Source organism: Hyperoodon ampullatus (assembly GCF_949752795.1).
Source record: "Hyperoodon ampullatus genome assembly, chromosome: 14".
Lineage (NCBI taxonomy): Eukaryota > Metazoa > Chordata > Mammalia > Artiodactyla > Ziphiidae > Hyperoodon > Hyperoodon ampullatus.
Window position 1 is genome coordinate 62,483,238 of NC_136927.1, and position 121,896 is coordinate 62,605,133.

General features: G+C 42.9%; 2 protein-coding genes across 2 annotated transcripts; both read left to right on the forward strand.

Annotated features, from left to right (window-relative positions):
• Nucleotides 1–11,784: 11,784 nt before the first annotated feature.
• On the forward strand, nucleotides 11,785–25,088 carry KIF3B (kinesin family member 3B; the record flags this gene model as incomplete). The annotated part of the gene is made up of 8 exons (XM_079719215.1): nucleotides 11,785–13,188; nucleotides 16,137–16,238; nucleotides 16,453–16,575; nucleotides 16,684–16,802; nucleotides 21,035–21,148; nucleotides 21,840–21,945; nucleotides 24,249–24,427; nucleotides 24,992–25,088. The coding sequence occupies 8 exons, from the start codon at nucleotides 11,785–11,787 to the stop codon at nucleotides 25,086–25,088; spliced, it is 2,244 nt and encodes a 747-aa protein (XP_079575341.1).
• Nucleotides 25,089–46,560: 21,472 nt separating this feature from the next.
• Nucleotides 46,561–119,144, forward strand: ASXL1 (ASXL transcriptional regulator 1; the record flags this gene model as incomplete). The annotated part of the gene is made up of 12 exons (XM_079718795.1): nucleotides 46,561–46,617; nucleotides 52,216–52,313; nucleotides 54,633–54,741; nucleotides 109,957–110,077; nucleotides 110,154–110,251; nucleotides 110,829–110,922; nucleotides 111,381–111,533; nucleotides 112,747–112,910; nucleotides 113,006–113,102; nucleotides 114,411–114,516; nucleotides 114,804–115,437; nucleotides 116,202–119,144. The coding sequence occupies 12 exons, from the start codon at nucleotides 46,561–46,563 to the stop codon at nucleotides 119,121–119,123; spliced, it is 4,653 nt and encodes a 1,550-aa protein (XP_079574921.1). The 3' UTR covers nucleotides 119,124–119,144.
• Nucleotides 119,145–121,896: the final 2,752 nt, after the last annotated feature.

A 121,896-nucleotide genomic window follows, 5' to 3' on the forward strand; every position in this document is an offset into this window, starting at 1 on the left:
GATGAGAGGTGCAAGTAGCCCAGATGTCTGTGGGCAGATCAATGGATAAAGATAATGTGGTATATACACACAATAGGTTGTTATTTAGCCTTATTAAAAAAAAAGAGACCTTGGGCTTCCCCGGTGGCGCAGTGCTTGAGAGTCCGCCTGCTGATGCAGGGGACACGGGTTCGTGCCCCAGTCCGGGAAGATCCCACATGCCGCGGAGCGGCTGGGCCCATGAGCCGTGGCTGCTGGGCCTGCGCGTCCGGAGCCTGTGCTCCGCAACGGGAGAGGCCACAACAGTGAGAGGCCTGCGTACCGCCAAAAAAAAAAAAAAAAAAAAAAGATCTTGTCACATGCTACAACATGGATGAACCCTGAGGTAGAATGGTGGTTTCCAGGGGTTGGGGAGACAGGGAAATGGGAAGTTGCTATTTGATAGGTATGGAGTTTCAGTTTAGCAAGATGAAAAAGTTCTAGAGATCTGTCACACAACAATGTGAATATCATTATCATTACTGAACTGTACACTTAAAAACGGTTAAGAGGGTACATTTTATATTATGTGGGGTTTTTTTAACCACAGTTAAAATTTTCTTAAAAGTTAAAAGGCATTGGTCAGAGGGCAATCTTTTTTTTTCTCCCCCCCCCATCTTGGAAACTCTCAAGCATACATAAAAATGGAATAGTGTAATGAACCATGGACCCATTACCCAGCTCCAGCAGTTATCAGCACATGGCAGTTCTGTTTCACTTATAACCTGTTATTCATCCCACCCCACCTCACCTCTGATTATTTTGGTCCCAGACAGCATATAACTTTATATGATAGTGGGAAGCAGCCGTATAGCACAGGGAGAGCAGCTCGGTGTTTCATGACCACCTAGAGGGGTGGGACAGAGAGGGTGGGAGGGAGATGCAAGAGGGAGGGGATATGGGGATATATGTATACATATAGCTGATTCACTTTGTTATATAGCAGAAACTAATACAACAATGTAAAGCAATTATACTCCAATAAAGATGTTAAAAAAAACTTTATATGAAAATGCTTTTGTGTGTCTCTTAAGAGTAAGAACCTTCTTTAAAAAATACCATTTTCACACCTAAAAATGTAACAATAATTCCTTAACATTCCTTAACATCATCGTTCCTTAATATTCCTTAATGTTCAAATTTCCTTGATGGTCTCATACATTTTTAACAGTCAGTTTGTTTGAATCAAGATCCAAAAAAGGGCCCTACTCAAGTGCCAAATATTGTATTTGGTTGATTAAGTCTCTGACATCAGAGTGTAAATGTTTAGCAGAGAAACAGTTTCATTTCTTTCCTGGATCAGTACATGGAATGAGAAGTTCCTGACAGGCAGGCTCTTCCAACTTCACAGCTTCGTGGTGGTTCAGAGCACGAGCCCTGGATATTGGGGTTGTGTGGGCAGTCGGTGCACTATTGATGGGAGGATAAATGGTACAGCCTAGGAAGTGGGTAGGATGGTGCCCTCTGTCAAAAAGGAACATGTGTAGTGTTTTACACATCCAGGAATAGCTCCTACGAAGAACCCTCATGTGTAGCTAAAGGTATATGTTCAGGATATTCACTGCAGCATTGTTTGCACTAGCAAAGACCAGAAACTATCGGAGGTTCCCTCAGCAGAGGACTAATCAAATACATTATAAGAGAACTGTACCATGGCATTTAGGCAGCTACTTAAAAGGTGGGGATGGGGGTGGGGGGGTGGGGGGCCCCAAGATCTATAAAGTAAGATAGAGAATGGTGATACTATACTTAAACTTGAGTTTAAAAACAAAACAGGGGCTTCCCTGGTGGCGCAGTGGTTGAGAGTCCGCCTGCTGATGCAGGGGACACGGGTTCGTGCCCCGGTCTGGGAGGATCCCACATGCCGCGGAGCGGCTGGGCCCTTGAGCAATGGCCGCTGAGCCTGCGCGTCCAGAGCCTGTGCTCCGCAACGGGACAGGCCACAACAGTGAGAGGCCCGTTCACTGTATGTACAACTTGAATTGTTTTAATCTATTCATATATTAATACACATGTGTATACACATGTGTGTGTGTTTGTGTGTTTAAAATAAGTTTAAATTAGGGTCTTTCAATAAGACAGACCTGGTTTTGAATCCTGACTGTTCCATTTAATTGCTGTGTGACCTTGAGCCAGTTAATTTCTCTGAGCCTCCCATCCTTATTTTTAAAATAGGGCTAATACTATTCCTCATAAGGCGATTTTGAGGATTAGAAGAGGAATATACATTAAGTTCCTAATGTACTGTGAGCTGTGACTATTGAATACAACAAAGCCCCAGACCCACATTGATTCTGAATTAGCGTCCTCTAGACTTGAATATATATATATATTTTTAAATAAATTTATTTTTGGCTGGGTTGGGTGTTCGTTGCGGCACGCGGGCTTTCCCTAGTTGCGGCAAGCAGGGGCTACTCTCCGTTGCGGTGCGCCGGCTTCTCATTGTGGTGGCTTCTCTTGTTGCGGAGCTCCGGCTCTAGGCGTGTGGGCTTTAGTGGTTGTGGCACCTGGGATCAGTAGTTGTGGCTCTTGGGCTCAGTAGTTGTGGCTCGGGCTCTGGAGCACAGGCTCAGTAGCTGTGGCGCACGGGCTTAGTTGCTCCGCAGCATGTGGGATCTTCCTGGATCGGGGCTCGAACCTGTGTCCCCTGCATTGGCAGGCAGATTCTTAACCACTGAGCCACCAGGGAGCCCTGAATATATTTTTTTATGAATGTATGTTATGAATGTTTCACAAAATAGGATTTCTTTGCCTCTTTTTCCCCCTTATCAGTTAAATGCTTTCTTTGTTAGCCTGTTGGGGTCATCAAGTGACAGGGAGTGCTTGGTGCCAATTTGAATTCAGAGCAGGCATTTAGTTGTTCATGTTTCTTATCCGTGACCTTTCTAGGTTTCTTTCCAGATAAGTAGCCTGTCTTCCTAAGTGTAAGCTGAAACCAAGTTACTAGACTTTTTTTCCCCAAAGAAAAAATAGCTTTATTGCCATCCCCCTGCTTGATTGTAAGAAACAAAATACATGCACCTGTGAAGAAGGCCAAAGAAAGCAAAAACAACCACTTGCAAGCTCACCCCCCAGAGATCAATATTGCTTGCCTTTCTTGAGTGTTTATTACACAACTTGCACTAGGCTAACCATTTAACATTTATTAGCTTACTTAATAATCCTTAGAACAGTTCTTTATGGTAGGTGTTGTTATTAATCCCATTTTGTAGAAGAAACTATGACAATGTAACTTTCTCAAGATTTTTTTTGTGTGTGTGTGTGTGTTTTGTTTTGTTTTTCGCGGTATGCGGGCCTCTCACTGTTGTGGCCTCCCCCGTTGCGGGGCACAGGCTCCAGACGCGCAGGCTCAGCGGCCATGGCTCACGGGCCTAGCCGCTCCGCGGCATGTGGGATCTTCCCGGACCGGGGCACGAACCTGTGTCCCCTGTATCGGCAGGCGGACCTTCAACCACTGCGCCACCAGGGAAGCCCTTCTCAAGATTTTATAGCTAAGTGGCAGAGCAGAAATTCAAATGCTGACCTGTTGAATACTAAAGTTCATGCTTTGAATCATGACTTTACACTGTCTCATTCACAACTTTCTCTGCACTTGTGCATGTACACATGTAAACATAAATCGCATCATAGTAAGTCTTCTGTTTGGTAGCCTGCTTTTTTAATATAAATTTATTTATTTTATTTTATTTTATTTTATTTATTTTTGGCTGCGTTGGGTCTTCGTTGCCGCGCGAGGGCTTTCTCTAGTTGCAGCGAGCAGGGGCTACTCTTTGTTGTGGTGTGTGGGCTTCTCATTGCAGTGGCTTCTCTTGTTGCAGAGCACAGGCTCTGGGCAGGCAGGCTTCAGTAGTTGGGTCACGTGGGCCCAGTAGTTGTGGCTCGAAGGCTCTAGAGCGCAGGCTCAGTAGTTGTGGCACATGGGCTTAGTTGCTTCACGGCATGTGGGATCTTCCCAGACCAGGGATTGAACCCTGCATTGGCAGGCGGATTCTTAACCACTGTACCACCAGGGAAGTCCCTGGTAGCCTGATTTTTTTCACTCAACAAAATGTCATGAGCATCTTCCCACGTGTAAACACTTAGAAGTATATTGCCATTCTTTTTTTTATATATAAGTTTATTTATTTCATTTATTTTTGGCTGCGTTGGGTCTTCGTTGTTGCATGCGGTCTTTCTCTACTTGCAGTGAGCGGGGGCTACTCTTCGTTGCGGTGCGTGGGCTTCTCATTGCGGTGGCTTCTCTTGTTGCAGAGCATGGGCTCTAGGCGCACGGGCTTAGCTGCTCTGCGGCATGTGGGATCTAGCTGCTCCGCAGCATGTGGGATCTTCCCAAGCCAGGGCTCGAACCCGTGTCCCCTGCATTGGCAGGCGGATTCTTAACCACTGCACTACCAGGGAAGCCCTATATTGCCATTCTTAATGACTGCATAATTTCCCATTGTAGAGATGTGTTATAATCTAACCAGTCCCTTATCAATGAGTATTTAAGTGGTTAGAGATGCTGCTGAGATAAACATAAAGGTGTATATACATCTTGCACATGTATTCAGTTATTCACTGAAGGCCTTAAAATAGTTCCAAGAAATGGAGTTGCTGTCTCAAGGGAGTATTACATTTCGAGTATTGCATTTCAGTGTTTTGATATTGACTGCTCAGATGCCCTCAAATAATATGTGCCAGTTTGAGATTCTGTGGCTCTCATATGTACTGTAAGAGACAGATTGAAAGTGTTTAGACAGTTCACACAACTGTTTGGCTTACAAAAAAAAGATGACCTTGTGTTTATAAACAGTGCCTGTTATTACACTATATTACACTAAAATAAATATATTTTATTTTATTTATTTTTTGATGTGGACCATTTTAAAAGTGTTTATTGAATTTGTTACAGTATTGCTTCTGTTGTACGTTTTGGCTTTTTGGCCGCGAGGCATGTAGGATCTTAGCTCCCCAACCAGGGATCGAACCCGCACCCCCTACATTGGAAGGCGAAGTCTAAACCACTGGACCACCAGGGAAGTCCCCAGAATATACTTTATTAGTCTGTTATTTTGACATCTTTGCTCTAAATGCCTTTTATGGCCGAGGCTGTGTGACATGCTACATTGACATTAGAAAGTTAAGGATTTCCATTACTGTAGACCTCATAGAAGCTCTTTTATGAAGCTTTACCATGAAGTTGAGACAAATAGTTTTACTACTCGGACCCTTTGTTCATCAGTTAAAACATTTTATTACATTATATTCATGGTGGATAGATGAAAAGAGAAAAATGAGTTTTAACACCTGGATATAGTTAATTTTACAGATTTTTTCTATCTTTTTTCTCCCCTAATTTAATTTTTCTGACTAGGTAATATATTTACATGATTCAAGAGGTATAAAAGGATATACACTGCAAAGCCTCCCTTATACTCTTGGCCTTCAGCCACCCAGCTCTTTTCCCTACAGGCAACCAGTGTTGATATCTGGCTCTAGCATATCCCTTCAGATATATTTTATGTACATAGAAGCAAATATAGGACTAGTCCCTCAACACACATTCCATGTCCTTTTAAAAGTTCTCCAGACAGTGATGTTATTTTTTCAACTGGAGATGAATAATCTTGTTCTGAAAATTGTGTAATTCACATTTTGATAACTGGCCGTCATGGGAACCAGAGACCCAGAGCTGGACTTGCTCTCTTGGTGTTGGTTCAGTGTTTGCAGACAAGGGGTCCAGACACTTCAAAACAATTAGCAACAGTTGAGAAAGAACGTATTGATGCAGTGTTGATGGTGATGAGTTGGTTACAGAGTAGAAACAGCTGCTTCCCCTGAGAAAAACCTGCCCAGGGACTTGGTTTGGGCTGGTTAATAGGGAGTCACTTTTATCTTCTTGCCTGAGTGTTGCAGTGCTTTCCTGATGGCCCCTGTGATCCATAGTTTGGGCTGCCTTTCAGACACTCTGAGTCCTTGAACTCTAGGCCAGGCAATTGCCAGGTGGTTGCTCGGTCAGATCTTAGAGGACATTGCATTGGAGTGCATTGATTAAAGATGCATTAGTATGCGCTTTGTGTGCCCGCAGATTGCTCCTCCTTGCAGGGATGTTTCTGGTGAATTGCCAGACCTTTATTTTTTCCCCATTTGAGGATACCACATGCTTGTTACAGAAAATTTGAAAAATATAGAAATGTCGAAAGAGCAGGGGAAATCACCTATATGTAGTCCCATCACACAAAGTGGACCACTATTAATGTTTTGATGTGTATCTTATTTTTATACAGTTGTGATTGCATGCATTCAGTTTTGTAAACTGCTTTTTCATTTATTCTAAGCATATTCCATGTCATTACAGAGCCTTGGTAAATGTCATTTTAAAAGATGGACTAGGACTTCCCTGGTGGTCCAGTGGTTAAGACTCCGCTCCCAATGCAGGGGGCCCGGGTTTGATCCCTGGTCAGGGAACTAGATCCCACATGCATGCCGCAACAAAGATCCCTCGTGCCACAACTAAGACCCAGCACAGCCAAACAAACGAACAAACAAATAAATAAATATTAAAAAGAGAAAAAAAAAGATGGACTAGCATGGCAGGCCTTTCTCAATTAGATCATGTATACATGAATTTGGTCATAGACAGGGATGCCTACAGGAGCCAGACAGGCAGTATAAATGAGCAGAGCATGCTGGGTGTGAGACAGTAGGGAGTGTGGGCTGGGGAGGATTGGGTGGCCGGGCCCATTAGAGGGGCAGCCGTCACTCAATTCCCATTGCTGCCACTTGGGGCCTGGGCTGTCAGATATTCCCATTATTCCAGAGAAGCAGAAAATCTGGTTTTTCTGTTTCAATGTGAAATTGCTGGTTTTCTTTTCTTTTTTGATAAATCTTAAACATTCAGAGAAAAATATAGGAAACAGAATTGATAATCATTAACATTTTCTCTTATTTGTTTCAAGTCTCAGTCCCTGTTTCTCTCTTTTTTTAGGAGAAATGATAAAATATTACAGATAAAATTGAAAAATTCTTCACATTTCTTGTCCCATTCTCTACATTTCACCCTGCCCAACTTGGGCAGCCACTATCATAAATTGTTGTATATCCTTCTACCCATTTGGGGGAATACTTATGTATACATAAATGCAAATCCATGAGCACCATATTGTTTTCTAAGTTTTTAGTCATAATCGTCACTCTGCAGCTTGCTTTTCCACTCAACCTATTTTTTTATCCATGTAAATATATATAACTCTAATTCAGGGTTGGCACACTTTTTTTGTGAAAGATCAGGTGGTAAATATTTTATGTTCTGTGGGCCATACTGCCTGCTACAGCTACTCAGCTGTGCTATTTTATAGCTAAAGCAGCCATAGATGATATGTAAACAAAGGGGTATGGTTGTGTTCCAATAAAACATTATTTACAAAGACAGGCTATGGACTGGATTTGGCCTGTGGGCTGTCATTTGCTGACCCCTGCTCTAATTTATTCTTTTGAACTACTGAATAGTATACTATCTGTAATATGAGTATACCATATTTTATTTTTCAGTTCCTCTATAAATGGATGGTTGTTTCCAGTTTTCTATTATTTTAACAGTGCTGCAGGAAGCATCCTTGTCTGTGTTTCCTTGTGCACAGGTGCAAAGGTTTTTCACCAGGACATACACAAATATAGACGTGGAATTGCTGGGGTTTTTTTTTGTTTTTTGTTTTTAACAACACCACTCTCTCTCTCTTTTAAATTTATTTATTTATTTTTGGCTGCATTGCATCTTCGTTGCTGCATGCGGGCTTTCTCTAGTTGGGGCGAGTGGGGGCAGGTAGAATGTGACCAGTCTGTGACCTCTGTCCTAGAATCTCTATAGGAAGCCAGTCGTTACTAAGCATCCAATCTGCACCTGGTTCTAGAATTTGAGGTGGACTCCATGACAGCTAGCAAGGGTGAGAGAGTGTGAATCCAAACATGGAAGTTTTTTTTTTTTAATAAAATTATTTATTTATTTATTTATGGCTGTGTTGGGTCTTTGTTGCCGCATGCAGGCCTTCTCCAGTTGCAGCGAGTGGGGGCTTCTCTTCACTGCAGTGCGCGGGCCTCTCGTTGCGGTGGCCTCTCCCGTTGCGGAGTAGGGGCTCTAGGTGCGTGGGCTCAGTAGTTGTGGGTCGCGGGCTCTAGGTGCGTGGGCTCAGTAGTTGTGGCGCACGGGCTTAGTTGCTCCGCGGCATGTTGCTTCCCGGACCAGGGCTCAAACCTGTGTCCGCTGCATTGGCAGGCGGATTCTTAACCACTGCGCCACCAGGGAAGTCCTCAAAGATTCTGGAAGAGAGTGGCTGCCATGAGAAATGTGCAACTGATTTCCTCAGCAGACAAAAGAGTTGAAGTTAGGGAAAGACTCAATTTTTCTCGAGTAGTAGCCTTTCAAATAGTGGTTGTTAACATCGGGATGACAAGTTCTAGCAGAAAAAGTATTCAGGACAAGAATGCTGAACTGCTGACCTGTGGTTCCTTCTTTCCTGGCAATGCTGTGAGTTCCTTTAAAGATTTATCACTGTAATTAGACTGACCAGAAGAAGGAGAAGGAAGGTAATAAAGTAAAGAAAGAGAATCAGGGCATCCTTCCAAGAAAACCTCTCCTTTGAAGAGGACCCACAGCGAGATTTTAAGCCGTGGTGGCAGGAAATTAAATTAGTCCATCTTCCTGAAATAATATGTCAGTAGTACATGACTAGCTCAGCCGAGCTCTGTGAGTTCAGAAAAGAAATGGTGTTCTGTGTTCCAAATCAAGGAGATTTAATTAAGGGGACTCAGGCTTTGGGAATTACTTCTTTTTAAAAGATTTTTAAGATTATTGTAGGTCATTATCATTCCTTTGTTTTTATTGTTTTGGAGAGCTTAAAAATATATGCAGCTGTAACAGAAGCATCTGAACATCAAGATCTGCAAGAAAGCCTGCCGCAGGCTTTTTTTTATTAAACAGGCTTGGGGCCACATTGTTTTGACAGGTAAAAGCTGGACAGCTCGGCCTCTTCCCAGGTATGTAATGTAAAAGAATTGATCCTCTCCAGTGACCCGTTCCCCACCCACCCCTTTCTGTTTCTTAATGCATAAAATTAGGGCTCACTAGTAACCTCTGGAATGACCCTTTGACAAGGGTTTTGGATGAAACTGTATTAGTTAATTTTAATCCAGCTTTATATTAGTACACAAAGTACTTCCACTTTTGTAAGTGGCTTTTAGTCTCACAAGCATCCAAAATGAAGAATTACCCCTATTTTACAGATTTTACAGAAAATGGGTGAAGAGAGGGTAAGAGGTCTCCTGGTTCTGCATTCTAGACAACATTATTTTATTAATATAACAACTAGAAGAAGTATGAAAAGTAACTTTTCATGTTTCCACACGCTTAGCGGCAGAACAATGTTTTTATGAAGGACCAATGGAGGAACATATTGACTCTGTATTTATTAACTTGCGGCATATATACCTAGAGTGGCCCAGCCCTGCTTCACATTTTCCCACCTTCTGTTGGCAAAGAATAGGTCATTCTCCCAACTAAAAAGGATCCTGTTATTACTGTTCAAGTATCTACTAAAATTACAAATGCGTATATCCTGTGATCCAGCAATTGCGCTTCTAGAAATTTATCCTTACAGATAGATTTTCCCACACATGAAAGGATGTGGTCCTAGGTTTTTCACAGTAAAATATCAGAAACAACTTAAGTGCTAGGGTAGTGGTTAAATAAATAATGATGCTTCCATACAGAGGGATATTTTGCTGCTGTCATAAAGAACAAGGCAGCTCTGCATTTACTGAGGGGAACAAACTCCAAGATAGGTTGTTTAATGAAAAAAAAGCAAGATGCAGGACACTGCATATTACTGTGTATAACATACTAAACTTGTGTAAAAAGGGAGAGGGTAAGTATGTATTAATACATATTTGCTTGTTATGCATAAACTAGTTCAGGAGGATAAAAATCTAATAACACTCACCTTGTAAGCAGGGAACTGGGTGGCTGGAGAACAGGTAAAGGAGAGAGACCTGTCACCAAAGGGCCTTTTGATCAAGAACCATGTGAATTACCTGTTTTATTTATTTATTTATTTATTTATTTATTTATTTTTGCAGTACGCGGGCCTCTCACTGTTGTGGCCTCTCCCGCTGCAGAGCACAGGCTCCGGACGTGCAGGCTCAGTGGCCATGGCTCATGGGCCCAGCCGCTCCACGACATGAGGGATCCTGCCGGACCGGGGCACGAACCCGCGTCCCCTGCATCGGCAGGCGGACTCTCAACCACTGTGCCACCAGGGAAGCCCACTTACCTGTTTTTTTTTTTTTTTTTTTTTTTTTTTTTTTTTTTTGCGTTATGTGGGCCTCTCACTGTTGTGGCCTCTCCCGTTGCGGAGCACAGGCTCCGGACGCACAGGCCCAGCGGCCATGGCTCACGGGCCCAGCCGCTCCGCGGCATGTGGGATCTTCCCAGACCGGGGCACGAACCCGTGTCCCCTGCATCGGCAGGCGGACTCTCAACCACTGCGCCACCAGGGAAGCCCAACTTACCTGTTTTTTAAAAACCCTTGCACTGAGGTTTTCGGGAGTTTACGGTCCTCGCACATACCGCTTTGCTCTGATCTGCTTGCTCCCTACGCCTGCCCAAAGGACCCATTTAATCATACTTCCTTCTGCTCCCTGAGTTTTTCAGCACCAAATGAAGTTCTGTTTTTGGTTTTATTTAAAAATTTCTTAACATCTATTTTCTTATTTGCATTCAAATTGTATTAAATTTATTGATTGGATAAGTGCTTTCTTTGTAATGTATTACCCCACATACTTGTTTATTTGAATACATTTTGCACAAGCCATAGTTGATGATTTTAGAATGGAAAAGTAGTATCAGTACAAGATAGGAAATTCAAACAGTACAAACAATTGTACTGTGAAAAGTCATTTTTCTCTCTCTAGACCTCTGAGTGTTGAAGTCGTTTTTCTCTCTCTAGACCTCTGAGTGTCATCGGGGCCCATAGTTCCCCTGCTGAGTCTGCCACTGTTACCACTTTTATATATATACTTACATTGTAGCATGCACATGTAAACTGTACTATACATGTTGTTCCTCATCTGTGTTTTTCACTTAACAACATATCTTGTTTTAGGGTTGCGTTTAGGTTAGCGCATTCTTTTTAGTAACTGCCCAGGATTCCAGGATTTGTATATATTAAATTTATTTAATCAGTCCCCTCTTGATGGGAATTGGGGTTGCCTGCAATCTGTTGCTACCACAAATGATGCCACAACACAGATATCCTTCTATCTGTAGGATAAATTCTTAGAAATACAGCTGCTAGATCAAAAGGAACGTGCATTTTAAATTTAGATAGATAGTTCCAAATGGCTCTGTGCAGAGGTTGTAGTAGTTCCACAGCATGTAAGATTACCCAGGCTTTTATAAAGTTTCCAGCTGCCTCAGCCTGTAGTATAAGATAAAATATCAGTTGAAGGGAGGACAAACTAGTTAACACTATAGGTGGACTAGTGCTTTTATTTTTCCCACTGCAGCTGGTTAAGATCCCATGAGGAAATATCCAATGTAGTGAAGTTATTAAGTGCAGCTGTCAGAAGGTTGGCAAGATGGAGGTGACCTGGGTGTGTCGTCTGCTTTTCAGCAGCCCCCAGTGACAACTGTACTGTTCTTGCTTACTTTTGTTTTGTTTTTCCTAGGACCCTAGCATCGTGAGACTTATTTTGGATTCATAGCCCTTAAGATTGACCCGGTCAGAGCTCATCATGTCAAAGTTGAAAAGCTCAGAGTCAGTCCGGGTGGTGGTTCGCTGTCGGCCCATGAATGGCAAGGAAAAGGCTGCTTCGTACGACAAGGTGGTGGATGTGGACGTGAAGCTGGGGCAGGTGTCGGTGAAGAACCCCAAGGGAGTGGCCCATGAAATGCCCAAGACCTTCACCTTTGATGCCGTCTACGACTGGAACGCCAAGCAGTTTGAACTCTACGACGAGACGTTCCGACCACTGGTGGACTCCGTCCTGCAGGGTTTCAATGGGACGATTTTTGCTTATGGACAGACTGGGACTGGGAAAACCTACACGATGGAAGGAGTCCGGGGCGACCCTGAAAAAAGAGGGGTCATCCCTAACTCGTTTGATCACATCTTCACCCATATCTCTCGATCCCAGAATCAACAGTACCTGGTCAGGGCTTCTTACTTAGAGATCTACCAGGAGGAGATCCGAGATCTCCTCTCAAAGGATCAGACCAAAAGGCTCGAGCTCAAGGAGAGGCCGGACACTGGAGTGTACGTGAAAGACCTGTCTTCCTTTGTCACCAAGAGCGTGAAGGAAATAGAGCACGTGATGAATGTGGGGAACCAGAACCGCTCTGTCGGTGCTACCAACATGAACGAGCACAGTTCCCGTTCGCATGCGATTTTTGTCATCACCATTGAGTGCAGTGAGGTGGGCCTCGATGGCGAAAACCACATCCGGGTAGGGAAATTGAACCTTGTAGATCTTGCTGGCAGCGAACGGCAAGCCAAGACCGGTGCACAAGGGGAAAGATTGAAGGAAGCGACCAAGATCAACCTGTCCCTTTCAGCCTTGGGTAACGTCATCTCCGCCCTGGTGGACGGCAAAAGCACCCACATTCCGTATCGGGACTCAAAGCTTACCAGGCTCCTCCAAGATTCTCTCGGTGGCAATGCTAAAACTGTGATGGTGGCCAACGTGGGGCCTGCCTCGTACAACGTAGAAGAGACTCTAACCACTCTGAGATACGCCAACCGTGCCAAGAACATTAAGAACAAGCCGAGGGTCAATGAGGACCCTAAGGATGCCCTCCTTCGAGAATTCCAGGAAGAGATTGCTCGGCTCAAGGCCCAGCTAGAAAAACGGTCCATTGGCAGAAGGAAGAGGCGAGAGAAGCGGAGGGAAGGCGGTGGCGGGGGTGGGGGTGGGGAAGAGGAGGAGGAGGAGGGAGAAGAGGGTGAGGACGAAGGGGATGATAAGGATGATTACTGGCGGGAACAGCAAGAAAAACTGGAGATCGAGAAGCGGGCCATTGTAGAGGACCACAGCTTGGTTGCAGAGGAGAAGATGAGGCTGCTAAAGGAGAAGGAGAAAAAGATGGAGGATCTGCGGCGGGAAAAGGATGCTGCCGAGATGCTGGGCGCCAAAATCAAGGTACTGTACCCTGCCTTAGGCGTGGTCTTTTTTCTTTAAAATCTTTTTGTTTTATCAAAAAAATGATATGAAGGATGGTGTCTCTTTAGGGTTTGTGATACCCAGTGTCCAAGGAACATTTGTTAAATTGGATGAAGAAAAACAATGACAGCAATAAGACTAACACCCATGTACCCCCTCCCCCACCCCGGCCCAGTGTAAGAAACAGAACAGCATCCATAGCTTTACAAGCTCTTTGTGTCCCCACCCGCTCAGAGGTAACTGTTATCTTGGTTTTGGTGTTTATTCTTTCCTTGCTTTTCTTTATAGTTTTTCCAAATGTGTATATATATCTCTACATAAAAGATAGTTTTAGTTTCACATAATTTTTATCTTTTATATAAATGGAATCCCACTACTGTGATCTACTTTATTTGCTAAATGTTATGTTAATGAGAGTTATCCATATTGATGCCTGAAGCTGTGGTTCATTCATTATAATTGTTCTGAGAATTCCATGGTATTCCATTCTCCTGATAGTGTGGGTTGTTTCTGTTTCTTTTTTTTTGCCCTGAATTCCTTGTACTTGGCTCCAGGAGAACACGTGTGCGTGAGAGTTTCTTTCCTGACACCGTCAGGTCCTAGGGTGTGTGTAGCTTCAACTTCGCTAGACAATGACATGTCACTTTCTAACGTGGCCCTGTGAATTGAAGCTTCTACCAGAAGGGTATGAGTCCTGGTTGTTCCTCATCCTTACCAACACTTGTGATTAGCAGACTTGACTTTCTGTATATCTGGTAGATATACACTGGTATCTCCTTGTGGTTTTAATATGCTGTGTCTCTGATTAAGCAAGATACAGAACAGTTCCATCACCACCCCTGCCCAGAGGCTCCCTTGCAGTCAACCACTGTGTAGCAATGGCTGAATTGTATTCTAGAGCCTGGAGGTGCCCCTTGTGAGTGTTCTTTGAGTGTTCTTGAGCGTTCTTTCTGTCCACAGTGTACAATTCCATCAGGTACCTGGACTCTGGGCTGCCACAGGGCTTTAATGACAAAAGAGAGTGCAGAGCTAGCTCTGGAAATCTGAGGATGACCGCTGCTTGACCACAACCCAAAATTCCTTTGAAGTTCTATCTTATGGAATTTGTGCAAACTTTAATTTCTACTCTAAAATGTATCTATGTTTATTAATTTAAAAATGACAAGTGATCTCTTTCTTGCTTCCCCTTCCCCTACCATATGAAGCTGTACTTTATCTGTGGCATCACAGTAGCCCTTTCACAGAGCTGGGTCCTATTTTACTTCAGAGGCAGGGGTCCTTTCCAAGACTTTCAAGACCTGGTGTGGAAATGGAGTCACATACAACACACTTAGGAGGTAACTGTGTTCCAGGGAGGGGCTTACAATGGGATTCCATTATGTCACTTCACCCCTCCTCACTCCTGCACTTGTGTAACTGGGTGTACCCATGTTTGATTTCCATGCTGTTTTTTAAGATCACATCTGTTATTCAAGCCCAGGAACCACCTAGACCCTTTAAACAACCTGGGATATTTGGGCAGCTCTCAGAAGCCTAGTGTGGCAAGACTCAGCATCACCTCAAGGTCACTGTACCTCTTACAAGTTTTATTTATGGGAGAATGACATTACATCTGTCTTTCTCCATCCCTGGATGCTGTAAGATCACAGGACAAAAGAATTTTAGAGGCGGAAGGGTGTGTGTGGTGAGGGGAGGGTTAGTAATCAGTCCAGCCCCTTCGTTTTGAGAGAAGAGGAAAATTTCAAGCGCTCCCGGAAACATGGCGGCAGGGGTATAAGTTTCTTAAAAGCAAGGTTGTGGGGTTTTTGGATTCCATGCTTTTCAGGTGCAAATCCTTCCCCTGGCTTCAGCCACCATCTAAATGCTGAAGGCTTGCAGTCTGTATAGTCAGCCCAGAGCTCTCTCCTAATATCCCAGCCCGATAGCCTCTGCCTACTGGACATCTCCACGGAGATGCCCGCGGCCACCCAGAGCCTGCTCCTGCCTGCCTTTTCTCAGTCTAGCCAGACTCCGAAGAGTTGTCATTGCTAGCTGCTGTCCATCTCCCTGAAGCCTCTGAATCCTGCCTCTCTCGGACCCATCCACTTTGCTCTCCGCAACCACTACTGCCCTAGCCCAGGCCTGGACCCTTAAAACTGCCTCCTGTCTGCTCTCCTTCCACCCAGCCTGCCCTTTTCCAGTTATTCTTCCTGTCGCAGGGGAGTTTTGTTTCTAAAACACAAATGTGATTTTGTACCCTGACGCTCAAAGGACACATCCGTGGTTCCTGCGGTTCTCAGGGTCAAGCTTAGTCTCCCTTAACAGGGCTTGGAGGTTTTTGAATTGACCCCTGATTGCTTTGCCAACTTCATGTATCACCACTCCCTACCCTACCCTCTGAAAAAAGTTTTTTTTCGTAGCTAATTCCTTGAGACAGGAAGTTTTCCCTGACTCCCTCCAAAGGCCAGAATTCTCTCCCTCCAGTGTGCCTCTCCCCTATTACTCGGTCTTTTCCTCCTGATGGGGTCTGGCTCCATAGGGTAAGAGGCCGCTTGCTTGTCTGTGGCCCTCCGTGGACTCTCAGCTTTGTGATTTGTATTTACAGCTGCATCCTCAGTACCTAGCACATAGGAGGTGCTTAAAGGTTCTTAGTGGGGTCAAATACTTTGTACAAACAAACCAAAAAGAGTGTTTTTTAAAAAGAAAGCTGCAATTCATGTACGTCTGGGGAAGCTGTATCTTCAGCGTTTCCAAGATAAAACCCCCAGTGAAGCAGCCTCAGCCCCACCCGTGATGGGAAGGGTACAGCTGAGCACACTATATTTTCCCCCAGAGTTCATCCCCTTGGGCTCAGCCCTGAGCTCTTTATCTTTCATGGGCTTCCCTGTGAGGAGCTGTGTTCTGAGGGAGACCACTCATCAGATGGATTCTGCTTTTTCCTCACAAAGGCCATGGAGAGTAAGCTGCTCGTTGGAGGAAAGAATATAGTAGATCATACAAACGAACAGCAGAAAATCCTGGAGCAGAAACGGCAGGAAATTGCAGAGCAGGTAACTTTTCATGCCTTTTTGGAGAGAATGGGGTGGGGTGAGGTGTGTTAATGCGACAGAGCAAACATCTCTTGTATTAGACTCTTCAAAGGGAACGGAACTGAAGTGTGTCAGCCCCTTCCTGGCGGGAGACCCTGATCTGGAGCACCCAGCCGCATATTCTTGTATAGACCTTGTCTCTAGGCACCCTGATCAATTTTGTGATGTTGCTCAGAAACGTCGAGAAAGAGAAATCCAGCAACAGATGGAAAGCCGCGACGAGGAGACCTTGGAACTGAAAGAGACGTACAGCTCATTGCAGCAAGAGGTGGACATCAAGACCAAGAAGCTCAAAAAGGTATGAAAGGAACGAGGCCAGGCAGAGGTGCCTTGAGGCTTGGGGCAGAGGGAGAACTCTGTTGTCTAGAGGGCTGGCCCTCTCACCTGCCTCTCCTGTCGGTTCCAGCTCTTCTCCAAGCTTCAGGCAGTGAAGGCAGAGATCCATGACCTCCAAGAAGAGCACATCAAGGAACGGCAGGAGCTGGAACAGACACAGAATGAGCTCACCAGGGAGCTGAAACTCAAGTGAGTTCTGGGCCTTCCAGGGCTCCCCCAGCACTTGCTGGGTTGCTGTGTGTTCAGGCAGAAACACACCCCTGAGGACAGGGCCCTACTTTTCTCCACCCCATCTCCTGCCACCTTGTCTGTCTTCTGTTTATTCCAAAGAAAGTTATTTTCTGTCTCTGGGTCCCATCTGTTAACTGAGATGATCTCCAAGTTCCTTTCCACTCTACCTTCCTGCCTTTAAAGAAGGCTTCTATCTATTGGTAAAAGGGAATCTTTTATTAACTAGAATTTTCTGAATGGTATAATGAACAGCCAAATACCCATCACCCAGATTCCATGATAAACAACCTTTTGTCCTCTCTTTCATAAAAATATTTTAAAGCAAATCTTACGTCATGTTATCTCATTCCTATATACCTACATACATGACCACAGTTCTTTTCTTAAAAAAAGCTTTACTGAGGTATAATTCACATACCATACAAGTCACCTATTTAAAGTATACAAGTCATTTGTTTTTCCGGCCGTGCCGCGTGGCTCCCGGTATCTCAGTTTCCTGACTAGGGATTGAACCTGGGCCACGGCACTGAAAGCCCGAAATCCTACCCACTAAGCCACCAGGGAACTCCCCTACAAGTCATTAAAAAAAAATACATTTACAGGGTCGTAAAGTCATCACCACAATCTAATTTTAGAACATCTGTGTGTGCCCCCCGCCCCCACCCAAAGAAACCCTGTACCAATTATCAGTCACTCCTCATTACCGCCTACCCCAGCCTAATAACTACTGGTCTACTTTCTGTCTCCATAAATTTGCCTATTCTCGACCTTTCATGTAAATGGAATTATACAATATGTGGTCTTTTGTGACTGGTTTCTTTCAATTAACATGCTCTCAGGGGTCATCCATGTTGTAGCATGTTAGCACTTCATTCTTTTTAATGGCTGAACAATATTGTATTGTATGGATATTCCACATTTTTTCCATTCATTAGTTGATGGACATTTGGGTTGTTTCTACCTTTTAGTTATAATGAATAATGCTGCTGTGAACATTTGTGTACAAGTTTTATTGTGGACTTAGGTTTTCAATTCTCTTAGGTTATCCAAGAGTCTTACAATTTTAGGTCTTACCTTTAGGTCTGTGATCCATTTTGAGTTAATTTCTTGTATAGTCTGAGGTATGGTTCCAAATGCCTTCTTTTGTATGTGGATATCCAGTTGTTCCAGCACCATTTGTTGCAAAGGCTTTTCTCTCATTGTCTTTGCACCCTTGTTGAAAATCAGTTGACCATAAATATAAGGGTTTATTTCTGAATTCTCAGTATTGTTCGATTGAGCTGTATGTCTGTCCTTATGCCAGTACCACACTGTCTTGATTACTGTAGCTTTGTAGTAAGTTTTGAAATGAGGAAATGTGAGTCTTCCAACTTTGTTGTTCTTTTTCAAGATTCTTTGTGGCTATTCAGGGTCCCTTACATTTCCATATAAACTTTAAGATTGGCTTTTCAAAGTCTGCAAAAAAAAAAGCCAGCTGGGATTTTGATAGGGACTGTGTTGACTGTGTAGATCAATTTGGAGAATATTGTCATCTTAACAGTATTAAATATTCTGATCCATGAACATGGGATGTCTTTACATTTATGTAAATCTTCTTTAATTTCTGTCAAGGATGTTTATAGTTTTCAGTGCAGTCTTTGCACTTCTTTTGTTAGATTTATACCTAAGTATTTTTTTGATGCTATTGTGTATGGAGTTGTTTTCTTAATTTTATTTTCAGAATGTTTATTGCTAGTGTAGTGTAGAAGAAATAAAATAGATTTCTGCGTATGTAATGATATCTTTCCACCTAACAAAGTTAACATTGTTTCTCTCGTACCCTGTCCATATTCAGATTTTCTTGGTTTATTAATATTAAGATCTACATAAGAACCACATATTGCATTTGGTTATTATGTCTCTTAAGCTTATTTTAATCTGGAGCAATCCTTTTTCCTGTTAAAAACCTTTTTTCGTAATTGACTTGTTGAAAAGGCTAGGGCAGATAGCCTATAGAAACATTCCATGTTCTGGATTTGTTGGTCTGCTTCTTCACAGTGCCGTTTAACTTGTGGCTCTATCTCCCTTACTTCTCTATAACTGAAAGTGAGTGCTCAACCTTGGCTGCATACCAAAATCACCTGAGGAGTTTTTAAAAATAGTGATGCTTAGATCCCTGCTAAGAGATTCTAATTTCACTGGTCTAGGACAGTGGTCCTTAAACTTTCAGCAGGCGCCAGATCATCCGAAGGGCTTGTTAAATGCAGATTGCTGGGCCCCACACCCAGAGAATCTGATTCAGTATGTCTGGGGTGGGGCCTGAGCATTTGCATTCACAAGTACCAGCTGTTGCTCCTGCTGGTTTGGTGAACACACTTTGAGAACCGTTGGTCTCTCATGAGGTTTGGCTAAAATATTGTAACTGCTATTGATGTGCAGCCTGGCTTGAGAACCACTGAGCTAATGGTTTCAGCCAGCAATGATCTTTGTCTGGCTGCATTATTTCATTAGGCGTTTTGCAAAATGATGTTTTTTTTATATCGGTCCTTCCACCACATTTGCTCGAAGTTTTCTTTAAAGAGGAACTTTCCAGGGGACTTTCCTGGTGGTCCAGTGGTTAAGACTACAGGTTTCCACTCCAGAGGACACAGATTCAATCCCTGGTTGGGGAACTGAGATCCTACATGCCATGAGGCGTGGCCAAAAAAGAGGAACTTTTCAAAGAGATTCTTTTAATGATTAAGTTTTAAATTTGGAAAGGAGCCCTTAAAATTAAATGTATGTGTCAGTCCTCTTTCTAGGCATGTACACCTAGAAAAAAGGTCAGAACAAAATATGCCAAAATAATAAGAGTATCTCTGGGTGGTGAAATTGTGCATAATTGTATTTCTTACATTTTCTAATGTATAAATAGGACCTTTAAAATCAGAAAGAAATATATATATATATATGTTATAAAAAATAGTTTCTTAAATAAAGAGAAAATTTCTTCTCTCCAAAATATTTTTTTCTTTAAGGAAGCCATTTTCATTGCTATGTCTCTTATTAATATCTTTTTAAAAAATTATTATTATTATTATATATATTTTTTTGGCTGTGTTGGGTGTTTGTTGCTGCACTCAGGCTTTCTCTAGTTGTGGGGAGCGGGGCCTAGTCTTCGGTGCGGTGCGTGAGCTTCTCATTGCGGTGGCTTCTCTTGTTGTGGAGCACAGGCTCTAGGTGCGTGGGCTTCAGTAGTTGTGGCGCACGGGCTCAGTAGTTGTGGCTTGCAGGCTCTAGAGCGTAGGCTCAGTAGCTGTGGTGCATGGGCTTAGTTGCTCTGCAGCATGTGGGATCTTCCCAGACCAGGACTCGAACCCGTGTCCCCTGCATTGGCAGTCGGATTCTTAACCACTGCGCCACCAGGGAAGTCCCTCTAATTAATATCTTTTGAATAAACAGTGAGTCAGCCTGTTTCTCATAGCACCCTCCACCTCTGTGGTGTTTGTTTTGTGTCTCTCCCACGTTAACACCCCTTTGGCATTGTTCTGTCCTGAGGTTTTGGAAGAGTGAACACAGAGAGGGGGCAGGAGTTCGTCATCACCATGGAGAGACACAACCCAGTGGGTTCCAGTTTCATTGTTTGCCATGTTCCCTGGGTGCTTCTTAGGCAGAGACTCTTCTCAGGAATGGTCTTCATTCTCAGGGGTCTAAGGGACTGAAATCCATCTCGTTCTGCTCTTTGTTCTGGTGATTAGAATGTGGAGTTCTCCACCTCGGGCAACAATGCATAGGATTGGAGGAAGGCAGTTTAATTTCTAATCTGTTTTCAGCATTTTGGAAGTTAACAAGCTGGCTTAGCAGCACCAGTGGCCCTCCCAAAATACTTCCCTTAGCACGTGTTCACTCCAGCGTAGCCCAGGCATTGCCGTCCTCTTTAGTCCTTTCACCTCCTCAAGCTGCTACTCCTTGGGCATAAGTGACCTTTCCATATTCCTAGGACAGACCTGTCAGCATAGCTAAGAGTGTTTGTCTATCTCAGGCAGAACCAAGTGTCATTCATGTCTGTACCCCAGCTCTTTGTATGATGCTAGGCCCATAGTACCTGCTCAGTAAATGTTTGCTGAGTGACTTGACCCTTGCCTATTACTTACTTCATGTGGGACCAGATAGCCAACACCCCATTCATATTCTTTCTCCATCTATTCACCCGTGTATGTGTGCTGTTACAGGCATCTTATCATAGAAAACTTCATCCCTCTGGAAGAAAAAAGTAAAATTATGAATAGATCCTTCTTTGATGAAGAGGAAGATCATTGGAAATTACATCCTATAACCAGACTGGAGTAAGTCACAAATGACTTCAAGTAGACTTTAAGGTGGGGAGGAGGGAAAGAATGTTGATAAGCTGGGCTTGGCCAGAGAGCTATGGTAAGAACACAGTTTGATCCCTTTAAACTTGGAACCAATTGCAGGTCTTTGTGGCTGCCATAAGTCCATGAGGTAAAAGTTTGGTGATGAGTATGGTATTAGGAATTGGGAGACTTTATCACAGTGAACTAATGACCTTTCCCAAGTTCCTGCTTTTCAGCTCCCCCAGCTGTCAAGTGAAACTGATGGGCCAAGGGAGGGGCGGTACATAGGTGTTCTCTTACGTGTCAGTCTGGCAACGTGGAGAAGGATTCTCAGTCTGCATCTGGATTCCGCTGCAAAGATGGGAGATGTCTGCCAAGGTTGCGGGGGTGGAGAGTGTCTACAGCTAGGCTTCGTGCCTGCTGTCTAAGAACTGGAGGATGACTCGGGGCCCTTCCAGCTTAAGAGATTCGTGATGCTCACACTTGAATCAGAAAGCCACTCCAGCAGAAAATATAAGCAGCTCCTGCCCCGTTTACATGTCAGCCTTCAGTCCAGGGAGTTTCTTGCTTCAGGTTCTAGCTAAAGAAGGCTCAGTTTTCTGAGTGCTGGTTCCACAGTACCGATCCTGGGACTGTGGAACACACTCCAGCCAGGGCTTTGACCACCACAGTCCATTTCCAGGAATCAACAGATGATGAAGCGGCCAGTATCAGCTGTGGGATACAAGAGACCATTGAGCCAGCACGCAAGAATGTCCATGATGATTCGTCCAGAGGCTCGATATAGGGTGAGAAGATTGTACTCGCGTTTCTCTCTCCTCTCTCTTAGAAGAGATTAGATTTATGTAAACCCTTAGGCACCGGTTTGCAAAGTCACAGTTTGTATCCTCTTCCCAGAGGGACCTGAGGACAGTTATATTAATAATAACAATTATAACAAATAATAGATAAATATAATTAATAAATAACAAATGATAATAAATAAAAAGGTAAAAGAGAATGAGATTTAGCAAATCAGGAGGGAAGGAGGAGAGTCCAAACATACTGTCCATGTAGCCAATAATAAGCTTCAGAATGGCCTCGCAGGGAGATGGGAAGGAAAGTAGACGTCTAGTAACAGGAGATGGAAATGCGTTAAAGAGCTGACGGTACTTCCATTTAACATAATGTGTGTGAGTCAAGTAGTTATTTGAAGTGACATAATGGATGACTATTTAATGATCCAAACGTATTTTACAATAAAAATACTGTACAGCCTTCTATTGATAAGCACTTGCTGTGTGCCAGGCACTGTACTCAGCACTTTGCTGCTTTCTCTAATTGAGCCCTCTCACCTACTCTGTTCGGTCAGTCCTGTGGCTTAAAGGTCAGGTAGCTGGTAAGTGGATGAATCAGGAGACACGTGTGTTTTTAAGTTATAGAGCAATTGGTACTGGAAGTGTATATATGAATTAAAAAATCTGGTGCGAAGTAGATCAGAATATGAACTGGTTGTCGCTGGTTAATGGAAGTGAACTCATTCTAAATTTTCTTCTTTTTGATTATCTGTATTTTCTAACTATCAGTGGGGAACTGGTATGACTTTTATTGATTTATCTATTTAGGCCGCACTATATGGCTTATGGGATCTTAGTTCCCTGACCGGGGATCGAACCTGGACCACAGCAATGAAAGCACCAAGTCCTAACCACTGTACCACCAGGGAATTCCCTGTATTACTTTTATAATGAAAGATTTTCACTTAAAAATTTTTAAATGTTTTTGAATCTCCCTTAGCAGCCAGAGCAAAACAGATTAGGATTAGTTAGCTCCTCAGGCACTGTTCTTCCTGGCATTGAGTTATTTTACATAAAGAAAACAAAAGCAAAAAAGATGTATTAGGTGTGGCTTTATGTAGTGGAAGATGAGTGACGTGTCACACAGAATCCTCAGAAACTTTTTTCTAGCAGTTTCAGAGAGTGCCGGTTATTTCATGTCTTAAGCCAAAAACATGATTTTAAAGCCTACAAATCAAATATGTGGGTTTCCAGGTGGCTTACCTTGATCTAAAGGTAGAATTTAAAGCAGTGGCTCTCAGATGATTTTTTAGCAATGGACCGGCTCCATTAAGAGAAATGTTATGCAGTATCTCAACATATAAAATTGATCAGTGGAGCCACGCCATTCTTTCCCCCACCTTCTCCCAGCTGGGGCCCCTTGTGCCCCCTCTGGGGCCCTGGGGCTTGAACTCCACTGCGTGGGAGGAGCTAGAGGGGAAGATGTGGAACCATGGGTGTTCTTCCCTCTTCACACTCAACTTGGTATTTAGGAGCTAGGTAAAGGCCCACCGCGGGATATCAAGTGAGGGACTCTATCTCCAAGGCCAGTTATGAGGCAGGGCCCAGTCTGATATTTAAAATGTGGTAATAAGCACATACACTGCCACACACACACCCTCCACATATATACACCATACCTGCCTCCTTCCCTCTGCAACCAAAAAGTTCATCAAAGCTGCCGTAGGTGGGGAGATTATTGGTGACTACTATTTTCTCCTGCGTATCTTTTTGTATTTTCACATTGTCTACAATAAATGGGTTTTACTTAATTTATTCTTTTCCCCTGATTATTCCCCTTAGGATAGAATACATGTTCGTTGTTTTGTTTTGTTTTTTTAAAAAAAAGGAAAATAGGGCTTCCCTGGTGGCGCAGTGGTTGAGAGTCCGCCTGCCGATGCAGGGGACGTGGGTTCGTGCCCTGGTCCAGGAGGATCCCACATGCCGCGGAGCGGCTAGGCCCATGAGCCATGGCCGCTGAGCCTGCGCGTCCGGAGCCTGTGCTCCGCAATGGGAGAGGCCACAACAGTGAGAGGCCCACGTACCGCAAAAAAAAAAAAAAAAGGGAAAATAGAGAAAAGCATAGAGAAGAAAATAAAAATCATCTGTAATTGCACCAGGAAAAAAGTTATAAAACTACATCACTTCTTCCAGGTAGGCCCTTGGTAGGCTTTGAGTAGCATGCAATTTGCAGTTCTGTTCTTGGGTTTAGATTGCTTGAACTCTCTTTGTGTGATTGGAGGCCATCCTAGCTGGTCTTGGCTCTGCTTCTGCAGGCAGAAAACATCGTGCTGCTGGAGCTGGACATGCCCAGCCGGACCACCAGAGACTACGAGGGGCCCGCCATTGCTCCCAAAGTCCAAGCCGCGTTGGATGCGGCTCTGCAGGATGAAGATGAGATACAGGTGGACGCATCATCCTTTGAAAGCACTGCAAATAAGAAACCCAAGGCTAGGTGAGTGGCTTTTGGTGACCTATGTTTGAACAGAACATGTTTGAACAAGGACAAATGAGGGGAGAGGGTGGCAAAAGTGCTTGTTTATCATGGAAGTAAGTGGCAGAGCCAGAGTTAACCTAGGTCTATCTGAATCCACAACCCAGGCTCTGAGCCTCAGTTTAAATGACCAAGGATTTAATTGGGTGCTAAATTAGAAATTCTACCTTATTAAATTCTGGATTTGAAGTTTAAGGAAAATAATTGAGTGAAAAACCAAAAAAGGAGTGAATTCTACCTGCAAACTTAGTATTTTTTACCAATTTGGAGAAGACAGTCAAAATATGATTTTAATGGAATAACAGTTGCTGAGAATCAGAGGCCCTCCCCTGAGATCTCACTCCTCCGTTGGCAGCTTGTGTTGGCCATTGAAGAGAGGCAGGCTGTGCCAGTCTCTGGTGGTTTTACAATTGAAAGTCCACTGAGGCAAGGCCACCCTGAGATGTAATGGCATTTGATGGGAAAGGAATCTGATCTGTGTCAGAGACGGGATGTGTAATGTACATATGTGCTTGACTTTTGCAGACCTAAAAGTGGAAGGAAGTCGGGATCCTCCTCCTCTTCCTCAGGAACCCCCGCATCTCAGCTTTATCCACAGTCTCGGGGGCTGGTTCCAAAGTAAACCCACTTCCTCCTCTCCCAGGGTATAAACAGCGTTTGCCTTCTGAGAGAAGAGACAAGCAAAAACCCGCAGAGAGGACTCGAGCCCAAACCCAGAACCATTCCCCTGGGGAGAAGTGATGGCCTCTTTGCAGATTAACCAACTTAATCTGGTTGAAACATGCTGGTCATAATCTGGCACTCAGCTCCTCTGGGAACCGTCCTTTAATTAGCATCTCAGAAATGCATGGGTAAGGTAAAGCGCGATAGCCGAATTGGAAAGCAAGAGAATGACCAGTGACCTTGCTTCCCTTCTCCCTTGCCTCCTTCTCCTCTCCCTTCCCTTGCCCTCCCACCCTCTCCCGTCTCCTTTCTAGCCTGTTCTTTACACTGGGCTCCCTTCTTGTTGAACAATAGGGCAGAATCAGGAGTCACCTTAGCAGGACCAAGTCTTTGGAGGCTCAGGATAAAATGATACTGAGGTTGGAAAGCAAAAGCCCTAGAACTTGAACAGGTGCTTGTTTTTGTAGGTAGAAATGAGAAATCTCATTTGGAGCCAAGCCTCCGAGGGGCACGGTCCATGCCCCTCAGTAAGAAGTGGGTCTCCCTCTGGGATCTGCTGAAGGAGTAAATGTTTTTCGAGGAAGCTGCCGACTTCTGCTCCAGAAGGATTCAATGTCAGAGGCAATAGAAATAACATTCCCTTTGCCTCCTTGGAGAGTTTAGGGAAACAGCTTCTTTAAAACCTCAAAACCATGACCATCTTGTCAAAGACATAAATCTGTAAGTTGATGCCATGTCCATACACCGTGTCACTTTACTCTTCATTTGTCACCACTTTCCCCATGCACGCATACTCTGAGCATCCCTGCCTGGGCCCATCCTCTGCCTCCAGAGCATGCTCTGCAGTGGGCCTGATTTGTGGGAGAAGGGAGGCTGGCTCTGCCTTCTCTGATGGGACGAGAGCTGGGGGGATGAGACACATAGTGGCACTTTTGCATCCCCCGTTTTGTTCCATATTTGCATAGACAGCATTGGGGTGACTAGGCAGGTCAAGAGTCACGAGGCTTGGTGCATTGGCAAGGGAAGACATAACAGATGGAAGCAGAGGAATCCTGCCTGCCTTCAGCAGAAAACTGACCTAATCCTAGAACTGTGGCTCTTCTCAGGCAGAGCCAAAGGTGGTGGCGAGGCGTGGCTGTGCGATCGAATAGGCTCAGAGGAGAGAGTTAGGAATTTCCGTTTACATATACTAGTTTGGTTTGTAAGTTTTAGTTCCTCGTATTATTGAAATTCAAAGCTTCATTTTACGTTGGTCATTAGGTGAATGTTACTCATTTCCCCCTAAGCGAAGCTCATAAACGTGTGCGGGTGTGCAAGCACAAGCTTCCAGTGTGTCTGCGTGTGTTTGTAAGAGAGAGAGAGAGAGATCAAGAACTTGCCCGACTTTAGAAATATGCTACCGTGCAGTTGTTGCCTTTGTCTGTATTAAAGGCCCGTTGAATGATTAATCCAGGCTGGAAGCTCCCACGTGGGTGTCTGAGTCCACGAGCCAAGCCTGAGGGGACAATATGCGTCCCCAGTCGGCCACACCGGCGCACCTTGCTGGCACGGTGCCTCGGGAAGGTGGCGACTCAGGTGGGCCTTGAGTTATACTTTAACTCAGCTGCTCAGTTCCCAGGACACATTTCTGGATCAGAACCCGTGGGAAAGAGGAGGTGCCAAGTGCAATGTCTTAGTGCTCTACAAATGGAGCTCTGTCGTCTGACAGCTTGTCTCCTTTTTATAACCATTCTTTCTGAACCCAGGGCCCTTTTCAGCAATTCCCAGAGCATAATGGAGGCATCCCTCATCTTTCTCGGGATCGAACTCTGCTTCTTTATTATTTACTAAGAGTTTACCTGTTTGAACAGGAACCAGATAATGAGGTGGGTAGCCTAAGATGGTGACCTGCCGGTTACACCTGTCTCTTGCACCACATTTCCTCGAAGCTAGTCTGAATTCTCTAGGCTGAACATATCCATTTGGCAAATCTGAGAATTGAAAATTGCAGATAACACTGTAGCTGAATACTGATGTCTCGAGGTGGCTATTCTGAATACAGGTGGTTGAGTGACCGTAGAACTTTTCTAAGAAGGCAAAAGAAGAAAGCCAAGTTGACAGGCAGGATTATGAAAACAGGCTTGCCTTGTACTTGGCTGTGTTCATCTGGTGGTCTGTGAAACGAAGTAGAAGAACACCTGGGTGGAGGTGAAGCCGTCCCATCCCAGAGCAGTCTCCGGTGCTTTTCTTCTCTCAAAATGGATCCGAGAAATGTTCGAATAGAGTAGACAGTAGAATGTCTTGCTGCCACCGGAAAGCTGCTGCTTTGGGCTCTGAATTGAGCCAAATGTGTAGACCTACCAAGTCGATTGAGGGACCTGGTTTTCATGTCTGTAGTCATGCTAAAATGTTCCAAGCCATCTGAGGGCCTTCAAGTCAGCAGCAGCTAATGAAGTCTGGCAGCAAGTCTAACAGGATCTAAGAAGCTCATCTGAGAGAAGGAGTTTGAGACGGAGCGTGCAACCCCCCTCAGTGAGGCCCCCTTTTGCTCTGATTGGTAGGAATGTATCTGGCTTCAGATTTCAAATCCCATGTCTCCCAGGCCCCTGGATTCAGAACCCAAGGCCACAAATCATAGGCATGAAGCACTTTCTTAAGACTCCGCCCTAATATTGGATTGTCCTCCGTCGAATGCCTGCATGCTGCTTGAATCTCACCACCCGCACCTCCACGACCAAGGGCGTCAGAGAGTTCTGCAGCTCAGGCGTGGGCCATGCCCCACTTCTGTCTGACTCTTGTAAGTCCTCCTTCACTGAATGTAGAATCGTTGCCAGGTTTCTGAGAAGCGTCGATTCCCTGTTAACGTGGGATATCAGTTCTGCCTCACATTTCCCACTTGAGGTCGAGGCTCACTGCAAACAACGCCTTGGGCCATCTCAGCGCCATCAGTGGACGAAAAGGGGGCTGTTAATATTCTCTGAAAGCCATAATCGGAATGCTCAAAGGGACCTGGATAAGAAGAGTGGGCCTGGCTATTGTCTGTCATGCAAGGTTTTGTCTTGTACTGTTCAGAAATCTGCCCCCCTTCTCCCCACCCTTGTTTCTTGAATGAAATGCTTTTGAGGTTATTTATGAAAGGAGTGATCCTGGGGCAGGCAGGAGGCAGTGGGCTTTATGGCTCCTTGGAGTTACTATTGATCTTGACCTTCTCTTTGGCTACCTTTAGACACAGAATATGCCAATACTTGGGGCTCTAATTTTACAACTCATATTTATTTGTATCATCTCTTTGTCTAGGAATGTAAAAGTGATTCTAAACTAAGATGTGTAATAAAAATCAATCAGATTTATTGTACTTACAAAAAGGTGTCCTCATAAATGACTAACGTTTTTGAAAATGACTTGCCTGTGGCTGACACACTGCCCATTTCTCTAAACATTTGAATTTTTCTAGTGAAAGGAGGGTGGGAATGGAAAATGAAGATTGAGTTGGAATGTTGGCATTTTAAAAATATAGCAATGAGGTAAAGGGACATGAAATGAAGAAAGAGTGATGAGTGCTTCTCGTGTTTTTCCATGAAGGTTCCTGAGACAGGCATGAAATTTCTTTTAATTTCTGTGTTTTGTTTTTTATGTTTCTTTAAATTTATTACATATTGTACTTTAAAATATATATCTTTTTTTAACACAGAAATATTTCATGTTATTTACCATCAAGAAAAAAAATACCAGAAATGGGCCACTTGTTGGTCTTATGGTTTCTCATATGCTCAGGCCTGCTGGCGTGTCTCCCTGGGGGTCACGTACCCTGTCTGAGGAGTGGGGACTCAGTAGAAGGAGCTCAGACCGTGGACTCCGAGCTGGGCTTGAATCCTGGTTGTGCCTCTGCTTACTAGTTGTGTGACTATGAGGAATTTAGTTTATCTCTCTGAACCTTGGGGTCCTTGTCTGTAAAATAGGGCCAATAATCCCCACCTAGCAGGGCCATTGTGGAGGACTAGCATTACATTTAAAGCAACAAGTACTCAAGTATGTGGATGAGGGCAGACATTTTAAAATGTGGTTAATAGGAATTCCCTGGCGGTCCAGTGATTAGGACTCCATGCTTTCACTGCCATGGTCCGGGTTCAATCCCTGGTCGGGGAACGAAGAGCCCGCAAGCCACGCGGTATGGCCAAAAAATAATAAAATATGGTTATTGCTGTGACAGGACCCTGTGTTCAGAAGACATCGTGAACAATTTGTATCCTAAGAAACTAGAAGCTATTACTGGGCATATTATGTTTAGAAAACCCTAGGCCTCTATAGAAAAGCTGCTCATCACTTAACAAATACATGTTGAGTACCTACTATGTGCCATGCTGTTCCGGGCACTGGATATAGAGATGTGAGAGCAACATGGTCGCTGCCTGCATGGAGCTTGTGCTTTAATGGGGAGGGAGGCAGGGTAAATGGTAACCTAATGCACACAAAAGTAGAATTACAAATCATGACAAGTGCCGTGAAGTGATATTATAAGACATTATGAGAGTAACGGGCCTAATTGGGGTTGGGCGAGTAAAGAGGGGAAGGGCTTTCTGGAGAAATGGCATAAAGTGAGATTTAGAGGACAAGGAGTTATCTGGACAAGAAAGTAAGGAAGGGAATTTGTTTAAAGAGGGAACAGCGTTTGTGAAGGCCTTTTGTAGCAGACAAGTAGAATTTCACAGGAAGTTATCTGCAGTCCTTTTTTACCCTCACTAGGGGGAAGCATGGAGAACTACTATAGAATTTAGTAGAGGACTTTTAAAATATATATACCAACAAGAAATGTAAAGAGCACAGAGAAGACGGTGGCCTATGTGATTAGGCAAATGATTCTTAACTCTTCATAAGATGGCCTCAAACTATGTGTAATGTCCCTATAGCCCCCTTTCTTTCCAAAATGATTTAGATTAGCTTAGCTTGTATAATTATTGGTTGAGAACAGATCAAAACTCATTAGCCAGAAAGCAAGGGTTCAGAGTGTGATTTGAAGAATTCTGAGTGTGTTCTTGAAAGTGGCAGAAATCTGGGTGGGTCAGGGGCTAAATATCAGGGGAGGTACAGGGCAGGGTTGCTGGGCAACTTGGAAATTCCCGCTGACTCACCAAGTTGTCTTCTCATCTTCCGGGTTGTTTTAAAAAAAAAAAAAATCAAGAAACTATGCAAACCTTGTGTGATGTAGTAAGAAATATATGGGGTCTTTATCCCCCCCAAACTTCTACAACTCTTGAAATTTCCTGAGTGATAAGAGTATCTTTTGGTATTCCTAACAAGCCCCTTTCAACCATACCTGAGCTTATGCTAATAAAGTGACCCACGGATAACTTCAGGATGGAGGCTGGTTGCCAGAGGAACCGATCATGTGATTAGCGTGGGAACTTTCAGCACCCCTCCTGATCTCCAGGGAGGGGAGAGGAACTGTAGATTGAGTTAATCACCAATAGTCAATGATTCAATCAATCGTGCCTACCTAATGGAACCTCCATAAAAGCCCCTAAATGATGGGGGTTTGGAGCGCTTCCAGGTTGGCGAACACACGAAGGTGCTGGGAGGATGGCATGCCCGAAAAGGGCAAGGAGGCTCCGCGCTCTCCCCCCAACCTTGCACTATGCATTCCTTCCATTTGGATGTTCCTGAGTTGCATCCTTTATAGTAAACCGGTAATAGTAGCTACAGTGCTTTCCTGAGTTCCGTGAGCCATTCATTCTAGTAATTATTTAACCTGAGGACAGGACTGTGGAAACCCTCGACAGTTACAGCTGGTTGGTCAGAGGTACAAGTGGCAACCTGGGACTTTGGACTAGCATCTGAATTGGGGGCAGTCTTGTGGGACCGAGTCCTGAAATACTGGGAGTTAGTGTCAGTACTGAATTGAATTGTAGGACACCCACTTGGTGTCTGGAGAATCAGAAACTTAATTATCGGGTGGAGGGAAAAAACCCATACATTTCATCATCAGAAGTACTGTGAATAAAAACAGTTGACCTTGGAAACTGTTTTGAACTTTACACTGGTATTTTGTCTCGGGGCGCGTGATTTTGGCAGGTCCTTTTGTACTAGAGTTGCTATCTGATTGAATTTTACCCTGAGAATCTGGTCTCCAAGGACTGTGCGGTGGTCACATCTGCCAACTGGGTTGTCGGTGGCATTTATCAAGGACGTAACTGTAGCTCTCACAGCTGCTCCTGTTTCATCCTCTGTTTCTATCAGCAGCCTGTGGTAAACCGTCCCCGGGTGCTTCGGTTAGGCGGGCTGACTGGGGACTGGCTTTTGGGGCGGGGCAACGGGCAGAGAGAGGGGTGGCTCACCCGCGTGGCTGGGGACAGTGCAGCCCACAGGAACTTGTTGAATGCTTGCTGAGTGCCAGGTGTCTTGCTCTGCACTGGAGACCGAGAGGAGTGAAATGCTCTCCAGCCCTTCTGAGGCGGGGAGAGACAAAAGCACCAAAGGACGGTGATTCAGAGTGGTTAGCACCTCCGAGAAGGCCAGCCTCCTCTCCTCCCGCTGCTCTCCCAGGCCTCCTTTTGGTTCTGGGTTATACCAAGCGCTTTCATGCCGTGACCCCTTCACATGTGCTGTGCCCTCTCTCTGGAAATTTCTCTCCACTCTTTGCTTGGCTCACTCATACTCATTGATCAGGTACCAGTTTAATGTCATCTCTTCCAAGAAGCCTTCCCCAACCATCCATTCTGGTTTCCCCCCATCTCCACCTGGCTGTGTGGTGTCTCTCACTAAATAAACCGTGCTTCCTTCTTAGCCCTTTCCCCAACTTGCGATGAATGTATCTCTTTGCATTGGTCTCCCCCACTAGACAATAAGTTCCCTGAGGGCATGTCCTGTTGTCTTCTTAGGTTTGACACTTAGGTGGATCAGCTAGTTGGGTCGGTGCTGACACCCACAGCTCAGGACAGAGTGTTTTCTGTCAGAGGAAGGAGTGATAGGACAGGAGAGGTGGAGGAAGCCTTCACAGAGGAGGCCGCATTTGAGCGGTGCTCCTGAATATTGGGTAGGGTTTCACCCGCCTGAGAGGAGGGAAGGACATGCCAGGCGAAGGCAACAGCACGAACGAGACACGGGGCTCCTGCTGGGGAACCCGAGGCCTGGAGTGCTGGGAGTGGAGAGTGAGAAGGGGTTCAACTCCAAGGCACAGCCTGTAGATAGAGGGGCAGCCCTCGGAGGCTTTTGAGGGTGTTTGTCGGGGGCGGGGGCGACACCCAGCCCTATTTATTGCACTCCAGCATTTTCTCCTTAAGCCAGCCTCTCATGCTACTATTTCTCTCTGAGATAACAGGAAGTAATTTCACTAAGTGCTGCTTTAAGTTTGCCTGCTGTTCACACAGGTTTTCTGGGCTCGGTTGGCAAATTCCATTCTGCAAGGAGCTTTCCCTGGCACAGCTCAGAACCCAAGGCATTTCAAGGGTTGACTGTGGCTTGGTTCCCTAGGAATGGGGCTGAGGCATTTTTCAGAGTAGCAGAATGGAAAGTGGTTCCTTTGCTACGTTTAGGAACAGAGAAATTAAACTTCTGCCACTGGTTTTGAAATGTATCTTCTTTGGCCAGTGAACAAAAGATTTACATAATGCTGTTCAAACTCTGTGCCACATGTCATGGGCTACATACGGCTCACGGCTTCCGGAGCTCCCATTCTGGTAGGGAGGTATCGTCATTCACAAATATGTACAATTCAAAGTGATCAGTGGCTCAGATCTGGTGCTCAGAGCGTGCTTGGGGGCGGGGGGCGCAGATTTCCGTGAGGGGTGTGTTCAGCGCAGGGATCCGTCTTCTTTGCTTGGTTGTCCTGGGGCAGTGAGAAGAGCCAGGGCTTTAGCACCAGATTCCTTTCTTCATTTTTTTGAGTACCTACTATGTTGTGGGCATCACTCTAGTCCTTGGGGTCCAGGATGAAGCTCCTGCTCCCAGGGCTGGCACATTCCAGTGGGGGAGACATATGGTTAACAAAGAAGAATGGACTGTCAGGTGGTCAGAGGTGCCCTGAAGGACAGCAAGGCAGGGCAGGGGTTAGAGAGTGAAGAGCTGGGGGTGGTGGCTGGGTTAGGTTGGGAGGTTGGGAGGTCGGCCGGGGCTTCCCTGCGGTGGTGACAGGTTCTATTCGAGCAGAGGCCTGAGTGAAACTGGGGAGCAAGCGTGTAGGTGTCTGGTACTGGGAGGAAGAGTATTCCAGGGAAATGGAACCACAGTGCAGAGGCCTGGCGGTGGGGTGGTGTTTGGGGACAGCAAAGTGTGGCTAGTAGGCAGTGGGGTTCGACAGGTGGTGGGGGACCAAGGCTGAATTGTAAGTGAATTTTATTTTTAGACCATTGGAGTCTTTTAAGCAAAAGAGGTGGAGAGCAAGAGAGGGAAATCCGACAAGAATGCTTAAAAGGATCCCTCTGGCTGCTCTGTGAGAACAGAGCAGAGGGAACGAGGGGAGAGGAAGGAGGCCGCCTGGAAGGGGCGCGGTGGTTGGGAGGAGAGGTCGTGGCTTGGATCAGGCAGTGGGAGCCGCTGAGAGAAGTGGTAAGATGTCTTAAGATGCATGCTGATTGCTGATAACTGTATGTGAGAGGTGAGAGAAAAAGAAGAGGCAACAGTAGCTCCAAAGTTTTTGATCTGAAGCTGGTGAAAATTCCACCTCTGCCACTTGCTTCCATGTGCCCCCCGGCCCGCTTTTAAGATAAAAGGCTTTATTAAGATATAATTCACCTACCACGCAATTTGCCCATTAAAGTGTATAATTTATTGCTTTTTAGTATGTTCACCTAGCTGTGCAATCATCGCCACTACCAATTTTAAAACATTTTCATCACCCCCAAAAGTACCCATTAACTGCCACTCCCCATTTCCTCCCAACCACACAGCCCTAGGCAACCCACTAATCTACTCTCTATCTCATCTGTCTGGTGCTTTTAGGGTCTCAGAACTCCCCGTTTCCTCATCTGTAACTTCACAGGGTGATTGTGAGGTTGAAAAGAGAACGTGAAAAGAATACAGGAGAGCATGCCTAACAGGCCAGGCCGAGTGGCCTTGGCCTTAGTAAGTGCTCCGGAAATCCCAGCCCTCCCCCACTGCTCTGACTCCTGCTTTGCCATCTTACGAAGGCAGCGTGGGCAGTGGTGAAACGCGTGGGCACTGGACCCAGACTGCTGGATTGTGAATTCTGAACTCACCATTGACTAGTTGTATGATTATTGCAAAGTTTTTTTTAACCTCCTTTGGGCTTCCGATTCCTCAACTACCAGAAAGGCATCATAGCAAGTACTTCCTAAGTTGCTCTGAGTCAAAATGTGTGAAGCACTGGGAACAGTGCCTGACCTGTAGCAAGTACTCAGTGGTCAGTGTTGCTCAATGAGTGGTTATCATTATTAGTCAAGTAAGGAGCAGGCAGGTGGCAGCTCCCAACGTCAAGGCCAGAAATGGACATTTCTGAATCCAGGCTGTTGCAGGGGTAATGGGGAGAGGGAGAGGGAGAGAGAGAGAGAGAGAGAGAGAGAGACCACGGATGTACTTTTAGTCTTGTCCTCTTGTTGGATCTCTACCTTTGGAAAAGTCACTTGTCCCCTCTAAGCCTCAGGTTGTTCATCTTTAAAGTGGGGATGAAAAGTCCTCCTTACCTTGTGGAGCTCTGTGGAGGATTCAGTAACGTATTCAGTAGTAAGTACTGTTTTGAACACAACAGGAAAAAAATCCCTGCTCCCCTAGAGCTTGTGTGGAGCTAGTGGAGAGAGACAGAAAGTAAATATTAATCATAAAGACAATAATAATCATAATAAATAAAATACATGAATAAGAAAGCAGATGTATAAAGCACCTGGCGCCTGGCATGTGGCGAGCATTCTGTCAACAGTAGCTGTTATGATTATTATATGAAAGCACTTTGTAAAGCTGGACAGTACTGCATGGAGGTGGGTCTCCAGGTGACTTTGTGAGCATGTTGCCTTCATCTAAGCCTACCTTCATCTCCGCTCAATTAAATTTCACTCAGCCTCCAAGGCCCCTTTCGAGTTGCCTGGTTTAAATCTTTGTCTCTCATGGTAGAGTTTTCTTTTCTCCTCCCTTCAGCTGGCGTTTACTGAATGCCACTTTGGGCCAGTCCTGCTGCTGGATGCTGGGGCTTTTATGTTGAAAAACCCAGGAGGGGTGTGGTCAGGAGTGTGAATGAAGGGAGCCCAGGGCACTCTGGGCTAGACTGTGTGGGAGCCTGGCTGCCTTGGTTTTAGTCCGCCCAGGGAGACCCTAAGGCTTCTGAGCCGAGTGATAAAATTAGCAGATAAACTAAGACTTCACGACATTCTTGTTTAAATACTGCATGGCAAAAGAAAACATTTGCATTATGGTCAAATACATAATCTCTATTTAAGCACTATATCCAAAGAGCTACAATGTCTCCAGGTGAAGACAGTATTCTACCAGATCAGCAGGAAATGTGGCAAAACGGAGCAGGGAGGTTTTGGAGCTAGATAAACCTGGGTTAGCACTTATTACCCGAAGCAAGCTATTGCACCTTGGTAGGAGGGTTAATACCCACCCTGCTGCTCTCAAGAGTTGCTGGAAGGATTAAAGAAAACATCCATCAAGGATCTGGCACTTAATAGGCATACAATAAGAGGCATATATTATTAAATATTAATAGCAGTATTAATTATTAGTAACAGTGCGGCATTATGGAAAGAGCTCTTGTGTCAGCCAGACCTGTGTTCAAATCCTGATACTTCCATTGCAAGTTGCTTAACCTTTCTGAGCCTTGGATTGTGTCCCTTCCTGTAAAATGAATGAATAATACCTTCCTTGTAGGGTTGATATATGTTGATATATGATAAATGTGATAATATAAATTTCCTAGGTTGTATAATAAGCGTTAAGTGCTATTTCAAAATCAAAATATAAAAAAAATCAAAATATAGCAAGCTTTATTGAATATTCTGATTATAAAAATTATATATTCTGATGGTAAAACATTCAAACAATACCAAAACACTTAAAGAAGTAATTACAAATCACTGGAAATTCTATTTCTTATAGCTGATAGCCAGTTTTTTAGATATCTCTTTATGCAAACTCTTTTAGTTCAACCTTCATAATATATATAGGTCCATAGTATACACCTGTCCTGTTTTCACTCAATAATATGTTATGGACATATGTCCAGTTAATAAATATGGATTTATATTATTATTCTCAATGGCTTCCTAGTAATCTATTGTATGGAATACCAGAATTTATTTAACGCTATAGATAGTCATTGAAGTCATTTTCAGATTATTTTGTTTTATACAATACTGTATAAAGCAACCTTATATATAGATCATTGTTCACTTGTTTAATTTCCTTCCTGGGATAAATCACTATAAATGAATTACTAGATCAAAGGGTTTTCCCATTATAATTTTGTCCCATATTGGTAAACTGCCTCCCAAAATGCCTATATGAATTTGCACTCCCACCAGCAGTGCATAAATTATGCCCATTTCCCTATATCCTTGTTAACACTAGGTTCTGCCAATCTTTTTAACCTTTGCCAGTCTGAAAAATTTCAATTCTCTTGAAAAATGGTATCTCAATTTTGTTTCTATCTGTCGTTCCAGGATTACTAATGAGGTGGAAAATATTTTCAAGTATTTATTTCCGTTTGTGATTCTTCTTTTGTTAATTGCCTTTTTAGGCCATTGTTATTTGACTATTTTTCTTATTCAGGTGTTTCCTGTTGACTTTTAAAAACTTTGTTTATTAGGAAGCTTTTTAAAAAATATATTTATTTATTTATTTGGTTGCACCATATCTTAGTTGCGGGAGGCAGGCTCCTTAGTTGCAGCTCACTGGCTCCTTAGTTGTGGCACGCGTGTGGGATCTAGTTCCCTGGTCAGGGATCAAACCCAGGCCCCGTGCACTGGGAGCGCTGAGTCTTAACCACTGTGCCACCAGGGAAGTCCCTGTTTATTAGGAATCTTAACTCTTTGTCATGTATGTGACAGATATCTTCCTCCACTTCATTGGTTGTCTTTAACCTTGTGTGTGGTATTTTATTGCCACATACGAAGTTTTAATTTTATAAAGTCAAATCTTGACTTGATTTTACTGGATGGATTTTTTAAAAACTTTTATAACATGCTTAGAAAGTCTTCCAGTTCCAGGATTATTAAAACATTCCCTTGTTTTTTTCTTCCAATGCTTTTATTGTTTCTTTTATCACATGTACGTCTTTGATCTAAGAGGTGGAATTTAGATTTAGGGATGGAGATGGAGCTCCAACTTAATTTTTCTCCAAATGGCTACCCAGTGGTCCCGTTCTGTTTATTGACTTCCATCTTTTCTCCACCAATATATGTTACCTTTATTGTACACTGTAATTCCTTATACGCTTGGCTCTATTTCTGTACTCTGTTCAGTTTAATAGGTCTGTCAGTTCCGTTGTCAAAACTGTACTGTTTCAGTTGGTGTAACTACCTAATGCATTTTAATATCTGGTAGAACAAGTCCCAACTCATTAATCTTCAAACTTCTTTTGGCAGTATGGCGGAGTGGTTAAATTCGCAGAGTTTGGGTTCGTTCAGCCAGCCTGAGCTTTAATCCCAGGTCAGCCACCTGCTAGCTGTGTAATCTTGGACAAGTTATTTTTTTCTGTCTGAACCTATGCTTCCTCATCTGTCTAAAGTTAATAGTAACCGTATCTACCTTACAGTGTTTTTGTGAAGATGAGATGAAATGATGCGTAGCAAGTCCTTGGGCCAGGGTCTGGCACATGGCAAGTTGTCAGTAAATGTTCAGTCTTTTTGTTATGAAAACGATGCATCTATTTTTCCAGTTGAATTTTAAGATCACTTTGACAATAAAATCTCACTGGGATCTTGATTGGGATGACACTTACTGGATAGGCTAATTTTGAGATAATGAATATCCACGTTATAGGGTCTTCCAGCCTGAGGCAAGCTGTACTCTTTATTGGTCCAAGACTTGATGCTCCTTGGTGGAGTTTATAGTTTTCTTTATATAAGATGTGTGATTTTATATTAACTTTATTTCCAGATGGTGTAAGTTTTGTTGTTGTTGGTTTTTTTTTTTTCGATACGCGGGCCTCTCACTGTTGTGGCCTCTCCCGTTGCGGAGCACAGGCTCCGGACGCGCAGGCTCAGCGGCCACGGCTCACGGGCCCAGCCTGTCTGCAGCATGTGGGATATTCCCGGACCAGGGCACGAACCCATGTCCCCCGCATCGGCAGGTGGACTCTCAACAACTGCGCCACCAGGGAAGCCCCTGTTGTTGTTGTTTTTGTGAATGTGACTTTCTTAGTACATAAGAAAGTTATTCATTTTTTTAAATTGAGATATAACTGACATATTATATTAGTTTAGGGTGTACAACATATTGATTCTGTATTTGTGTATATTGTAAAATGATCACCGCAGTAAGTCTAGTTAACGTCTATCACCATATGGAGTTGTACATTTTTTTTCTTGTGATGAGAACTTTTAAGATCTACTCTCTTAGCAGCTTTCAAATATACAATACAATATTATTAACTATAGTCACCACACTGTACATTACATCCCCAGGACTTATTTTATAACTGGAAGTTTGTACCTTTGACCACCTTTACCCATCTTGTCTACACCCCTGACTCTGGCAACCACCAGTCTGTTCTCTGTATCTAATCATTAATTTTTAAATGTTTATTTTGCACCCAGAGTAGCTATAATTGTTGATTTGGGAAATAATTTCTCCTCTACATAGTGTCAGCTTTGAGATATCCCCTTCCCTCAGCTCCAGGAGCATCCCAGGTTTCTATCACTAGGGCACCTCCCACATTGACTTGCCATCACTTGAAATCCATCTATATGATGCAGGAACTGTGTCTAATTGGACTGTTCGTCCCCAGGGCTCAGCACAGGGCTTGTATCAGTACTAACTTATCAGTGCCAATTAAAGAAGGTGCCCCATGCTATACTACTGTTTTCTGGGATAGAAGAGCCTCTCTTCTAGGACAGAGGGCAGGAGGTAAATAGGCCCACAGTTCCTGACCTTATCTGGCTGACAGTCTAATTGGGGAGCAGACATTGAGGAAGTCATTATTAATGTCAAGAGTGAGTTGTATTTTTCCTCATTACATTTTGAAGGAAGCTTTGGATGTTATGGGAGTGTAAAGGACTTAGTGAGTATAGGGCAGCAGAGAAGGCCTTGCCGAAGAAATATTCAAGGAGGAGTCTGGGGCGACTCTGCACCCGTCTTGCTCCCCCTCCACTGCAGACCAGTGTTAGCACCCAGTCCTGCTTGAACGTATCCATTCAGCAAACAAAGAGCATCTGCTCTGTGTCAGGCCCTGTGCTGTTGGGTTTGGGACCACAGAGTTGGGTAAGAGCCAGTATCTGAGCTCAAATCAGAGTTCTGTTGATTCCTGGTAGTTACAGGAGGCAATCAAAACTCCTCAGCCTGGGGATCTACCTCCTGTGCCTCCCTTATGCCCCTACTAGGCCCCAGCCCACCTTTCTGCCCTTGGGTCCTCCTGCCCCACTGGACTGCTGACCCGTCCCCAACTGAACACACTTGTACTTTCACACACACGTAGAGGCTGCCACCCCCTTCCCCCATCATACTCACTGTCACTTCTACCTAGAACTCCCCTGAGCCACTCCTTTTTCCTCTGGGCCTTCAAGAACCAGGGAATCACCAGCTCTGTGAAGTCTGCCCTCCCAGCGTTTGTTACTTCATCCTTGTCCAAAATTGATGGTGGGTCTTAAGAATGTGTATAGTTATTTGTTTCCATGTCTGTGATCCCATTAGACCAGGGCGCCCTCAGAGTCAGTGACTTTGACTTTGTCTCTTTGGTGGGAACTAGGACGCAGCGGATAACTTAGGAACTGCAATTAAAATAGGGTAAGAGAAATGCAACGTCTATAATTGAAGGGGAAGGGTACAGAAGTAAGAGAAGGGATGGGATTACTTAGCTTAGAGCAGTGGTTCTGAACCTAGGGCTCCGGGATCATAGGAGCAAGGTGGCAAGGAGTGTGAGGTATGTGCAAAGTTAGGTTACTTGGGTTTCAATCCTGGCTCTGGCATATAGTAGCTCCACAAGTTGGGACAAATGGTTTTATTTCTCTGAGCCTTTGAGAAAAGGGGGAGTACTACTGTTAACTAGCATTACTATATTGGCTTCAGAGGGTCTGGGCACACCCTGAAATGCTATAAAGAATTTTGTATAAATAGGTGTAAGTAAAGTTTTTCCAGAAAGAGGGTCCCTTGATTTTCAGCAGCTTTCACAGAATGTATAAACTAAGCAGAAGGGAGGCACTGTGTTTCTCAGTTGTCTAGTGCTGTGTAGCAGATTACCTGAGAACTTAGTGACTTAAAACAATAAACATTATCTCACACAGTTCCCAGGAGCAGCATATTTGGGTGATTCTGGCTCTGGTTCTCTTATGAGGTTGATCTCTCAAAATGTTAGCCAGGGCTGAAGTCATTTGAAAGCTTGTCTGGGGCTACTGGCCATGTAGACGTCACCTCTCCATATGGCTGCTTGAGTGTCCTCACGACAGGGTGCCTGGCCTCCCAGAGCCTGTGATCTAAGAGAACAAGGCAGAAGCTGCAGTGTCTTTTATGACCTAGCCCCAGAAGCCACACATGGTCATTTGCAAAATATCCTATTGGTTCCATAGTTCAACCCTATTCAAAGTGGGAGGGGACTAAAAAGGATATGAATGTCAGGGCTGGGAATCATGGCGGGGGCGGGGGGTGGGCATTTTGGAGGCTGGCTACCACAGTGCCTTAGAAGGAATTTGGAATGAGGAGTTTTAAGTTTAAATCTCGACTCCAACAACAACTAATTGTGCGATCTTGGGGAAAGCTCCTTTGCTTTACTGGCCCTGCCAATTTTCTTACTCAGCTCACATGGTGGGTTGTGATATTCAAGAGTTAAGGCCTGTGAAAGCCATTTATCCAAACCCTCAACTTCACATTCAGTTATTAGCAATCATTAAAGAGGAGGGGGAACAAAAGCCATTTGAGGCAGTGTGTAAGTTAATGTTTTCAGTATAAAAAATTGAAAATGAAGAAACACCCAATTTCATCAAATTAGCACCACTCGTAAAATTTTGGTGTTTAAATGCACTTTAAAGTTTCTTTTCCTTCTTCACAGAGAAGGAATAGAGGAAATGTCTTAAACTGAGACGAGAAAGATTTATGGTAGATGAGTACATCTCTCTGGTATTAAGAGAGATTGAAAATTGGGATGGGCTCCTTAATGGGATCCAGAAATCTCCACCTGAAAACCTTTAAGAATCAGGCAGAGGGCTGTTATTATCTATACTTTTAGTAAAAACTAGCTCAGGTCATCCTTTGAGGCCATTTGGGAGGGGATCCTACAAATCTTTTTTTTTTTTTTTTTTTTTTTTTTGTGGTACGCGGGCCTCTCACTGTTGTGGCCTCTCCCTTTGCGGAACACAGGCTCCGGACACGCAGGCTCAGCGGCCATGGCTCATGGGCCCAGCCGCTTCGCGGCATGTGGGATCTTCCCAGACCAGGGCACGAACCCGTGTCCCCTGCATCGGCAGGCGGACTCTCAACTACTGCACCACCAGGAAAGCCCCCCACAAATCTTTTTAAGGAAAATGAAAAGAAGTATTATTAAAGGTGTTCTCACACTGTTAAGCATTAAAATCTTTATTTTTTTCATCATACTCAAATGAGTATGAGTAGCACATACTCATTCTAGAAGATTTGGAAACTACAGACAAGTGTAAAGAAGTGAAAAACATTATATCTGCCACCTTAATCTAAGCACTTTGTTTTGTGGTTTAGATGAAAAATAATTTTTTTCAATTAAAAAAATGTGGGCTTCCCTGGTGGCGCAGTGGTTGAGAGTCGGCCTGTCGATGCAGGGGACACGGGTTTGTGCCCCGGTCCGGGAAGATCCCACATGCCGCGGAGCGGCTGGGCCCGTGAGCCATGGCCGCTGAGCCTGCGCGTCTGGAGCCTGTGCTCCGCAACGGCAGAGGCCACAACAGTGAGAGGCCCGCGTACCGCAAAAAAAAAAAAAAAAAAAAAAGTAATACTTTGTAGGAAACACCCTCCCCCCAAATTGGCTGTAGTCTCACAAACCAGAAGTAACCATTATTAACATTTCGGTGGCGTAAAATGGGATTTAAACACTTTTTCAGCCTCATGGGAGACTGAAAAAATAGGAATGGATTTAAGCGATGGTGAATGGCAGGTAAGCTGAGTTAGGGCTGCCCATCACGTGGGCAGATTCTGTGCCTAACGACCACAGTGAGGTGAGGAGGTCTCCATCCCTAAGCATCTTTACAACTTGCATAGGTCTGTTTGGGTGAATCCTGCCTCACTGTTTACCAATTCTGCCTGGGCAGGTTCCAAATACTGGATAGGGCTCATTCCATGGGAAATTAGTAGTTAGGGACTTTGTCCAATAAAGTAATTATTGAGTAAGGTCATCCAGATTGAGTGCCTACCATGTGCCAAGACTGCCAGATGTTGGGGGTGTGATAATGACCTCAAGAAGATGCTAACAAAAGCACAGACATTAGACCAGAAATCATACAAGGAGATGAAATGTGGGAGGTGCCAGGAGAGGTGCACATTTGTGGATCGTCTGCTATGCTGGAAGTTTAGCAGATGTGATCTCACTGGGACCTGAGGGAGGTAATTTGACCTCTCTGAACCTCAACTTCATTTGAAAATGGGGACAGAGTCACTGGGAGAGAACATTCGTTAGTGTGGCAAACTCTGTTTCAGGGTCCACTGAAGGTTCACTGAAGTATAAAAATGAGACACTTTTTACACTTCAGACTCTAAACCTTCTCGGTGGCGAAGAGAGCTGGCCTTTAGTGAGTCTACTGTGTTCAAGGTGTTTTACAAAGGTCCCATTTAATCCCAATTCCACCCTTGGAGTTTATGTACCCCATTGTCTAAATTGATGGCTCTGAGTCAATGGGAGTTTTCATAACTTGACCAAGACCACACAGCTGGAGAATGACTGCAAGAAGATTTAAACCCAGGCCTGCTGAAGTCCAAAGCCAGTGGCAATACATTATCTCATAGTGAGGTTCCAGGGGTATATGTGTCCTTTTGGGAATGCTTGGGTCTGCTGGTGTTGTGTTTGTTATTCAGATTCCTGAATGTGTGCTTTGCTCATAACTGTGCAGTTTGAAAACACTGACTCACCCCCAAACAGGGCAGGGTTGGATATCAGTCCTGTTTATCTTATACTGCCCTATGGCACCTGTGTTGACTTCAAAGAAATTTTGTAATAAAAGCACTGTGATTAAAAACAGAAAAACAAAAAAACAAAAACCAAAACCCAGAAAAACACACACCAAAAAAATGTATAGGTTTGTTTTTGGTGCTTGTGACAAGAGAATACACTCATGAGTGTCATTAACTTAAAAAATGACAAGCTATTTAAGGTTTAGTGACTAAAGCCAATTTTCTAACACACATCTTGTATAGTCCTCTGAACATACTATTTTCACACTTATCTATGATGTTGTCGTTAGTTTCCGTTTGATTCTGCAAGGGCAGAGACCTTGAAATATTCACATCTGGATTCCCCCATGGCTTGACCCAACTGACAGCCAGGCAGAATTGGCCGAAAAACTTAAAAGGCATTTCCACGGTGCCTGCCTACGTTAGCTTTCTTTTGCTACTGTAACAAGTTACCAGATTTAGAGGCTTAAAACCTTCTGTCTCACACTTTCTATGGGTCAGAAGTCTGGACTGTGTGGCTTAGCTGGTTCTCAGATACAGCTAAAATCAAGGTGTTAGCAGGACTGGACTCCTCTCTGCAGCTTCTGGGGTTGGGGTGGGGAGAACCTGCTTTCAAGCTCAGTCAGGTTGTGAAAGCTCAGTCCCATGAGGCCACAGGACTGAGGTCCCATTACTTGCTTACAGGGCTTGTTCTCAGCTTCTAAAGGCTGCCTACATTCCCTGGCTCATGGCCCCTTCATCAACAGTGAGTTGAGCTCCTCTCAAGCTTCGAATTGGATTCTTCTCCTGCCTCTTCTCTCCAAAGCATCTCTTTTGCATTCCTCTTCTGCTTTTTAAGGGTCCATGTGATTACACTGGGTCCACCCTGATAATCCAAGATAATCTCCCTATTTTATGGTCCTTAATTCCATCTGCAATGTCCCTTTTGCCATGGAATGTAACATATTCACAGGTTCCAGGGACTAGGGCATAGATAGTTTTCATTTTGGGGGGGGGAGGGGGCAAGGAGGACGTTATTCTGCCAACCACAGTGCCTGTACTAAACACGTAAATTTTAGAATGAATCTTCTCTAGTTGACTCCTTGGAGGTCAGAGGGGGGGTGAAGCTACTCAAGAAGAAAACATTTGAAACAAGCCAAATGACTTGTCAAAGGTCACTGTGTCTGCTGTAGATTAAACCACCACCACCACCACCACCCCTTTGTGAAAAGTCAGGTCAAACAATTTTTTGGTCGTGGAGGTGGGGTTCTTCCTTTCCCCCTATTGGGGTAAAGTTAGAAGGGGATAGAAGATTTAAAAACATGCCTATTTCACCTTCTACAGTCTATTCACTTTGCAGGGTTTTGTTTATTGGGCGTGAAAGTCTTCTGTGTGACGAGCATTAGAAGCAGGAGCACTGAACTCCATGATGTTAGGCTTTGGCAGCACGTGTTGATCTTCCTTAAGCACTGCGCTAACACCAGGGAGTGGAGGGTGTGCTTCCTCACCCTGGGATAACTTTCAAATGTGGCCATTGACCCTTCCTCCCCAATTTTAAAGAACTGGCCACTATCCAGTTTAGGACTGATTCTAGGAATGTTTCTGGACGTTGACTAATTCAACAAATAGGTACAGAAAACCTATGTGTTGGGTACTCTGGATATCATTTCATTTCATGCTCTGCAACCAAGGCTCAGAGAGGGTAAGTACAGTGCCCATTGCCCCTCAGCTGGTACCAATTATTAAACACTTGCTTTATGTCAGGAGCCAGATTATATGGACCTAATGTCATGGTCCCCCTTCACACCCTCTTCCAACCTGCCAGGTGTTTTATGTTGATTTTAAACTCAATAATGCTGTGAGGTATTAGGCTGATAGCCATGGAGTCGCTTAGCCAGGATTCCGGTCTAGGTCCGTTTGACTCCAGGTTCTGTGTTCCTTTCAGGATATTGCCTCTAAAAAGGCCTCAGGTGCATTCTGGTAAGTATGTCCCCAAAGTCCAAGTTCTTCACACAACCCGTAATCGTATCACCAAGTTCACCAGGTGGCATGAACGCTGTAGGCTGCGTGTGCAGCTTCTGCAAATACAGCTTCTGCAAACACATAGCGGCATGAAAGCACAGGAGGAAATGGGGAACTGTCTAGGTTCATCAATCGTGAAATAACCGTTTTACTGGTATGAGTATCTTTTTGTTTCATTATTATGCGGCAGCGAGTCATTTAGGGGAGGGCCAAAAGGGAAAGTCCTGTCTCTTGTTACCTACAAGAAGTGTCAGTGAAAACCGCTCAGGAGGAGAGAGGCACAAAGTGGGCGCTGGAAGTCGAGTTACCAGTTCTCGATCCCCCCCCTTTACCCGCGTGGCGGCCCCAAGGCGAGAAGCGCCGAAGGGGTTAAACACAGCTCAGGGTAGTGGGGCACAGGGCCACCGCCCCTTCCCAGCATCGCCTCCCAGAATGCCTCAGGCCCCCAGCCAGTTCCCGCACCTCGCGAGACTCCGCCCAGCCCCTTTCCCGAACGACTGCCCGGCCCCCTTCCTTACCGAGCTCTGCGCGGGGCAGAGGAAGGGAGGGGAGGGCGGAAAAGACGGGCCGCGGGGCACGCTGGGAAGTGTGGTCCAAGAGTTTCATTCAGCCATATTCTTCCGGAGCGGGGGAGGCCAGAGAGGCAGCCGGGACTACGACTCCCAGCCGCCCTTTCGGTTTGTTTTTGTTCAAAAAAAAAAAACCCCACACTCCCCCTCCTCACTCTTCACACACACTCACACACACCCACGGCAGACACGCACACACCCGGGCGCCGAAGGGAAAGCCGCGTCTCGCCTTCCCGCCCCGCCGCCAGTCCGGTCTTGGCCTCGCAGTAGAGCGGGAAAGCGGAGGCCGGAGCCGTGACCTCTGACCCCGTGGTTATGCGGAGCCGCCGCATTCCTTAGCGATCGCGGGGCTACCTCCTTCTCCTTCGCCGCTGCTGCCGCCGCCGCGGGCGACTGACGCAGCGCGGGCGCGTGGAGCCGCCACCCCTCCCCCACCGCCGCCCTCGCGCCGGGTCTAGCGCCAGCCGGTCCCTGCGCGCCCGCCCCCTCTCCCCGGCCGCACCCGAGTTCTCGCGCGCCGCCGCCGCCACGCGCCCCCCGCCGCCGCCGCCGCCGCCCCAGCCCCGCGCCGCCGCCGCCGCCGCCCCAGCCCGCCCCGCCCGGAGGTCCCGCGTGGAGCCGCCGCCGCCGCCGCCGCCGGGGAGGAGGAGGATGAAGGACAAACAGAAGAGGAAGAAGGAGCGCACGTGGGCAGAGGCCGCGCGCCTGGTGAGGCGGGCCGCCGAGGGGGGCTCGATGGGGGGCGTGGGGGGTTGGCTCGCCGAGCACCCCCCACTGGGAGGGGGGAGGGGCGAAGCCCTGCCCACTGTAGGAGGGGGCGGGCCACCCTTCCTGCTGGAAAGGGACAATCCCCCAAGGCGTTGGGTGGGGAGAGGTCCCCCGCCGGGTCGGAGGTGGCGCCTTTTTCTGCACGTCCCCCCTCTAAATTCCTGCGGAGGGGTCGAGCTGGCAGGCCGGCTCCTCCCCCTCCGGGCGGCGGGGGCCCCCGCCTCCCCTCCCCCCCCACTATTTGGCAGCTTCTAGGGGGTCTGGGGAAGCTTCGTTTATGCACTCGGGGGAGTTAGGTTTCCGGGAAGGGTCGGAAGCTCCTCCCTCGCTTCCTGGTGGGCAATGGGGTGGTGCGTTTGACTCCAGGGGTTGGAAAGAGCCCCCAGTTTCAAGGACGCGAGTGGCATTTTGAGCTTTCGCAATCTAAACCAGGTGTATGGAGGGAAGCAAATGCTTACTCCCAGCTTGAACCCTGAGCCTTGGTTCTCAAACTTTAGTGTCCTGTGGGGGACACCTGGGGAGGTTGTTAGGAATGCTCATCCTAGGGCCCTACTTAAGACCTACTGAGTGTGAGATTCTGGAGTAGAGCTTGAATATCTTCATTTTAACCAGCTTCTCCGGTTGGTTGTAAAGCAGGTGGCCCACGTACCACACTTCTGAGATTCTGCTGACCGGACTTCACAAGCTAGACTGGAAACAGGCACTCTGCAGAGAACTAACTACACTTTGCAAAGAATGTATGCGTGTGTTCTCTATTCCTTAGTGTCCTGGTGCATGTATACATGAAGTGTTGGGCAGAGACCAAGTGTCTCTGAAGATAATGCTCACTGAGGACTTAGCAAAGGAGTAATTTGAGTTTTTGAAGCTGCCTCTTTATGGGGGTTGTGAATTTTCTGTTCTCCAAGTGTCAGAGGACTTGCAAGTGAAATATCTTCCCTTTGGATTTGCACCCACAAAGCTAAGACACTTTGAGACATGTTCTTATAAAATCTTGCTGATGACAATAGTAACAGGTTATGCTTGTCTCAGAGATGTCACTTCCTCATAACTGTCACGAAGCAGGGTTATAGTGCAGATAGTATACTTGTCTCTTGACACCCTGTAGTTTATATGTAATTGCTGTAATTCACTTTTAATGATGAATGAAGCTCAACCGTCTAATCTTTCATTTTATTGGGAAGTAGGGTTCCTGCCTCAAAGGTGTTGTGCAAAAAAAGACCAATATGTGTTGGAGGTTTTTACAAATCTTTGGTACACCTTTTTCGTTCTTGGAGCCTGTAAAACTCAGTTATTGACTTAAAAGAACTAACATTGTTTGGTTTATAGGGGAAATTAAACTGGTGTACCTGATCATCTTCCCCAGGCATTTGTTGCCCAAGAAACAGAAGTAGCAACTAGTTTGTATGCTGAAGTTTTGTGCTTCAGTTAATTTGTTTTGGTTTGGCATATGAAATTTGAAGATTTTGAAGTACCTAAATACTTTTTTCAGGTTCAGTCAGATTTGGAAGCTTTGGTTAGCTTTCAGGATCTCTTGGTAGTTTCAGGATTTCTCCATTGTTGCTTTACCTGGAAACAAATTTAGGCCTGAAGGAGAGTAGAGGAGAGCCAGAAGGACGTGCTCGCTTTCTCCTGGAGGCTGAGTCTGTTCATTGAAATTCTCCTCTGAGTTTCTGTTGTGCAGGTGTTTATGACTCTGGGCACCAACAGGAAATTTGCTTGCCAGAGTTTTACTTGTTAGAGGTAGGTGAAAGTACCCTTAAATCCTGTGTTATTTATGTCTTGACAGAATTCTAAAGTCTGCTCGTCTCAAAGCTTTGTTGGCTCTTCCTAGTTGAAAGTCTCTAGGAATTTGGGGTCCACTCTTAAGCCTCTTTAGGTTCTTGAATTTACTGTGATCTGCACTCCAGTATCTAGGTTGCTATTTCTGTTTTATCATTGGCTCAACTCATGCTAGATTATCCCAGTAAGTTCTTTCTCTTCTTTTACTTCTATGGTTCTTCATTAAAAAATAGTAAGTCCTACTTGGAATTACTTGTGGTGCTCTTAAACACATGAAAGATGACTTGTGGGAATATGGTGTATAGTTTTGCCTGTCTTTTATTGTTTTTTGTTTAGAATTTTCTGTCCCTTTGGATGGGACTAGTTGGTGAGCGAGGGGGAACTTATAGAGTTCTCTCCTCATTTGGGGAAAAAAAAATTGTTGTAACAAACCAAGTGCTGGAGAGTTTGTGAGCGCTTAACACTGGCTAGAGAAAACCTTGACTCCAGTGAGCTATAGTGGTAGGGCAGTAGATTAGATCTAATTACTCTTTGGACAGGTGAATTTGGAGTGCTTGCAGTGGCGATCAGATGCACTTGCTTGGGGGCAGTTTCATATTGCTCCCGACCTTGCTCACATTGGTGGCTAAAGTGATACCAGGAACCCTTTTAAAACTATTCTGGTAGGAAAGAAGAGACTTCTGGACAATTTCAGTAGTGTAGTAAGCCCCAGGAGGTTGATTTTTGCAGCTGTTAATTATGTTGTTGAGAAGTAGATTTTCTTCTTTCAAACATTTTGTAGTCTTGTTTTTCCTGGATGTAGGAGGTAGACTTTAGGGGGTTGGGTGGGTATAAATCCTCCTACTTGTTAGGAACAATTTGTTTGGGAGAAATAGCTGAGTGGATTTCCCTTTAGATTGAATGCCCTTAAATGGATTCTCCCTGGCTTTGAGAAACTCTTCATTGCATGCTTTATCTTTCACTTTGATTCATGACTGACCATTCTTACATCAAACATTTTTTTCCCTTTGAAGTTGGAGAAGAGATACTTTTTTTTTTTTTAAAGTATGCTTTAGAAAGACAGACTAGGGTTAGAACACTGCTGAATTGTTCTTATACTGAAAGCCAGAGGCATGTACAGTTTTAATAAAAGTGAAAACTTTGTATCTTTTGATGTAACTTCCCTTTAGAGTTTTTGTTTCCTCTCTCTTAGATTCTCAGGCTCTTCCTGACTGCTGTTTAAATAATTGGTAGCTAATTTTTCAGTCATGCTTCTTTTAAAAAAAAAAATTATCATACAAAAATTCACTAGCTTAGCTCACAATTAGTATCAAAGAAGTTATATCTGTGGCAGTGAACATTAGTAGCTTGTATTGCGGGTTTGTTCAAGTCAGCACTGCTTAACTTGGCACTTAGGTTCTTGGAATACAAAGATGGATAAGCTTTGCCCTTGAGGAGCTTATGGTTTTTCTGGGGATGGAGAAGGTCCAGACAGGTGAATAGAATTTCATTACAGGCATGGTAAGTGCCATCATAGATGTATAAATGGTAATAGACATTCTGGTTCCTGCTTATTGTCTAATAAGCATAATTATGAATAGCTCCTCCTTTTACTCTCAAGTGTCCTGCTTTGGAAGATAAATTATCAGTGTTGTGCAACTATGGGGCACTGAAAAGAGACATTGAACTGTCTGGCAGAGACCAGAGAAGGCTTCCTGGAGGAAGGTGCTTTCCAAACTGAATCTTGAAGGGTGAGTAGGAAGGAGTTAGGCCTGTCACAGAGGACGTAAGCAGGAGCTGGTAACAAAAAATAGGAGTGTGTATTTTTATTTGCAGGGTGGAGAGTGTGGGAACTGGGTAGAGCTACACATAGTTATTGGAACATAAAGTTTGTGGAGAGACAGGCAGAGATCAGATTGTGAGGGCCTTGTACGCCAGGCCAGCACACACCTACTTGGTGCCAGGCACTGTAGGCACTCCAATCTCTACAACAACTCTGAGAGGAAGATCTCAGTATCCTTCCTTCACAAACGAAGGAACCTAGGCTTAGGGTGGGTAGGTAACTTGCCCAAGTTTAGAAGACCAGAATTTGAATTCCTTAGGACCAGGTTTGTCTGGTTCTAAAGCCTGTGCTTTTCCAGTGGACTAGTGGTCTCTCTGGAAGCTTCAGCTTTCTCTGTATATAATTAGGTTGCTGTTGAAGGACTTTAAAGTGGGAAAGTGATTAGGGCAGGTTTATTTTGTTGGACTGACTGGGGCTAAATAGCAGGGTAAGTTCTGCAAAAACGGGGATTTGGTTTTTTTTTTTTTTTACTGGTGAATTTTTAGAATTGTCCCTAGCACAAAGTGAGTATTTCACGTGTTTGTTGAATGAAGGATGGCAGCTGAGTACGAATGAATTTGAGGAAAGCAGGGCTGGTTGCAGGGATATTAGCGAAAAGGCTGTTGTGTCAGGTCGGGTCAGAAACTGGTGGTGGGAACTGGGGGACAGGTGAGAGTGAAGGGTGATGCCTGGGTTTCTGAATTAGGTGACAAGACAGGCTGCCGACCAACGAGAGGAATGTTAGAAGTGGGCGGGGGCGGTGAATCAGAGTAGGTGAGCATGTGGGACGTCCAGTACAGAACTGAGTATCTGAAGTCTGAAGCTTGGGGAGCAGTCCGCAGTCCAGGCTGGAGGTAGAGATTTGGGAGTTATCAGAATTTTGGTAGTAGTTGAAACTGTGAGAGATAATAATGACACCCAAGGAGAATGTAAAAACTGAACAGAGAGAGGCTAAGAATGGGACCATGGTAGAGGTTTTATTTCAGCAGCTACTCCTCCAAAACTTGACTTCCTTTAGTGCTCAGGGTTCATGTTCTTCCACAGAGAGAACCTTCGCAGCAGTCCTGTCAGGCTTCTGGCTATACATTTTACTTGTGACAGAGCAGTACAGTACTTCGTCGTTACGGTTGTTAAATGACTGCAAGATGTGCACTGGTAGAGATGGTACAGAGATGCTGACAGCCTCTCTTTTTTCCTCCCTGAGAAGAATAACATTTCTAAAACAACTCAGTTTCTTCAAGTGAGAGAGCTCCGGTTGCTCACTATGACCTTACTGCCAGGACTTAGTTATAGATGTCGCTAACATAAGTGGGATGTTCCATTTCTCATTGTTTGCTTGCACCAATCATACAGGATCACAGCATCATGTTGCCAAATGGCAAAATGTACTGTGGCAGTTAACAACAGAATTTCACAACCCAGTGGCACAAAAGCCATCATTTAAAAAATATGGGTACTGGGAATTCCCTGGTGGTCCAGTGGTTAGGACTCTGTGCTTTCACTGCCAAGGGCACAGGTTCAGTCCCTGTTTGGGGAACTAAGATCCTGCAAGTGTGGCCCCCCCCCAAAAAAAAAAAAGATAAAAAAATATGGGTACTAATCAAAGTTCCTTGGGAAAGAAAATCTAAATGCATTTCTGTCTTACAATTTATTGCGTAGGAAACTATGTATTCTGTGGTTTAGCCGTATTAGCAGCATCAAGTTAAGCGGTAATCAAGGTTGCTAAGGCCCCACATATCATAACATGTATGCTGAGAGGTTGTGTGTTTTCAGGATTGAGAATTAGAATATTTCATCTAATTGCAGTCACTTTCAGCAACTAGTTAGAAGTAATTTTGTCTGTGGAAAGACTAAATTGTCAGCAGCGGTACCTCATAGCAGAATTGTAGTCCATGTTATATAGTGATGGATGTAAATGGAAGTTGCACACTGAAATCAGAACACTTATATTTCTTCAGGTACTAGAAAACTACTCAGACGCTCCAATGACACCAAAACAGATTCTGCAGGTCATAGAGGCAGAAGGACTAAAGGAAATGAGGTTTGTATGGCTCTTGTCGCTTAATGTGAGGGTTTCATAGGACACGTGTCTTCCTGCACTCAGGCAGTGATATGAGAAAGTCCGTGTGTGCATATATGTGTACACACACTCACACACACACACACACACGTCTGGTGGTGGTGTGGAACTGTCTCCCATGTTGTGTGTCCTCTGGGTGGAGGGTGGGAGTGGCTCAACATTCATTTGTTTTCATCAGAGGTGCAGTGGCTTTCCCTATCCTTGCTCTCCCATAAATTTCGACATGGAGCTTGTTTTTTGTGTAAGGAGTCAGCACATTTTCTCGTGTACTCTGTTTTGCAAGTTTCAGTGATAGAGAAGGGACAGACTCGGGCTCCATCGTGTCTAAAACTTCCCTCTTCTCTATACCGTGTCTTTGAAGTCCTTTGTTTTAGGATCAAAGAAGGGTGGTCTAATCACCATAAAACCCACTGGCTTTTTTTCCCCCTACTGATTCTAGGCATTCATGATATGAGCATACTAAATTTGGAGGTGACCTTGATTTTCTTATCCTATGATATATTTTTCCTAAAGAAGCAACAAATTGGAAACACAGAAAGAATTGCAGGCACAAACAAAAATCAGTGCCTGTCCTGAATCCTTTCTCTCCTCACCCCAACCTTTTTTAAAATTAAAATGAAAGAGGAGAGCACAACACAGTTCCTTCTTGGGATTCAGAACATACAGCATATATTTTGCTGGTTACGCTTTAGCTGCTTGAAATTGATCTTTTAGGATCAAAAGATCCTCACTTTCCAGTTGTCAGTTCAAACATTCTGTAGCTGACGTTTTGTGGGGGGGGGAGGATCAGGATTGTCTAGATACATTCATTTAAATACTACCTATGCACTGTGTAGTGTTATAATTGTTTTTTTTGTTTGTTTGTTTTGTTTTTATGGGCTATTTCCCATCATGCTGCTGTCTGCACTGCTGTTGGACCACTGTGCCTATAGAAGGTAAATTAGTCCCTTTGGGACAGATGGAGTTGAGAACCTAACTTGTTTCTGCTTCTAGCTCTTACAGGAATTATGAAGCAGTCATGGTGGCTCGTGATGAGTGAGCAGCTCTGTGATTTGTAGACAGAGGTATAGTGTGTAGGAGTCACACTGTTTCAAGAAAGACTCTGCCAGCATGCCTTTCCCCACTGTAGCAGAGACATTAGCACACCCACTTGATACTCCAGATTCTGCACAAGGTTTCTTTTACAGATTGGTTCTTGGTGAAATTTTTTTTTTTTTAAGCATCCAGTGTGTTCCAAAGCCGAATAAGTAATAGGGTTTTTTTTAATGGCTTTTTTAGACTCAGAATTTATTTTTAACACTCTGTATAAATTAGGGCCTCTAATTCTGAAAAATGCTGAGAGGCTTTACTTGAGATAATTTATATTTATTTAACATGCTGGGGAGAGGGAAGAGAAGATGCACAGGTGAACCCTAGCACTAACATGTTAGTGCCAAACTCAGTTAATATTAATAATGGACATTTGTCTGTATTTTTGACAGCTTTTCTATTTTAAGATTTAGTAAGTAGTTGCTAACTCACATGAGTTGTCATTGTTTTGCGACCTAGTATTGTAGCAGGGACCATGATATAACTTAATATGCTATCTCTTTTTTTGGTTTAATGTTTGAGCATTATTGGGTACTAAATCCATTTGACTTTTTATATTCAAATTTAAATTATTGCTCCTGGGTAGATATAAAATAAAACCCATCTTTCCCCCTTCCCAACTGAGAAAAAGCAAATGAAATACTGTTCCTTTTGTGTGTTTATTAGAAAATGTTAACTGGAAAAAAAAAAGTGTGCTTATTTTCTTGGGACAGCACCAGTGATTCTGTGGTTTTTGTGTTGAAAATGTTATGTGGCAGTTTCTGAGCATGATACGCAGGTTGGAATATAGATACTAGGAAACTCTCGGTTTTGTTTTTAATTAACATTAAAATTTAATTTAAATGTTTTGGGTAAATAAAAGTATTGGGTAATTTTTTTTTTCAAAACTCCTGAGTGTACCTGAAAAATCATTGTGTAGTGTTTCTAAATTTCTTGAGAGTTTGGTTCATATTGTCAAAAGGCACTAAAGAATTGTCAGGTATGGAGTGGAGATGTCTTATCCCAGAGCTCTCTGGGTGTGATTTATGTGAATTTCATTTGTTGCTCTTGTGCCACTTTCAAAGTAGAATTCTTGTCATGGGATGTTTTCTTTTATATTTCTTCCTCTTTTTCTTGATTTAAGAGTGAGTTAAAGGGTATTAGAGCTTTGAGTAAGTAGACATATTGATTTGTATGACCACCTTCCATCCTTGTATGTTTTTACAGTGGGACATCCCCTCTTGCATGTCTTAATGCCATGCTACATTCCAATTCAAGAGGAGGAGAGGGGTTATTTTATAAACTACCTGGCCGGATCAGCCTTTTTACACTCAAGGTAAGTAATATAAACTCTACTTTAGTGCAGTGGTTCTTCAGCTTTTAGTGTTCATAAGAATCACTGGCAGGTCTGGAATGTGGCCCGTGAATTTGCATTTCTAATAGGCAGGCAGGTGATGCTGATGCTGTTTTTCTGAAATGGTGCATTGAGATGTTCTAGTGTGAACAGAGTATTAGGAATTACTTAGTCATATCAGCTATTGTGTCTGTATTCAGTTGTTCCTTGTTTATATCTTTGCAGATTGTATGCAATAGAGGGATAAGTATGTGTGGGGGTAATTGCAAATGTGCCTTAATTATAGTTTTGTTTGTAATAACATGTGAAGGATAAATTACTGGACAGCCAAGTAAGACCTACTCTATGGAAAATAACTGAAATGTGAAAATACTTGTGGAAATTCAAAAACTCAGCATTTACCAAGTGACACTAATTACAAAGGAAGAGAACTTAAATCAGGTTCAATTCATAAGCTTAAATAGAGCTGAAATGAACAAGCTAATTATTTTTCTACCATTTGTGATATACATCATTTAAACCAGGGATTGGCAGATTTTTTTCTGTAAAGGACCAGAAAATAAATATTGTAGGTTTTGTGGGCCACACTGCCTCTATCGTAACTATTCAACTCTGCCATTGAAGCAGGAAAGCAGCCACAGAGAATGCACAAACGAATGGGCATGGGTGTGTTCCAATAAAACTTTATTTATAAAAACAAGCAGTGGGCTAGATTTGGCTTGGGGGTGTAGTTTGCTGACTCCTAATTTAGACATAGTTGACCTGTTGATGGTGAGAAACTGAAAATTTGATGCTTATAATCTTCCATAATGTAGTTATAAATTGCAGTAGTCCATAAACAGACTTTTGTAATGTAATGTCAGAAACAGCCTTGGAAGAGTCAGAGCCCTTAGTTCAAAATTTAGCTTTGTCACCTGGGACAGATTTAACCCCTCTTTATGGTGGTGTATGCATCCCTGACAGTCAGTCCTTAATAAGTGGTACCCTTTATGATATTCCTTTAGGTTCCTTGTCCTTAATTGCCTGTTAATGGCATTTTTCTATTATATATTATTATATATATTGTAATTATAGGTAATTATGTATAGTTATAGTTGTGTGTATTATATGTGTTACAAATATGCCTGTTAATGGAACATTTCTCTTTTAAGAGGGAGAAGAAATACCTATTTCTATGGATACCTTAAAGATAGGAATTGAGTTTTCATTTGTCCTTGTAATTTGGCTCTGGGCAGAATTCTTGGCATAGTCCATGCTTAATAATTTTTTTAAATTTTATTTATTTATTATTTTGGCTGCATTATTTTCGTTGCTGCATGCAGGCTTTCTCTAGTTGCGGTGAGTGGGGGCTACTCTTTGTTACGGTGCGCAGGCTTCTCATTGTGGTGGCTTCTCTTGTTGCGAAGCATGGGCTCTAGGCACATGGGCTTCAGTAGTTGTGGCACGTGGGCTCAGTAGTTGTGGCTTGTGGGTTCTAGAGCGCAGGCTCAGTAGTTGTGGCACACAGGCTTAGTTGCTCCGCAGCATGTGGGATCTTCCTGGACCAGGGCTCAAACCCGTGCCTCCTGCATTGGCAGGCAGATTCTTAACCACTGCGCTACCAGGGAAGTCCCTGGTAGACTTTTACCTTGGTTGAGTATCTGTGCATACTATCCATGCGTGTCTCTTTTAACATTTTGACCTGTTGGAAAGCAATATATGCAAATGCAACAGAAAGTAAAATGCAACAGGGAAAGTGAAGGTAGCCCATAAATTCTGCGATTTGTAACCTAAATGATAATTTATATTAATAATATTTGAAAAAATTGGATTATAATTTCCTTATAGCTTTGCTGCTTGTTGTATTCAGTTAATATATTTGCCATGATGGTATTGATACATACAGGCACACCTTATTCTCCACCACCGCCCCCACCCCTCCCGGGGCTCCTTGAGAGTCTGAAGTGTCGATTAGTCTTATTAATTGCCTCATTATCACCACACTATCTTCCAGAAGTTGTGCAGGCATTTACTTTATTGTTATTTGGGAATGGATAAGAAAGGATACCAAAAATCTGAACCAGCTGATTACCATCCTCATCACCCGAGGACCCAGGTCTGCTGAATAAAGTGCAAGGTGGTGCATTTTTTCCTTTTTTATCCTCATTTGAAGAAATTTCAAACCTACAGAAAAATTGGAGTACTACACTGAACACCCCACCTATCTTGCTTTCTTCCTAATTGTTACAAGTTTGCCACATTTGCTTTATCCCTCTCTACGTATGTATGCTTTTTTTCCCAGAACCATTTAAAAGTGTTCAACTAGTACTGGTACTTCACCCTTACATATCTTAGAATATATGTCTTAGGAGCAAGGACATTATCCTACATAACCACAATACCATTGTTATAGTCAAGAAACTTAATGATACAGTAGTATATAATATATAGTCCATATTCAGTTTTTTTCTAGTTCTAAAAGTATTCTTTATGGCTTTATTTATTTATTTACTTTTGGCTACATTGGGTCTTCGTTGCTGCGCGCAGGCTTTCTCTAGTTGTGGCGAGCGGGGGCTACTCTTCGTTGCGGTGCGCGGGCTTCTATTGTGGTGGCTTCTCTTGTTGTGGCTCATGGGCTCTAGAGCGCAGGCTCAGTAGTTGTGGCTTGCGGGCTCTAGGCGCACAGGCTTCAGTAGTTGTGGCACATGGGCTTAGTTGTTCTGTGGCGTGTGGGATCTTCCGGGACCAGGGCTCGAACCCTCGTCCCCTGCATTGGCAGGTGGGTTCTTAACCACTGCGCCACCAGGGAAGTCCTGTGGCATTTTTTGGTCTGTTTTTCTCATGTGTTAAGGAGAAGCATGTGCAGAATGGCTTGGTATTTTTCTCCCCACTGCTTGGAAATCTCTTCTAGCGGGCCATCAAGGTCAGAAACCATGTGGTTTCACTACTTAGTTGAAAATAGGAGTTTTTTCAGTTCTGAATACATTTGTGTGGCCTTATCTATGGTTACCAAAGCTTTACTGATAAGCTGGAGTCTTTGGGGGCATACCACAGGGTTCCTTCTCTGATAAAAGTTGTTCTGGGTAATGCGATGGTACATTTGACACTTTATATGTAGATGCTTGCATCAGGCCTTAGAATTAGTACTCAGGGATGTGTGGGATAGATGAAATCTATCCATGCTTTGAATTCTTGTTTTCAATTGCTTTTCTTAAGCTTTTCCTGAAGTTAGCTGTCAGTGTCCATCATTGCCTGGTTAGAGGTGGGATTTATATTGTTTTTTACACTTGGAATTTCCCATCCTTGTAAAACCAGTGAGAGCTCCTTTGTAGTGTTCTACATTTTTATGACTTTCATGCTGAACTAGTTTGCTTTTGTGACTAGGTGTTTGTGTCATTGGTGAGTTTAACCTGGGTTGTGAGTTGTCATTGCAGCACTCACTGTCAGTCATGACTGCAGTCATCTGAACATTGTTCAGTTTTATTGTGGAATGATGCTCAAGTCAAGGTGTCACAGCCATTTGCACTTTATTATACCTCATGTAGTGATAGGGCTCAGCCTTAGGGAGGTCCTTTAATTCAATTAACAAGTCCAGTTGAATCTTTTTAATATGTAGAATATATATTTTTAAAGTACTAAAAAATCTTCTTGGTAAAAAAATAAATGACTACACTTAAAGTATCCATCCATTAAAATTCACTGTTTGCAAATAAAAGAAAAGCAAATGGAGGAAGAGAGGGAGGTAATTTTTGCAGTTTCACAATGTTATTTATAGATCCACAATTAAATTTTTCACATACAACTCCACACTTGCAGTGATTCCAGAACTATTTATATTACCATTAAATACTGAGGAGACTTCCATACAGTCAAATCATAGAGTCTGTCATTTGCAAGGCAGTACCAGAATCCATTTTGATTTTTGATAGGTACGCATCAAGCTAAGTGGGCTTCTAAAAATGCAAGTCATATCATACCACTATCCTGCTTGGCCCTTGCGTACCTCTCTGATCTCTCCTGGCACCTTCTCCTTGGTCATTATACTTCAGCCACCCTGGCCTTCCTTCATTCTGTTTCTCAAAGGCCCCAACCTTGTGTCCACCTCAGAGCCCTTGCACTTGCTGGCCCCTCTGTCTGGAAAGCTCGGGGGTAACTTCTTGTCATTTGGTTGTTAGTCCAAAAGTATCTTCTCAGTGAGGCTTTCTCTAACGGTAGTTCCAATTCCACAACACTATGAGGGTTTTGGTTGTTTCACAGTCCTACCTCGTTTGTTTGGTTACTTGGTTATCATTAGCCTCCCTCCACTTGAATGTCAGTGCAGGGACTTGGTTTTCACTGTATCTCCTGTGTCTGGCAAATAGTACATAATGTAATAAATATTGGCTGAATGGAAAGTAGAAGATAGCATCATCAATATCTTAAGCCAGCTAGTTCTCCTTGTAGTCTACCTGTCTTTTACATGTTTTATTATAGAATATGCATATTCTGGGTTATTTTTTCTTCTCAGCAAGGCAACTTCTAAGAACCCTTTTTTTTTTTCTTGCTCTCTTTAGAGCAATTCTGCGTTAATCTGTGAAAGAATCTGCTGACACTAGAAATAAATCTTGGGACTTCCCCAGTGGTCCAGTGGTGAAACTCCACGCTTCCAGTGCAGGGGGCGTGGGTTTGATCCCTAGTTGGGGAACTAAGATCCCACATGCCATGCGTGGTGTGGCAAAAAAGAAAAAAAAGAAATCTTTCCCAGGCTGTGGCCATAATGTGGTTCTTCTAATTGCCGACGGCAGAAACTGAGCCATTCGAAACAGTTTGAATGCTTTAGGTATCTTTTAGGTATCACGTTATTCTTTTTAGTTTTGAACTTTGGTCATCATCTTTGTTAGAAAAAAGAATTTCTTCTTTCATATAAAGTGGTAGTGACGTTTTTAGATGATGTCTTTTATAGTCCGTGTTAGCTTTATCAAATATATGATCTTTTTAGTGCGTAGAATCCTAGAATTTTAGTGTGGAAGGGGCTCTCAAATCATCCGATTCATTTGCATTTTGCAGGTAGAAAACTGAACTTCTCACAGATTAGGTTTACCCATGACCATGTGTCCTTGCAACAGATGCATTTGGCCAAGTTGGGACTAGAACCCACGGCCCTACCTTTTGAGTTTGATTTCTTTTCATTATGCCAATTCAGAATAAAGAGTTTTTCTTCAGGTTTTAGGATCTTTGGTTACTTCATCTTTTTGAAGCGTCTTATGAGTTCCTTGATATTTCTCAGAATGTTTGTTTTATTCTCGTAATGAAAATTCTTATAATTGTTAAGCAAAAGTAGCTTTTCATATCCTTAGATGTGTACTCTTCAGTTATGGGTGGTTGGTTTGAATTTCTGCCCTCTGCATTAATCATATTGGCATTTCTGATCGTGGTCGTTCTTTTCTGTACCAGAGTGAGTGGTATATGGTGGTAGTAAGAGCACTGGAGTCAGCTTGAGGTCTGGGGTCCAGCACAGTGCCTCAGGTCCTATGGAATATCTCCATTTATACTTCTTTGTCTCTAACACTGAGAAGTTGAAATAGATTGGTTGTTTAAGTACTTCAGGTATAAAACCTTTTATATCATGAAATGGAGCTGCATGATGTAGATGACTGTGAAACTGCTCTGGTTGAAACAAGCATGAAGACCCCGCTTCTCCATCTCTCGTGGATTCTGCCATCCCTATCCCATTCCCCAAGCACCCAAGGCATCTTTCCCAGACCCAGGAGCTCTGTTGAAAACCTCCTAGAGTGAAAATTCAGTGAAGATCCTTCCTGTGCTCACATTTTAGCATCTAGACTATTTTGTGTGAAAATTAAGTCGGCCCTGGATATTTTTCTTTCCTGTTCTTTTGTGATGCATTTGGTATTTACTGGAAGCTGACTGTTTTATTACAAACCCTTTCCCACTCTGTACTGCATAGAAGGCCTACTTAGTAGAGCAGTACCATTTACTCTGGTTAATGGTAGCAGTAGTTTGGTCTTGATGGAGGCTTTGACCCGTCATTTGGTAAAAGTTTCCTTATTGGAGTAATTCTCAAGGGCCGCCTGGATCCACCTTTGAAAAATGGGGTATTCTGTTGTCTGACAGGATATTCAGCAAGCTCAGGGAGAAAAGAGAACTTGATTGTTAATGGAGCCCTGGTCAGACTCTGGTTTGCCTAAGAGGTGAGCAGCCTTTTGTCCTGCTACCTCCTGAAGTTCAAAGCCCTGTACGTATGAAGTGGTAAATGATAAAGGTCAGGGAACAGAGGTTTGGAAAGCACTACCACTGGAATTATTTTCTGTAGCTCAGAGGGGTGGGCAGGATGATAATTTCAAGGTTTCTAAAGCAGTATATTTTTAACAAAAAGGTTATAAACATTTTTTAAGTGTGATTTTAAAGCATCAGGGTTCTAGGAAAATGAGGATCTTGTATGTGCTTCAGGCTTCCTTGGGACTGTGTGAAAAATGCTTAAACTTTCCTATGGTCAGCCAGTATGAAAACTGCGTTTGACCTCTTCTCAATCCTTCATATCAGACTTTTTGGGAGGGTTGTTTGAGGAACTTGTTTAGTGTAAGAAAGTTGCTTCTTATTCTAGTTTACATAATCTGGTAGAAAAGATGGAAACTAATGCTTAATTGAGTGCTAACTATATTCCAGACAGGCATCATACTGCTCACATTGGTCTTTTGAAACATAAATATGTTTCCTACTCCTGTACTAATGGGGGAAACAGCCTGAGAGAGTTTAAGTAAATGGTATGAAGTCACGTTTTTGGTTATTTGAGAGGTTGGTATTTAACACACGGAGGACAGGTCAGGATATTCTAAGTTTCTACCAAATGAGTTGGCTCTCAAATATGTGAGATGCATACTCAAGGTTCTGAAAGAATAACTTCAAATTCTTCGTGCATCATGAAGCAGGAGAAGAATAGGGAGCCAAAAAAGATGTCTATTTTCTTCTGGAAGGTGCTGTCTTCTTCGATTCAGTTGTGCTAGATGGGCTTTGAAATGTGTGCTTTTTCAGTCAGGTAATCCTTTTGTTTCAGTTTTCTCTTTGGCTCTTTATGCCAGCTTTTCTTTGGTAAATTAACTCCTGACAGTTCTTTTAAAACTCCTTACTATTTTTTTTGGTCTGCATTTCCACTGCCACCTTAGTCTAAGTTATCCTTGTATGCTAGCTACTGAAATAGCTCCTGCCTGGTCTACTTGCTTTCACTTTTGCCTCCTTAGAATCCAGTTTGCTCTTTTGTAATCCACAAAGCAGCCAGAGGGGTTTTTTAAAAAACAATTTGATCATGACACATTTCTATCTGATTCAAGTCTGTGGTTTCCTATGGTGTTTACCAAAAAATCCAAACCTTGCTCAGCCACACTGCCCTTCTTTCAGTTCTTTGAATTCCTGAAGCTCTTTCCAGTTTTAGGGTCTCCTATTTGGAGCTCTCTTCTCTCCACTTCTGCCTGGCTCAGCTAAATGGGTATCAACTTAAATCTCAGTCCCTTAGAGGAGCCTTCTCTCTAAATTGGGTTTTCCTGTTGTGCCCTGAACTTTACTTCTTTTCACTTACAACTTTATAATTATATAATTATTTGGGTGATTGTTTGATGTCTCTCCTGACCAGGTCTTAGGGCAGAGAATCTGTATTATTTTGTTCTGGGCTATATCCTCAGCATCTATCATAGTAGGTGCTTAAAAATGTTTGTTAGATAAATGCAGTGGAAAAAGCATAGAAGGAGGTTGTTAATGATTTGATTGGTAGCAGTTCTCTCTGCCAAACAGTAGAATTGGTTCAGAATAGTAATTGTTAGTATTAAAATTGAAACATGTAGTACAGAATGTGTATCAGGATCTCTTTTTCAGGGAATGGAGTGTTTGAAGACCTCCAAAGTGTAAGCTTTGTTTTCTCAAAAGAAAGAAAAAGTAATGTCCAGTGTTGCCTTTGAAATCTAGTGCCGTATTGATTCCTGATATTCTGTGTTTGCCTGCCTTCTTTTTTCTATTGCCTCTCCCTGAAAACTTATAGAATCTTATTTCCATGATTATGTGCTTTAGTGTGGGTCTTTTTTCACTCCACATGTCTTACTCAAATGTCTGATGATTTTTGGTTGAGGGCTATTCTTGACTCTTAAATATTAGCGGGAAGTTCAGTGTATTGTGGTTTTGTGGCTTCGCTTGTCTCCTGCAGCAGTAGGTAGTGGTTGTCACTTAGATGTATGGTACTGGAGTAGGGGTGTCCATCTCCTCCTAATGTAGACTTAGCAATTCCCACGTTCTCAATTCCATACCTCATCCTTGTCTGCCATGTACCTGGTTTAAGTTCTGAGCCTGTCTGGAATTTAGGGGATGAATCTGCTTGGGTCTTTTCAGTATCTCCTAGATTACTGTAGTAGCTTCCTAACTGGTCTCCTTACTTTGCTCTTGCCACCCTCCTCAACACTGGAGCCAGGAAATTTTTTTAAAAGTTCAGTCAGGGGCTTCCCTGGTGGCGCAGTGGTTGAGAGTCCGCCCGCCGATGCAGGGGACACGGGTTCGTGCCCCGGTCCGGGAAGATCCCACATGCCGTGGAGCGGCTGGGTCCGTGAGCCATGGCCGCTGAGCCTGCACGTCCGGAGCCTGTGCTCCGCAACGGGAGAGGCCACAGCAGTGAGAGGCCCGCGTACTGCAAAAAAAAAAAAAAAAAAGTTCAGTCAGACTGTGTCATTCCTCCCACCCCGCTTCACTCAGGGTAAAGGCCAAAATCCTTAGAGTTGCTTGCAGTGCCCTTTCGCCATCTTCCTCCACCCTCACTCCCATCTCTCTTCCTCTTACTCTCTCCCCTTGTTCACTCTGCTTGACAAACACAGTGGCTTCTTTGGTGATCCTTTAACATGCTGTCGCTATTCGTCTCCGGGATTTTGCCTGCGCTGCTTCAGCTGTCTGCAGTGCTTTCTCCCAAACACCTTCATGCCTCGCTCCCTCACCTCCTTCAAGTCTGTGCTTGAATTGCACCCTGATGCCTCCACACCGCGTAGCTCTCCCAGTCCCCCTGTTCCCTGCTTTACTTTTTATTTTCTTGGTATCTATCACTGTGTGATATACCATATTATATATGTTTTGTTTATTGTTATTGTATGTCTCCTTTGACTAGAACTAGTCCTCTAGGGGAGGAGTTTTTTTTTTTTGCGGTACGCGGGCCTCTCACTGTTGTAGCCTCTGCCGTTGCGGAGCACAGGCTCCGGACGCGCAGGCTTAGCAGCCATGGCTCACGGGCCCAGGAGCGGCATGTGGGATCTTCCCGGACCGCGGCACGAACCCGAGTCCCCTGCATCAGCAGGCGGACTCTCAACCACTGGCGCCACCAGGGAATCCTGGGGGGGAGTTTTTAATTTTAGTTAATGCCATCTCTTCAGCCCCTAGGAAAAAAGTAGGCACTCAGTAAGTATTTGTGTGAGTAAATGAATCATAGTTTATTTCTTTTAATTTGGTAATATAGTGAATTAGTTCAGTAGAATTTTTTCTAGTGCTCAAGCATCCTTGTATTCCTAGGATAAATGTCACTTTGACATGGTTTTCTTTTAAATAACACGTCATTGGATTTAGAGTATGAATAATTTATTTAGGATTCTTACATCTGTATTCACAAGTGACCGATCTGATATTTTGATTTCAAACCTTACTGTGCTTTGATATTAAAACAAGCTGTGCTGTTTTCCCTCCGTTGATTTTTGCAGTAGTCTCTTTAAGACAGAGATTATTTGGTTTTTTTGGTAGAACATGCCTATGAAGCCTACTGGGTGTGATGTGTCTTACTTTGAGAATATGTTGTTTTTAACTTTTTAAAATTGTGAAATATATAAACTATACAAAAGAGAATATATGCAAATTTTGTTATTTTAGGTAATAATAACTAAGAAATAAACTGCACACTGTATCCACCAGCCATCTCAAGAACAGAACATCCTCTGCACTCTTTGAAACCTCTGCGCATATCCCTTTCTCTCCCTGTGGAAGATAACCACTATTCTAATTTTCATATTAATCATTACCTTGCTTTTATTTCCAGGTTTACCCACATGTGTATGTATTGCTGAACATGCTTTAAATATATCTTTATGTGAATGGAATCACATTGTGTGTATTTTTCTCTCACTTGCTGCTTTGTGCTTATCATTTCTGAGCTTGATGTGTGTTGGTGCATTTAATTGAAATACATCATACTTTCTGCTATTTGCTGTCTTATGGTTTGAATATTCCGTGATTTCTTTGTCCATTCTGCTCTTGGTGTGCATTTGGATTGTTTCTAGTTCTCGCTGTAACAAACACTGCTGCATTGAATACTCTTGTACGTCTCTTGGCGCATGTGTGCGGTAGCTTCTCTAGGGTGTATACATTGCTAGGAATGGGACTGACCAGGAGGTTTTGCACCTAATCATCATGACTAGGTAGTACAGCTGTTTTTCGTATGTAATCATATGAATTTGTAAAGTAACCGTATGAATTTACATTGCTTTCATAGTACGTGAGAATCCCTATTGTTCCACAGCCTGAGTATTGTGGGTGTAAATTAGTATTTTTGTTCTGTTTTTAAATTACGATATCATTTACCTACAGCAAAATTCACCCATTTTGATGTACTAGTGTATAGTGTACTAGTATACAGTTCTATGAGTTTTTTTTTAAAATTCATTTTTTTTTTAGTTCACATTTGTTTTGACATTTTATTTGGCATTTTAACAGTGCTATTTAAAGGTATGCCATACGTGTCTTGAATGCAGTTGCTCCAGTAAATGCTTTTGCTAAAACATGCTTCTCCCTCCCCTAAAAATTCAGTTTTACATTTATGTACAGTAAAATTCACCCTTTTCTGGTCATAGTCCTTTGAGTTTTGACAGACACATACGGATGTGTAACTGCCACCATAATTAAGATATAGAACAGTTCCATCACCCCAGAAACTACCCCCTTGCTTTTCTGTAGTCAGTTCCTCTCCCGACCCCAGCTCCTGGCCAGCCATTGATTTGTTTTCTATCCTTGCAGTTATGCCTTTTCCAGAATGTCATATAAATGGATTTATACATTATGTAGCCTTTTGAGTCTGGCTTCTTTCGCTTAGTGTGAGGTATCTGAGATTTAGCTATCTTGTACAGTATAGTTCCCCCTTACCCGAGGTTTCACTTTCTACAGTTTCAGTAACTGGTGGTCAACTGCAGTCTGAAAATACTAAATGGAAAATTCCAGAAGTCAACAATTCATAAGTATTAAATTGCACACTGTACTGAGTAGTGTGGTGAAATCTTGAGCCATCCTGTGCTGTCCCACCCGTGATCACCAACCATCGACATCATCTCCTCCTGGCATCCAACCACTGATGTTGTCATGGCTCAGTGATCTAGGATTACCTAAAGCAGATGATCTTCCTCTTGAAGAAGGTCAATAGTAGCCTAACACTACGCCACAATGCCTACATCATTCACCTCACTTCATCTCATCATGTAGGCTTTTTATCATCTCATATTATCACAGGAAGAAGGGTGAGTACAGTACAGTAAGATAATTTTGAGACAGAGACCACATCTACATAGCTCTTACTATAGTTCTATTTTATTATTGTTGTTAATCTCTTACTGTGCCTAACTTATAAACTTTATCATTGGTGTGTATGTATAGGAAAAAACATAGTATATATATAGAGTTCGGTACTATCTGGGTTTCAGGCTTCCACTGGGCGTCTTGGAACATATTCCCCATGGATAAGGGGGGACTACTGTATATCAATAATTTGTTCCTTTTTAGTGCTGAATAATATCCCATTGTATGGATCTACCATGTTTTGCTTATCCATTCCTCAGCTGGTGGACGTTTGGATTGTTTTCTTCTTTGGACTACTAAGAGTAGTGCTATGAATATTTGTAGACAAGTCTTGTGATAAACGTTTTAATTCCTCTTGGGTAGATGCCTAGGAGTGGAATTGCTGAGTTGTGTTGTAATTACTGTTTACTTTTCTAAGAAACAGCCAACCTGTTTTCCAAAGTGGCTATATAATCTTACATTTAAGTTTTTTGTTCTGTAGTAAAATTTTTTTTTTCGCCCGGCAGTATTATTGTTTTCCTGAAGTCTATTTTGTTATTGATATAGCCCATCCAACTGCCTTATAATTAGTTTTTTCATGGTATACTTTTTCCATCCTTTTGCTGTTAACCTCTCTATGTCTTTCATGTTTAAGGTTTCTTTATATTTTTAGTTGGATCTTATTTATTTTTATCCAGTCTAATAATTTCTCCCTTTTAATTAGGATGCTTGGACCATGTACATTTAGTGGAATTACTGATAAGTTTGGATTAAGTCTTCCATCTAGCTCTTTGTTTTCTCTTTGACCTATTTTCCTTTTTTCTTTTCCTGCCTTCTTTTGGATTGAGTATTTTTATTTTTTATTCATATTTCTTTGAGACATTTATTTATTAAAAATTTTTAATTGAAGTATAGTTGATTTACAATGTTTCAGGTGTACAGCAAAGTGATTCAGCTATATATATACATATATATCTATTCTTTTACAGATTCATTTCCATTATAGGTTATTACAAGATACTGAATATAATTCCCTGTGCTATGCAGTAGGCCCTTGTTTATCTATTTTATATATAGTAGTGTGTATCTGTTAATCCCAAATTCCTAATTTATCCCTCCCCCGCCACTTTACCCCTGGATTGAGTATTTATAATATTCCCTTTTATCATCACTGTTAGCTTATTAACTGTATCTGTTTTTTCCCCAGAGGTTGCTTTATTATTTACAAAATGCATCTTTAACTTCTCACAGACTACCTTTAGATAGTATTATACATTTCACATAAAATGTAGCATCCTTGTGATGCTGTTCTTCCATTTACCCCCTCCTAGTCTTTGTGCTATTCTTTTCATACATTCTACTTTTATATAGGTTATACACTTCACAAAGCATTACTACTTTTGCTGTAAAGAAATTCTTGTAAAGAAATTTAAAGATGGGAAAGTCTTATTTTACCCACATATTTACCATTTCTAGTATTCTTCATTTCTTTGTGGAGGTCCACGTTTCCATTTTTAGTGTTTTCCTTCCTTCTGAAGAGCTTTCTTTAACAGTACTGTGGTGCAGATATGCTGTGACAGATTCTCTCAGCTTTTCCTTGTGTGACAATGTCTTTATTTTGCCTTGAAGGCTATTTTATCTAGATACATTGAAAGGTCGCCCCCCACCCCCACCAGCATTTTAAAGATGCCAATCCTTTGTTTTCTGGTTTGCATAGTTTCTGATGAAAAGTTTGTGGTAATTCTTATATGTGTCCCTCTTTTTTCTGTTGCAGGTTTGAAGATTTTTCTCTGTATTATAGGTTTTGACAATTTGATTATGAGGTACCATGGTAAACTTCTAAGATCTGTGGGTCAGATTTGAAATATTTTCAGCCATTTTTTCTTTAATTTTTTTTTCCTGTCGTTCTGTTTCTTCTGGAATGACATGTGTGTTTGACCACTTTATATTATACCACAGGTCACTGATGCTCTGTTAATTTTTTCCAATCTTTTGTTTCTGTGCTTCATTTTGAATACTTTCTGTTGCTATGATCTTTTCTCCTGCAGTATCTAATTTGCTTTTAATCTGATCCAGTGGATTTTTCATTACAGATAATGTATTTTTCATCATTATAAATTCCATTTTTTTCTTATTCTATGTCTTCCTTTTTTCTCATTGTGTTCATTCTTTTAATCCTTGATCATAGTGCATGCATTTATAGTAGCTGTTTTAAGTCTTTGTCTACTAATTCCATCTCTGTCATTTCTGGGTCTTTTGCTGTTGACTCTTCTGCTTGTGAGTCATATTTTCCTGCTTCTTGGCATATCTAATAGTTTTTGTTTGGATGCTGACAATGTGAATTTTACAATGTTCAGTGCTACAGTCTATCTTCCTTTCAAGAGTGTTGGGCTTTATTTTGTTTTGGCAAGTGATAAGGTTACTCCCTTTGGATTAGTTTACTCCCTTTGAGGCTTGTTTTTTAAGCTTTGTTAGGGCAGGTCAGAGTAGCCTTTTCTCTAAGGATGATTTAACTCTCCTACTAAGATACTTCCCTTCTGGGGTCTATACCAAATGCCTCCGATGGTTCACAATGTCCCTCCACTCTGACTAGTTGTTAACTCCTAAGTCTCTAGGCCTTCTGTTTGGCGGAATTTCCTCTGGGAATTACTCAGCCATTCATTGCCCAGCCTAATGGAATTTCACCGTATACATACGCAGAGACCCTATGCAGATTTTTCTGCAAAGCTTTCTTCTCTCTGGAATTCTGTTGTGCAACCTCAAGCCATTTTAGCCAACCAGAACTTTGATTCCTGTCTCAGCTCAGGAAACTGCTGTGCTCTACTTGAGATGCCCCATATATGTGTGTGTGTGTGTGTTTTTTTAAGATAAACTGTTTCATGAGTTCTTGTTGATAATTCCAATTCAAATTCAAGACTATAGGTTTTTTGCTTGACCTTTTTCAGTTTTACATGTATACCTCCTTTCTTATGTGGAAATTTGGTTCCCAGTGAAACCACATAATTACTCATTTGCTTTTTCCAATAATCTCAGAATAACAATACCAGCACTACCACCACCAATATGAATACTCTAAAGGGTTTTTGTTTTTGTTGTTGGCCTTAGGTATATCTTACTAGGGATTTAACACATCACTGCAATTTAAAAATCACTTGAAATAATTCATTTCTGTGTGGTTATGCCATCAGCTTGATACACAGTTTGGTTTATTAGTTTTACCTACTTTTAGAGATTGCATTTATAAATTTTAGTTTTGCTTTATAATGATGTAAAATATTTATGTATGGTTAAATACACAGCACAATGTTCATTTAATGAATTCTGTCTCCTTTACCTGCTTCTTTTCCCTGTGGGTAAGCATTTTATTTTATTTATTTTTTGTTATTTTCCTTCCTTTTCAGAAATATAAACAACATATTTGTATCCTCCTTTTTTAGAATGGCATCATTACACACTTTTCCCCACTTTATTTTTTTTACTTGACAGTATGTCCAGGAGATCACACGGCCATATTATAGAGCTATTCATTGTTCCTCTTGACAGATGTTTAGCACTGTATTTTGTGGATTTACCATTGTCAAAAATAATCAAAGTGTGATCCACAGACTGCTCTCAGTTTGTGAACTATTGTTCCTATCTGTGATGAGCTAAGTACAGAAATTTGGAATGTTTAGAAACTTTTATTGCAATTTGACATTGCCACAACACCTGAGTATGATTGGTGGACTCATCCCCACTCTAGAACAGTGTATAGATCAGCTTGGGTGTTTTCAGGCTTGCACAGTGAGTCATGTGGACTAGTCCTGTGCAGTAGGACCACATACTGGTCTTTGATGGGTTGGGGGAAAAAACCAAAACTGGTCCTTTAACCCAGATAGATTGAGAAGGAATGTATCTACTCTGTGTACCCTTTTGGTGTACCTGGCGCTACAGGTTTCAACGTGTACTTTTTTTTTTTTTTTTTTTTTTTTTGCTACTTGGGCCTCTCACTGTTGTGGCCTCTCCCGTTGCGGAGCACAGGCTCCGGATGGCAGGCTCAGCGGCCATGGCTCACGGGCCCAGCCGTTCCGCGGCATGTGGGATCCTCCCGGACCAGGGCACGAACCCTCGTCCCCTGCATCGGCAGGTGGACTCTCAACCACCGCGCCACCAGGGAAGCCCCAACATGCGTACTTTTAAAATATTTCTTCAGTTCTAAATATTTTGAGATTTCTATTATGAAATCTTACTTAATTCATGAATTAAAGTGGTTTTTTATAAGTTTCCAAATATATTTATTGTGTTTCCCTCCTATTTTATCCATTTTATTAAATCAGTGTCAAAGAAGTGGTATGTGTGTTTTGGATTCTGTTGAGACTTCTGGCTTGATATTATGGTCAGTTTTTTAAGTGTTTTAGCTGTGCTTTAGCAGTATATTTTTTTTTACTTGTCTATTTTCTGTATTAGTATTCTATCTACTTTCTGTCTCTATGACTTTGACTACTCTAGTACCTTATATAAATGGAATCATACAGTATTTATCCTTTTGTGACTGGCTTATTTCACTTAGCGTAATGTCTTCAGGGTTCATCCATGTTGCACTGTGAACTCACTTTTAAAATTCCTCTTTTTTACCCTCTGCTGACTTGGAAGTTATTTATTCTCTTTCTATCATATAGGTTACCTTTACGTTTTTCACCATGAATACTTACAGCCTAAACTGAATATCTATCTTTCCTCATAAACGATAATTGCATTTTCAAATGTTTTAATTCTCAATGTTTCATCTCTCCCATGCTCTTCTCTAGTTCCACCTTACTTTTAGCTCTCTCAAAGACAGGCATTAAAAAATGTTTAAAAGTTAGTATTTATGTTGAGATATTGCAGATTTATTGGTTTACTATTGCTTCTTGCATCCCATTCTTTCATTCTATGTTTCCTTTCTTTTGTATTAATATTAATGTACATCATTTATCTAGCGCTTCCAATTTGGATCTGTAAGTATAAACTACCTTTCTGTATCTTAAGGCCTCTTTGTTTTTACTCTTAGATGGCATTTTACTTGTGTAATGATTTGTAGTTAACTGTTACTTTCCCTCATAGGAAGATGTCATTCCCTTGTCTTCTGGCATCCATTGTTGCATTTGAGAAGTCTGGTGTCCGTTGCTAGTTATAATCATTCTTTTCTTTTGGTTGCTTTTACTACTTTTTGCTTGTCTTTATTCTGCAGTTTTGCTATAGTGTATATTTGAGTAAATTACCCTGGCAATCTGAAAACTCACGTGTTCAATTTTGGTCAGTATGTCTTTGAATATAATCTTTCTTGCTTCCTCTTCTGTTGTTGATATTTATTGATATTTCACCATGTTAAAACTTCTCATTCTGTCTTCCATACTTTCATATTTTCTATCTCTTTCTTTTTGTGCTACATTCTATGAGATTATTTCAGATCAAGAATACAGTTTACTAATTCTTTAGTTTTGACTGAGCATTCAGCTTTATAGTCACATTTTTATTTCTAGATTTTTTACCTGATTCTTTTTGAAATTTGTGTATTCTCATTTTATCCTGTTGTTGTTTTGTGGTTTTTCTTTCTTTCTTTCTGTACATTTAAAAAATAATTATTTAAAAGCCTCTTTATTCTATTTTACTTAGATCTGGAGGCCTGAGTTTGCATATTTGTTGTGTCTGCTGAAAATCCTTCCTGTCTTTGAGGGCTCATTTCTTTATATAGTTTTTAATTTTGACTTATAGGTTTATCATCTGTGGGATTTGTTTTTTTATGTGAGTCAAGTTGTGGAGGTGTCCCTGTAAGAAAGTTTGGAGCTTCTGCTGATCCTGGCAGGTGTCTGTAGTGTGATTCCTGTGGTTAGGCTAATTTCTTGGCTTGGCGTTCCTGGACTGCTTGGGTACAGTGATTTTTGGAACTCATACTTGTGATAATGGGGTTTCATTTTCTCAGAGGTGACTTTTTCACCTCTTGACTTCTAGCATATGGCATACTTCTTTTTCATGGACTGGAAATGGGAGTTCATGTTATTCCTGTGTAGTTCTTTTGTGGCTTTTGGTATTTTATGCATTTGACTCATTTTCAATTTCTTGTCTCTTAGTTTCTTTCAGGCATTAAAACACCTGTCCCAAGCCCTAAGCCCTGTGTCTGGTTTTAGTAGCCCTATGAGTTATTTGGCCTTGTAGCTTGTTTCTAGCATCAGGGAATTTCCCTTTCTTGCTTTTGGGCTTGCCTATGTGTATGTGTTATATTTTGCACAGTTTTTCTGTGTATTTGGATTGGGAAACGAGTGTTGCTGTGTCAGGCCTGTCTGCCATATTCACTGGAAGATCCGTGACACATTTGCTCACTTGCAGTTACGTCCTGTAAGACAGGTGTAACTCACTAAAACATAGAAGTTTCTGAGTTCTGTCAGAATGGTGCTACTAGTGATGCAGCCAGCTGTGGTGTCACTGAGATTGTTTCACCTCGCTCACAAAGCACTCTGTCAGACTGCAAGGATATATCCGTTGACATCATTAATGGGCCCTTTATAGTTTGATTGATCAGAGTGCTTTTGATTGCCTTGTGTTGTAGCGCAGTTCTTTCTCATCAGCCGTTCTTACGGGAAGGAATTGCTGCAGTGGCCCCGTGTTGTTTTCTGAATTTAGATATATCTCGGGATAGACCTCAACTCTTCTTTTAGTGATCTACGCCATGCCACGCGGCACGTGGGATCTTAGTTCCCCAGTCAGGGATCGAACCCACGCTCCCTGCAATGGAAGCACAGAGTCTTAACACTGGTCTGCCGGGGAAGTCCCTAGTGACCTAATCTCCAGCTATCACAGCTGAATGGGCAGATGCCCAGGTTTCTGTCTGTAATTCAAGAACTCCAGATCTGCACACCCAAAAGGACATTTCCATGCAAAGATTCCACCGGTATCACAGATTCACCTTTCTCTTCATCTCGTGTCCTCTTACTGACATCCCAAGTCATCCCTCCTGTTACGTTTCCTGTTTCTGTCTGCGCCCTCACTGTCTTCTCAGTAACCCAGACTCAAAACCTGAGTTAACTCCTGACTTCTTTTTTTTCTTCTACATGCAGTCAGCTGCTAGATCACGTTACCACTTTCTCATAGTAATCCTGTCTTTTCTCTTACCATGACAGAATCAAGGTATATATTCTAGATCACAGTCTCTCATTATCTCTCCTAATATTCCTCTCTGATCAGTCTGTTTATCTTATCTTTAGCTCAGACCAAGATCTCACGTTCTTATCCTCCTTTCTCATGCTGAACTTTTGGTGAAGTTCCACAAAATGTCCTGTTTGTGGCTGTGTGTGGTGGGGATGTTTTTCCTTTAGTCATATTAGGACATAACTAGGAAAAGAACCAGAAATGTATTTCCCGTTTTTGTTCTGTTTTAAACAAGTTAGTGAGTCATTAGGAAATTGTGTCTGTGGTCGTCAGGGAGTAGGGGAAAGGCTGATTCTAGAGACTGGACTTTTAGTCATTAACTAATAGGATGACTTTGGATAAATTACTTATATTCTTTGAGCCTCAGTTTCATTTATCTATAATATGAGGGTTGGGGACTTCCCTGGTGGCACAGTGGTTAAGAACCTGCCTGCCAATGCAGGGGACACAGGTTCAGTCCCTGGTCTCGGAAGATCCCACATGCCGCAGAGCAACTAAGCCCTTGCACCACAACTACTGAGCCCATGCTCAGCCTGCGAGCCACAACGACTGAACCCACATGCCTAGAGCCTGTGCTCCGCAACAAGAGGAGCCACCGCAATGAGAAACCCGTGCACCGCAACGAAGAGTAGCCCCGTTCACCACAACTAGAGAAAGCCTGCGCACAGCAACGAAGAGCCAATGTAGCCAAAAATAAAATAAATAAATTTATAAAAAATAAATAATATAATATGAGGGGTTGAATTAGGTGATTATATTATAGTCAGCACTTACTGAGCTCTTAATTTGTTCCAGGAACTGGGCTAACAGTGTTTTCATGTGTTGTTACTTTTAAAAAAACTTTTTATTTGGAAATAATTCTCAGCTCACAGAAAAGTTGCAAGGATAAAATAAATAGAACAAAAACATCCTTATTCCATATACCCAGATTCATCTATTGTTAACATTTAATATTTGTTAGCAATGGAAATATTTGCATCTATGTTCATGAAGTGTATTGGACTGTAGTTTTCTTTTCACGTGAGAGTAGTGCTGTTCTTACAGAATGAATTAGTGTCTTAGTTTGTTTGGGTTGTTATAACAAAATACCACAGACTGGGTACTTTATAAACAACAGAAATTTATTTCTCACCATTTCAGAAGCTAGAAGATCAGGGTGCCAGCATGGTAGGGTGAGGGCTGTCTTCTGAATTGCAGACTTCTTTTTTTCTTTTTGGCCATGCCACGCAGCTTGCGGGATCTTAGTTCTCCAACCTGGGATTGAACCTGTGCCCTGCTGCACTGGAAGCACAGAGTCTTAACCACTGGGAAATCCCCCGAGTTGCAGACTTCTTATTGTACCCTCACATGGTTGAAGGGGCCAGGGAGCTCTGTGGGATCTCTTTTATAAGAGTGCTAACCACATTCATGAGTCCACTAATAATCCACCTCATGACCTAATCACCATTCAAAGTCCCACCTTCTAACACTATCACATTGGGCGTAAGGATTCCAACGTCTGAATTTGGAAGGAGGTGCGGGGGACATATTCTGACTATAGCAATTGGGAACTACTTTTCCTTTTAGATTTTTCTGAAAGAGTTGTTATAGAATTGGTATTATTTCTTCCTTAAATAGAATTCACCTATGGAGCCATCTGAACTTGGAGATTTTTAATTATAAATTCAATTTCTTCTATAGATACAGAGGTATTAGTTAAGGTTATCTTTCTTCCTGGGTGAGTTTTAGTAGTTTGTGTCCATTTCATCCAAATTGTCAAAGTTATTTTCATAAGGATATTCATAATGTTTCTTTATTATCCTTTTAATATTTGTAGAATCTGTAATAATGTCACTGATCTCTTCCTGATATTGGTAATTTGTGTTTTCTGTCTTTACTATTAGTCTGGCTGGTGTTTCATCAGTTTTAGTAATTATTTCAAGAATCAGGTTTTGGTTTCTTTGACTCTGTTGTTTTTCTGTTTTCTGTTTCGTTGATCTCTGCTCTTGTTTTTATTATTTTCTTTCTTAACGCTTGATTTGGGTTTAATTTGCTCCCTTTTCCATCCCATTTTTCTGGGAAGCTGAGGTATTTATTTGAGACCTTTCCTCTTTTCCAAGTTAAGCATTTAATCTATACAACAAAATTGGATGTGTTTTTGTTTTTATTCAGTTCAAAATATCTTTCTAATTTTTCTGTTGCTTCTTTAAATTTTTGGTTATTTGGAAGTTGATATTTAGTTTCTGTGTATTTGGGGAATATCCAGAGATCTTTCTGTTTTTGATTTTTAATGTAATTCTGTTGTGATAAGAGAACATACCTTATATGATTTGAACCCTTTTAAATTTATTGAGGCTTGTTTTTTGGCCCAGAATACAGTCTGTCTGCGTAAATGTTCCATGTGTACTTGAAAACAATGTGTATTCTGCTGTTGTGAGGTGGTGTGTTCTGTAAATGTTGATTAGCTTGTTGGTGGATAGCATTTTTCAAATCTACATATATTCTTACTGATTTTCTATCAGCTTATTCTAGCAGTTACAACTATATATACGGAGGGGATGTTGAAATCTCTAATTGTGGATTTGTGTGTTTCTTTTAGTTTTATCAGTTTTTACTTCATGTATTTAAAAATTCACTTTAAAAGGTACAGAAACATTTAGGTTCCTCTTGATAACTGACTCCTCTGTCATTTTGAAATGATCATCTTTATCCCTTCTATTATTCTTTGCCCCAAAATCTACTTAATCTCATAATAACATAGCCACTCCTGCTTTCCTTTGATTAGTGTTTGCACAGTATATATTTTTTCCTTTTTTTTTATAGTTAGACAATAATTTATTGTAGAACGAATAATAACAGTTAGAAAACCAGAAACTATTTAGATATAAAAAGTTATACCACTTACAAGTTTTTTGGGGGCTTCCCTGGTGGCACAGTGGTTGAGAGTCCGCCTGCCGATGCAGGGGATGCGGGTTCGTGCCCCGGTCTGGGAAGATCCCACATGCCGCGGAGCGGCTGGGCCCGTGAGCCATGGCCGCTGAGCCTGCGTGTCTGGAGCCTGTGCTCCGCAACAGGAGAGGCCACAACAGCGAGAGGCCCGCGTACTGCAAAAAAAAAACAACAACAAAAAACAACAAAAAAAAAGTTTTTTTGGAGAGGTAATAGGAATCATTAAATACATATATTTTTGTTTGTTTCTCTTTTTTTAATTGGAGAGTAGTTGCTTTACAATATTGTGTTAGTTTATACTGTACAGCAAAGTGAATCAGCTATACATATACATATGTCCCCTCTTTTTTGAATTTCCTTCTCATTTAGGTCACCACAGAGCATTGAGTAGAGTTCCCTGTGCTATACAGTAGGTTCTCATTAGTTATCTATTTTATACATAGTATCAATAGTGTATATATGTCAATCCCAATCTCTCAATTCATCCCATCTCCCCCTTCCCCCTTGGTATACATACGTTTGTTCTCTACATCTGTGTCTCTATTTCTGCTTTGTAAAGAAGATGATCTACACCAATTTTTTCAGATTCCACATATATGAGTTAATGTATGATATTTGTTTTTCTCTTTCTGACTTACTTCACTCTATGACAGTCTCTAGGTCCATCCATGTCTCTACATATGACCCAATTTCGTTCTTTTTTATGGCTGAGTAATATTCCATTGTATATATGTACCACATCTTCTTTATCCATTCCTCTGTTGATGGACATATAGGTTGCTTCCGTGTCCTGGCTGTTTTAAATAGTACTGCAGTGAACATTGGGGTGCATATGTCTTTTTGAATTATGGTTTTCTCTGGGTATATGCCCAGTAGTGGGTTGCTGGGTCAGATGGTAGTTCTATTTTTAGATTTTTAAGGAGTCTCCATACTGTTCTCCACAGTGGCTGTATCAATTTAAATTCTCACCAACAATGCATGAGGGTTCCCTTTTCTCCACACCCTCTCCAACATTTATTGTTTGTAGATTTTTTGATGATGGCCATTTTGACCGGTGTGAGGTGATACCTCATTGTAGTTTTCATTTGCATTTCTCTCATAATTAGTGATGTTGAGCATCTTTCCATGTGTTTGTTGGCCATCTTTATGTCTTTGGAGAAATGTCTATTTAGGTCTTCTGCCCATTTTTTTGATTGGGTCGTTTGCTTTTTTGATATTCAGCTGCATGAGCTGTTTGTATATTTTGGAGATTAATCCTTTGTCAGTTGCTTCGTTTGCAAATATTTTCTCCCATACTTTATAGTGTCTGGCCTTACATTTAGGTCTTTAATCCACTTTGAGTTTATTTTTGAGTATGGTGTTAGGGAATGTTTTGATTTCATTCTTTCACATGGTTTCCCAGCACCACTTATTGAAGAGGCTATCTTTGCTCCATTGTATATTCCGATCTCCTTTGTCGTAGATTAGGTGACAAAGGAGGTGCGTGGGTTTATCTCTGGCTTTCTGTCCTCTTCCATTGATCTGTATGTCTGTTTTTGTGCCAGTACCATACTATCTTGATTACTGTAGCTTTGTGGTATAGTCTGAAGTCAGGGAGCCTGATTCCGCTACCTCCATTTTTGTTCCTCAAGATTGCTTTGGCTGTTTGGGGTCTTTTGTGTCTCCATACAGATTTTAAGATTTTTTGTTCTAGTTCTGTGAAAAATGCCTTTGGTGATTTGATAGGGATTGCATTGAATCTGTAGATTACTTCGGGTAGTATAGCCTGTGTCTTTGTATTTCAGGTGGGTATTTTGGTTTGTTTGTTTTTGCAGGCATCATATAATTGTGTCTTGCTTTTATCCAGTTTGTTATTCTCTGCCTTTTTGTTGGGGTGTGTAGACCATTTACATTTAGTGTGATTACTGACGTTATAAAGTTTAAATCTACCATCTTGTTAGTTGTTTTCCGTTTGTCCCATCTCTTCTTTGTTCCTTTTTTTCTTCTTTTTCTGCCTTCTTTTCATTACGGATTTAAAATATATATATTTAAAAATCTCCTTTGTCTCTTAGTTTAACTTTTTAAAAAATATTTATTTATTTATTTTTGGCTGCACTGGGTCTTCGTTGCTGCACGGTGGCTCTCTCTAGCTGCGGTGAATGGTGGCTGCTCTTCGTTGTGGTGTGCGGGCTTCTTGTTGCAGAGCATGGGCTCTAGGCTCGCGGGATTCAGTAGTTGTGGCTTGTGGGCTCTAGAGCGCAGGCTCAGTAGCTGTGGCGCACGGGCTTAGTTGCTCCGAGGCATGTGGGATCTTCCTGGACCAAGGATCGAACCTGTATCCCCTGCATTGGCAGGTAGATTCTTAACCACTGTGCCACCAGGGAAGTCCCTGAACTTTTAAATTTTGTTTTAGTGGTTACATTAGTACTTATCGTATAGATACTTAACATCACAGTTTGCCTTCAAGTAATATTATACCACTTTACCTGTATTTAAGGACCTTATAGCAGTATACTTTCACTCACCACCACACCCCAGTCTTTGTGCTGCTGTTGTCATATACTTCAGTTCCACAGATGTTATAAACTCCACAGTACATTGTTATTATTTTTCATTTAAACAGTCTTTTTGAGACTCTTTTTGAGAGATTTAAAAAATAAGAAGAAGTCTTATTTTTACCTACATGTTTTCCATGTCTGGTACTCTTCATTGTCTATCTGGTATTATTTTCATTCTGCCAGAATGACTTTCTTTAATATTTCTTGTAGTGCTGGTCTGCTGGTGATGGTATTTTAAAGCATTTGTGTGTCTGAAAAATTATTTCTCCTTCTTTCCTAAAGGATATTTTCACTTGGTACAGAATTCTAGGTTGATAATTTTTTTCTTTCTGTACTTTAAAGATCTTGCTCCACTGTTTCTGGCTTGTATTATTCTTGATCAGATGTCTGCTGTTACTGTAATCTTTGTTCCTAAGTAAGTCATGTATCTTTTCTCCTCCTTTTTGTTAATTTTAAGATTTCTCTTTTTTCTTTTTTTTTCTGACTGTGTGGTGCAGCTAGCAGGGATCTTAGTTCCCTGACCAGGGATTGAACCCAGGCCCACAGCAGTGAAAGCATGGAGTCCTAACCACTGGACCACCAGGGAATTCCCAAGATTTTCTTTTCATCACTGCTTTTCAGCAGTTTCATTATGACGTGCCTTAATGTGGTTTCTTTCATGTTTCTTGTTGCCTGGGTTTTGTTACGTTTCTCGGATCAAATTTGATAAATATTCTGCCATCATTTCTTCAAATATTTTTCTCTTAACATCTCCCTTCCCCCTTTCCGGACTATAATTACATATATGTTTGGCCACTTGAGGTTGTTCCCAAACTTATTGATGTGCTATTCATATTTTTTGCAGTCTTTTTACTTTTCTTTGTTCTGGGTAGTTTCTATGGTACATCTTCATGGTCACTGATCTTTTTTTCTGTAGTGTTAGGTCTCTTTGGGTGTTGTTTATGTCTTACATGTCTCTGCTTAATGTGCTCAGTGTTCAACACATGAAATACAGTTATACAGGCATACCTTGCACTTTGCTTTATTGTCCTTTGCAGAAGTTGCTTTTCTTTTTTTTAAACAAATTGAAGGTTTATGACAACCCTGTGTCAAGCAAGTCTGTTGGCATCATTTTTCCAACAACATTTGCTCACATCATGTCTCTGTGTCACATTTTGGTAATTCTCACAATATTTTAAACTTTCTCATTGCTGTTATTATATTTGTTGTAGTGATCAGTGATCTTTGATATCACTATTTTAATTGTTTTGGGGTGCCATGAACTGTGCCCATATAAGACAGCAAACTTAATTGATAAGTGTTGTGTGTATTCTGACTGTTCCACTGACTGTTTCCCCATCTCTTTCCTTCTCCTTGTGTCTCCCTATTCCCTGAGACATTATAATATTGAAATTAGGCCAGTTAGTAATCCTACAATGGCCTCTAAGTGTTCAAGTGAAAGAGTCTCATGTTTCTCATTTTAAGTCAAAAGCTAAAAATGATTAAGCTTACTGAGGAAGGCACATCAAAGCCCAAGATAGCCAGTAAACTAGACCTCTTGTGCCAAATAATTGGCCAAGTTGTGAATGTAAAAGAAAAGTTCTTGAAGGAAATTAAAAGTGCTACCTCAGTGAACACAGGAATGATAAGAAAGCAAAACAGCCTTATTGCTGATGTGAAGAAAGTCTGAGTGGTCTGGATAGAAGATCAAACTAGCCGCAACTTTCCTTTAAGCCAAAGCCTTATCCAGAGCAAAACCCAACTCTCTTTAATTCTTTGAAGGCTGAGAGAGGTGAGGAAGCTGCAGAAGAGAAGTCTGAAGCTAGCAGAAGTTGGTTGATGATGTTTAAGAAGAGAAGCCCATCTCTGTAACATAAAAGTGCAAGGTAAAGCAGCAAGTGCTGATGTAGAACCTGTAGCAAGTTATCCAGAACATCTAGCTAAGATAAGTAATGAAGGTGGCTACACTAAACAACAGATTTTCAATGTAGACAGAACAACCTTCGATTGGAAGAAGACACCAACTAGGACTTTCATAGCTAGAAAGGAAAAGTCAAAACCCAGCTTCAAAGGACAAGCTCTCTTGTTAGAGGCTAATGCAGCTAGTGATTTTAAGTTGAAACCAGTGCTCATTTACCATTCCAAAAATCCTGGGGCCCTAAAAAATTATGCTAAATCTACTCTGCATATGCTCTAGAAATGGAACAACAAAGCCTGAATGACAGCACATCTGTGTATAACATGGTTTACTGAATACTTTAAATCCGCTGTTGAGACCTACTGCTCAGAAAAAAAGATTCCTTTCAAAATATTACTGCTTATTGACAATGCACATGGTCACCCAAGAGGTCTGATGGAGATGTAGAACATGATTAGTGTTTTCATGCCCGCTAACCCAAGATCCATTCTGTAGCCATGGATGAAGGAGTCATTTCAACTTTCAAATCTTATTATTTAAGGAATACATTTTATAAGGCTATAGCTTCCATACATAGTTATTCCTCTAATGGATGCTGGCAAAGTAAATTGCAAACCTTCTGGAAAGGACCCACCATTCTAGATGCCATCAAGAACATTTGTGATTCATGGGAAGAGGTCAAAATATCGACATTAACAGGAGTTTGGAAGAAGTTGATTCCAACCCTCATGAATGAGTTTGAAGGGTTCAAGATTCTAGAGGAGGAAGAAACTGCAGATGTGGTGGAAGTAGCAAGACAGCTAGAATTACAAGTGGAGCCTGAAGATGGGACTGAATTGCTTCAGTCCTGTGATAAAAGTGGAACAGATGAAGAGTTGCTTCTTGTGGATGAACAGAGAAAGTGGTTTCTTGAGGTGGAGTCTCCTCCCGGAAAAGATGCTGTGAAGATTGTTGAAATGACAACAAAGGATTCAGAATATTACATAAACTTCGTTGATAAAGCAGTGGCAGGGTTTGAGAGGATAGACTCCAATTTTGGAAGAAGTTCTACTGTGGGTGAAATGCTGTCAAATAGCATTACCTGCTATGGAGAAATTATTCATGAAAGAGTCATTCGATGTGGCATATTTTATTTTATTGTCTTATTTAGAGAAATTGCAACGGCCACCCAAGTCTTCAACAGCCACCATCCTGACCAGTCAGTAGCCATCAGCATTGAGGTGAGACCCTCCACCAGCAAAAAGATCATGACTCGATGAAGGCTTAGGTGATGGTTAGCATTTTTTAGCAATAAAGCTTTTTAATTTTTATTTATTTTTAACAATTTTCTTAAATTAATTACTTTATTTTTGGCTGTGCCGGGTCTTCGCTGCTGTGTGCGGGCCCTCTCCAGTTGCGGCAAGCGGGGGCCACTCCCCGCCGCGGTGCGTGAGCCTCTCACCACAGTGGCCCCAGGCGTGCGGGCCTCAGCAGTTGTCGCATGCGGGCTCAGCAGTTGTGGCTCGCGGGCTCCAGACCACAGGCTCAGCAGCTGTGGCACATGGGCTCAGTTGCTCCGAGGCATGCGGGATCCTCCCGGACCAGGGATCAAACCCATGTCAGCCTGCATTGGTAGGCGGATTCTTAACCACTGTGCCACGAGGGAAGTCCAATAAAGCTTTTTTAAATTAAGGTATGCACATTGTTTTTTTAGACATAACGCTATCATGCACTTAATAGACTGCAGTGTAGTGTAAACATAACTTACATGCATTGGGAAACCAAAAACTTGGTGTGGTTTGCTTTATTGCGATAATCACTTTATTGCAGTGGTCTGGAACTGAACCCAAACTCGCAGTATCTCCAAGATTTGCTTGTAATAACTTTTTGTAGAGTCTACAGTAGTCCTACCATGTGTCATTTTTGGGTCTGTTTCTATTTATTTTTCTTGTCATTATGGGTTAAATTTCTCTGGTTTGTATTCTTAATAATTTTTTTATTGGATACCAGACATGAATTTAACTTTGGGTCCTGGATATTTTTGTATTCATGTTAATATATATTTTTAAGTTTTATTTATTTTTGGCTGTGTTGGGTCTTTGTTGATACACACAGGCTTTCTCCAGTTGTGGTGAGCAGGGGCTACTCTTCCTTTCAGTGCACGGGTTTCTCATCGCAGTGGCTTCTCTCTTTTTTTTTTTTTTTTTTTTTTTGCGGTACGCGGGCCTCTCACTGTTGTGGCTTTTTCTGTTGTGGAGCACAGGCGGACACACAGGTTCAGCGGCCATGGCTCACAGGCCCAGCCATTCCGAGGCATGTGGGATCTTCCCAGACCGGGGCACGAACCCGTGTCCCCTGCATCGGCAGGCGGACTCTCAACCATTGCGCCACCAGGGAAGCCCTGGTGGCTTCTCTTGTTGTGGAACATGGGCTCTAGGCACGCGGGCTTCGGTAGTTGTGGCTCATGGGCTCTAGAGCACAGGCTCAGTAGTTGTGGCACACGGGCTTAGTTGCTCTACGGCATGTGGAATCTTCCCGGGCCAGGGCTCGAACCCGTGACCCCTGCATTGGCAGGTGGATTCTTAAACACTGCTCCACCAGGGTAGTCCCCATGTTAATATTTTTGAGCTTTGTTCTGAAATGCAGGTAAAGTTACTTGGTAATGTATCCTTTGGGGTCTTGCTTTTAAGCTGTGTTAGGTGGAGTTTATCCTTCCTGTGTTTATTTTTATAAAGATACACAGATACATGTTTTCTGGTTTCCTTTTCTTTCTTTTACAAAAATGGCCTATATGTGTTCTTTTCATTCGTTCTTCCTTCATGCTCATAACTGTCTTTTTCCTTACAGTTCTAATATTCTTACTCAGGCAGTAATTACCCCTGGCCTAGCTATTGCATTCGTCTCTTAATTAGTGCTCTAGTTTTCAGACACTTTCCATCTCTAATGTGGTGTTCCAGTTGCTGTTGTAATGATTCTAAAGTACAACTCTGATAATGCCACTGCACTGCTTTTCAGTGCCTACAGCAGTGGGATTCACATTTTTTTTTTATTATTTCCCCAATGATAATAAAAAAAAAATACTGAGTTTACATCCTCAGTGTGTGTATGTATATATTTGTTTATTTATACATCATATATATGTACTATTAGATGTAAGCATATGTTCTTTTATAACATGTCCATTGTGAAATACACCCTAAAACAAATTTTCAAGTATTTTAAAATTATACTATATTTTGAAAATAAATAGTAAACATTAGAGTGAAATTATTAAATGGCAGAAGGTATGTTTCAACTAGTCTTATCTCATTTTGAATGTTTGGGCTAACATCTTTTTGGGCATGCTTTGCTCGTTGTTGACTTTATCGTGTCACATACCTGATGAAGAGTTTATATACTTGCTATAAAATTGTCAGCTCTTCTGTTTTCTTAGTGTCCCTTATACTTGCATTAACAGTATTACCTCAAAACTGCCTCTTCTTTATGGTAATGTTAGTAAGCCTGGTTAAAATTAGATATAAAGTCTGTTAATCTACCTAGCTATGCATATGAAACATGCTGAAAAGAATTTCAGAATACTGAATATGATGTAGGAGTGATGTAGGAATTGAGAAAGGGCAGCTGTGTCATTCCATATACAAAATGGGTAAAGCTTAATTTCGTGTTCTGTCTTTGGATTAAAAATATATGTGGGGGATTCCCTGGTGGTCCAGTGGTTAGGACTCTGTGCTTTCACTGTTGAGGGCATGGGTTCAGTCCCTGTTTGGGGAACTAGGATCCCACAAGCCACGTGGTGTGGCCAAAAAAAAAAAAAAAGATACACCTCCTGATTATTCTGTATGTTTAAATATTTTAGCATTTTTTATCAGTTAGCTTTGCTGTGTAATAAATCATCCCCAAATGTGATGCTTCAACTCAGTTCCTTGGGAGAATTTGTTGAACGGGCTTTGTTTCTGGTTTGGTCTGGTTCAGATTATCCAGTTATCTGGGCTTGGTCTTTCATGTATCTGTGGTCAGCTGGAGGGATGGCTGGAGGCTTGATATGTTAGGCAGAATTCTAAAATGATCCTAGGACTTCCCTGGTGGTCCAGTGGTTAAGTCTCTGTGCTTCCACTGCAGGGGGAGTGGGTTCGAGCCCTGGTGGGGGAACTAAGATCCTGCATGCTGCATGGCACGGCAAAAAAAAAAAAGATCCTAATAATTCATGCCTTTCTGTAATCTCTTTCTTGGGCATGGGAGTGAGATTTGCAATTGGCTTCTCACCAATAGGATATGGCAAAGGTGAAGAGAGTTTACAGATGTATTTAAGATCTCTAGTCAGTTACCTCAAAGAGCTATTATCTTGAGTTGGCCTGACCCAATCAGGGAAGCCCTTTAAAAGAGGACCTGGAGGTCAGAGATGGGAGAAGTAAGCTGCTATATTGTGAGAGGGCCACACGGCAAGAACTGCCGAGGTCCCTAGGAGCTGAGTGAAAGATCCAGATGACAGCCAGCAAGAAGGTGACCTTAACTCTGCACCACAAGAAATTTTCTGCCAATAACCACATGATCTTGGAAAAGGACACTGAGTTCCAGAAAAGAAAGCACCTTGGTTGACACCTCGATTTGAAACTTATGAGCCCCTGAGCAGAGAACCCAGCTAAACCATGCCCAGATTCCTCACCCCTGAAAATTGAGATAATAAATGTGTGTTGTTTTAAACTACTAAGTTTGTGACAGTTTGTTATACAACAGTAGAAAACTAATATACTTGATGTCTAGGATGGCCTTAGTATAATTTTATCTTTTCCAGAATGGAATAGAATCATACAGAAAGCCTTTTGAGATTGGCTTTTTTCACTCAGCATAACACCTGAGGTTTATCAAAGTTGTTATGTATATCAACCCTTCCATTTTATTGTTTGATAGTATTCCACTTTATGGACATATCATAGGTTGTTTAGTCATTCTTATACTGAAGAACATTTGAATTGTTACCAATTTGGGGCTGTTACAAATAAAACTACTGTGAAAATTTGCATGCAGGTTGCGGTGTGAAAACATTTTTATTTCTGTGGGATAAATCTATGAGTGGAATTGCTGGGTCATATGCTGTGTGTGTGTGTGTGTGTTTTCACTGTTCTCATCAGTTTATTTTATTTTATTATTATTTTTTAAATTGGAGTATAATTGCTTTTTACAATGTTGTGTTAGTTTCTGCTGTACAATGGAGTGAATCAGCTATATGTATACGTACCTCTCCTCACTCTTGGACCTCCCCCACCCCATCCCACCCATCTAGGTCATCACAGAGCACTGAGCTGAGCTCCCTGCGCTGCTATATATGTGTTTAACTATAGGAAACTGCCACACTTTTCCAGATTGGTAAACATTTTTTGTTCTCACTAGCAATGTATGTGTGAGTTGTTCTGCTTTCTCATTAGCACTTGATATTGTTGGTATTTTTCTTTTATCCATTCATAATAGAATCTCATATGACCTTTAATTTGCATTTCCCTTATGGCTAATTATGTTGAATATCTTCCCTTATGTTCCATCTGAATATCTTTTTTTTGGTGCAGTTTATGTTCATGTCTTTTGTCCAATTTCTAATAGGATTGTTTTCTTATTGTTGACTGTAAAGTGTACTGGATAGAAGTTATTTGTTGGATATGTGACTTGCAAATATTTTCTCCTAGTGTGTGGCTTATCTTTTCATGTTTTTAGGAGTGTCTTTTACAGAGGAAAGGTTTTGAATCTTGATGAAGTCTAATTTATCAGTTTTTAAAATTTATAGATTTGTTTTTGTGTTTGTGTGCATCATGTCTTAAAAACTCTTTGCCTAACTCTAGATGATAGAAAGTTTTTTCCTTATATTTTCTTCCAAAAGTTTTATATTTTACATTTAGGTCTACAATTTCTTTTGAGTTAATTTTTTAATTAGGTGTAAGGTTATGTTAAGGTTGTTTTGTTTTTTGTTTTTTTTTTTGCCTCTGGATGGCCTTGTTCCAACACCATTTAAATTGCTTTTACACCTCAGTAAAAAATCAGTTGGCCATATTTTTAAAAGATTCTGCTTTTGGTCTCTCTTCCATTAATCTATACGGCTTTTCCTCTGTCAGTACCATGTTATCTTGATTACTGTTGTATACCCATATGATAAGTTGTAAAATTAGGTGATGTGCTTCCTCCAACTTTATTCTTTTTCAGAATTGTTTTACCTATTATAATATCTTTGCCTTTCCGTATAGAACTGTCTTAACTATATGTGCAAAATACTTTGTTGAGATTTTAGTAGTAAATACATTAAACCAGTAGATCAGTTTGGGGAGAATTGACACCTTAAATATGCTGAGTCTTCCAGTTTATGGATGGTATGACTTTTCATTTACTTAGATTGTTTTTGGTATTTTCATCAGCAGTTTTTGGTTTTTAGCATACAGAGTCTATGCATGTTTTGTTAGATCTATACCTTAATATTTAATTTTTGGAGAAGCTATTGTAAATGGTATTGTGTTTTTACTTTGGTTTCTAATTGTTGATTGCTAGCATATAGATAGTACTGATTTTTTTTTTTTATGTTGACGTCTGTCCTATGAATGTGATAAACTCACTTGTTCTAGGAGTTTTTCCTTTAGATTACTTGGGATTTTCTATGTAGATTATCATGTTATCCATGAATAGGACCAACTTCATATATTCTTTCTGTTGTATGTGCCTTTTATTTCCTTTTCTTGACTGATTTCACAGGCTAGGATTTCAGGGGTTGTGTTGAATAGGAGAGGTGAGTGTGGACATCCTTGCCTTCTTCTCAATCTTAGTGGGAAAGCATTCAGTCTTTTACCATTAGTATGATGTTAGCTATAGATATTTTGTAGATGCCCTTCATTGAGTTGAGGAAGTTCTATTCCTAGTTTGCTGAAAGTTTTTATCATGAATGTGTATTGAATTTTGTCAAAAATTATCCAGCTTTAATAAATACATGGTTGCTTTTTTTTATACATATCTCATTGTTTTAATTGATATTTCTTGTGATAAATGATGATGAGTACCTTCTCATGTACTTATTGGCCATTTGTATCATCTTCGTATGTGAATTGTCTATTAAAGTGTTTTGCCCATTTAAAAAATAATTTATTTTTTAACAGTGATTAAACTTTCAGAAAAGTCTTAAATACAATGCAAAAAAGATCTCTTTTCCTGAACCATTTTAGGGCCTTGTTACAATACCTTAATACTTCAGTGTATATGTGTTACAGTTAAGGACATCTGCTATATTTCCATAATACATGTATCAAATTCCGAAAATTACATTGAGTTATTTTTGCCATCTAATCTTCCGATTCCATGTAAGTTTTGTTAATTGTCCCTGTAATATCCTTTATGCCTAAAGGATCTGGTTCAGAATTACATGTTGTGGGACTTCCCTGGTGGTCCAGTGGTTAAGACTCTGTGCTTCCAATGCAGGAGGCGTGGGTTCGATCCCTGGTGGGGGAACTAAGAGCCCACATGCTGTGCAATGCAGCCAAGAAAGAAAAAAAAAAAGCAGAATTACATGTTGTATGTAGTTGGTATAAGGAGTTGGTCTCCTTCAGTCAAGAACAGTTCCTTCATCTTTCCTTGACTTTCATGACCTTGACTCTTTTGAAGATTATTTCATAGTTATTTCATAAAATGTTGTTCATTTTGGGTTTTCTTAGGTTTTCTCATGATTCGATTCAAGTTATGCATCTGTGTCAGGTATTATCAGAGAAGTGATGCTTCTTAGTGCATCTTGTCAGTTGGCTCATTATTTCTACTTGTCCTATTACTAATGCTGTCTACTTTTTGTCACTTGGTTAAGGAACATCTGCCAGACTTCATCACTGTAAAACTCCTCTTTTTCCCCCCTTTTTTTTTTTGCCGTACGAGGGCTTCTCACTGTTGTGGCCCCTCCCACTGCGGAGCGCCGACTCCGGACGCGCAGGCCCAGCGGCCATGGCTCACGGGCCCAGCCGCACCGCGGCACGTGGGATCCTCCCGGACCGGGGCACGAACCCGCGTGCCCTGCATCGGCAGGCGGACTCTCAACCACTGCGCCACCAGGGAAGCCCCCCCCTTTTAATAACTATTTTGTGGGAGGGGCTTTTAAGCTCTGTGATATCCCATTCTTATAAATTTTGGTTTGTTTATATCGGTATGAAATCATGGTTTTCTATTTTATTCAGTGTGTTATAATCTGTTATTGTTACTTATTTAGATGTTCAAATTGTCCCTGATTTGGCTGGTGGGAATTTTGTCAGTGTGGCTTCTGTGTCCCTTTGACATATTCCCATCATTCCTGGAGTGCTGTCTTCTTTCTGGCAAAAGATGATCTAGGCTCACTGTGTACTTTCCCTGCCTTAGCCCTTATTATTAGCATTTCTGCACAGAGCCCTGGTTCTTTTAATGTGTAGTGGCATTTAGAAGCCAGGATCTAGGTTTTAGATATGCTTGATGTTATTGGGGTGTTGCTGATCCCAGTTCCTCTCAGTGAGAAGCAGCTAAGGAATATTTGAGGGTATTTACATACATATACATATATGCACTTATATACATATATGCCCTTATATCTATATTTATGTGTAGTTTTATCTAAATATATTGAAAACCATAAGTTTACACTAATAACACAAATTCTAATGCAAACCCAGAGGGTTCATTCTACTTTTCTGCCTTTCCATATTAAAAAAAAAAACTTTTTTAATTAAACATTAAAAAAATCTATTTATTTATTTATTTTTGGCTGCATTGGGTTTTCGTTGCTGCACACAGGCTTTCTCTAGTTGCAGCGAGCGTGGGCTACTCTTTGTTGTGGTGCGCAGGCTTCTCATTGCGGTGGCTTCTCTTGTTGCGGAGCACGGGCTCTAGGCGAGCGGGCTTCAGTAGTTGTGGCTCGCGGGCTCTAGAGCGCAGGCTCAGTAGTTGTGGCACACGGGCTTAGTTGCTCCGCAGCATGTGGGAATCTTCCCGGACCAGAGCTCAAACCCATGTCCCCTGCATTGGCAGGCGGATTCTTAACCACTGTGCCACCAGGGAAGTCCTCTGTATTTTTTTTAGCATTCATTTATTTTTATTTATTTATTTTGGCTGCGCTGGGTCTTAGTTGTGGCACGAGGGATCTTCATTGAGGCATGCGGGATTTTTAGTTGTGGCCTGAGGACTTCTTAGTTGCAGCATGCGAACTGTTAGTTGCATCATGCATGCGGGATCTAGTTTCCTGATTGGGTATCGAACCCAGGCTCCCTGCATTGGGAGCACAGAGTCTTTACTCACTGGACCACCAGGGTAATCCCTCCCTTTCCATATTTGTAACTCACTTCTCCAGCAGTAAGAAATCCAACTCCTATTTTTCCTGTTATCTCTATATGTCTAGTATATCTCTTAATATATTTACTTGTTTAATTTTCCCACTCTCTTATGTAACTAATCTCTCCCATCACTGTTGCTGCCTTTCCCTCATGAAGATGCCCTCTTGAATTCCAACACCCTCTGCTAGGTTGGCCCCCACGGATGATGGCCTCGCCTGCTCAGACTCTGATCCCCTACACCAGGCTGCTGTCTCATATAAGCACCCTCCTCACCCAACTTGGGCTTTGATACTCTGCCCCTTGTCATTCCTTGTTTGGGAATTTCACCCTTTTTTAGCTCTCACTACCACACCATGCTGCCCTCACATGTGAATACCTTCTGTTCCCCACTCAGGCTCTGACATCCTACTCTTGGCCACTGGGGCTCCTTTCCCCACATTTCTCGTACACACACCTAATGGGAGGAAGAAAATAACAGCCCTTCCCCTTTTATTTTTAAATTGAAGTATAGTCATTTTGGTTTCCATTTGTAGATTTAAAAAAATATATACCCTGGATACAAGTCCTTTGTCAGATACGTATTGCAGATATTTTTACCAATCTGTAGGCTGCCTTTTCAATTTTTTTTTTTTCTTAACATCTTTCTTTTTTTTTTGACCGTGCCACATGGCTTTCGGGATCTTAGTTCCCCTACCAGGGATCAAACCCACGGCCACAGCAGTGAAAGCACCAAGTCCTAAACACTGGACTGCCAGGGAAGTCCCTGCCTTTTCATTTTTATTAAGCTGTCTTTGATTAGAAATTTTCAATTTTGAGAAAGTCCATTTTAAAAATTTAATGAAAGTATATAGTTAGTGTTTTTAGAAATCTTTCCTTTCCAATGAATATTTTATGACATTTTCTTCTATAGAAGCTGTATATATTTGGCTCTTACATTTAGGTTTGGCTCCCTACTTTGTCTACTTTGTATCTAGTTATTTGCTCAGGTCTAGAATAAACATTTAGTACTTTCAGAATTGCCAACCTATTCTCCTATGAAAAATCTAACTAGAGCTCAATATTACCTTCAGTAATATAAAAGCACAGATTCACAAGGTTCTTCAAGGCAGTGGCATTTCTATTTGTAAAATATTAAAAAGACATCTAAATGCCGGTATGTGGGGAAGTAATTGCATAAATAAAGTTCGGTACGTCTGCATTGTGGAGTATTATGCAGCTGAGAAGAGAATGAGGAAGAATATCTATAAAATGAAAGAGTCATTTCCAGGATACTTTTTTTGGGGGGGCTGCGCCTCACAGCATGTGGGATCTTAGTTCTCCTACCTGAGATCGAAACCGCGCCCCCTGCATTGGAAGCGTGGAGTCTTAACCGCTGGACTGCCAGGGAAGTCCCAGGATACATTGTTAAGTGAAAAAAGTATTTTTCACTTTGCTATATATAGCGTGCCATTTTTTTGTCTGAGGATGAAGGGGAAATTAGGTGTATATATTATCATATGTGTAAAAAGAAACACAAGAGAAATAAGCTGGAAACTAATGAGATTGGTTACCTAACCAGGGGATGGGTAGGAATGGATTGGAAAGCTGGGGAGTTGGGGGAGGAAGAAAGGGATAAAGTGGGGCAGTGTCAATTCTCTGAGTGTAACCCTTTAGATAACTGTGACTTTTATAACCATGTTAGAGTTCACATTTACTTCAAAAGTAAAATGATAAAGATGAGGAATAAAAAACAACATGGATTACAAACAGAAAAGATGAAGCCTAATGCTATTACTAACTATAAAAGTCCTCTTGATATGGTCAGACACAATGGTTTTGTTCTTCTTTCTAAAGGTTGGTCCTACTGCTGTCCTTATTCCAGTTCTCAATATGGACTGTTTATCGGGTGGGCAACCATCCTGGTTTGCCCAGGATTGAGGAATTTCCTGGGGTGCAGGACTCTCGGTGCTAAACTGAGGAAAGTCCCAGACACACCTGGGGCAAGTTGGTTACCCTGTCTGACATGCATATAGCTGTTTTCCTGGGAGTTCCTTTCATTCTCACCTTAGGAATTCTCATCACCTTTCTCCTGTGTTATAGCCTCTCTTTCCTATACCTCATGCAGGTGTTGTTTTTGTTGTTTATTTATGTAACACATTCTCCAGTTGCTTCCTGAGAACAGGTGCATAGGAGGTAAATTATTTGAGACCTTACATGTTTTTGTTCTGTGTTCCATACTGGATTATGGGTTTGACTCAGAATTCCAAAAGATGTTATTCTATTAGATTCTCTAAAACTGCTCTTGAGATGCGTGATGCCATTCTGACTTCATTGTCATGTAATGTGTTCTCTCTGATTAGAAGATTTTAGGATCTCTTTTTCAATCCTGTATTCTCACATTTCATGGTGAGGTGTTGTGGAATGGGTCTTTTTTCATTCATTGTGCTGGGCATTTTGCCTTATTAAACCTGGAAACTCAGGTCTTTTAATTTTGGGAAAACTTGTGTCTTTTTCGGTTTTCTCTTTCTGGAACTTTTGTTTGTTGTATGTGGGACTTTTCTTGATGCAGCAGCCTTGTTCTCTCTTTCTAGTCACTTCTCTGAGAAATAGCCTATTGGTTGTTATTGCTGATTTTGGGGGGGGGTATTATTTATAATTACTAGCACATTGCTCATATTCTCTGATGTTCCTTTATTTTTTAAAAATAGCATTTTGTACTTGTTTTTGGACTGTCTCTTAGAGGACATTTGCTATGAGATCTTCATTATCTGTTTCCTTTCAGTTCCTCCTTTGTTTATTTTGGTTGCTATCCTTCATATAACAGTAGTGCTTACTTATCTGGTGGTCCTTGATAGGTCATTTACGGGGAGAACTGACAGATTCTGTGCTTGTGGGCACTGCTTGTTGACTGTGGTAGAGTGAGGACCTGGATGTTTTTTTTGGAATCCCCCAATTATCTGTACTTTGAAGGTGTATTTTTTTAGGCTGGGCACTTTTTGCAGGAGGAGAGATCCTCCCATCTCTTGCCAGGTAGCCGAGAGTAGGCTGGGGCTGTAGGGCTGCCACTATTTGGGGAGCTTTGGGAGCCGTAGTTGGGGGAGAGAGCTAATGGTGTCACCGTTTTGTATATGGTCTTTGACTTAATGCTTCTGTTTATGGAGTGTGGCACCTCAGTCTCTCCCCACTCCTTGAACTGGTGTCTTCTATTCCAGAACCTCTCTGGTTTAGTCCAGTCACAATATAAATCTCCTGTTTTCTTCTGGAGCTGGAGAAGGGTATTGCTTGACTGTTTGGGGACAGAGAGGATATCTGAGGGGTCTGACTTCTTGTTTGGACTTCCAACCACTTCTATTTTCATTCCCATGCCTCACCCCTGTCTGCAGTGGTTCCTGGTACCTCTTAATCCCTGCCCCCTTGGGGGTTTTACAGTAGAGCTGGCTTGCTCTTTGTGGCTTTTCCCTCTGCAGTCTTAGACTTTGGTTTTCTTTCCCCTGCTGAGTCATCACTTCTTGTCTTCCTGTTATTCATCTTCTAGAATTTTATTGATAGTTCTCATCTACTGCCTTTTCTTCCCTCTTTCTCTTCGTGCATATGTACTTTTTAAAATGCAGCCATTCTAAATGAGGCTTCAGGAGTTTGCAGAGAGCTGTGTGTGTTCATTTCGCCAAGTTTAAATGGAAGCTGCAGCCTTTGTGCAGAGAAAGTGAGAAATGCCTTTGACTTCCATACCAAACCCTACCCTTGTATATGCCATCCAGGCCCGTGGCCCTTGTTCCTTCCCAGTAGCAACCAACTACTGTCATCAATTTAATGTGCATCCTTCTTACTCATATGTGTCCATGAAAAATGTGTGGTTTGTTTATACAGATGTATTTTTTTATTCCTTTTACCTACCGTTTAATAGTGCATCATATCAATATATCTTTTTATTTATCCAGTCCCCTATTGTGGACATTTAGGTTTTTCACAGTTTTTCCAGTTTTTCATTATTACCAACTATAATAGTAAAATTGCTGCAATAATCATCCTTTTACTTTTGTAGTCTTCATATGCAAATGTGTGAAATTTTTCTAGGAGATACTTCCCTATCTTTTAATGGGTAAAATGGAGGTGATTTGGAGGTGCTGTGTGGGGCTCAAAAATATTTCATTACATTTTCTTTACCTGTGATGAGAAAAGTTGAATTATAAAACTTCCAAATCTTTTCAAAAATTTTATCAAGAAGCGTGTGCTTTTTTAATGGTCTAGTAACCCCTTATTAACAATACGGAAATCTGAAATATTTTGAGAACTGACAAAATTTATTCGTAACTCACTTGGCAGTAAAACTTGACTTGCTTCAACTCATTTGGTGGCAAATCTCTGATCTAGACTGACAAGGACACTTTAAACCTATTTATTTCACCTGGTATGTACATATATGTTAATTCAAAAAATATTACTGTGTTTGAATTATGGGTTGCTGGTGGTGTTAATATGATATATTGCCATTGTAAAATTCAAGCAATCCTAAGTTCTTAAACACATCTAGACCCAGGGGTTTCAGAGGAGGAATCATGGGCCTATGGTCACCATCAGTTAGAAACTTTGTTTGCAGATGTGGGTGGCACATCACAAATGAGAATTTTTCTGGTTGATGGAATCTACTTTTTTGTCATTAATGAGATCTCAGGCAATTTCTTGTCTTTAAACTGTACTCCAAGAATGTGTTCATTTTTTAAATAATAGGTCTTTTCTTTGACAGCTGTAATATTGAAATTGCTTCTGATAATGCAAATGGATTTCAATTTGAAAGAACTTTTTTTACATTAAGTATTTTAAAAAAGGATAAAGCCTGTTCTCAAGCATACACAGAGGTTGCTTTACAAGTTCTAATCTTTCTTTAGGATTCACATAACAAAGTTAAAACATAATAACGGACCATTGTCTAAAAATGAATTTTAACTGTCGATCTATAAACTTTCTATACACTTTAATGTTTTGTATGTGGTTTTTATAAATTTTGATTAGATTCTTTCATGTTTTTAGAGCTGTCAAATTTAGTAAGCAAATTTTTATCCAGGTTTTTTGGGATGTAACTCACAGACCATATAGTTTAACCATTTAAAGTGTACAATTCAGTGGCTTTTAGTATATTCATAAACTTATGCAACTGTCACCATTATATAATTCCAGAACATTTTCATTACCCTTAAAAGAAACCCCATACCCTTTAGCAGTCATTTCCTATTCTCCCCTCCCCCTAGCCCCTAGCAACTGCTAATCTACTCACTTCATTACTAGAGCTTTATTTAAAAAAAAAAAAAAAAAAAAAGCAGAGCGTCTCATCTTGTTCTTCTTCAGGAGTGTCTTGGCTTATTTGTGGCCCATTGCTTGTCCCTGTACAGTCAAGTTCTACCAAAAAAAAAAAAGAAAAATCTGGTTGAGAGTTTTATTGCAATTTCATTGAACCTACAAGTCAATTTGAGAAGAGTTGACATCTTTACAGTGTTGAGTCTTCTTAATCAAGAACATGGTGTAGCTCTCCATTTACTAAGTTTTAAACCTTTCTTGATAAAGTTTTGTTTTCTTCATAAAATGATTGTTTCTTTTGTGAGCTTCATCTCAGAGTAACATGTTCTTTGTTATAAATTACATTTTCTAATTCCTGGTATTATAGCTGATGTTAGGATCGCTTGCGTTTTTAATGTGATTTTGAATCTTACAGCCTTGCTGAATTTCTTACTAGGTCGGAATCCCTTGCATCTTCAATGTGGATAATTATACTTATCTGGAATAACGACACTCTGGTTTCTTCTAATTCCTTCTTGTTTCTTTTTCTTATGCATTGGTTAGGAACTCTAATATACTGTTGAATGGTCAGTACGTTCTTAGTTTTTTGTGTGTTTTTTTGGTTTTTTTTTTTTTTTTTTTTTTTGCGGTACGCGGGCGTCTCACTGTTGTGGCCTCTCCCGTTGCGGAGCACAGGCTCCGGACGCGCAGGCTCAGCGGCCATGGCTCATGGGCCCAGCTGCTCTGCGGCATGTGGGATCCTCCCGGACCGGGGCACGAACCTGCGTCCCCTGCATCGGCAGGCGGACTCTCAACCACTGCACCACCAGGGAAGCCCCTCTTAGTTTTTAATAATATACATTAAACAACCCTCAGATCAGCCTTCTCTAAGAGAGTACAGATTTCTTGTTGAGGACAGGTTTGTCAGACCCATAAAGAAAGCAAAGGCATACCTGAAATTTACTTATCGTTTTTTTTGTTGTGAACCTAATCCTGGGTGGTTTAAAACTTAATCGGTTTAAATTTTAGCGTTCCATTTTATTCATGTTTGGGGCTTCTTGTATTTACAGTGCATTTTATTTTTTAAAACATTTGACTTATGGGAAAATATTGTATCTGGGTTTATTTATTAATGCTGGTTGCTTTTTCCCCCATCACTAGCCTGTTTGCCAGTTGCCTTGCCAAACTAATATATTTTATGTATTTTAAAAACATTTATTTGTGTTAATAGGTGAACACGGGTAAAAATTAAATGGCAGGTGTTCTTTGTACTATTTTTATTCTTACAGCTTTTCTTTAAATTTGAAATTATTTCCAAATAAAGATGTTCAAAATGTATTTGTTTGTAAAGGTAATACATGCCCTTTATCAAAATAAAAAATGATTCAGAATAGCTATAATAAAAAAAGACAAGTAACTCTTTTTCTTTTTTTTCTTTTTCTTTTTTTGGGGGGCTTTTTTGGCCATGCAGCTTTCAGGATCTTAGTTCCCCAACCAGGGATTGAATCTGTGACCCCTGCAGTGGAGTGCCGAGTCCTAACCACTGGACCGCCAGGGAATTCCCTTTTTTTTTTTTTTTTATTTTTTTTTTATTAGTTTCTGCTTTATAACAAAGTGAATCAGTCATACATATACATCTGTTCCCACATCCCTTCCCTCATGCATCTCCCTCCCTCCCACCCTCCCCATCCCACCCCTCCAGGCGGTCACAAAGCACCGAGCTGATCTCCCTGTGCTCTGCGGCTGCTTCCCACTATCTATCTACCTTACGTTTGGTAGTGTATATATGTCCATGCCTCTCTTTCCCTTTGTCACAGCTTCCCCTTCCCCTTCCCCATATCCTCAAGTCCATTCTCAAGTAGGTCTGTGTCTTTATTCCCGTTTTACCCCTAGGTTCTTCATGACATTTTTTTTTTTTTTTAAATTCCATATATATGTGTTAGCATACGGTATTTGTCTTTCTCTTTCTGACTTACTTCACTCTGTATGACAGACTCTAGGTCTATCCACCTCATTACAAATAGCTCAGTTTCGTTTCTTTTTATGGCTGAGTAATATTCCATTGTATATATGTGCCACATCTTCTTTATCCATTCATCCGATGATGGACACTTAGGTTGTTTCCAGCTCCGGGCTATTGTGAATAGAGCTGCAATGAACATTTTGGTACATGTCTCTTTTTGAATTATGGTTTTCTCAGGGTATATGCCTAGCAGTGGGATTGCTGGGTCATATGGTAGTTCTATTTTTAGTTTTTTAAGGAACCTGCATACTGTTCTCCATAGTGGCTGTACCAATTCACATTCCCACCAGCAGTGCAAGAGTGTTCCCTTTTCTCCACACCCTCTCCAGCATTTATTGTTTCTAGATTTCTTGATGATGGCCATTCTGACTGGTGTGAGATGATATCTCATTGTAGTTTTGATTTGCATTTCTCTAATGATTAATGATGTTGAGCATTCTTTCATGTGTTTGTTGGCAGTCTGTATATCTTCTTTGGAGAAATGCCTATTTAAGTCTTCTGCCCATTTTTGGATTGGGTTGTTTGTTTTTTTGCTATTGAGCTGCATGAGCTGTTTATAAATTTTGGAGATTAATCCTTTGTCAGTTGCTTCATTTGCAAATATTTTCTCCCATTCTGAGGGTTGTCTTTTGGTCTTGTTTATGGTTTCCTTTGCTGTGCAAAAGCTTTGAAGTTTCATTAGGTCCCATTTGTTTATCTTTGTTTTTAGTTCCATTTCTCTAGGAGGTGGGTCCAAAAGGATCTTGCTGTGATTTATGTCATAGAGTGTTCTACCTATGTTTTCCTCTAAGAGTTTGATAGTTTCTGGCCTTACACTTAGGTCTTTAATCCATTTTGAGCTTATTTTTGTGTATGGTGTTAGGGAATGATCTAATCTCATACTTTTACATGTCCCTGTCCAGTTTTCCCAGCACCACTTATTGAAGAGGCTGTCCTTTCTCCACTGTACATTCCTGCCTCCTTTATCAAAGATAAGTTGGCCATATGTGCGTGGGTTTATCTCTGGGCTTTCTATCCTGATCCACTGATCTATCTTTCTGTTTTTATGCCAGTACCACACTGTCTTAATTACTGTAGCTTTGTAGTATAGTCTGAAGTCAGGCAGCCTGATTCCTCCAGCTCCGTTTTTCGTTCTCAAGATTGCTTTGGCTATTCGGGGTCTTTTGTTTTTCCAAACAAATTTTGAAATTTTTTGTTCTACTTCTGTGAAAAATGCCAGTGGTAGTTTGATAGGGATTGCATTGAATCTGTAGATTGCTTTGGGTAGTAGAGTCATTTTCACAATATTGATTCTTCCAATCCAGGAGCATGGTATATCTCTCCATCTATTTGTATCATCTTTAATTTCTTTCATCAGTGTCTTATAATTTTCTGCATACAGGTCTTTTGTCTCCTTAGGTAGGTTTATTCCTAGATATTTTATTCTTTTTGTTGCAATGGTAAATGGGAGTGTTTTCTTGATTTCATTTTCAGATTTTTCATCATTAGTGTACAGGAATGCCAGAGATTTCTGTGCATTAATTTTGTATCCTGCTACTTTACCAAATTCATTGATTAGCTCTAGTAGTTTTTCGGTAGCATCTTTAGGATTCTCTATGTATAGTATCATGTCATCTGCAAACAGTGACAGCTTTACTTCTTCTTTTCCAATTTGGATTCCTTTTATTTCCTTTTCTTCTCTGATTGCTGTGGCTAAAACTTCCAAAACTATGTTGAATAAGAGTGGTGAGAGTGGGCAGCCTTGTCTTGTTCCTGATCTTAGTGGAAATGGTTTCAGTTTTTCACCATTGAGGACAATGTTGGCTGTGGGTTTGTCATATATGGCCTTTATTATGTTGAGGAAAGTTCCCTCTATGCCTACTTTCTGCAGGGTTTTTATCATAAATGGGTGTTGAATTTTGTCGAAAGCTTTCTCTGCATCTATTGAGATGATCATATGGTTTTTCTCCTTCAACTTGTTAATATGGTGTATCACATTGATTGATTTGCGTATATTGAAGAATCCTTGCATTCCTGGAATAAACCCCACTTGATCATGGTGTATGATCCTTTTAATGTGCTGTTGGATTCTGTTTGCTAGTATTTTGTTGAGGATTTTTGCATCTATGTTCATCAGTGATATTGGCCTGTAGTTTTCTTTCTTTGTGACATCCTTGCCTGGTTTTGGTATCAAGGTGATGGTGGCCTCGTAGAATGAGTTTGGGAGTGTTCCTTCCTCTGATATTGTTTGGAAGAGTTTGAGAAGGATGGGTGTTAGCTCTTCTCTAAATGTTTGATAGAATTCTCCTGTGAAGCCATCTGGTCCTGGGCTTTTGTTTGATGGAAGATTTTTAATCACAGTTTCAATTTCAGTGCTTGTGATTGGTCTATTCATATTTTCTATTTCTTCCTGAGTCAGTCTTGGTAGGTTGTGCATTTCTAAGAATTTGTCCATTTCTTCCAGGTTGTCCATTTTATTGGCATAGAGTTGCTTATAGTAATCTCTCATGATCTTTTGTATTTCTGCAGTGTCAGTTGTTACTTCTCCTTTTTCATTTCTAATTCTACTGATTTGAGTCTTCTCCCTTCTTTTCTTGATGAGTCTGGCTAATGGTTTGTCAATTTTGTTTATCTTCTCAAAGAACCAGCTTTTAGTTTGGTTGATCTTTGCTATCGTTTCCTTCATTTCTTTTTCATTTATTTCTGATCTGATCTTTATGATTTCTTTCCTTCTGCTAACTTTGGGGGTTTTTTGTTCTTCTTTCTCTAATTGCTTTAGGTGCAGGGTCAGGTTGTTTACTCGAAATGTTTCCTGTTTCTTCAGGTGGGATTGTATTGCTATAAACTTCCCCCTTAGAACTGCTTTTGCTGCGTCCCATAGGTTTTGGGTCGTCGTGTCTCCATTGTCATTTGTTTCTAAGTATTTCTTAATTTCCTCTTTGATTTCTTCAGTGATCACTTCATTATTGAGTAGTGTATTGTTTAGCCTCCATGTGTTTGTATTTTTTACAGATCTTTTCCTGTAATTGATGTCTAGTCCCATAGCATTGTGGTCGGAAAAGATACTTGATACAATTTCAATTTTCTTAAATTTACCAAGGCTTGATTTGTGACCCAAGATATGATCTATCCTGGAGAATGTTCCATGAGCACTTGAGAAAAATGTGTATTCTGTTGTTTTTGGGTGGAATGTCCTATAAATATCAATTAAGTCCATCTTGTTTAATGTATCATTTAAAGCTTGTGTTTCCTTATTTATTTTCATTTTGGATGATCTGTCCATTGGTGAAAGTGGGGTGTTAAAGTCCCCTACTATGATTGTGTTACTGTCGATTTCCCCTTTTATGGCTGTTAGTATTTGCCTTATGTATTGAGGTGCTCCTATGTTGGGTGCATAAATATTTACAATTGTTATATCTTCTTCTTGGATCGATCCCTTTATCGTTATGTAGTGTCCTTCTTTGTCTCTTCTAATAGTCTTTATTTTAAAGTCTATTTTGTCTGATATAAGAATTGCTACTCCAGCTTTCTTTTGATTTCCATTTGCATGGAATATCTTTTTCCATCCCCTTACTTTCAATCTGTATGTGTCTCTAGGTCTGAAGTGGGTCTCTTGTAGACAGCATATATATGGGTCTTGTTTTTGTATCCATTCAGCCACTCTGTGTCTTTTGGTGGGAGCATTTAGTCCATTTACATTTAAGGTAATTACTGATATGTATGTTCCTATTCCCATTTCCTTAATGGCTTTGGGTTCGTTATTGTAGGTATAGTCCTTCTGTTGTGTTTCTTGCCTAGAGAAGTTCCTTTAGCATTTGTTGTAAAGCTGGTTTGGTGGTGCTGAACTCTCTCAGCTTTTGCTTGTCTGTAAAGGTTTTAATTTCTCCATCAAATCTGAATGAGATCCTTGCTGGGTAGAGTAATCTTGGTTGCAGGTTTCTCTCCTTCATCACTTTAATTATGTCCTGCCACTCCCTTCTGGCTTGTAGAGTTTCTGCTGAGAGATCAGCTGTTAACCTGATGGGGATTCCCTTGTGTGTTATTTGTTGTTTTTCCCTTGCTGCTTTTAATATGATTTCTTTGTGTTTAATTTTTGACAGTTTGATTAATATGTGTCTTGGCGTATTTCTTCTTGGATTTATTCTGTATGGGACTCTCTGTGCCTCCTGGACTTGATTAACTATTTCCTTTCCCATATTAGGGAAGTTTTCAACTATAATCTCTTCAAATATTTTCTCAGTCCCTTTCTTTTTCTCTTCTTCTTCTGGAACCCCTATAATTCGAATGTTGGTGCGTTTAATGTTGTCCCAGAGGTCTCTGAGACTGTCCTCTGTTCTTTTCATTCTTTTTTCTTTATTTTTCTCTGCATCAGTTATTTCCACTATTTTATCTTCCACCTCACTTATCCGTTCTTCTGCCTCAGTTATTCTGCTATTGATCCCATCTAGAGTATTTTTCATTTCATTTATTGTGTTTTTAATCGATGCTTGATTCATCTTTAGTTCTTCTAGGTCCTTGTTAACTGTTTCTTGCATATTGTCTATTCTATTTCCAAGATTTTGGATCTGGGAAATAGAATCTTGGATCAGCTTTACTATCATTATTCTGAATTCTTTTTCAGGTAGACTGCCTATTACCTCTTCATTTGTTAGGTCTGGTAGGTTTTTATCTTGCTCCTTCACCTGCTGTGTGTTTTTCTGCTTTCTCATTTTGCTTATGTTACTGTGTTTGGGGTCTCCTTTTTGCAGGCTGCAGATTCGTAGTTCCCGTTGTTTTTGGTGTCTGTCCCCCGTGGCTAAGGTTGTTTCAGTAGGTTGTGTAGGCTTCCTGGTGGGGGGGACTAATGCCTGTGTTCTGGTGGTTGAAGCTCGATCTTGTCTTTCTGGTGGACAGGTCCACGTCTGGTGGTGTGTTTTGGGGTGCCTGTGGCCTTATTATGTTTTTAGGTATCCTCTCTGCTAATGGGTGGGGTTGTGTTCCTGCCTTGCTAGTTGCTTGGCATAGGGTGACCAGCACTGTAGCTTGCTGGTCGTTGACTGAAGCTGGGTGCTGGTGTTGAGATGGAGATCCCTGGGAGATTTTCGCTGCTTGATATTATGTGGAGCTGGGAGGTCTCTTGTGGACCCGTGTCCTGAAGTTGGCTCTCCCACTTCAGAGGCACAGCACTAACTCCTGGCTGCAGCACCAAGAGCCTTTCATCCACCCGGCTCAGAATAACAGTGAGAAAAAGTAGAAAGAAATAATTAGTAGAAGAAAGAAAGAGAAATTGAAAGAAAGGAAGAAGGGAAGTAAGGAAGGAAGGAAGAAAGAAAGAAAGGAGGGAGGGAGGAAGGATGGAAAGAAAGGAAAGAAAGGAGGGAGGGAGGGAGGAATGAAAGCAAAAGGAAGAGTGAATGGAAGAAGAGAGGGAGGGAGGGAGGAAGGAAAGAAAGAAAGAAAGACAGGAGGGAGGGAGGGAGGGAGGAAGGAAAGAAAAAGAAAGTGGAAAGAAGAAGCGTGGGAGGGAGGGAGGGATGGAGGAAAGAAAAAGAAAGAAGGAAAGGAGGAGCGGAGGGAGGGAGGGAGGAAGGGAAGGGAGGAAAAAAAGAAAGAGCAGGTAAAGTAAAATAGAATAAAGTATGAAATATAGTAGCGTTATTAAAATTAAAAAGTAATTATTGAAAAAAAACACGGACCGAAAGAACCCTGGGACATATGGTGGAAGCAAAGCTATACAGAGAGAATCTTACACAGAAGATTACACATACACATTCACAAAAAGAGAGCAGGGGGAAAAATCAAAAATCTTGCTCTCCAAGTCCACCTCCTCGATTTGGGATAATTCGTTGTAAAAAGAGGAAAAGGGCGAAAAGTCTGAAATCTTGCTAAGTCCACCTCCTTAATTTGAGATAATTCGTTGTAAAAAGAGGAAAAAAAAAGGGGGGGAAAGTCTTAAATCTTGTCCTCAAGGTCCACTTCCTCAATTTGGGATGATTCGCTGTCTATTCATGCACTCCACAGACGCAGGGCACATCAAATGGACCGTGGAGCTTTAATCCGCTGCCTCGGAGGCTGCACAGAGAGATTTCCCTGTCTCTGCTCTCACAGCTCCCGGGTCTCAGCCTTGGACCTGGCCCCGCCTCTGCGCGTAGGTCGCCGGAGGGCGTCCGTTCTTCGCTCAGACAGGACGGGTTTAAAGGAGCCGCTGATTCGGGGGCTCTGGCTCACTCAGGCAGAGGGGAGGGAGGGGAATGCCCTCTCCTCGCGCACCAAGCAACAAAAGGGAAAAAAGTCTCTTGCCTCTCCGGTAGCTCCAGACCCTTTCCCCGGACTCCCTCCGGGCTAGCACTAACCCCTTCAGGGTCTCTTCCTGCCGCCAGCCCCAGACCTCTCCCTGCGCTCCGACTGAAAGCCGATACCCGAGCCTCAGCTCCCAGCCCCGCCCGCTCTGGCGGCCGAGCAGACAAGTCTCTCGGGCTGGTGTGTGCCTGAGGGCACCGATCCTCTGTGCCAAAATCTCTCTGCTTTGCCCTCCACACCCCTGTTGCTGTGCTCTCCTCCGCTACTCCGAAGCTTTCCCCCTCTGCCACCTGCAGTCTCCGCCCGCGAAGGGGCTTGTAGTGTGTAGAAACCTTCCCTCCTTCACGGCTCCCTCCCACTGGTGCAGGTCCCGTCCATATCCTATTGTCTCTGTTTATTCTTTTTTTCTTTTGACCTACCCAGGTATGTGGGGAGTTTCTTGCCTTTTGGGGGGTCTGAGGTCTTCTGTCAGCGTTCAGTAGGTGTTCTGTTGGAGTTGTTCCACGTGTAGACCAATTTCTGATGTATCTGTGGGGAGGAAGGTGATCTCCGCGTCTTACTCTTCCGCCATCTTCCTCCGGCTCCCCCCTTTTTTTTTTTAACAAATAAAAACACTTGAACAAACAACTTCAAAAAAGGAAGATATGAGAATGGCCAGTAAGCACATAAAAATGCGCTCAATATCTTTAGTCATCAGGAAAATGAAAATTAAAGCCACAGTGAGGTACTCACTGCATTAGAATGGCTAAAATAAGACTGATACCACCAAATGCTGGTGAGGATGTGGAGCACCTGGAACCCTCATACAGTGTTGTTGGGAGTGTACATCTTTGGCTTTTTTTTTTTTTTTTTAATAAAGTTGAACATTCATCCATCCTATACCCCCACTGTTCTATTCTTAGATATTTACTCAGGAAAAATGAAAACATGTCGATAAAAGCTGTGTACAAGAATGTTCAGAGTAGCTTTGTTCATATAGCCCAAATTTGGAAATAACCCAAATGCCTTCAACAGGAGAATAGATAAACAAATGGTTGCATATGAATGCTACTCTGTATTAACAAGTAATGAACTACTGATGTATGCAGCAGCATGGATGACTCTCATAGACATGAGACTGAGAGAAAGAAGCCAGACAAAAGAGAGTACCTACTGTATGATTGCATTTACATGTAGAACAAAAATAGGCAAAACTAATTTTTGGTGGTAGAAATTGGAACAACCATTGTCTCTGTGGGGTGGGAGGGGCAGTGTAGAGTGGGGATTGACTAGGAAGGGGGCACAAGGGAACTTTTAGGAGTGTTGGGTGTGTTCTATATCTTGGTATGCATTTTTAGAAATAAATTTATTGGGCTTCCTTGGTAGCACAGTGGTTAAGAATCCGCCTGCCAATGCAGGGGACATGGGTTCCAGCCCTCGTCCGGGAAGATCCCACATGCTGCGGAGCAACTAAGCCTGTGTACCACAAGTACTGAGCCTGCACTCTAGAGCCTGTGAGCCACAATTACTGAGCCCACATGCCACAACTACTGAAGCCCACACACGTAGAGCCCATGCTCTGCAACAAGAGAAGCCACTGCAATGAGAAGCCCACGCACACTGCAACAAAGAGTAGCCCCCGCTTGCCGCAACTAGAGAAAGCCTGTGCACAGCAACAAAGACCCAATGCAGCCAAAAATAAATAAAATTAGATTTAAAAATAAAATAAAATAGGGCTTCCGTGGTGGCGCAGTGGTTGAGAGTCTGCCTGCCGATGCAGGGGGACACGGGTTCGTGCCCCGGACTGGGAGGATCCCACATGCCGCGGAACGGCTGGGCCCGTGAGCCATGGCCGCTGAGCCTGCGCATCCGGAGCCTGTGCTCCGCAGCGGGAAAGACCACAACAGAGAGAGGCCCACATACCGCAAAAAATAAAAATAAAAAAATAAATTTAAAAAAATGAAATGAAATCAAATTAATTTATTTATTTTTGACTGCATTGGGTCTTTGTTGTTGTGTGTGGGCTTTCTCTAGTTGCAGCGAGTGGGGGCTACTCTTTGTTGTGGTACACGGGCTTCTAATTGCGGTGGCTTCTCTTGTTGCAGAGCACGGGCTCAAGGCGCGTGGGCTTCAGTAGTTGTAGCATGTGGGCTCAGTAGTTGTGGCTCGCGGGCTCTAGAGCGCAGGCTCAGTAGTTGTGGCACACAGGCTTAGTTGCTCCGTGGCATGTGGAATTTTCCCGGACCAGGGCTCGAACCCGTGTCTCCTGAGTTGGCAGGTGGATTCTTAACCACTGCACCACCAGGGAAGTCCCTTGATACACATTTGTCAAAACTAATCAGATAGTATACATTTCACTCTTTGTAAATTGTACCTCAATTTAAAAAAAGCAGGGAAAGGACACAAGGGGTATACATTGATCCAAGGACATTCTCCTGCATAAGCACAATACAGTTCATCCATGTTGTTGTGAGTAGCTGTAGTTTATTCTTTTTTTTATTATTGTATAATATCCATTTATTGAGTATTGATCAATACATCAATCAATCCATGTAGTGATTCTACTGATGGGCACTTTGTTTATAGACGAAGTTACAAATGACGCTGTGTACATGCATGTATTTCCCTAGGGAATCCAAACCTGGGACTGACATTGCTGGGTTATAGGATGTTTGTATCTTCAAGTGTAGCAGGTAATGCCAAACCACATTCTTAAATGCCTGGATCCACTTTCAGTGTACCTGTTCCCTGTTCCACATCCTCATTAGCACTACTTGGTATTGTTAAACTTTAATTTTAGCCATTCTTGTGGATGTGATGTCATCTCATTGTGGTTTTAATTTGCATTGTTTTGTGTCTTCCTTACTTTATTGAGGTTAAATACCTTTCAGTTTGAATGTTGGCCATTTGGATAACCCTTTGGTACAGTGCCTAATACAGGTCTGCCTGTTTTTCTTACTGGTTGCCTTTTTCTCTCTCTGTTTTTTTTTTTTTGGCTGTGCTGCGTGGTATGCAGGATCTTAGTTCCTGGGCTAGGGATCAAACACGTGCCCCCTTCAGTGGAAGCAGAGTCCTAACCACTGGACTGCCAGGGAAGTCCCTGGGTTGCCTTTTTCTTATTGACTTATGCAGTCTAGATACAAGTTCTTTATTGGTTATATGAATTGCAGATCTCATCTTCAACTCTGTAGGTAGCTTGCCCTTTTTACTCTATTAATGGTATCATTTGCTGAACAGAGGATATTAATTTTAATGTAGTTCAATCGATTGATTTTTCTCCTTTTTAAGATAATGTCCTGGGTAAGTCTTACAAGTGTTGGGTTAAAAGATATATACAGTTTTTAGACTTTTGCTTACAGTTTACTTTCCCACTGGCTGTCTATAAACCTTTTTATACTATCTTCACTCTCACCAACAGTGTATATGTGATTTTCCCACACTCTTGCCAGAACTGGAGTTTTGGGGTCAGTTTTGACAATGTAATAGACCTCTTTTCTTCATTAAATGAATATTTTGTCTTAGTTTACCTGTATGATTCAGGGAATAAATTTGTTGCATCATTCCAAGAACATGGCAGTCAGTAAGCCTAATTGCAAGATTAATACTAAAACTATTCTTTAGCTTTTGATCCTGTGAGGAGCATTTATGGTTGGTAGGGAAAAGAGAGGAAGATATAAAAAGCCATTTTCTTTTTTATTAACTTAAATCAGCCTGATGTTGGCTTAAATTAATGCAGATAAACTGATGAAGACTTAATACAGTAGTCCTCCACTGTCTGGGGGGGAATATGTTCCAGAACCCCAATTGGATGCCCCAAACTGTGGATAGTACCTAACTCTATATATACTATGTTTTTACCTATACGTACATACCTATGATAAAGTTTAATTTATATATTAGGTACACTAAGAAAGTATAAATCAGGCAGAGCAAGAAGTGCCAGCACCACTACGCTTGCCTTTGGGGCCATTATTTTTTATTTTTTATTTTTTTGCGGTATGCAGGCCTCTCACTGTTGTGGCTTCTCCCGTTGCGGAGCACAGGCTCTGGATGCGCAGGCTCAGCGGCCATGGCTCACAGGCCCAGCCGCTCTGCGGCATGTGGGATCCTCCCGAACCGGGACACGAACCCATGTCCCCTGCATCGGCAGGCGGACTCTCAACCACTGCGCCACCAGGGAAGCCCTGGGGCCATTATTAAGTAAAGTGAAGAGTTTCTTGAACACAAGTGCTGTGATACCATGACAGTTGATCTGATAACTGAGATGGGCACTCAGTGACTAATGGGTGGGCTACGCTGGACAAACAAATGATCCACGTCCCAGGTAGGTCGGAGCTGGACAGTGTGAGATTTTAGCACACTACTCAGAACAGCGTGCAATTTGAAACCAATGGGTTGTTTATTTCTGCTACTTTCCATTTAATATTTTTCAACCATGGTTGATCATGGAAAGTGAAAAAAACCCTCAGATAAGGGGAGGCTACTATATAGTGGATCAAGGAATCCATGGATTTGATGAGTTAGAATTTTGTGGATTTTCCTTGTAAATTTCTGGCATATTTTTAAGTGATAGAATCATGATTTTACCTACTCTTTTTCACACTTTTACTCAAAGAAGGCATCCCCACCCCAATCTATATCTGCTCCTCCTCTCTCCATCCCCCAGTATTCATTCCTACTCCTTCCTGGTTTCGAGGTGGCTCCTAAGTTTTCCTTGGGGATGGGTAGAGTTTCATTTTGAGACTCCACGACAGAGACTGTTGGAAGAAGTATTTGTTAGGAGATGAAATTTGGAGTGGAACTCTCCTCTACACTCTAGCCTTGTTCCCACTATCTCACTTTAGTTTAGATCTTTATCCTTTTCAATAGATTTCTGTCATAATCTAACTCTTCTTCTGCCTCCAGACTTCCCATGGTTAACAGAATGAAATTCCTAAAACTCAGATCATTCTCCTGATTCATATCCTTCAGACTCTAAAGAACTCACAGTCTTAATCCCTCAGCACAGTGTCACGATTATCACCAGCCCTCTTGCTGTCTCTCTATCCTCCTCACGTATCCAGTTTGCCATACACCTCCTGAAGTCTATGGTTTCTTTGAATTTAAAATGTTCTCCCACATTGGCTCATCACATCACCTAGGACTCCCTCTCCCTCCCCACTGGCAACCCATCTGCCTATTAACTGACTTCTTTTAAAACTGAGCTCAAGCAACACATCTCCTTGGAAACCTTACCTCCCTGATCCTTATTCCCCTTCTGTACCTCCATGCCCTCTTCTCCAGCTCAGTGAGGTAGATGTTCCCTGTTCTGGGCTGCTGCAGTTCTCTCTGTATCCTTCTCTCACTGTGCTTTGTATTGTTATAGATTGGACTTTGTCCTCTACTCATTTGAGCTCCTTGAAGGCAGGGCCCTGATTCCCCTCCTTATTCCCACCCCACCCACCGCCTGGAACTAGCATGGTGTAGTTTATAGGAGGCACGCCATAAATGGTTTTTTGGGGGGGGTTTTTTTGTTTTTTAAGATGTTAGGGGTAGGAGTTTATTAATTAATTAATTTATTTTTGCTGTGTTGGGTCTTCACTTCTGTGCGAGGGCTTTCTCTAGTTGTGGCAAGCGAGGGCCACTCTTCATCGCGGTGCGCGATGCGGACCTCTCACCGTCGCGGCCTCTCTTACTGTGGAGCACCGGCTCCAGATGTGCAGGCTCAGCAGTTGTGGCTCACGGGCCCAGTTGCTCTGCGGCATGTGGGATCTTCCCAGACCAGGGCTCGAACCCGTGTCCCCTGCACTAGCAGGCAGACTCTCAACCACTGCGCCACCAGGGAAGCCCCATAAATGTTTAATGAATGATTAGATGCAAAATTATATCTAACTTTTTTTTTTTTAGTTTATTTTTGGCTGCGTTGGGTCTTCATTGCTGCACATGGGCTTTCTCTAGTTGCAGCGAGCGGGGGCTACTCTTCGTTGCAGTGCGCGGGCTTCTCATTTTGCGGTGCCTTCTCTTGTTGTGGAGCACAGGCTCTAGGCACGTGGGCTCAGTAGTTGTGGCACACGGGCTCAGTTGCTCCGTGGCATGTGGGGTCCTCCTGGACCAGGGATCAAACCCATGTCCCCCACGTTGGCAGGTGGATTCTGAACCACTGCGCCACCAGGGAAGTCCCTCTGACTTTCTTAATGTACGTATGAGAAGAACTTACTGAGAAAAAGAGGTCAATTAGAAAGGGATAGGAATTTAATCAATATTCTAAATCCCTCTTCTCCAAAAGCAATACACATTTAGGAATGACTACTGTGCTTGTAGGATTTGTAGGGTTTTGCTCACCTGAGTTGTGCCTTGCTGTCACAGAAGGATGCCCTGCAGTGGTCTCGCAGTCCGGCTGCAGTGGAGGGAGAGGAGCCAGAGGACACAGCTGATGTGGAGAGCTGTGGGTCTAATGAAGCCAGCACTGTGAGTGGTGAAAATGATGGTAAGTACCCTTGACAAGATGGGTGAAGAGCCACAAGCAGTCGCTAGGGTCTAACCTTTATTTCCCTCTCTTCCAGTTTCTCTCGATGAAACATCTTCTAATGCTTCCTGTTCTACCGAATCTCAGAGTCGGCCTCATTCCAATCCCAGGGACAGCTACAGAACTTCCTCACAGGTGGGGGGGGCGGGTCGGTGACTAGGCTGGATTGGATAAGTGAGGCAGGCACAAGACAGGACTCTTCCTCCTGTAGTTAACTGAGCGTGTTGAAGAGTGGAGAAAATCACTTTGGTCTCCACCTGTTAGTACTATTTAAAAGCGGGCCATAGGAAACGTGGGTAGTAGACCTGAGAGCAGGGCAATTTGTTTTTTCTCTTTACCACGGATGGATAATTTTGTTTGTATTTATGAAAAACCTGGGAACATTCAGGGAGAAGTATAACAGAGTGGGGAGAACATGAGCTTGGGAGTTATCAGTTTGAATTGCAGCCCTGCCACTCACTAGCTTTGGGCAAATTCCTTACCTGTAAAGTGGGGAGAGCAACACATTCTTTTCAGTGTGAGGTGATGCTTGGCACAGTGGCCGGCACCTGGCTCAGTAGAATGAGTCATTGCTGTTACTGGCATTACCTGCCCGTGCTGGTTGAACACTAACTCTGTTTTATAAGACAGCGAGGGAGACGTGGTCGAGAGGTACAGCCGTTGTGGCCTGCAGGTGACTCAGGCTCCTTTTGTATCCCCTCTGGGAAAATAGGCAAACAAGCAGAAGAAGAAGACCGGGGTGATGCTGCCTCGAGTTGTCCTGACTCCTCTGAAGGTAAACGGGGCCCACGTGGAATCTGCATCAGGTATGTGTAAACTCATGATTGTGATGCTTCTTTCTCAGGTCCTGGGGACCTGCCTCCCTCTGGCAGCAGCTCTTGGCCTAGGTAGTGCCGTGCCAGTAGAGTCAGGAGCTCTCCTCTGGCAGTCAGCACGCCGTGGCAGTGAGACCTGACCTAGCTTCCGGCATGGGCTCTGCTGGGCGCCCTTCCCCTGGCCTCACAGGGCAGTTGTGAGGGTCCCGTGAAGGCGTGTGCAGGTGCTTTGTAAAAGATACAGTGCAAACTAAGATGGCGGTTTGGCATTCTTACGTGATAATTTAAAGCCAGACCAGGAGGTGGTGATCTGTGACGGCCCAGGGCAGGGCCATGGAAGCTCCGGTATTGCTGGCAGCATCTCAGGGAGAGCTGGGAGAAGTAAGCTTGTCTGAGAGCCGTGGGCGCGGCGTGTGATGCTTTTGACCAGTGGAATGCTGTGCCTTCAGGGTTCTCAGGCCGCCACGCCGATGGCGAGAGCGGCAGCCCGTCCAGCAGCAGCAGTGGCTCTCTGGCCCTGGGCAGCGCTGCTATTCGTGGCCAGGCCGAGGTCGCCCGGGACCCTGCCCCGCTCCTGAGAGGCTTCCGGAAGCCGGCCACAGGTAGGTGGCTTGGCACTCATTTCTCTGCCTGTAAGGGGGCCCCTGCAGGCCTAGAGAGAAGATGATGTCTTCTACTGCACTCCTTTACAGTTTATTTTTACTTCTCAGGTGGCCCTCTAGTTTTTGTTGGTTTTTACCTTGTATTTTGGTTATGTCACAGAGAGATTTTTCTCTGCTAGACTGAGAGAACTCCCTGTGGGCAGAGATGGTGCCACATTGCTCCTTGTATGTCCCTGTAAGGGCCTAGCCTGTGCCTGCCTTGATACTGCTTAGTGAGTGCTCAAGTGAGTGAAAATTGCTTCTGAGTGTCTCAGTGAAGAATTCCAACATTTGTTTTCTTTCTTCGGTAGCATCCTGCCAAGTTTGTTCTCAACGTCTGCAGTCTCTGTCAGACGCCCTTTTTTATAACCTAGTTAGTATATGGGGTAGATGCCTATGTTGAATTTGGGCTATGCAGACAAGTTCAGTAGTGTGCACCTCCCACCTGCAGTAGGGCTATTTGCAAGGCTAGTATGCCATTTGCTATTTCCGGATTGATTTCTCAAAGCCCCCATGCTGGGTTTTTGTAGATGGGCCACATGAAATCATTAAGAAGACTAACCTTGGCTTCTGAAAATTAGAATAAACCATCACCCAAGTGGCAGCTAGGTGTGCTGTCTTGTAGCCTCTCCAGCTCATCAGCCTTGCTGAATCTTAAAGCCTCACAGGTCTCTATTCCATTTGCTGAGGGTTTTGTGAGAGGTATTGACATTGCAGTGGGCTTTAAACAACCCTTAGCACCTTTCTGCCTGGAGGTCAGACCTCTCCAGCCCATTCACAGAAGACTTCTGCAGATTTTTCTGTAGGACGCTAACCGGATTCACTTTTAGACTTCCATCGTTTCTCCCATTGGCTTTGTGGAGCCTGTTCTCCAGCTTTGGAGGGAAGCTCAGAGCCTGCCCCTTGCCTGGTTTTCTGTGGGAAGGGTGTCCCTTCGGGCTGTGACACAGCGTGCTACTGAGTCTTGTCTGAGACGATGCAAGCCCAAGTGTTCTCTTAGGTTTGATGGTGGCTGATAGGTTAGGGTAGACTGGATGATTGAGCTCATTGTGTGCAGATAAGTTCTGGGTAGCTTGGGTGCTGCCACCAAAGTTTTCCCTCAGTTGGCATTTGCTTTTTTGGTTTAAGAAGCTGAAAATCTACATTTTGCTTCCTACTGCTTGAAAAATCACAGGTCAAATGAAGCGCAACAGAGGGGAAGAGATAGATTTTGAGACGCCTGGGTCCATTCTCGTCAACACCAACCTCCGGGCCCTGATCAACTCTCGGACCTTCCATGCCCTGCCATCCCACTTCCAGCAGCAGCTCCTCTTCCTCCTGCCCGAAGTGGACAGACAGGTACCTGCGGGCAGCTTCCTCTTTGCTCTCTCGGGGCTAGCTTCTGTTCTCTTTCTAAGTTTCTTTATTGTTTTTTTTTGCCTTGATCCTTCCAGGTGGGGACCGATGGCCTGTTGCGTCTCAGCAGCAGTGCACTGAACAACGAGTTTTTCACCCACGCGGCTCAGAGCTGGCGGGAACGCCTGGCTGATGGTGAGTAAACGTTCTCGTCCCAGCGGCTTGAAAGGTGCCTGCCATGTGTGGTGTCACTTGTCTCCTGGTATTTAAAACCCAAAACCCAAATACTCTTTTTTCAACAGTCTTTTTCTTTTTTTTTTCCAAGGGGTATTATTTAATATAAGGCAGGCTTTCCTCTAACAGACGTGGTAGATGTTAATGTGCCCCGTAGCTCTAAAGAAGGTACAAGAGTATTTGGGCTTTCACTGTTTTGTGTGTATATATTCATCTGCATTGCCTCTTCATCATTAAAACTATAAACTCCTATTCTTTCCAGTAAGCATGGCATTGACCTACTCGGTAAGTTCCACCAGGTGCTCTGTCTTTGTAGATGTTGCCACTTGGAGTGATTGTTAGCTTCTCGTAATTCAGTTTTGTGGGGAAGCTATGTGGGAAGTGCACTGGGAGGTCCCTGAGACTCCCCTCCAGGTTCAATGATTTGCTAGGAGGACTCACAGGACTCAGCATGTAGTTGTACTCATGGCTGCAGTTTATTTTGGTGAAAGAATACAGAACAAAATTAGCAAAAAGGGAAAAGACGTCTGGGGTGTAGTCCAGGGAAACCAGGTGCACACTTCCGAGATCCTCTCCCGGTGGCGTCCCACAGGATGTGCTCAGTGCCCTCAGCAAGGAGTTGTGACCGCACGTAGTCACAAGTGTAGTCTACCGGGAAGCTCGTCAATGACTTGGTGCCTATGGTTTTTATTGGGAGCTGATCATGTAGGAAGCCTCTGTCTGACCCAGACCCAAATTCCAGATTCCCCAAAGGAAAGCAGGTGCTCACCATAAACCATCTGGTTTGCTTCAACTGTTCAGGCACAGTGAGCCATTCCCTGTCCGTTATGGGGTGGGGACCCTCCTGAAATCCAAGGTCCCAGATGTCAGCCAGGGGCCCACCTTGTCAGCAGGCCTGTCTGAGCCTGCTGTGGTGACTTTTTTCTGCGCGTGGAATAAGAACGATTCTCTTGTTGGTTTTTGTTCTGCTTTTTTGATCAGTGTGTTGTTTGCTGTTGAAGGACTGATTACCCGAGGGAAGGGCAGATCTCCCTTAGAATAGGTGTGTTAGTCCTGTCCTGGAGAAGAGCGCCATGTGAGAGATCCTCTGGGGGAGACGGGAGCCAGCGTGAGGACGATAGTGAGGGTTGAAAAAATGATTTCCAAGCTCACCAAAGTCACGTGTTATTCTGAAAACTCCTGACATGGTAGAACTGCAAGATTTGGCTCTTCCTAAGACAGACCTTAATATCCTTAATGAACCACTTGAAGAGTTTTGTTTCTCTCTAGGCGAATTCACTCATGAGATGCAAGTCAGGATACGACAGGAAATGGAGAAGGAAAAGAAGGTGGAACAATGGAAAGAAAAGTTCTTCGAAGACTACTATGGACAGAAGTAAGGCCCTTGGTGCTGTGAGTCCTAGGGTGGTTTCTGGGGGGACAGAGGCAGGTGTGTTCTCAAAGCCATGCATACTGCTGTGTCACCCAGGAATGTGGCGATTGCAGTGACTCTTATTTAGCTTAATGCCCTTCATGGGGAAGCTAACATAGGTTTTTCTATGGTTAGTGTTACATACCATGCAGATGTATTTTGTTCTGAGAGATCTAATATTTGGATGTATATTATTCATAGTGGATGTGCCCTCTCTGCCCTGTAACTGATAATGTGAGTTTGGTTTGCAGATTGGGTTTAAGCAAAGAAGAGTCATTGCAGCAGAATGTGGGCCAGGAGGAGGTTGAAATCAAGAGTGACTTGCGTGTCTCGGGAGAATCAACACGACCGCAGCGTGGCCCGGCCACCCGGCAGCGAGATGGGCATTTCAAGAAACGCTCTCGGCCAGATCTCCGAACCAGAGCCCGAAGGAATCTGTACAAAAAACAGGAGCCAGAACAAGCAGAGGTTGCTAAAGACACACAGTCTGTGGCACCAGACATCCCCCTGTACAAGGATGGGGAGGCTAAGACCGATGCAGCAGGGGTGGGTGGTCCCCACCTGCCTGGCACATCCTCCGCAGCACCCAACCCAGAGAGTTCTGAATTCCCGGTGGAAACTGTGGCTTCCCGGATCCAGCCCGATCCAGACGACCTGGCACGTGTCTCCACATCTCCAGACAGAATTCCCAGCTTGCCTCAGGAGACCGTGGATCAGGAACCCAAGGATCAGAAGAGGAAATCCTTTGAGCAGGCGGCCTCTGCATCCTTTCCCGAAAAGAAGCCCCGGCTTGAAGATCGTCAGTCCTTTCGTAACACAATTGAAAGTGTTCACACCGAAAAGCCACAGCCCACCAAAGAGGAGCCCAAAGTCCCGCCCATCCGGGTAGGAGGCTGTTTGATCCTGGCTGCCCTGAGCCCAGGCCCCTTTGAGGGACGGGAGATCAGTGGGGCTCCTTTACAGGGACAGAAGGCCCCCGGGCCCTTGTGTGAATTACGCGGGAGTGTAGAGCTCTCTCTGTACGAGAGGCGTTCTTGAGACTGACTGGAGTATCAGGGGGATACGGTTCTTCTCTTCCTCACTTGGTTGTTCACTCTGTTGAAGTTACCTCTAGAGGTCAGAATCCTTTGGGGTTTTAAAATCTTTTATTAGGTGGTGGTAGATTTTTTGTGTAGTGACTCACACAGTCCCACCAGAAATTAAATTTAGAAGTGTGGCATATAACAGCCCTTGAGCAGAATCTTCTCAGAATGGTGTGGTGTCTTGGACAGCCATTTTACCATGATAATTTCTTTCTTTCTTTTTTTTTTTTTTTTTTTGCTGTACGCGGGCCTCTCACTGTTGTGGTCTTTCCCGTTGCGGAGCACAGGCTCCGGACGCGCAGGCTCAGCGGCCATGGCTCACGGGCCCAGCCGCTCCGCGGTATGTGGGATCTTCCCAGACCGGGGCACGAACCCGTGTCTCCTGCATCGGCAGGCGGACTCTCAACCACTGCACCACCAGGGAAGCCCGATTATTTCATTTTTAAGGAAAATGATTTGATCCTCTAGGCCATGACCTCTAAGCTGCTAGGGTCGCGATTTAGCTTTACAGTTCCTAGGTCAGAGTGCTCAGTCAATTAAAACTGTTTTCTTATTTTTCTCTTGCAGATTCAACTTTCACGTATCAAACCACCCTGGGTGGTTAAAGGTCAGCCCACTTACCAGATATGCCCCCGCATCGTCCCCATCACGGAGTCCTCCTGCCGGGGCTGGACTGGCACCAGGACCCTTGCAGACATTAAAGCCCGTGCTCTGCAGGTCCGAGGGGCGAGAGGCCACCACTGCCATCGAGAGGCGGCCACCACTGCCATCGGAGGGGGGGGTGGCCCGGGTGGAGGTGGCGGCGGGGCCACCGATGAGGGAGGTGGCAGAGGCATCGGCAGTGGTGATGGTGGTGAGGCCTGTGGCCACCCTGAGCCCAGGGGAGCCCCAGGTACCCCTGGAGAGTGTGCGTCAGATCTACAGCGAACACAACTACTGCCGCCTTGTCCTCTAAATGGGGAGCATGTCCATCCTGGAACTGCCGTGTCCAGAGTCAGGAGAGAGGACCTGGCTTCTCCCAGAAAGGAGAAGAGCTACCCACAACAGAGGGTTCCAGATGGCCTCAGAAGCGGGCTGGAAGATGCTTCCCGACTCCCTGTTGCTCCCACTGGGGACCAGCCACGCCAGGCGTTACCCCCACTGCCCTCCAAAACCCCGGCACCTGAGCGATTAGTTGAGCAGCCTGCGTTGCATCTGGGAGGTAGAACTGAATGTGGGTCTGATACCACTTCCTGGGAAAGGGGTAACGAGGAGCAGGGACCCACCATCCCCCTGGAGAGCAGTCCTGTTCAGGCTCTAGCGGGGGGTGTTGGATTAGAAGAAGGAACCGGCCAGGCTCCAGACAGTGACAGTAATCCCACCGTGAAGGATCCTGTGAATGTGACCCCCAGTCCCATCCCTGAACCATCACTGGCCGGTTCCCTGCAGGACAGACCATTTGGTGACGAATCAGGACTTGGTGACTCGGGCCCACCCACGAGGGAAAGTGCTACTAGACAAGAAAACTTGAAAACCGAGGCTCCCGTCTCCGCTGGTGCTGCTCCTTGGATGCCTGGCCTGTCAAATGACAAGGCAGTGGGACAGCCTGAACCCGACTCCAGGGAAGATATCCCATCTGTTAAGCCGCAGGTTGGAGAGGAGTGCGAGAAAGCTGCTCCCCTCATTCCAGTGTCACCTGGGGGGTTGACAGCTGAGGAGGGTCTGGATCCCCCCGACAACTTGGCTTCACTCTGGACAGTGCCATCTCCAGGGTGCGTTGCCAGCACCGGCCATGACTGCAGACAGCTGGAAGGTGAAAAGCTGAAAATCAGTGGAGACTCTGAAGTGCTGAGTCCTCACAGCGAGTCCACAGACACAGCCTCTGACTTGGAAGGCCACTTCTCTGAGGACAGCACTGAGGCCGAGCCTAGTGAAGCTGCAGTGCCGAAGAGGTCCTCAGCGGTGGAGCAGGGTGAGAAACACATTTGGAACCGCTCCACCTCACTCTCCAAGGTGAACGGTGACCTGAGTCTGGTCACAAGGACAGACGGGATGGTTGCTCCACAGAGCTGGGTGTCTCGAGTATGTGCGGTTCCCCAGAAGATCCCGGACTCCCTGTTACTGGCCAGTACTGAGTACCAGCCGAGGCCTGTGTCCCTGGGAAGGCTTGCGTCCTCAGTGGAGGCTACTAACCCCCTCGTGATGCAGTTGCTGCAGGGCAGCTTGCCCCTAGAGAAGGTTCTTCGTCCAGCCCACGGTGGCAGCAAACCCGAATCCCCACGACTCCCACTTACGACGGAGCAGAGCCATGGCGGCTCCTTGCGTATGGGATCTTTGCAAGACCCTGGGGAAAGCAGTTGTGAGGTTGGCAGTAGCAGTCCCAGTTCTTTAAGAGCTTCGAAGGAGTCTCTTCTACCTGAGAGCCGTGAAGCAAGCACCAGCCTTGCCAGACTGGAGGCCGCCCAGGCTCCTGGAGCACCCCCAAAGATTTCCAAGCATGCCCTGAGTTTAAACTCCCTATATCCAGTGACAAATCCAATGGCTGCCTCTGGGAAAGTAGAAGTGGATTCCAAAGAGCAGTTCTCTCCCTTTAGTTTTGAAGATCAGAAGGAAGCTGGTGACCTGTCCCAGTGCAGTAATTCAAGTGCTGCCCCAGGCACGAGTCCGGGAAATCTCACTACCTCGAGAGCCCCTTGTTTCTCATCTCCAAATGTGGTCTCCTCGGGTCCCGATCAGGCAGGTCCGGCCCTGGGTGATCAGAACAGTGCTGGAGGCCAAGGGAAGAAGCTCTTTGGCTCCAAAAACGAGGCTGCAGCCCTTCAGTGCCCCCGGCCTGTGGAGCCAGCGCCTCTGCCTGCTGATGCCCCTCCCGATTTTCCCAGCAGGAAGTCGGGGGCAAGCAAAAACTCTGTGTCTGGTGGGGTACAGACTGCCAGGGAAGACTGGGCTCCAAAGCCACCGCCTGCCTCTGTTGGCAGCATCAAGAGCGAGAAGACTTTTGGTGGGGGGCCTCTCAAGGCGAATGCAGAGAACAGAAATGTAGCGGGGCCTAGTCCTCGGGAGCTGGTGGATCACTTGCAAGGGATGCCCTTTGTCCTTGATTTGCCCTTCTGGAAATTACCCCGAGAGCCTGGGAAAGGGCTCAGTCAGCCTCTAGAGCCTTCTTCCATCCCCTCCCAGCTCAACATCAAACAGGCATTTTATGGGAAGCTTTCCAAACTCCAACTAAGTTCCACCACCAGCTTTAATTATTCCTCTGGCTCCCCCACCTTTGCCAAAGGCCTTGCCGGAAGTGTGGTGCAGCTGAGCCACAAAGCAAACTTTGGTGCAAGCCACAGCGCATCACTTTCCTTGCAGATGTTCACCGACAGCAGCACGGTGGAAAGCATCTCACTCCAGTGTGCGTGCAGCCTGAAAGCCATGATCATGTGCCAGGGCTGTGGTGCGTTCTGTCACGATGACTGTATTGGACCCTCAAAGCTCTGTGTATTGTGCCTTGTGGTGAGATAATAAATTATGGCCATGGGAAAAGTTGTATATTTAGTGTGTGTATTTTGATAATGATGGATCTTAAATCTGTATACAGGATATCATTGATAAAATAGACTCTGTCTCTCTAGGCAAGAGTTCTCTTGCCTCTCCCTAAAATCTGTAGTGCTAAAGCCCCTCGGCCACTTGTCGGCCTTCTGGTTTTGCTGGAAGGGTTTCCTGCAGGGCAGGTTGCTGGGCTGCCCAAGGCTGGCCGGCCAGCCCGAGCTCTTGTCACACAGACAGAGCCTGGTGTGGCGTGGGGAGCCTCCTTCAGACTCGGAGGGACTTGAAGCTGAAGCAAGAAGGTTGTGTTTTCCACCAAGGGGACTAACCTACCCGAACTGAGTAGAAATGTCAGTCTTCCACTGCCCCCTCCCTGCCGTCTTTCCTCCCGCTGCTCCTCCGGGAGTTGATGGGGAAGAAGCCAGCACAGGGTTAAAGCAACTCCCAGCAGTGCCCACCAGGGGGCTTAAGAACCTGCTGACCTCAGGGTCACAGTCATTTGCCAGTTGATGGAGCCAGTTTGACCTTTGGTTCTGTTGCTGAAGCCAGTTTGGGACTTGGCTGTCTCCGAATGATCCACTGGCCCACAGGAGCTTTCGGAACCTTGAATAGACCTGCTTGGACAATGGGTCGGGCATAGGATTGTCTTTCCTCCTTGTAAGTCAGGTGTCCAGACGTTTGGCAGGTGAATTTGTCTGCTCGACACCCTCTCCGTCACTTTGGACTCTGTGGGAGTGGGCATCTCCACGCACCTGTGTATGTGAAAGTCATTTTACATTTCAAAGCAGTGTGTTTTTCTTATTTTTATATTTTTAACTCTTTATCCTTGGATGTATAAAGTGAACTTCTGGCTTCTGTAAGTATGCTCTCTGCACCTCTAATGTTTTATCATGTATTTATATGTTGTACACAGTACTGGCCGATTCTGTAAATGGATGTATTGTACAGAGAACACGAACGACTCTCCCTTATTTTACGTCTTCGGCATCATTGCATTAAAGTGGTGTAATTGACTTCTCTCCACCTGTGTCAGAGCCACTGCGTGCTGTGCTGCCCGACGTGAGGGGTGGAGTGATTGACTTGGGACCTACCAGTTGACCTGGTGCCCTGTCACCGGTCAGCCGGTGGACCTGCTGCAGTTGCAGAGCCACGGGCAGCCCAGCTGCTTGCTGCTGGGCGAACGCGTCTTGCTCATCGCTTCTCCTCCGACCTTCACTGGCGGCTCGCTGCCATGTGTGACAAATCACCACCACCAGTGTCAAGTGCTTCTGGAGTCAAGGGTGAGTGTCCTGGGCAGCCCCCAGGTGGGCCTTCTGGACCTGGCTCCGGGCTCCCCACCTGTCAGCTGTACCTGGGAGCATGCTTTCCTGGGGCCACAGGGCTCCACTGGACATACTTTTGACAGCAGGTTAAGGAAGAAACAGCTATGCCAGCTGCCAGCCTCTCTCCCAACACGTTTCCAGCAAGTAGATGTCTCCATAGCTGTGTCACCTCACCCTGCTTCCTGCCTTATTTCTTGTACCTCGACTTGTGAGTTGAGCGTCTTCCTTGTTGAACGTAGGTCTCCCTGTGTGAGTGCGTCTGTGTGAGCTGTAAAATTGGTGTGACTTCAAGTCTCATTTCATCTGAAAGGTCTTTTCTTTCCCCCACTTTGCATCCATTGTGGCATTTCTGTCATCTGAAGCATGAGTGGGAAGTTGGCAAAGACGTGGTGGTGATTTAAATGCAGTTATTGGCCAAGTCCAGGTTGTCAACTTCAAGAGTCTGTTTACCAAAGACGGAGCAGAGGCACAAGCGTGGTTGACCCTCTTTCTTCGCTGTGACCTTTGGGGCCACCCTAGGGGACAGTTGGAAACTGCTCCGCCAGGGAAAGCACTGCTCTTGTATGTCTCTGTGGTCTTGGAAAAATAAACCTGTACAACCTGCACGTGTGGTCTCGGTCATCTTCTGCGGCCGCCCTGCTGGGCTGGGAGGAAGGTTGGGTTGGGAGGCAGACCCCGGCTCACTTCACCTCGGCGCTGGAGCAGATTTTCTAGTGTGTGGAGTTTTTTGTTTTGTTTTTTTTTTGATATAGACCATTTTTTTAAGTCTATTGAATTTTGTTAAAGTATTGCTTCTGTTTCATGTTTTGGTGTTTTGGCCGCAAGGCATATGGGACCCTAACTCCCTGACTAGGGCTCGAACCCACACCCCCTGGGGTCTTAACCACTGCACCGCCAGGGAAGTCCCTCGTGTGTGGAGTTCTTTTGAGACGTTGGTCGCAAAGGTGTGACTTGTCAGCGTTGCTGGTCTTCATCAGACTGAGCATGACGTGGTGAACTTACCCATTTATCCACCGTGTGGACTGGAAGCAAAATCTCATGAAACCGATGGGGTCCTTTTCGCCTGTGAATCGAAGCCGTGAACTGTGACGCCCCTCCACAGCTGCTCATCCCAACCGCCTTACTGAGATCGAGGTTGCCTGAGAGATTCCTCCTGGCGGAGGATCTTGGGGGAGGGTGGCCAGCAGCAGTGAGGGGGGCGCCGGCCCGAAATGGGGTCTGACGCTGGTTGACGAACCTGCGTAGATGACAGGCTGCAGGGGTTGACTTTAAAGATTAATTAAAATACGTATCCATTAATTTGTTCCCCGTGAACTGGAGAAAGTAGATTTTACGCACATTGGAACATGTTTTGGGGCAGTGCAAGCTGTCGTTTTGCGGTGCTGCGATTTGATCGAGGTGCGGATAGAGAAGTCATGGTAAGGTGG